The 144,179-nt window shown below is 36.8% G+C and overlaps 8 protein-coding genes across 9 annotated transcripts; 4 read left to right on the top strand and 4 right to left on the bottom strand.

Moving 5' to 3' along the window:
* Positions 1-57,501: 57,501 nt before the first annotated feature.
* On the top strand, positions 57,502-60,844 carry LOC128734508 (bax inhibitor 1). Its single transcript, XM_053828746.1, has 3 exons — positions 57,502-57,770; positions 57,962-58,415; positions 60,160-60,844. Exons 1-3 carry the CDS (start codon positions 57,709-57,711, stop codon positions 60,367-60,369), a joined length of 726 nt encoding a protein of 241 aa, XP_053684721.1. The 5' UTR covers positions 57,502-57,708; the 3' UTR covers positions 60,370-60,844.
* A 443-nt stretch (positions 60,845-61,287) lies between these two features.
* On the bottom strand, positions 61,288-65,567 carry LOC128737953 (protein PDF). The gene is made up of 2 exons (XM_053832737.1): positions 65,463-65,567; positions 61,288-61,685 (listed from the first exon to the last, which is right to left on the bottom strand). The coding sequence occupies exons 1-2, from the start codon at positions 65,565-65,567 to the stop codon at positions 61,473-61,475; spliced, it is 318 nt and encodes a 105-aa protein (XP_053688712.1). The 3' UTR covers positions 61,288-61,472.
* A 17,062-nt stretch (positions 65,568-82,629) lies between these two features.
* Positions 82,630-88,292, top strand: LOC128733440 (H(+)/Cl(-) exchange transporter 5). The gene is made up of 12 exons (XM_053827019.1): positions 82,630-83,255; positions 84,436-84,733; positions 84,949-85,112; positions 85,180-86,016; positions 86,074-86,288; positions 86,347-86,555; positions 86,614-86,754; positions 86,833-86,942; positions 87,000-87,100; positions 87,166-87,329; positions 87,391-87,604; positions 87,670-88,292. The coding sequence occupies exons 1-12, from the start codon at positions 83,148-83,150 to the stop codon at positions 87,758-87,760; spliced, it is 2,652 nt and encodes an 883-aa protein (XP_053682994.1). The 5' UTR covers positions 82,630-83,147; the 3' UTR covers positions 87,761-88,292.
* Positions 88,293-88,901: 609 nt separating this feature from the next.
* Positions 88,902-90,038, bottom strand: LOC128737545 (E3 ubiquitin-protein ligase RNF113A). The gene is made up of 3 exons (XM_053832213.1): positions 89,914-90,038; positions 89,131-89,839; positions 88,902-89,067 (listed from the first exon to the last, which is right to left on the bottom strand). The coding sequence occupies exons 1-3, from the start codon at positions 89,981-89,983 to the stop codon at positions 88,902-88,904; spliced, it is 945 nt and encodes a 314-aa protein (XP_053688188.1). The 5' UTR covers positions 89,984-90,038.
* Positions 90,039-95,991: 5,953 nt separating this feature from the next.
* LOC128736252 (iduronate 2-sulfatase) lies at positions 95,992-97,704 on the top strand. Its single transcript, XM_053830732.1, has 3 exons — positions 95,992-96,204; positions 96,258-97,455; positions 97,510-97,704. Exons 1-3 carry the CDS (start codon positions 95,992-95,994, stop codon positions 97,644-97,646), a joined length of 1,548 nt encoding a protein of 515 aa, XP_053686707.1. The 3' UTR covers positions 97,647-97,704.
* Positions 97,705-108,427: 10,723 nt separating this feature from the next.
* Positions 108,428-109,648, bottom strand: LOC128737708 (WW domain-containing oxidoreductase-like). The gene has a single exon (XM_053832404.1). The coding sequence runs from the start codon at positions 109,646-109,648 to the stop codon at positions 108,428-108,430; it is 1,221 nt and encodes a 406-aa protein (XP_053688379.1).
* Positions 109,649-112,381: 2,733 nt separating this feature from the next.
* LOC128737683 (WW domain-containing oxidoreductase-like) lies at positions 112,382-121,529 on the bottom strand. Of its 2 annotated transcripts, XM_053832377.1 has the most exons (4): positions 121,423-121,529; positions 121,159-121,360; positions 113,805-113,972; positions 112,382-113,746 (listed from the first exon to the last, which is right to left on the bottom strand). In XM_053832377.1, the coding sequence occupies exon 4, from the start codon at positions 113,663-113,665 to the stop codon at positions 112,445-112,447; it is 1,221 nt and encodes a 406-aa protein (XP_053688352.1). In that variant the 5' UTR covers positions 113,666-113,746; positions 113,805-113,972; positions 121,159-121,360; positions 121,423-121,529; the 3' UTR covers positions 112,382-112,444. The 2 variants fall into 2 exon arrangements, with proteins under 2 accessions (XP_053688352.1, XP_053688353.1); XM_053832378.1 differs by having other exon boundaries at positions 121,159-121,438.
* Positions 114,295-123,560, top strand: LOC128737684 (probable inactive tRNA-specific adenosine deaminase-like protein 3). Its single transcript, XM_053832379.1, has 3 exons — positions 114,295-114,428; positions 114,488-114,553; positions 122,328-123,560. Exon 3 carries the CDS (start codon positions 122,397-122,399, stop codon positions 123,531-123,533), a length of 1,137 nt encoding a protein of 378 aa, XP_053688354.1. The 5' UTR covers positions 114,295-114,428; positions 114,488-114,553; positions 122,328-122,396; the 3' UTR covers positions 123,534-123,560.
* The last annotated feature ends 20,619 nt before the right edge of the window (positions 123,561-144,179 follow it).

Below are 144,179 nucleotides of genomic sequence, written 5' to 3'. Positions count from 1 at the left end.
AGCTGACCCGACAAACTTCGTATTGCCACAAATTAACCTGTGTTGTACATAAATCATGAATCTCGGATGATCTTTGTCAGAATCTCGAGTTTTGCAAGCCCCCCAGTGGGCGGCGCTTCCGACGGCGGGTCACCGGCAACACTCGCGACCGTCTCGTCCTGAATAATCTAGTGTTACTATAGATAGTTTTTGTGGTCTTGTATTGACTAATGTTTTATGGAAGAGTCTCGAATTTCTCGAGTTCGATTAGTTTTTAAGTTTCACAAAAATTTCTGTTTTATTTGTATGAGAGTCTCACCACAGAGGTGAGAGGTCTCTAACTATCGTAAAATGAATTCAAGACTCCAAAATCTCCCACATACCAAATTTGGCTCCATTTGCTTGATTAGTTCTCAAGTTATAAGGAAATTTGAATTTCATTTGTATGGGAGCTCCCCTCTTAAAAGGGGAAGGGGTCGTAATTTACCATAGAAAAAATTTCTGCCATCTAAAACTCCCACATGCCAAATTTGGTTCTATTTGCTTGATTAGTTCTCGAGTTATGAGGAAATTTGTTTTTCATTTGTATAGGAGCCCCCCCCCCCCCTTCTTAAAGTGGGGAAATCCATAGAAAATATACCATAGAAAATATTCTTGCCTACAAAAACACCCACATGATAAATTTGGTTCTATTTGCTTGATTAGTTCTCGAGTTATGAGGAAATTTGAATTTCATTTGTATAGGAGCCCCCCCTCGTAAAGTGGGTAGGGGTCCCAATTCATCATTGAAAAAATTTTTGTCTCCAAAAACACCCACGTGTCAAATTTGGTTCCATTTGCTTGATTAGTTCTCGAGTTATGAGGAAATTTGTATTTCGTTTGTATAGGAGCCCCCCCCTCTTAAAGTGGGGAGGGGTTCTAATTCACCATAGAAAATATTCTTGCCCTCGAAAACTTTCACATGCCAAATTTGGTTTCATTTGCTTGATTAGCTCTCGAGTTATGAGGAAATTTGTATGGAAGCCCCCCCTTTTAAAGAGGAGAGGAGTTATAATTCCCCTTATAAAGAGGGGAGGGGTCTCAATTTACCATAGAATAAATTCTTGTCACCGAAAACACCCACATGCCAAATTTTGTTCTATTTGCTTGATTAGTTGTCGAGTTATGCAGAAATTTGTGTTTCAATTGTATGGGAGCCCCCCCTCTTAGTGGGCGGAGGGGTTTCTAACCATCACTAAAACCTTTCCTGGCCCCAAAAAACCTCTACATGCATATTTTCATGCCGATTGGTTCTGTAGTTTTCGATTCTATAAGGAACATACGGACAGACAGACAGACAGAAATCCTTCTTTATAGGTATAGATGAGTCCATTTAGCGTTACCCAGGTTGCACCACGAGGAGGCGGACTCTTTTGCAACCCGTTGTGTTGGTGTTGTATGTTTGGGCGTATTATGTTTTTGTATGAATTAATGTGTATCTGTTTGTATGTGTACATTTTGTTATGCAAATGTTGTAACTGAATGTGGGTCTGTAGACATGTGAAAATTTGGTTACATTTTCAATTGTCATTTAAAATTTGGATATTTAGAAAACTCAGAATTTAAATTATAAACATCAAAATTTAGAAAATAATTGAACAATTGGCAAAATATTTCGAAACAGTTGAGTAGAGAAGCAAAGAACATAAGTAAACGAAGAAATATCATAACATACGAAGAACAAAGATCAAAACAAACAATACAATTAATAAGAAAACGAGAAGCCAAAATTTTAAATTTTTATTTAAAAATTTAATTTAAATCTGTAACTCAAAATTGATACTGAAATATAGAAACAGTTATTTCGAAACTGAAAATTTTAAACTTACTATTTTAACACTGAAATTTAGAAACATGAATTTTGAAACTGTAAATTTAAAACTTACTATTTTAACACTGAAATTTAGAAATATAAATTTTGAAACTGGAAATTTAAAACTTACTATTTTGGCACTGAAATTTAGAAACAGGAATTTTGAAACTGAAAATTTAAAACTTACTATTTAAATACTTAAATTTAGAAACATGAATTTTGGAACTAAAAATTTAAAACTTACTATATTAACACTGAAATTTAGAAAAATGAATTTTGAAACGGAGAATTGAAAACTTACTATTTTAACACTGAAATTTAGAAACATAAATTTTGAACCTGTAAATTTAAAACTTACTATTTTAACACTTAAATTTAGAAACATAAATTTTGAAACTGAAAATTTAAAACTTACTATTTAAATACTTAAATTTAGAAACATGAATTTTGGAACTAAAAATTTAAAACTTACTATATTAACACTGAAATTTACAAACATGAATTTTGAAACGGAGAATTGAAAACTTACTATTTTAACACTGAAATTTAGAAACATAAATTTTGAAACTGTAAATTTAAAACTTACTATTTTAACACTTAAATTTATAAACATGAATTTTGAAACGGAGAATTGAAAACTTACTATTTTAACACTGAAAGTTAGAAACATAAATTTTGAAACTGTAAATTTAAAACTTACTATTTTAACACTTAAATTTAGAAACATGAATTTTGGAACGAAAAATTTAAAATTACGATTTTAGCACTGAAATTTAGAAACATGAATTTTGAAACTGTAAATTTAAAACCTACTATTTTAACACTAAAATTTAGAAACATGAATTTTGATACTGAAAATTTAAAACTTACTATTTTTTAACACTGAAATTTAGAAACATGAATTTTGAAACGGAGAATTGAAAACTTACTATTTTAACACTGAAATTTAGAAACATAAATTTTGAAACTGTAAATTTAAAACTTACTATTTTAACACTTAAATTTAGAAACATGAATTTTGGAACTGAAAATTTAAGATTACTATTTTAGCATTGAAATTTAGAAACATAAATTTTGAAACTGAAAATTTAAAACTTACTATTTTAACACTTAAATTTAGAAACATAAATTTTGAAACTGTAAATTTAAAACTTACTATTTTAACACTTAAATTTAGAAACATGAATTTTGGAACTGAAAATTTAAGATTACTATTTTAGCACTGAAATTTAGAAACATAAATTTTGAAACTGAAAATTTAAAACTTACTATTTTAACACTGAAATTTTGAAACATGAATTTTGAAACATGAATTTTGAAACGGAGAATTGTAAACTTACTATTTTAACACTGAAATTTAGAAACATAAATTTTGAAAGGGAAAATTTAAAACTTACTATTTTAACACTTAAATTTAGAAACATGAATTTTGGAACGAAAAATTTAAAATTACTATTTTAGCACTGAAATTTAGAAACATAAATTTTGAAACTGTAAATTTAAAACTTACTATTTTAACAATTAAATTTAGAAACATGAATTTTGGAACTAAAAATTTAAAACTATTATTTTAGCACTGAAATTTAGAAACATAAGTTTTGAAACTGTAAATTTAAATCTTACTATTTTAACACTGAAATTTAGAAACATGAATTTTGAAACTGAAAATTTAAAACTTACTATTTTAACACTGAAATTTGGAACATGAATTTTGAAACGGAGAATTGAAAACTTACTATTTTAACACTTAAATTTAGAAACATAAATTTTGAAACTGTAAATTTAAAACTTACTATTTTAACACTTAAATTTAGAAACATGAATTTTGGAACGAAAAATTTAAAATTACTATTTTAGCACTGAAATTTAGAAACATGAATTTTGAAACTGTAAATTTAAAACTTACTATTTTAACACTAAAATTTAGAAACATGAATTTTGAAACTGAAAATTTAAAACTTACTATTTTAACACTGAAATTTGGAACATGAATTTTGAAACGGAGAATTGAAAACTTACTATTTTAACACTTAAATTTAGAAGCATAAATTTTGAAACTGTAAATTTAAAACTTACTATTTTAACACTTAAATTTAGAAACATGAATTATGGAACGGAAAATTTAAAATTACTTTTTTAGCACTGAAATTTAGAAACATGAATTTTGAAACTGTAAATTTAAAACTTACTATTTTAACACTGAAATTTAGAAACATGAATTTTGAAACTGAAAATTTAAAACTAACTGAAATTTAGAAACATAATTTTGAAACTGAAAATTTAAAACTTTTGCTATTTCAACACTGAAATTTGTTATTTTTATGCTCCTTTTCATTTGATTTTGTAAATAATTTTTTCGATTGGTAAATTTATATTTTTGTAAAATTCTTTTACTCTATATACAATTTAATTTTATTTTTTTGCCTTCGGGTTTATTAATTTTTTTTCACTTTTGTAATTTGTATGACATAATTTTTTTATAGTTTTTTTTGTTTTCTTATTAATTTTAATTTTTACACTTGTAATTTTTTTTACTTGAAATTTTCATTAAGTCGTGTGAATAAAAATTTTGCTTTAATTCTCTCGTGAAAATTACACACGAGAAAACAAAGCAAACTGGCTTATTCATACGACTCGATTGTCACTTTTGTTTACTTTTTCCTTCACACAAATCAAATTTTTTAACCCTTTATAAGACAGTGGCTACTATATTGCCACCAACGCAAAATATTAGTTTTGCTTCTGTAAAAAGGTTGATATTATTATAGAGGCAAAACAAATATATTTCATTGGTGGCAATATAGTTGCCACTGCCTTATAAAGGTTTAAAAAAGTATGAAGGCAACAAGAAGCGAACCGTCAGCCACGATGATCAAAAGCAGGTAGTAGAGGTGCTGTACTCTAATTCGTGCTATTAATTGTTGATAGCTCCTACACTGGCCGCGCACCCACCGATAATGTCTGCTTCCCGTTATGAAGCGAAGCCTTCGTGTCCAGGTCCGATCTCTGTACCAAAACCGTGTAGCTGGAACAGTAATCTGGACCCGGCCCCGGCGAGGCAACGCCCCAGAACGGCCAGAAGCAGTCCTTGATGGACTGGGAACGGAGGAAAAACAGCAGCCAGAAGGACCAGGATCGTCGGACAACGACTCTGTGCCTGTCGGCAGCTTTTTTTCCTCAGCCGATTTCGAACACTCTGGTAGGTCGACTCTGCTGGCTACTGCTTGCTCGGAGATTTCGTCTTCATTGTCTCCGGAAGTCCTGACACAGGCCAGAACCGACCTAATTTCATATAATCCTATTAGTTTATACTGTATTCTATTAATATTGCACATAATTACCTCTTAATTTTGTTTATGCAACGTAAAATCCAAGACATTTTTGTATGGAGTTTTCAAAAAGCCCTCTCTGCTACACCATCAAAACCCGAAGGCTTGAAAATCATTGTTCGCACCTATATTTATAGACTTTGCAGAACAAACAAACTGAAAACTGTTTGCTGTGATTGCAGATGAAAAAAATATGCAACTGACACGCTGACACTCTGACAGTATGACAGAATGACAGAAATTGTGTCAAATCTGAAATATAACAAATGCGGTATCGAGTGATAGAAGTTTTCAAGACGAATTCTTGGGTGGACATTCGGATGTATTTTGAGCCAAATGTGGACACAACGGAATGCCGGTTTTCAGTTCCAACGGAACTCGGAACTGGCCGTTTTAGATTTTCTTTGAAAATATGTCAAATGGGGTATCAAATGACAGGATTTCTCAAGACGAATTCTTGGGTGGATATTTGGATGCATTTTGAGCCAATGTGGACACTCCGGGACGTCCGTTTTCGGTTCCATCGGAACTCAAAACTGGCCATTTTGATTTTTCATTGAAAATATGGCAAATGTGATATCAAATGACAGAATTTTCCAAGACGAATTCATGGGTGGACATTTGGATGTATTTTAAGCCAATGTGGACACTCCGGAACGTCCGTTTTCGGTTCTACCGGAACTCGGAACTGGCCGTTTTAGATTTTCTTTGAAAATATGTCAAATGGGGTATCAAATGACAGGATTTCTCAAGACGAATTTTTGGGTGGACATTTGGATGCGTTTTGAGTCAATGTGGACACTCCGGAACGTCTGTTTTCAGTTCCAATGGAACTCAAAACTGGCCATTTTGAATTTTCTTTAGAGATATGGCAAATGTGGTATCAAATGACAGGATTTTCCAAGACGAATGCATGGATAGACATTTGAATGTATTTTAGGCCAATGTGGACACTCCGGAACGTCCGTTTTCGGTTCTACCGGAACTCGGAACTGGCCGTTTTAGATTTTCTTTGAAAATATGGTAAATGGGGTATCAAATGACAGGATTTCTCAAAACGAATTCTTGGGTGGATATTTGGATGCATTTTGAGCCAATGTGGACACTCCGGAACGTCCGTTTTCGGTTCCATCGGAACTCAAAACTGGCCATTTTGATTTTTCATTGAAAATATGGCAAATGTGATATCAAATGACAGAATTTTCCAAGACGAATTCATGGGTGGACATTTGGATGTATTTTAAGCCAATGTGGACACTCCGGAACGTCCGTTTTCGGTTCTACCGGAACTCGGAACTGGCCGTTTTAGATTTTCTTTGAAAATATGCCAAATGGGGTATCAAATGACAGGATTTCTCAAGACGAATTCTTGGGTGGACATTTGGATGCATTTTGAGCCAATGTGGACACTCCGGAACGTCCGTTTTTGGTTCTACCGGAACTCGGAACTGGACGTTTTAGATTTTCTTTGAAAATATGTCAAATGGGGTATCAAATGACAGGATTTCTCAAGACGAATTCTTGGGTGGACATTTGGATGCATTTTGAGTCAATGTGGACACTCCGGAACGTCCGTTTTCGGTTCCATCGGAACTCAAAACTGGCCATTTTGATTTTTCATTGAAAATATGGCAAATGTGATATCAAATGACAGAATTTTCCAAGACGAATTCATGGGTGGACATTTGGATGTATTTTAAGCCAATGTGGACACTCCGAAACGTCCGTTTTCGGTTCTACCGGAACTCGGAACTGGCCGTTTTAGATTTTCTTTGAAAATATGTCAAATGGTGTATCAAATGACAGGATTTCTTAAGACGAATTCTTGGGTGGACATTTGGATGCATTTTGAGCCAATGTGGACACTCCGGGACGTCCGTTTTCGGTTCCATCGGAACTCAAAACTGCCCATTTTGATTTTTCATTGAAATATGGCAAATGTGATATCAAATGACAGAATTTTCCAAGACGAATTCATGGGTGGATATTTGGATGTATTTTAAGCCAATGTGGACACTCCGAAACGTCCGTTTTCGGTTCTACCGGAACTCGGAACTGGCCGTTTTAGATTTTCTTTGAAAATATGTCAAATGGGGTATCAAATGACAGGATTTCTCAAGACGAATTCTTGGGTGGACATTTGGATGCATTTTGAGTCAATGTGGACACTCCGGAACGTCCGTTTTCGGTTCCATCGGAACTCAAAACTGGCCATTTTGATTTTTCATTGAAAATATGGCAAATGTGATATCAAATGACAGAATTTTCCAAGACGAATTCATGGGTGGACATTTGGATGTATTTTAAGCTAATGTGGACACTCCGGAACGTCCGTTTTCGGTTCTACCGGAACTCGGAACTGGCCGTTTTAGATTTTCTTTGAAAATATGTCAAATGGGGTATCAAATGACAGGATTTCTCAAGACGAATTCTTGGGTGGACATTTGGATGCATTTTGAGCCAATGTGGACACTCCGGGACGTCCGTTTTCAGTTCCAATGGAACTCAAAACTGGCCATTTTGAATTTTCTTTAGAGATATGGCAAATGTGGTATCAAATGACAGGATTTTCCAAGACGAATGCATGGATAGACATTTGAATGTATTTTAAGCCAATGTGGACACTCCGGAACGTCCGTTTTCGGTTCTATCGGAACTCGGAACTGGCCGTTTTAGATTTTCTTTGAAAATATGTCAAATGGGGTATCAAATGACAGGATTTCTCAAGACGAATTCGTGGGTGGACATTTGGATGCATTTTGAGCCAATGTGGACACTCCGGGACGTCCGTTTTTAGTTCCAATGGAACTCAAAACTGGCCATTTTGAATTTTCTTTAGAGATATGGCAAATGTGGTATCAAATGACAGGATTTTCCAAGACGAATGCATGGATAGACATTTGAATGTATTTTAAGCCAATGTGGACACTCCGGAACGTCCGTTTTTGGTTCTACCGGAACTCGGAACTGGCCGTTTTAGATTTTCTTTGAAAATATGTCAAATGTGGTATCAAATGACAGGATTTCTCAAAACGAATTCTTGGGTGGACATTTGGATGCATTTTGAGCCAATGTGGACACTCCGGGACGTCCGTTTTCGGTTCTACCGGAACTGGGAACTGGCCGTTTTAGATTTTCTTTGAAAATATGTCAAATGGTGTATCAAATGACAGGATTTCTTAAGACGAATTCTTGGGTGGACATTTGGATGCATTTTGAGCCAATGTGGACACTCCGGGACGTCCGTTTTCGGTTCCATCGGAACTCAAAACTGCCCATTTTGATTTTTCATTGAAAATATGGCAAATGTGATATCAAATGACAGAATTTTCCAAGACGAATTCATGGGTGGACATTTGGATGTATTTTAAGCCAATGTGGACACTCCGAAACGTCCGTTTTCGGTTCTACCGGAACTCGGAACTGGCCGTTTTAGATTTTCTTTGAAAATATGTCAAATGGGGTATCAAATGACAGGATTTCTCAAGACGAATTCTTGGGTGGACATTTGGATGTATTTTGAGTCAATGTGGACACTCCGGAACGTCCGTTTTCGGTTCCATCGGAACTCAAAACTGGCCATTTTGATTTTTCATTGAAAATATGGCAAATGTGATATCAAATGACAGAATTTTCCAAGACGAATTCATGGGTGGACATTTGGATGTATTTTAAGCCAATGTGGACACTTCGGAACGTCCGTTTTCGGTTCTACCGGAACTCGGAACTGGCCGTTTTAGATTTTCTTTGAAAATATGTCAAATGGTGTATCAAATGACAGGATTTCTTAAGACGAATTCTTGGGTGGACATTTGGATGCATTTTGAGCCAATGTGGACACTCCGGGACGTCCGTTTTCGGTTCCATCGGAACTCAAAACTGCCCATTTTGATTTTTCATTGAAAATATGGCAAATGTGATATCAAATGACAGAATTTTCTAAGACGAATTCATGGGTGGACATTTGGATGTATTTTAAGCCAATGTGGACACTCCGAAATGTCCGTTTTCGGTTCTACCGGAACTCGGAACTGGCCGTTTTAGATTTTCTTTGAAAATATGTCAAATGGTGTATCAAATGACAGGATTTCTCAAGACGAATTCTTGGGTGGACATTTGGATGCATTTTGAGTCAATGTGGACACTCCGGAACGTCCGTTTTCGGTTCCATCGGAACTCAAAACTGGCCATTTTGATTTTTCATTGAAAATATGGCAAATGTGATATCAAATGACAGAATTTTCCAAGACGAATTCATGGGTGGACATTTGGATGTATTTTAAGGCAATGTGGACACTTCGGAACGTCCGTTTTCGGTTCTACCGGAACTCGGAACTGGCCGTTTTAGATTTTCTTTGAAAATATGTCAAATGAGGTATCAAATGACAGGATTTCTCAAGACGAATTCTTGGGTGGACATTTGGATGCATTTTGAGCCAATGTGGACACTCCGGGACGTCCGTTTTCAGTTCCAACGGAACTCAAAGCTGGCCATTTTGAATTTTCTTTGGAAATATGGCAAATGGGGTATCAAATGACAGGATTTCCAAGACGAATTCTTGGGTGGACATTTGGATGTATTTTGAGCCAGTGTGGACACTCCGGAACGTCCGTTTTCAGTTCCAATGGAACTCAAAGCTGGCCATTTTGAATTTTTTTTTAGAAATATGGTAAATGGGGTATCAAATGACAGGATTTTCGAAGATGAATTCTTCAACTTATCAGAATGTAGACATCTCGGCATTAATGTGGCTCATTCCTTTCGGTGGTTTGGCGGTTGATGCTTTTTGAAATCCCGTCAAAAGTCTATTCCAGGATCGGATTTTTTCAGTACAGTCGTTTGAAAAGACTTACTTGCTAGAAAGAAAACCCATGGAAAACTTTACTTTTTATCGTTGAAGTTTTAAGGAACTTCAACATGCTTATGGGTATTGCACAAATATCATTTTACAAGTTTCGCTAGTACATTCATACAGTTCATTTGATATTAATATTGTTTGTGAGGACTTAATTTTGCCTTCATAAATGCACTGATGTGTGTAGAGAGTGACTCTAGTACTCTAGGCTTATCCGTGAAAGCAACCAACACTCGTGGACTAAAAATGCTTCGCGCTAATGGCATAGTTCCCCTGCCGAAGAGTATTACCACAGCCGTGATTGGCCAATGCTGGGATAAAAAGGCCACGAGGGTTTGATATTTGTACAATTACTATCAGCAATTATTGATTGAAAATTAATCAGAACAGAAAAACCAGTTTATGATCGGGTATTTTGTAAATGTAATGATATCGAGGTGAATTTCTAACATTATTTTTGTAGGACAACTAACGTGGAATACGAGAGGGCTGTTATCGAGAACCGAGGGATAATGGTGTTTAACCGTTATCGTTACCCAGATTGCACCACGAGGAGGCGGACTCTTTTGCAACCCGTTGTGTCGTGTGTGAGTGTATGCATGGGTGTGTTATGTGTTTGTATGAATGAATGTGTATCTGTACGTATTTGCAAATTTTGTTATGTAAATATTGTTGTCTGTATGTAAATTTTGTTACTTTTTTAATTTAACTGTTAATTTTGTTACGGTTCTAATTGTTATTGGTTTATTTATAAATTTTGTTACGGTTTTAGTTGTTATTCATTTAACTGTAAATTTTGTTACGTTTTTAATTGTTATTCAAAAATTGAAAATTTAGAGAACTTAGAATTTATAACAATTGACAAAATATTCCCAGCAATTGAGAAAAGGAACATAAAACGAAAGTGAATGAAAAATATCTAAACAAAGAACAATAAAACATCAAAACTAAAAGTAAAACTCGAAAATTACTAAAAAGCATCAAAAATAAGAAAATATAAAGCTAAAATTCTAAATTCGACATTCGAAATTTATTTTGCTAAATTCTAAAACAAGAATCTAAATACTAAAATATTAAAGGTTAAAAATCTAAAACCTAGAATTTATAAAACATAAGACTGAAATTTTGAACCTGAAAATTTAACACTGAAATTTAGTCACATGAATTTTGAAATTTTAAATGTTTAACTAAAATTTAAAATCTGAAATTCAAATTCAGACTTAACATTTAATATGTAAAACGAAGGTCTCTAACAAAAGGTCATATATTATTATAAACATTATATTATTATATTTTAATATGAGTCCATTTAGCGTTACCCAGGTTGCACCACGAGGAGGCGGACTCTTTTGCAACCCGTTGTGTTGGTGTTGTATGTTTGGGCGTATTATGTTTTTGTATGAATTAATGTGTATCTGTTTGTATGTGTACATTTTGTTATGCAAATGTTGTAACTGAATGTGGGTCTGTAGACATGTGAAAATTTGGTTACATTTTCAATTGTCATTTAAAATTTGGATATTTAGAAAACTCAGAATTTAAATTATAAACATCAAAATTTAGAAAATAATTGAACAATTGGCAAAATATTTCGAAACAGTTGAGTAGAGAAGCAAAGAACATAAGTAAACGAAGAAATATCATAACATACGAAGAACAAAGATCAAAACAAACAATACAATTAATAAGAAAACGAGAAGCCAAAATTTTAAATTTTTATTTAAAAATTTAATTTAAATCTGTAACTCAAAATTGATACTGAAATATAGAAACAGTTATTTCGAAACTGAAAATTTTAAACTTACTATTTTAACACTGAAATTTAGAAACATGAATTTTGAAACTGTAAATTTAAAACTTACTATTTTAACACTGAAATTTAGAAATATTAATTTTGAAACTGGAAATTTAAAACTTACTATTTTGGCACTGAAATTTAGAAACATGAATTTTGAAACTGAAAATTTAAAACTTACTATTTAAATACTTAAATTTAGAAACATGAATTTTGGAACTAAAAATTTAAAACTTACTATATTAACACTGAAATTTAGAAACATGGATTTTGAAACGGAGAATTGAAAACTTACTATTTTAACACTGAAATTTAGAAACATAAATTTTGAAACTGTAAATTTAAAACTTATTATTTTAACACTTAAATTTATAAACATGAATTTTGAAACGGAGAATTGAAAACTTACTATTTTAACACTGAAAGTTAGAAACATAAATTTTGAAACTGTAAATTTAAAACTTACTATTTTAACACTTAAATTTAGAAACATGAATTTTGGAACGAAAAATTTAAAATTACGATTTTAGCACTGAAATTTAGAAACATGAATTTTGAAACTGTAAATTTAAAACTTACTATTTTAACACTTAAATTTAGAAACATGAATTTTGGAACTGAAAATTTAAGATTACTATTTTAGCACTAAAATTTAGAAACATAAATTTTGAAACTGTAAATTTAAAACTTACTATTTTAACACTTAAATTTAGAAACATAAATTTTGAAACTGTAAATTTAAAACTTACTATTTTAACACTTAAATTTAAAAACATGAATTTTTGAACTGAAAATTTAAGATTACTATTTTAGCACTGAAATTTAGAAACATAAATTTTGAAACTGAAAATTTAAAACTTACTATTTTAACACTGAAATTTTGAAACATGAATTTTGAAACATGAATTTTGAAACGGAGAATTGTAAACTTACTATTTTAACACTGAAATTTAGAAACATGAATTTTGAAAGGGAAAATTTAAAACTTACTATTTTAACACTTAAATTTAGAAACATGAATTTTGGAACGAAAAATTTAAAATTACTATTTTAGCACTGAAATTTAGAAACATAAATTTTGGAACTGTAAATTTAAAACTTACTATTTTAACACTTAAATTTAGAAACATAAATTTTGAAACTGAAAATTTAAAACTTACTATTTTAACACTGAAATTTTGAAACATGAATTTTGAAACGGAGAATTGTAAACTTACTATTTTAACACTGAAATTTAGAAACATAAATTTTGAAAGGGAAAATTTAAAACTTACTATTTTAACAATTAAATTTAGAAACATGAATTTTGGAACTAAAAATTTAAAACTATTATTTTAGCACTGAAATTTAGAAACATAAGTTTTGAAACTGTAAATTTAAAACTTACTATTTTAACACTGAAATTTAGAAACATGAATTTTGAAACTGAAAATTTAAAACTTACTATTTTAACACTGAAATTTGGAACATGAATTTTGAAACGGAGAATTGAAAACTTACTATTTTAACACTTAAATTTAGAAACATAAATTTTGAAACTGTAAATTTAAAACTTACTATTTTAACACTTAAATTTAGAAACATGAATTTTGGAACGAAAAATTTAAAATTACTATTTTAGCACTGAAATTTAGAAACATGAATTTTGAAACTGTAAATTTAAAACTTACTATTTTAACACTAAAATTTAGAAACATGAATTTTGAAACTGAAAATTTAAAACTTACTATTTTAACACTGAAATTTGAAACATGAATTTTGAAACGGAGAATTGAAAACTTACTATTTTAACACTGAAATTTAGAAACATAAATTTTGAAACTGTAAATTTAAAACTTACTATTTTAACACTTAAATTTAGAAACATGAATTATGGAACGGAAAATTTAAAATTACTTTTTTAGCACTGAAATTTAGAAACATGAATTTTGAAACTGTAAATTTAAAACTTACTATTTTAACACTGAAATTTAGAAACATGAATTTTGAAACTGTAAATTTAAAACTTACTATTTTAACACTAAAATTTAGAAACATGAATTTTGAAACTGAAAATTTAAAACTTACTATTTTAACACTGAAATTTGAAACATGAATTTTGAAACGGAGAATTGAAAACTTACTATTTTAACACTGAAATTTAGAAACATAAATTTTGAAACTGTAAATTTAAAACTTACTATTTTAACACTCAAATTTAGAAACATGAATTTTGGAACTGAAAATTTAAGATTACTATTTTAGCACTGAAATTTAGAAACATAAATTTTGAAACTGTAAATTTAAAACTTACTATTTTAAATTGAAATTTAGAAACATAAATTTTGAAAGGGAAAATTTAAAACTTACTATTTTAACACCTAAATTTAGAAACATGAATTTTGGAACTAAAAATGTAAAATTACTATTTTAGCACTGAAATTTAGAAACATAAATTTTGAAACTGTAAATTGAAAACTTACTATTTTAACACTTAAATTTAGAAACATGAATTATGGAACTGAAAATTTAAGATTACTATTTTAGCACTAAAATTTAGAAACATAAATTTTGAAACTGTAAATTTAAAACTTACTATTTTAACATTGAAATTTAGAAACATAAATTTTGAAAGGGAAAATTTAAAACTTACTATTTTAACACTGAAATTTTGAAACATGAATTTTGAAACGGAGAATTGTAAACTTACTATTTTAACACTGAAATTTAGAAACATGAATTTTGAAACTGAAAATTTAAAACTTACTATTTTAACACTTAAATTTAGAAACATGAATTTTGAAACGGAGAATTTAAAACTTACTATTTTAACACTAAAATTTAGAAACAAATTTTGAAACTGTAAATTTAAAACTTACTGAAATTTAAAAACATAATTTTGAAACTGAAAATTTAAAACTTTTACTAGTTAAACACTCGAATTTAGAAACATAAATTTTGAAAGGGAAAATTTAAAACTTACTATTTTAACACCTAAATTTAGAAACATGAATTTTGGAACTAAAAATGTAAAATTACTATTTTAACACTGAAATTTAGAAACATGAATTTTGAAACTGAAAATTTAAAACTAACTGAAATTTAGAAACATAATTTTGAAACTGAAAATTTAAAACTTTTGCTATTTCAACACTGAAATTTGTTATTTTTATGCTCCTTTTCATTTGATTTTGTAAATAATTTTTTCGATTGGTAAATTTATATTTTTGTAAAATTCTTTTACTCTATATACAATTTAATTTTATTTTTTTGCCTTCGGGTTTATTAATTTTTTTTCACTTTTGTAATTTGTATGACATAATTTTTTTATAGTTTTTTTTGTTTTCTTATTAATTTTAATTTTTACACTTGTAATTTTTTTTACTTGAAATTTTCATTAAGTCGTGTGAATAAAAATTTTGCTTTAATTCTCTCGTGAAAATTACACACGAGAAAACAAAGCAAACTGGCTTATTCATACGACTCGATTGTCACTTTTGTTTACTTTTTCCTTCACACAAATCAAATTTTTTAACCCTTTATAAGACAGTGGCTACTATATTGCCACCAACGCAAAATATTAGTTTTGCTTCTGTAAAAAGGTTGATATTATTATAGAGGCAAAACAAATATATTTCATTGGTGGCAATATAGTTGCCACTGCCTTATAAAGGTTTAAAAAAGTATGAAGGCAACAAGAAGCGAACCGTCAGCCACGATGATCAAAAGCAGGTAGTAGAGGTGCTGTACTCTAATTCGTGCTATTAATTGTTGATAGCTCCTACACTGGCCGCGCACCCACCGATAATGTCTGCTTCCCGTTATGAAGCGAAGCCTTCGTGTCCAGGTCCGATCTCTGTACCAAAACCGTGTAGCTGGAACAGTAATCTGGACCCGGCCCCGGCGAGGCAACGCCCCAGAACGGCCAGAAGCAGTCCTTGATGGACTGGGAACGGAGGAAAAACAGCAGCCAGAAGGACCAGGATCGTCGGACAACGACTCTGTGCCTGTCGGCAGCTTTTTTTCCTCAGCCGAATTCGAACACTCTGGTAGGTCGACTCTGCTGGCTACTGCTTGCTCGGAGATTTCGTCTTCATTGTCTCCGGAAGTCCTGACACAGGCCAGAACCGACCTAATTTCATATAATCCTATTAGTTTATACTGTATTCTATTAATATTGCACATAATTACCTCTTAATTTTGTTTATGCAACGTAAAATCCAAGACATTTTTGTATGGAGTTTTCAAAAAGCCCTCTCTGCTACACCATCAAAACCCGAAGGCTTGAAAATCATTGTTCGCACCTATATTTATAGACTTTGCAGAACAAACAAACTGAAAACTGTTTGCTGTGATTGCAGATGAAAAAAATATGCAACTGACACGCTGACACTCTGACAGTATGACAGAATGACAGAAATTGTGTCAAATCTGAAATATAACAAATGCGGTATCGAGTGATAGAAGTTTTCAAGACGAATTCTTGGGTGGACATTCGGATGTATTTTGAGCCAAATATGGACACAACGGAATGCCGGTTTTCAGTTCCAACGGAACTCGGAACTGGCAGTTTTAGATTTTCTTTGAAAATATGTCAAATGGGGTATCAAATGACAGGATTTCTCAAGACGAATTCTTGGGTGGACATTTGGATGCATTTTGAGCCAATGTGAACACTCCGGGACGTCCGTTTTCAGTTCCAATGGAACTCAAAACTGGCCATTTTGAATTTTCTTTAGAGATATGTCAAACGTGGTATCAAATGACAGGATTTTCCAAGACGAATGCATGGATAGACATTTGAATGTATTTTAAGCCAATGTGGACACTCCGGAACGTCCGTTTTTGGTTCTACCGGAACTCGGAACTGGCCGTTTTAGATTTTCTTTGAAAATATGTCAAATGGGGTATCAAATGACAGGATTTTTCAAGACGAATTCTTGGATGGACATTTGGATGCATTTTGAGCCAATGTGGACACTCCGGGACGTCCGTTTTCGGTTCTACCGGAACTCGGAACTGGCCGTTTTAGATTTTCTTTGAAAATATGTCAAATGGTGTATCAAATGACAGGATTTCTTAAGACGAATTCTTGGGTGGACATTTGGATGCATTTTGAGCCAATGTGGACACTCCGGGACGTCCGTTTTCGGTTCCATCGGAACTCGGAACTGGCCATTTTGATTTTTCATTGAAAATATGGCAAATGTGATATCAAATGACAGAATTTTCCAAGACGAATTCATGGGTGGACATTTGGATGTATTTTAAGCCAATGTGGACACTCCGGAACGTCCGTTTTCGGTTCTACCGGAACTCGGAACTGGCCGTTTTAGATTTTCTTTGAAAATATGTCAAATGGTGTATCAAATGACAGGATTTCTTAAGACGAATTCTTGGGTGGACATTTGGATGCATTTTGAGCCAATGTGGACACTCCAGGACGTCCGTTTTCGGTTCCATCGGAACTCAAAACTGGCCATTTTGATTTTTCTTTGAAAACAGGCAAATGTGATATCAAATGACAGAGTTTTCCAAGACGAATTCATGGGTAGACATTTGAATGTATTTTAAGCCAATGTGGATGCTTCGGAACGTCCGTTTTCGGTTCTACCGGAACTCGGAACTGGCCGTTTTAGATTTTCTTTGAAAATATGTCAAATGGGGTATCAAATGATAGGATTTCTCAAGACGAATTCTTGGGTGGACATTTGGATGCATTTTGAGCCAATGTGGACACTCCAGGACGTCCGTTTTCGGTTCCATCGGAACTCAAAACTGGCCATTTTGATTTTTCTTTGAAAATATGGCAAATGTGATATCAAATGACAGAGTTTTCCAAGACGAATTCATGGGTAGACATTTGAATGTATTTTAAGCCAATGTGGATACTTCGGAACGTCCGTTTTCGGTTCTACCGGAACTCGGAACTGGCCGTTTTAGATTTTCTTTGAAAATATGTCAAATGGGGTATCAAATGACAGGATTTCTCAAGACGAATTCTTGGGTGCACATTTGGATGTATTTTGAGCCAATGTGGACACTCCGGAACGTCCGTTTTCAGTTCCAATGGAACTCAAAACTGGCCACTTTGATTTTTCTTTAGAGATGTGGCAAATGGGGTATCAAATGACAGGACTTTCCAAGATAAATTTTTGGGTAAACATTCGGATGTATATTGAGCCCATATGGACACTGCGGGACGTCAGTTTTCAGTTCCATCGGAACTCGAAGCAGGCCGTTTTGAATTTTCTTTGAAAATATGGCAAATGGGGTATCAAATGACAGGATTTTCGAAACCGAACTCTTGGGTGGCCATCTGGACATATTTTGAGCCAATGTGGGCACTCCGGAACGTTTGTTTTCAGTTCCATTGGAATATAAAGCTGGCCATTTCGAATTTTCTTTGAAAATATGTCAAATGGGGTATCAAATGACAGGATTTCTCTAGACGAATTCTTGGGTGGACATTTGGATGCATTTTGAGCCAATGTGGACACTCCGGGACGTCCGTTTTCAGTTCCAATGGAACTCAAAACTGGCCATTTTGAATTTTCTTTAGAAATATGGTAAATGTGGTATCAAATGACAGAATTTTCCAAGACGAATGCATGGATAGACATTTGAATGTATTTTGAGCCAATGTGGACACTCCGGAACGTCCGTTTTCGGTTCTACCTAGAGATGGTCGGGTATGAATATTGGAATACCTGAACCCGACCCGTACCCGATCAAGAAAAAAATTAAAAACCCGTACCCGACCCGAACCCGCAAGTTTATTATTTTTGATACCCGAACCCGACCGCAACCCGACGGGTCCGGGACGGGCCCGGGTACCCGACCATCTTTAGTGTTAAATGTGGTCAATAGAGATACCCGACCCGACCCATACCCGGTTTCAAAAACAAAAATTAAGAACCCGTACCCGACCCGAACCCGCAAATTATTTTTTTTTCAATACCCGAACCCGACCCGAACCCGGCGGGTACGGGTACGGGTACGGGTTTCGGGCAAATTTTCCGCTACCCGACCATCTCTAGTTCTACCGGAACTCGGAACTGGCCGTTTTAGATTTTCTTTGAAAATATGTCAAATGGGGTATCAAATGACAGGATTTCTCAAGACGAATTCTTGGGTGCACATTTGGATGTATTTTGAGCCAATGTGGACACTCCGGAACGTCCGTTTTCAGTTCCAATGGAACTCAAAACTGGCCACTTTGAATTTTCTTTAGAGATATGGCAAATGGGGTATCAAATGACAGGACTTTCCAAGATAAATTTTTGGGTAAACATTCGGATGTATTTTGAGCCCATATGGACACTGCGGGACGTCCGTTTTCAGTTCCATCGGAACTCGAAGCAGGCCGTTTTGAATTTTCTTTGAAAATATGGCAAATGGGGTATCAAATGACAGGATTTTCGAAACCGAACTCTTGGGTGGCCATCTGGACATATTTTGAGCCAATGTGGGCACTACGGAACGTTTGTTTTCAGTTCCATTGGAATATAAAGCTGGCCATTTCGAATTTTCTTTGAAAATATGTCAAATGGGGTATCAAATGACAGGATTTCTCAAGACGAATTCTTGGGTGGACATTTGGATGCATTTTGAGCCAATGTGGACACCGGGACGTCCGTTTTCGGTTCCATCGGAACTCAAAACTGGCCATTTTGATTTTTCTTTGAAAATATAGCAAATGTGATATCAAATGACAGGACTTTCGAAGACGAATTCTTGGGTGGACATTTGGATGTATTTTGAGCCAATGTGGACACTCCGGAATGCCCGTTTTCAGTTCCAACGGAACTCATAGCTGGCCATTTCGAATTTTCTTTGGAAATATGGCAAATGAGGTATCAAATGACAGGATTTTCGAAGACGAATTCATGGGTGGACATTTGGATGTATTTTGAGCCAATGTGGACACTCCGGAATGCCCGTTTTCAGTTCCAACGGAACTCATAGCTGGCCATTTTGAATTTTCTTTGAAACACTGTCAAATGAGGTATCAAGTGACAGGATTTTCGAAGACGAATTCTTGGGTGGACATTTGGATGTATTTTGAGCCAATGTGGACACTCCGGAATGCCCGTTTTCAGTTCCAACGGAACTCATAGCTGGCCATTTCTAATTTTCTTTGCAAATATGGCAAATGAGGTATCAAATGACAGGATTTTCGAAGACGAATTCATGGGTGGACATTTGGATGTATTTTGAGCCAATGTGGACACTCCAGAATGCCCGTTTTCAGTTCCAACGGAACTCATAGCTGGCCATTTCTAATTTTCTTTGGAAATATGACAAATGAGGTATCAAATGACAGGATTTTCGAAGACGAATTCATGGGTGGACATTTGGATGTATTTTGAGCCAATGTGGACACTCCGGAATGCCCGTTTTCAGTTCCAACGGAACTCATAGCTGGCCATTTCTAATTTTCTTTGGAAATATGGCAAATGAGGTATCAAATGACAGGATTTTTGAAGACGAATTCTTGGGTGGACATTTGGATGTATTTTGAGCCAGTGTGGACACTCCGGAACGTCCGTTTTCAGTTCCAACGGAACTCAAAGCTGGCCATTTTGAATTTTCTTTGAAACACTGTCAAATGAGGTATCAAATGACAGGATTTTCGAAGACGAATTCTTGGGTGGACATTTGGATGTATTTTGAGCCAATGTGGAAACTCCGGAATGCCCGTTTTCAGTTCCAACGGAACTCATAGCTGGCCATTTCTAATTTTCTTTGGAAATATGGCAAATGAGGTATCAAATGACAGGATTTTCGAAGACGAATTCATGGGTGGACATTTGGATGTATTTTGAGCCAATGTGGACACTCCAGAATGCCCGTTTTCAGTTCCAACGGAACTTAAAGCTGGCCATTTTGAATTTTCTTTGAAAATATGCCGAATGGGGTATCAAATGACAGGATTTTCCAAGACGAATTCTTGGGTGGACATTTGGATGTATTTTAAGCCAATGTGGACACTCCGGAATGCCCGTTTTCAGTTCCAACGGAACTCAAAGCTGGCCATTTTGAATTTTCTTTGGAAATATGGCAAATGGGGTATCAAATGACAGGATTTCCAAGACGAATTCTTGGGTGGACATTTGGATGTATTTTGAGCCAGTGTGGACACTCCGGAACGTCCGTTTTCAGTTCCAACAGAACTCAAAGCTGGCCATTTTGAATTTTTTTTTAGAAATATGGTAAATGGGGTATCAAATGACAGGATTTTCGAAGATGAATTCTTCAACTTATCAGAATGTAGACATCTCGGCATTAATGTGGCTCATTCCTTTCGGTGGTTTGGCGGTTGATGCTTTTTGAAATCCCGTCAAAAGTTCCAGGATCGGATTTTTTCAGTACAGTCGTTTGAAAAGACTTACTTACTAGAAAGAAAACCCATGGAAAACTTTACTTTTTATCGTTGAAGTTTTAAGGAACTTCAACATGCTTATGGGTATTGCACAAATATCATTTTACAAGTTTCGCTAGTACATTCATACAGTTCATTTGATATTAATATTGTTTGTGAGGACTTAATTTTGCCTTCATAAATGTACTGATGTGTGTAGAGAGTGACTCTAGTACTCTAGGCTTATCCGTGAAAGCAACCAACACTCGTGGACTAAAAATGCTTCGCGCTAATGGCATAGTTCCCCTGCCGAAGAGTATTACCACAGCCGTGATTGGCCAATGCTGGGATAAAAAGGCCACGAGGGTTTGATATTTGTACAATTACTATCAGCAATTACCGTGGACCCCCGTTCGTTTGACCGTTTTTAATCTGAACACTTTTGACGTAGGACTACGTCTTACGGCAAGTTTTGAGATAGGGTGTCATTCCAAAAAATCGCAAAATGCGAGCGTCACGAAAAATGAAAGGTTTTGAGCGCTAATAGCTCAGCGGTTTTCCGATCGATTTTCAATATTCTTACACCAATCGATTGGAAAATCTTCTAAGAATTAACCTAAATGAAGAAAAGTATGGATTCTTGATGTTGAACTATCGAAAAATTGAAAATAATGAACCTATGTTTTACTAGAATTCTCGCTTCGTGATTGGCTGGAAGATTTTTTACGATGATCTAAACCTATACCAATTTGATATCTGTGCTTGGGAAGTAAGCCAAAACAAGTGACAAAGTTTCCTCATTTCAACAAGATTTCTTAACACCGCGATTAAACCTAGACCATTTTGATGTCTGTGTTAGGGAAGTGTGCCAGAAAAAACGACACAATTTAGTTGTTACAACAGATCGCAAATTCTTTACTGCGAGACGATTAAACCTAGGAGAATTGGATATCTGTGTTGGAAAAACGTGCTAAAAGCTGTAGTGTTCGGTTATAATATGACCCTGTATGAATACGCATGCTTGCCGTTTCATTAGAAGTGTAGTGAAAAGATGTGCTGTTGATAAAATAGGATTGAATTGATAAAATCCCTTCAACGTGAGTAACCATGGGTAATAAAAACAATCTTCAATTTCTGTAAGGTAGCAGGAAAGCAATAGTTTGTGTTCTTGATTTTGTTAAATTGTTTCCACATGCACATTGAAATAACTCTGAAATCTTTTGTGGATTAAAGGTATGCAATGTTACTACTTTGATAAATGTTACATACAGTGCATGTAGCATGTATATATGTTGCATACAGCATGTATACATGAAGAAACGAGTGATTACAAGCATGGATACATGCTACTGTCACTACCAAGAGGCTTACGTAGTCCTGCGTCACCTATATATGCGGTCGTGTCTTGTGCACAACCCCTCTGATTTTTTTAATTTGAACCCCGTTGGTTTGCACGACGTGCAAATTAAAAATAGTTCAAATGTCATTCTCAACATGACATCATTTATGTATGCAGACACTGCACATAAACACGATTTGTTTGTACTGGCCTAGCGTGTTTAATCGGTTTCACATTTCGTTTTGCTAACGATTAAGATAGAAATCCGATCGGAAAATGCAATATTCGCACTTCCAACTGCCAACTAAAACAAACCACCAAAACAATAACAAAGAGCAGGGCGGCCAGTTCACACAGGATTCAGCATATTTCGGGTTACCAGTTGTTCAAATTAAAAAGTAACCCCGTTAGTTTGCGTGAGGAATCGTTCAAACGAACGGGGGTCCACTGTATTGATTGAAAATTAATCAGAACAGAAAAACCAGTTTATGATCGGGTATTTTGTAAATGTAATGATATTGAGGTGAATTTCTAACATTATTTTTGTAGGACAACTAACGTGGAATACGAGAGGGCTGTTATCGAGAACCGAGGGATAATGGTGTTTAACCCTCTGATGTATTAGTATAAAAATTATATTATTATATTCTAAAATATGAGTCCATTTAGCGTTACCCAGATTGCACCACGAGGAGGCGGACTCTTTTGCAACCCGTTGTGTCGTGTGTGAGTGTATGCATGGGTGTGTTATGTGTTTGTATGAATGAATGTGTATCTGTACGTATTTGCAAATTTTGTTATGTAAATATTGTTGTCTGTATGTAAATTTTGTTTGTAATTTTTAATTTAACTGTTAATTTTGTTACGGTTCTAATTGTTATTGGTTTATTTATAAATTTTGTTACGGTTTTAGTTGTTATTCATTTAACTGTAAATTTTGTTACGTTTTTAATTGTTATTCAAAAATTGAAAATTTAGAGAACTTAGAATTTATAACAATTGACAAAATATTCCCAGCAATTGAGAAAAGGAACATAAAACGAAAGTGAATGAAAAATATCTAAACAAAGAACAATAAAACATCAAAACTAAAAGTAAAACTCGAAAATTACTAAAAAGCATCAAAAATCTATACCTATAAAGAAGGATTTCTGTCTGTCTGTCTGTCTGTCTGTCTGTCTGTCCGTATGTTCCTTATAGAATCGAAAACTACTTAACCAATCGGCATGAAAGTATGCATGTAGAGGTTTTTTGGGGCCAGGAAAGGTTTTAGTGATGGTTAGAAACCCCTCCCCCCACTAAGAGGGGGGGGCTCCCATACAAATGAAACACAAATTTCTGCATAACTCGACAACTAATCAAGCAAATAGAACAAAATTTGGCATGTGGGTGTTTTCGGTGACAAGAATTTATTCTATGGTAAATTGAGACCCCTCCCCTCTTTATACGGGGAATTATAATTCCTCTCCTCTTTAAAAGGGGGGGCTTCCATACAAATTTCCTCATAACTCGAGAACTAATCAAGAAAATGGAACCAAATTTGGCATGTGAAGGTTTTCGAGGGCAAGAATATTTTCTATAGTAAATTAGGACCCCTCCCCACTTTAAGAGGGGGGGCTCCTGTACCAAAGAAACACAATTTTCCTCATAACTCGAGAAGTAATTAAGCAAATGGAACCAAATTGGGCATGTGGGTGTTTTTGGAGACAAAATTTTTTTCTATGATGAATTGGGACCCCTCCCCGTTTTAGGAGGGGGGATCCTATACACATGAAATACAAATTTCCTCATAACTCGAGAACTAATCAAGCAAATGGAACAAAATTCGGCATGTGTAAGTTTTCGAGGGCAAGAATATTTTCTATGGTGAATAAGGACCCCTCCCCACTTTGAAAGGGGGGGCTCCTATACAAACGAAATACAAATTTCCTCATAACTCGAGAGCTAATCAAGCAAATGAAACCAAATTTGGCATGCGAAAGTTTTCGAGAGCAAAAATATTTTCTATGGTGAATTAGGACCCCTCCCAACTTTGAGAGGGGGGGCTCCTATACAAACGAAATACAAATTTCCTCATAACTCGAGAACTAATCAAGCAAATGGAACCAAATTTGGCACGTGGGTGTTTTTGGAGACAAAATTTTTTTCCATGATGAATTGGGACCCCTCCCCACTTTAGGTAGGGGGGCTCCTATACAAATGAAATGCAAATTTCCTCATAACTCGAGAATTAATCAAGCAAATGGAACCAAATTTGACACGTGGGTGTTTTTGGAGACAAAAATTTTTTATATGATGAACTGGGACCCCTCCTCACTTTAGAAGGGGGTGCTCCTTTACAAATGAAATGCAAATTTTCTCATAACTCGAGAGCTAATCAAGCAAATGAAACCAAATTTGGCATGCGAAAGCTTTCGAGGGCAAGAATATTTTCTATGGTGAATTAGGACCCCTCCCAACTTTAAGAGGGGGGGCTCCTATACAAACGAAATACAAATTTCCTCATAACTCGAGAACTAATCAAGCAAATGGAACCAAATTTGGCACGTGGGTGTTTTTGGAGACAAATTTTTTTTCTATGATGAATTGGGACCCCTCCCCACTTTAGGAAGGGGGGCTCCTATACAAATGAAATGCAAATTTCCTCATAACTCGAGAATTAATCAAGCAAATGGAACCAAATTTGACACGTGGGTGTTTTTGGAGACAAAATTTTTTATATGATGAACTGGGACCCCTCCTCACTTTAGAAGGGGGGGCTCCTTTACACTTTCCTCATAACTCGAGAGCTAATCAAGCAAATGAAACCAAATTTGACATGCGAAAGTTTTCGAGGGCAAGAATATTTTCTATGGTGAATTAGGACCCCTCCCAACTTTAAGAGGGGGGGCTCCTATACAAACGAAATACAAATTTCCTCATAACTCGAGAACTAATCAAGCAAATGGAACCAAATTTGGCACGTGGGTGTTTTTGGAGACAAAATTTTTTTCTATGATGAATTGGGACCCCTACCCACTTTAGGAGGGGGGGGGCTCCTATACAAATGAAATTCAAATTTCCTCATAACTCGAGAACTAATCAAGCAAATAGAACCAAATTTGGCATGTGGAGGTTTCTGGAGGCAAAAATATTTTCTATGGTGAATTAGACCCCTCCCAACTTTAAGAGGGGGTGCTTCTACACAAATGAAATACAAATTTCTTCATAATTCGAGAACTAATCAAGCAAATGGAACCATATTTGGCATGTGGGTGTTTTTGGAGGCAACCATTTTTTCTATGATGAATTAGGACCCCTTACCTGTTTAAGAGGGGGGGCTCTCATACAAACGAAATACAAATTTCCTCATAACTCTAGAACTAATCAAGCAAATGGAACCAAATTTATCACCCACATGATAAATTTGGTTCCATTTGCTTGATTAGTTCTAGAGTTTTTGTAGGCAAGAATATTTTCTATGGTATATTTTCTATGGGTTTCCCAACTTTAAGAGGGGGGGGGGGGGCTCCTATACAAATGAAAAACAAATTTCCTCATAACTCGAGAACTAATCAAGCAAATGGAACCAGATTTGACATGTAAGTGGTTTTTGACGCAAGATTTTTTTCTATGGTGAATTGAGACCCCTCTCTTCTTTAGAAAGCGAGTTATGGCCCATCTCCCCTTTAAGAGGGTAGGCTTCCATACAAATGAAATGCAAATTTCCTCTTATCTCGAGAACTAATCAATCAAATGGAACCAAATTTGGCATGTGGGAGTTTTAGATGGCAGAAATTTTTTCTATGGTGAATTACGACCCCTTCCCCTTTTACGAGGGGAGCTCCCATACAAATGAAATTCAAATTTCCTTATAACTTGAGAACTAATCAAGCAAATGGAACCAAATTTGGCATGTGGGAGATTATATATATATATATATATACTAGCTGACCCGACAAACTTCGTATTGCCACAAATTAACCTGTGTTGTACATAATCATGAATCTCGGATGACCTTTGTCACAATCTCGAGTTTTGCAAGCCCCCCAGTGGACGGCGCTTCCGACGGCGGATCACCGGCAACACTCGCGACCGTCTCGTCCTGAATGATCTAGTGTTACTATAGATAGTTTTTGTGGTCTTGTATTGACTAATGTTTTATGGAAGACTCTCGAATTTCTCGAGTTCGATTAGTTTTTGAGTTTCGCAAAAATTTCTGTTTTATTTGTATGAGAGTCCATCCCCCTACCACAGGGGTGAGAGGTCTCTAACTATCGTAAAATAAATTCAAGACTCCAAAATCTCCCACATGCTAAATTTGGTTCCATTTGTTTGATTAGTTCTCAAGTTATAAGGAAATTTGAATTTCATATGTATGGGAGCTCCCCTCTTAAAAGGGGAAGGGGTCGTAATTCACCATAGAAAAAATTTCTGCCATCTAAAACTCCCACATGCCAAATTTGGTTCCATTTGATTGATTAGTTCTCGAGTTATGAGGAAATTTGTATTTCGTTTGTATAGGAGCCCCCCCTCTTAAGGTTGGGAGGGGTCCTAATTCACCATAGAAAATATTCTTGCCCTCGAAAACTTTCACATGCCAAATTTGGTTTTATTTGCTTGATTAGCTCTCGAGTTATGAGGAAATTTGTATTTCATTTGTATAGGAGCCCCCCTTCCTAAAGTGGGGAGGGGTCCCAATTCATCATAGAAAAAAATTTTATCTCCAAAAACACCCACGTGCCAAATTTTGTTCCATTTGCTTGATTAGTTCTCGAGTTATGAGAAAATTTGTATTTCGTTTGTATAGGAGCCCCCCCTCTTAAAGTGGGGAGGGGTCCTTATTTACCATAGAAAATATTCTTGCCCTCGAAAACTTTCACATGCCAAATTTGGTTCCATTTGCTTGATTAGTTCTTCAGTTATGAGGAAATTTGTATTTCATGTGTATAGGATCCCCCCCTCCTAAAACGGGGAGGGGTCCCAATTCATCATAGAAAAAATTTTTGTCTCCAAAAACACCCACATGCCAAATTTGGTTCCATTTGCTTGATTAGTTCTCGAGTTATGAGGAAATTTGTATGGAAGCCCCCCCCTTTTAAAGAGGAGAGGAGTTATAATTCCCCATATAAAGAGGGGAGGGGTCTCAATTTACCATAGAATAAATTCTTGTCAGCGAAAACACCCACATGCCAAATTTTGTTCTATTTGCTTGATTAGCTCTCGAGTTATGCAGAAATTTGTGTTTCATTTGTATGGGAGCCCCCCCTCTTAGTGAGTGGAGGGGTTTCTAACCATCACTAAAACCTTTCCTGGCCCCAAAAAACCTCTACATGCATATTTTCATGCCGATTGGTATATATATATATATATATATATATATATATATATATATATATATCTATACCTATAAAGAAGGATTTCTGTCTGTCTGTCTGTCTGTCTGTCTGTCTGTCTGTCTGTCTGTCTGTCTGTCCGTATGTTCCTTATAGAATCGAAAACTACTGAACCAATCGGCATGAAAATATGCATGTAGAGGTTTTTTGGGGCCAGGAAAGGTTTTAGTGATGGTTAGAAACCCCTCCTTCCACTAAGAGGGGGGGCTCCCATACAAATGAAACACAAATTTCTGCATAACTCGACAACTAATCAAGCAAATAGAACAAAATTTGGCATGTGGGTGTTTTCGGTGACAAGAATTTATTCTATGGTAACTTGAGACCCCTCCCCTCTTTATAAGGGGAATTATAACTCCTCTCCTCTTTAAAAGGGGGGCTTCCATACAAATTTCCTCATAACTCGAGAACTAATCAAGCAAATGGAACCAAATTTGGCATGTGAAGGTTTTCGAGGGCAAGAATATTTTCTATAGTAAATTAGGACCCCTCCCCACTTTAAGAGGGGGGGGGGGCTCCTGTACCAAAGAAACACAATTTTCCTCATAACTCGAGAAGTAATTAAGCAAATGGAACAAAATTTGGCACGTGGGTGTTTTTGGAGACAAATTTTTTTTCTATGATGAATTGGGACCCCTCCCTACTTTAGGAAGGGGGGCTCCTATACAAATGAAATGCAAATTTCCTCATAACTCGAGAATTAATCAAGCAAATAGGACCAAATTTGGCATGTGAAAGTTTTCTAGGGCATGAATATTTTCCATGGTGAATTAGAACCCCTCCCCACTTTAAGAGGGGGGGCTCCTATACAAACGAAATACAAATTTCCTCATAACTCGAAAACTAATCAAGCAAATGGAACCAAATTTGACACGTGGGTGTTTTTGGAGACAAAATTTTTTTCTATGATGAACTGGGACCCCTCCTCACTTTAGGAGGGGGGCTCCTATACAAATGAAATACAAATTTCCTCATAACTCGAGAACTAATCAAGCAAATGAAACCAAATTTGGCATGTGGGAGATTTTGGAGTCTTGAATTTATTTTACGATAGTTAGAGACTTCTCACCCCTGTGGTAGGGGGATATGGACTCTCATACAAATAAAACAGAAATTTTTGCGAAAACAAATCAAACTCGACAAATTCGAGACTCTTCCATAAAACATTAGTCAATACAAGACCACAAAAACTATCTATAGTAACACTAGATCATTCAGGACGAGACGGTCGCGAGTGTTGCCGGTGACCCGCCGTCGGAAGCGCAGCCCACTGGGGGGCTTGCAAAACTCGAGATTGTGACAAAGATCATCCGAGATTCATGATTTATGTACAACACAGGTTAATTTGTGGCAATACGAAGTTTGTCGGGTCAGCTAGTATATATATATATATATATATATATATATATTTGGAGTCTTGAATTTATTTTACGATAGTTAGAGACCTCTCACCCCTGTGGTAGGGGGATATGGACTCTCATACAAATAAAACAGAAATTTTTGCGAAACTCAAAAACTAATCGAACTCGAGAAATTCGAGACTCTTCCATAAAACAGTAGTCAATACAAGACCACAAAAACTATCTATAGTAACACTAGATCATTCAGGACGAGACGGTCGCGAGTGTTGCCGGTGACCCACCGTCGGAAGCGCCGCCCACTGGGGGGCTTGCAAAACTCGAGATTATGACAAAGATCATCCGAGATTCATGATTTATGTACGACACAGGTTAATTTGTGGCAATACGAAGTTTGTCGGGTCAGCTAGTAAGAAAATATAAAGCTAAAATTCTAAATTCGACATTCGAAATTTAATTTGCTAAATTCTAAAACAAGAATCTAAATACTAAAATATTAAAGGTTAAAAATCTAAAACCTAGAATTTATAAAACATAAGACTGAAATTTTGAAACTGAAAATTTAGCACTGAAATTTAGTCACATGAATTTTGAAATTTTAAATGTTTAACTAAAATTTAAAATCTGAAATTCAAATTCAGACTTAACATTTAATATGTAAAACGAAGGTCTCTAACAAAAGGTCATATATTATTATAAACATTATATTATTATATTTTAATACTAGCTGACCCGACAAACTTCGTATTGCCACAAATTAACCTGTGTTGTACATAAATCATGAATCTCGGATGATCTTTGTCAGAATCTCGAGTTTTGCAAGCCCCCCAGTGGGCGGCGCTTCCGACGGCGGGTCACCGGCAACACTCGCGACCGTCTCGTCCTGAATAATCTAGTGTTACTATAGATAGTTTTTGTGGTCTTGTATTGACTAATGTTTTATGGAAGAGTCTCGAATTTCTCGAGTTCGATTAGTTTTTAAGTTTCACAAAAATTTCTGTTTTATTTGTATGAGAGTCTCACCACAGAGGTGAGAGGTCTCTAACTATCGTAAAATGAATTCAAGACTCCAAAATCTCCCACATACCAAATTTGGCTCCATTTGCTTGATTAGTTCTCAAGTTATAAGGAAATTTGAATTTCATTTGTATGGGAGCTCCCCTCTTAAAAGGGGAAGGGGTCGTAATTTACCATAGAAAAAATTTCTGCCATCTAAAACTCCCACATGCCAAATTTGGTTCTATTTGCTTGATTAGTTCTCGAGTTATGAGGAAATTTGTTTTTCATTTGTATAGGAGCCCCCCCCCCCCCTTCTTAAAGTGGGGAAATCCATAGAAAATATACCATAGAAAATATTCTTGCCTACAAAAACACCCACATGATAAATTTGGTTCCATTTGCTTGATTAGTTCTAGAGGTATGAGGAAATTTGTATTTCGTTTGTATGAGAGCCCCCCTCTTAAAAAGGTAAGGGGTCCTAATTCATCATAGAAAAAATGGTTGCCTCCAAAAACACCCACATGCCAAATATGGTTCCATTTGCTTGATTAGTTCTCGAATTATGAGGAAATTTGCATTTTATTTGTGTAGAAGCACCCCCTCTTAAAGTTGGGAGGGGTCCTAATCCACCATAGAAAATATTTTTGCCTCCAGAAACCTCCACATGCCAAATTTGGTTCTATTTGCTTGATTAGTTCTCGAGTTATGAGGAAATTTGAATTTCATTTGTATAGGAGCCCCCCCTCGTAAAGTGGGTAGGGGTCCCAATTCATCATTGAAAAAATTTTTGTCTCCAAAAACACCCACGTGTCAAATTTGGTTCCATTTGCTTGATTAGTTCTCGAGTTATGAGGAAATTTGTATTTCGTTTGTATAGGAGCCCCCCCCTCTTAAAGTGGGGAGGGGTTCTAATTCACCATAGAAAATATTCTTGCCCTCGAAAACTTTCACATGCCAAATTTGGTTTCATTTGCTTGATTAGCTCTCGAGTTATGAGGAAATTTGTATGGAAGCCCCCCCTTTTAAAGAGGAGAGGAGTTATAATTCCCCTTATAAAGAGGGGAGGGGTCTCAATTTACCATAGAATAAATTCTTGTCACCGAAAACACCCACATGCCAAATTTTGTTCTATTTGCTTGATTAGTTGTCGAGTTATGCAGAAATTTGTGTTTCAATTGTATGGGAGCCCCCCCTCTTAGTGGGCGGAGGGGTTTCTAACCATCACTAAAACCTTTCCTGGCCCCAAAAAACCTCTACATGCATATTTTCATGCCGATTGGTTCTGTAGTTTTCGATTCTATAAGGAACATACGGACAGACAGACAGACAGAAATCCTTCTTTATAGGTATAGATGAGTCCATTTAGCGTTACCCAGGTTGCACCACGAGGAGGCGGACTCTTTTGCAACCCGTTGTGTTGGTGTTGTATGTTTGGGCGTATTATGTTTTTGTATGAATTAATGTGTATCTGTTTGTATGTGTACATTTTGTTATGCAAATGTTGTAACTGAATGTGGGTCTGTAGACATGTGAAAATTTGGTTACATTTTCAATTGTCATTTAAAATTTGGATATTTAGAAAACTCAGAATTTAAATTATAAACATCAAAATTTAGAAAATAATTGAACAATTGGCAAAATATTTCGAAACAGTTGAGTAGAGAAGCAAAGAACATAAGTAAACGAAGAAATATCATAACATACGAAGAACAAAGATCAAAACAAACAATACAATTAATAAGAAAACGAGAAGCCAAAATTTTAAATTTTTATTTAAAAATTTAATTTAAATCTGTAACTCAAAATTGATACTGAAATATAGAAACAGTTATTTCGAAACTGAAAATTTTAAACTTACTATTTTAACACTGAAATTTAGAAACATGAATTTTGAAACTGTAAATTTAAAACTTACTATTTTAACACTGAAATTTAGAAATATAAATTTTGAAACTGGAAATTTAAAACTTACTATTTTGGCACTGAAATTTAGAAACAGGAATTTTGAAACTGAAAATTTAAAACTTACTATTTAAATACTTAAATTTAGAAACATGAATTTTGGAACTAAAAATTTAAAACTTACTATATTAACACTGAAATTTAGAAAAATGAATTTTGAAACGGAGAATTGAAAACTTACTATTTTAACACTGAAATTTAGAAACATAAATTTTGAAACTGTAAATTTAAAACTTACTATTTTAACACTTAAATTTAGAAACATAAATTTTGAAACTGAAAATTTAAAACTTACTATTTAAATACTTAAATTTAGAAACATGAATTTTGGAACTAAAAATTTAAAACTTACTATATTAACACTGAAATTTAGAAACATGAATTTTGAAACGGAGAATTGAAAACTTACTATTTTAACACTGAAATTTAGAAACATAAATTTTGAAACTGTAAATTTAAAACTTACTATTTTAACACTTAAATTTATAAACATGAATTTTGAAACGGAGAATTGAAAACTTACTATTTTAACACTGAAAGTTAGAAACATAAATTTTGAAACTGTAAATTTAAAACTTACTATTTTAACACTTAAATTTAGAAACATGAATTTTGGAACGAAAAATTTAAAATTACGATTTTAGCACTGAAATTTAGAAACATGAATTTTGAAACTGTAAATTTAAAACCTACTATTTTAACACTAAAATTTAGAAACATGAATTTTGATACTGAAAATTTAAAACTTACTATTTTTTAACACTGAAATTTAGAAACATGAATTTTGAAACGGAGAATTGAAAACTTACTATTTTAACACTGAAATTTAGAAACATAAATTTTGAAACTGTAAATTTAAAACTTACTATTTTAACACTTAAATTTAGAAACATGAATTTTGGAACTGAAAATTTAAGATTACTATTTTAGCATTGAAATTTAGAAACATAAATTTTGAAACTGAAAATTTAAAACTTACTATTTTAACACTTAAATTTAGAAACATAAATTTTGAAACTGTAAATTTAAAACTTACTATTTTAACACTTAAATTTAGAAACATGAATTTTGGAACTGAAAATTTAAGATTACTATTTTAGCACTGAAATTTAGAAACATAAATTTTGAAACTGAAAATTTAAAACTTACTATTTTAACACTGAAATTTTGAAACATGAATTTTGAAACATGAATTTTGAAACGGAGAATTGTAAACTTACTATTTTAACACTGAAATTTAGAAACATAAATTTTGAAAGGGAAAATTTAAAACTTACTATTTTAACACTTAAATTTAGAAACATGAATTTTGGAACGAAAAATTTAAAATTACTATTTTAGCACTGAAATTTAGAAACATAAATTTTGAAACTGTAAATTTAAAACTTACTATTTTAACAATTAAATTTAGAAACATGAATTTTGGAACTAAAAATTTAAAACTATTATTTTAGCACTGAAATTTAGAAACATAAGTTTTGAAACTGTAAATTTAAAACTTACTATTTTAACACTGAAATTTAGAAACATGAATTTTGAAACTGAAAATTTAAAACTTACTATTTTAACACTGAAATTTGGAACATGAATTTTGAAACGGAGAATTGAAAACTTACTATTTTAACACTTAAATTTAGAAACATAAATTTTGAAACTGTAAATTTAAAACTTACTATTTTAACACTTAAATTTAGAAACATGAATTTTGGAACGAAAAATTTAAAATTACTATTTTAGCACTGAAATTTAGAAACATGAATTTTGAAACTGTAAATTTAAAACTTACTATTTTAACACTAAAATTTAGAAACATGAATTTTGAAACTGAAAATTTAAAACTTACTATTTTAACACTGAAATTTGGAACATGAATTTTGAAACGGAGAATTGAAAACTTACTATTTTAACACTTAAATTTAGAAGCATAAATTTTGAAACTGTAAATTTAAAACTTACTATTTTAACACTTAAATTTAGAAACATGAATTATGGAACGGAAAATTTAAAATTACTTTTTTAGCACTGAAATTTAGAAACATGAATTTTGAAACTGTAAATTTAAAACTTACTATTTTAACACTGAAATTTAGAAACATGAATTTTGAAACTGAAAATTTAAAACTAACTGAAATTTAGAAACATAATTTTGAAACTGAAAATTTAAAACTTTTGCTATTTCAACACTGAAATTTGTTATTTTTATGCTCCTTTTCATTTGATTTTGTAAATAATTTTTTCGATTGGTAAATTTATATTTTTGTAAAATTCTTTTACTCTATATACAATTTAATTTTATTTTTTTGCCTTCGGGTTTATTAATTTTTTTTCACTTTTGTAATTTGTATGACATAATTTTTTTATAGTTTTTTTTGTTTTCTTATTAATTTTAATTTTTACACTTGTAATTTTTTTTACTTGAAATTTTCATTAAGTCGTGTGAATAAAAATTTTGCTTTAATTCTCTCGTGAAAATTACACACGAGAAAACAAAGCAAACTGGCTTATTCATACGACTCGATTGTCACTTTTGTTTACTTTTTCCTTCACACAAATCAAATTTTTTAACCCTTTATAAGACAGTGGCTACTATATTGCCACCAACGCAAAATATTAGTTTTGCTTCTGTAAAAAGGTTGATATTATTATAGAGGCAAAACAAATATATTTCATTGGTGGCAATATAGTTGCCACTGCCTTATAAAGGTTTAAAAAAGTATGAAGGCAACAAGAAGCGAACCGTCAGCCACGATGATCAAAAGCAGGTAGTAGAGGTGCTGTACTCTAATTCGTGCTATTAATTGTTGATAGCTCCTACACTGGCCGCGCACCCACCGATAATGTCTGCTTCCCGTTATGAAGCGAAGCCTTCGTGTCCAGGTCCGATCTCTGTACCAAAACCGTGTAGCTGGAACAGTAATCTGGACCCGGCCCCGGCGAGGCAACGCCCCAGAACGGCCAGAAGCAGTCCTTGATGGACTGGGAACGGAGGAAAAACAGCAGCCAGAAGGACCAGGATCGTCGGACAACGACTCTGTGCCTGTCGGCAGCTTTTTTTCCTCAGCCGATTTCGAACACTCTGGTAGGTCGACTCTGCTGGCTACTGCTTGCTCGGAGATTTCGTCTTCATTGTCTCCGGAAGTCCTGACACAGGCCAGAACCGACCTAATTTCATATAATCCTATTAGTTTATACTGTATTCTATTAATATTGCACATAATTACCTCTTAATTTTGTTTATGCAACGTAAAATCCAAGACATTTTTGTATGGAGTTTTCAAAAAGCCCTCTCTGCTACACCATCAAAACCCGAAGGCTTGAAAATCATTGTTCGCACCTATATTTATAGACTTTGCAGAACAAACAAACTGAAAACTGTTTGCTGTGATTGCAGATGAAAAAAATATGCAACTGACACGCTGACACTCTGACACTCTGACAGTATGACAGAATGACAGAAATTGTGTCAAATCTGAAAAATAACAAATGCGGTATCGAGTGATAGAAGTTTTCAAGACGAATTCTTGGGTGGACATTCGGATGTATTTTCAGCCAAATGTGGACACAACGGAATGCCGGTTTTCAGTTCCAACGGAACTCGGAACTGACCGTTTTAGATTTTCTTTGAAAATATGTCCAATGGGGTATCAAATGACAGGATTTCTCAAGACGAATTCTTGGGTGGACATTTGGATGCATTTTGAGTCAATGTGGACACTCCGGAACGTCCGTTTTCGGTTCTACTTGAACTCGGAACTGGCCGTTTTAGATTTTCTTTGAAAATATGTCAAATGGGGTATCAAATGACAGGATTTCTCAAGACGAATTCTTGGGTGGATATTTGGATGCATTTTGAGCCAATGTGGACACTCCGGGACGTCCGTTTTAGATTTTCTTTGAAAATATGTCAAATGGGGTATCAAATGACAGGATTTCTCAAGACGAATTCTTGGGTGGACATTTGGATGCATTTTGAGTCAATGTGGACACTCCGGAACGTCCGTTTTCGGTTCTACTTGAACTCGGAACTGGCCGTTTTAGATTTTCTTTGAAAATATGTCAAATGGGGTATCAAATGACAGGATTTCTCAAGACGAATTCTTGGGTGGACATTTGGATGCATTTTGAGCCAATGTGGACACTCCGGAACGTCCGTTTTCAGTTCCAATGGAACTCAAACCTGGCCATTTTGAATTTTCTTTAGAGATATGGCAAATGTGGTATCAAATGACAGGATTTTCCTAGACGAATGCATGGATAGACATTTGAATGTATTTTAGGCCAATGTGGATACTCCGGAACGTCCGTTTTCGGTTCTACCGGAACTCGGATCTGGCCGTTTTAGATTTTCTTTGAAAATATGTCAAATGTGGTATCAAATGACAGGATTTCGCAAGACGAATTCTTGGGTGGACATTTGGATGCATTTTGAGTCAATGTGGACACTCCGGAACGTCCGTTTTCGGTTCTACTTGAACTCGGAACTGGCCGTTTTAGATTTTCTTTGAAAATATGTCAAATGGGGTATCAAATGACAGGATTTCTCAAGACGAATTCTTGGGTGGACATTTGGATGCATTTTGAGCCAATGTGGACACTCCGGAACGTCCGTTTTCAGTTCCAATGGAACTCAAACCTGGCCATTTTGAATTTTCTTTAGAGATATGGCAAATGTGGTATCAAATGACAGGATTTTCCTAGACGAATGCATGGATAGACATTTGAATGTATTTTAGGCCAATGTGGATACTCCGGAACGTCCGTTTTCGGTTCTACCGGAACTCGGATCTGGCCGTTTTAGATTTTCTTTGAAAATATGTCAAATGTGGTATCAAATGACAGGATTTCGCAAGACGAATTCTTGGGTGGACATTTGGATGCATTTTGAGTCAATGTGGACACTCCGGAACGTCCGTTTTCGGTTCTACCGGAACTCGGAACTGGCCGTTTTAGATTTTCTTTGAAAATATGTCAAATGGGGTATCAAATGACAGGATTTCGCAAGACGAATTCTTGGGTGGACATTTGGATGCATTTTGAGTCAATGTGGACACTCCGGAACGTCCGGTTTCAGTTCCAATGGAACTCAAAACTGGCCATTTTGAATTTTCTTTAGAGATATGGCAAATGTGGTATCAAATGACAGGATTTTCCAAGACGAAGGCATGGATAGACATTTAAATATATTTTAAGCCAATGTGGACACTCCGGAACGTCCGTTTTCGGTTCCATCGGAACTCAAAACTGGCCATTTTGATTTTTCATTGAAAATATGGCAAATGTGATATCAAATGACAGAATTTTCCAAGACGAATTCATGGGTGGACATTTGGATGTATTTTAAGCCAATGTGGACACTCCGGAACGTCCGTTTTCGGTTCTACCGGAACTCGGAACTGGCCGTTTTAGATTTTCTTTGAAAATATGTCAAATGGGGTATCAAATGACAGGATTTCTCAAGACGAATTCTTGGGTGGACATTTGGATGCATTTTGAGCCAATGTGGACACTCCGGGACGTCCGTTTTCAGTTCCAATGGAACTCAAAACTGGCCATTTTGAATTTTCTTTAGAGATATGGCAAATGTGGTATCAAATGACAGGATTTTCCAAGACGAATGCATGGATAGACATTTGAATGTATTTTAAGCCAATGTGGACACTCCGGAACGTCCGTTTTTGGTTCTACCGGAACTCGGAACTGGCCGTTTTAGATTTTCTTTGAAAATATGTCAAATGGGGTATCAAATGACAGGATTTCTCAAGACGAATTCTTGAGTGGACATTTGGATGCATTTTGAGCCAATGTGGACACTCCGGGACGTCCGTTTTCGGTTCTACCGGAACTCGGAACTGGCCGTTTTAGATTTTCTTTGAAAATATGTCAAATGGTGTATCAAATGACAGGATTTCTTAAGACGAATTCTTGGGTGGACATTTGGATGCATTTTGAGCCAATGTGGACACTCCGGGACGTCCGTTTTCGGTTCCATCGGAACTCAAAACTGCCCATTTTGATTTTTCATTGAAAATATGGCAAATGTGATATCAAATGACAGAATTTTCCAAGACGAATTCATGGGTGGACATTTGGATGTATTTTAAGCCAATGTGGACACTCCGAAACGTCCGTTTTCGGTTCTACCGGAACTCGGAACTGGCCGTTTTAGATTTTCTTTGAAAATATGTCAAATGGGGTATCAAATGACAGGATTTCTCAAGACGAATTCTTGGGTGGACATTTGGATGCATTTTGAGCCAATGTGGACACTCCGGGACGTCCGTTTTCAGTTCCAATGGAACTCAAAACTGGCCATTTTGAATTTTCTTTAGAGATATGGCAAATGTGGTATCAAATGACAGGATTTTCCAAGACGAATGCATGGATAGACATTTGAATGTATTTTAAGCCAATGTGGACACTCCGGAACGTCCGTTTTCGGTTCTACCGGAACTCGGAACTGGCCGTTTTAGATTTTCTTTGAAAATATGTCAAATGGGGTATCAAATGACAGGATTTCTCAAGACGAATTCTTGGGTGGACATTTGGATGCATTTTGAGCCAATGTGGACACTCCGGGACGTCCGTTTTCAGTTCCAATGGAACTCAAAACTGGCCATTTTGAATTTTCTTTAGAGATATGGCAAATGTGGTATCAATTGACAGGATTTTCCAAGACGAATGCATGGATAGACATTTGAATGTATTTTAAGCCAATGTGGACACTCCGGAACGTCCGTTTTTGGTTCTACCGGAACTCGGAACTGGCCGTTTTAGATTTTCTTTGAAAATATGTCAAATGTGATATCAAATGACAGAATTTTCCAAGACGAATTCATGGGTGGACATTTGGATGTATTTTAAGCCAATGTGGACACTCCGGAACGTCCGTTTTCGGTTCTACCGGAACTCGGAACTGGCCGTTTTAGATTTTCTTTGAAAATATGTCAAATGGTGTATCAAATGACAGGATTTCTTAAGACGAATTCTTGGGTGGACATTTGGATGCATTTTGAGCCAATGTGGACACTCCGGGACGTCCGTTTTCGGTTCCATCGGAACTCAAAACTGCCCATTTTGATTTTTCATTGAAAATATGGCAAATGTGATATCAAATGACAGAATTTTCCAAGACGAATTCATGGGTGGACATTTGGATGTATTTTAAGCCAATGTGGACACTCCGGAACGTCCGTTTTCGGTTCTACCGGAACTCGGAACTGGCCGTTTTAGATTTTCTTTGAAAATATGTCAAATGGGGTATCAAATGACAGGATTTTTCAAGACGAATTCTTGGGTGGACATTTGGATGCATTTTGAGCCAATGTGGACACTCCGGGACGTCCGTTTTCAGTTCCAATCGAACTCAAAACTGGCCATTTTGAATTTTCTTTAGAGATATGGCAAATTTGGTATCAAATGACAGAATTTTCCAAGACGAATTCATGGGTGGACATTTGGATGTATTTTAAGCCAATGTGGACACTCCGGAACGTCTGTTTTCGGTTCTACCGGAACTCGGAACTGGCCGTTTTAGATTTTCTTTGAAAATATGTCAAATGGGGTATCAAATGACAGGATTTCTCAAGACGAATTCTTGGGTGGACATTTGGATGCATTTTGAGCCAATGTGGACACTCCGGGACGTCCGTTTTCGGTTCCATCGGAACTCAAAACTGGCCATTTTGATTTTTCATTGAAAATATGGCAAATGTGATATCAAATGACAGAATTTTCCAAGACGAATTCATGGGTAGACATTTGAATGTATTTTAAGCCCATATGGACACTGCGGGTCGTCCGTTTTCGGTTCTACCGGAACTCGGAACTGGCCGTTTTAGATTTTCTTTGAAAATATGTCAAATGGGGTATCAAATGACAGGATTTCTCAAGACGAATTCTTGGGTGCACATTTGGATGTATTTTGAGCCAATGTGGACACTCCGGACCGTCCGTTTTCAGTTCCAATGGAACTCAAAACTGGCCACTTTGAATTTTCTTTAGAGATATGGCAAATGGGGTATCAAATGACAGGACTTTCCAAGATAAATTTTTGGGTGAACATTCGGATGTATTTTGAGCCCATATGGACACTGCGAGACGTCCGTTTTCAGTTCCATCGGAACTCGAAGCAGGCCGTTTTGAATTTTCTTTGAAAATATGGCAAATGGGGTATCAAATGACAGGATTTTCGAAACCGAACTCTTGGGTGGCCATCTGGACGTATTTTGAGCCAATGTGGGCACTCCGGAACGTTTGTTTTCAGTTCCATTGGAATATAAAGCTGGCCATTTCGAATTTTCTTTGAAAATATGTCAAATGGGGTATCAAATGACAGGATTTCTTAAGACGAATTCTTGGGTGGACATTTGGATGCATTTTGAGCCAATGTGGACACTCCGGGACGTCCGTTTTCGGTTCCATCGGAACTCAAAACAGGCCATTTTGATTTTTCTTTGAAAATATGGCAAATGTGATATCAAATGACAGGATTTTCGAAGGCGAATTCTTGGGTGGACATTTGGATGTATTTTGAGCCAATGTGGACACTCCGGAATGCCCGTTTTCAGTTCCAACGGAACTCATAGCTGGCCATTTCGAATTTTCTTTGGAAATATGGCAAATGAGGTATCAAATGACAGGATTTTCGAAAACGAATTCATGGGTGGACATTTGGATGTATTTTGAGCCAATGTGGACACTCCGGAATGCCCGTTTTCAGTTCCAACGGAACTCATAGCTGGCCATTTTGAATTTTCTTTGGAAATATGCCAAATGGGGTATCAAATGACAGGATTTTCGTAGACGAATTCTTGGGTGGACATTTGGATGTATTTTGAGCCAGTGTGGACACTCCGCAACGTCCGTTTTCAGTTCCAACGGAACTCAAAGCTGGCCGTTTTGAATTTTCTTTGGAAATATGGCAAATGGGGTATCAAATGACAGGATTTCCAAGACGAATTCTTGGGTGGACATTTGGATGTATTTTGAGCCAGTGTGGACACTCCGGAACGTCCGTTTTCAGTTCCAACAGAACTCAAAGCTGGCCATTTTGAATTTTTTTTAGAAATATGGTAAATGGGGTATCAAATGACAGGATTTTCGAAGATGAATTCTTCAACTTATCAGAATGTAGACATCTCGGCATTGATGTGGCTCATTCCTTTCGGTGGTTTGGCGGTTGATGCTTTTTGAAATCCCGTCAAAAGTTCCAGGATCGGATTTTTTCAGTACAGTCGTTTGAAAAGACTTACTTACTAGAAAGAAAACCCATGGAAAACTTTACTTTTTATCGTTGAAGTTTTAAGGAACTTCAACATGCTTATGGGTATTGCACAAATATCATTTTACAAGTTTCGCTAGTACATTCATGCAGTTCATTTGATATTAATATTGTTTGTGAGGACTTAATTTTGCCTTCATAAATGCACTGATGTGTGTAGAGAGTGACTCTAGTACTCTAGGCTTATCCGTGAAAGCAACCAACACTCGTGGACTAAAAATGCTTCGCGCTAATGGCATAGTTCCCCTGCCGAAGAGTATTACCACAGCCGTGATTGGCCAATGCTGGGATAAAAAGGCCACGAGGGTTTGATATTTGTACAATTACTATCAGCAATTATTGATTGAAAATTAATCAGAACAGAAAAACCAGTTTATGATCGGGTATTTTGTAAATGTAATGATATTGAGGTGAATTTCTAACATTATTTTTGTAGGACAACTAACGTGGAATACGAGTGGGCTGTTATCGAGAACCGAGGGATAATGGTGTTTAACCCTCTGATGTATTAGTATAAAAATTATATTATTATATTCTAAAATATGAGTCCATTTAGCGTTACCCAGATTGCACCACGAGGAGGCGGACTCTTTTGCAACCCGTTGTGTCGTGTGTGAGTGTATGCATGGGTGTGTTATGTGTTTGTATGAATGAATGTGTATCTGTACGTATTTGCAAATTTTGTTATGTAAATATTGTTGTCTGTATGTAAATTTTGTTTGTAATTTTTAATTTAACTGTTAATTTTGTTACGGTTCTAATTGTTATTGGTTTATTTATAAATTTTGTTACGGTTTTAGTTGTTATTCATTTAACTGTAAATTTTGTTACGTTTTTAATTGTTATTCAAAAATTGAGAATTTAGAGAACTTAGAATTTATAACAATTGACAAAATATTCCCAGCAATTGAGAAAAGGAACATAAAACGAAAGTGAATGAAAAATATCTAAACAAAGAACAATAAAACATCAAAACTAAAAGTAAAACTCGAAAATTACTAAAAAGCATCAAAAATAAGAAAATATAAAGCTAAAATTCTAGATTCGACATTCGAAATTTAATTTGCTAAATTCTAAAACAAGAATCTAAATACTAAAATATTAAAGGTTAAAAATCTAAAACCTAGAATTTATAAAACATAAGACCGAAATTTTGAAACTGAAAATTTAACACTGAAATTTAGTCACATGAATTTTGAAATTTTAAATGTTTAACTAAAATTTAAAATCTGAAATTCAAATTCAGACTTAACATTTAATATGTAAAACGAAGGTCTCTAACAAAAGGTCATATATTATTATAAACATTATATTATTATATTTTAATATGAGTCCATTTAGCGTTACCCAGGTTGCACCACGAGGAGGCGGACTCTTTTGCAACCCGTTGTGTTGGTGTTGTATGTTTGGGCGTATTATGTTTTTGTATGAATTAATGTGTATCTGTTTGTATGTGTACATTTTGTTATGCAAATGTTGTAACTGAATGTGGGTCTGTAGACATGTGAAAATTTGGTTACATTTTCAATTGTCATTTAAAATTTGGATATTTAGAAAACTCAGAATTTAAATTATAAACATCAAAATTTAGAAAATAATTGAACAATTGGCAAAATATTTCGAAACAGTTGAGTAGAGAAGCAAAGAACGTAAGTAAACGAAGAAATATCATAACATACGAAGAACAAAGATCAAAACAAACAATACAATTAATAAGAAAACGAAAAGCCAAAATTTTAAATTTTTATTTAAAAATTTAATTTAAATCTGTAACTCAAAATTGATACTGAAATATAGAAACAGTTATTTCGAAACTGAAAATTTTAAACTTACTATTTTAACACTGAAATTTAGAAACATGAATTTTGAAACTGTAAATTTAAAACTTACTATTTTAACACTGAAATTTAGAAATATTAATTTTGAAACTGGAAATTTAAAACTTACTATTTTGGCACTGAAATTTAGAAACATGAATTTTGAAACTGAAAATTTAAAACTTACTATTTAAATACTTAAATTTAGAAACATGAATTTTGGAACTAAAAATTTAAAACTTACTATATTAACACTTAAATTTATAAACATGAATTTTGAAACGGAGAATTGAAAACTTACTATTTTAACACTGAAAGTTAGAAACATAAATTTTGAAACTGTAAATTTAAAACTTACTATTTTAACACTTAAATTTAGAAACATGAATTTTGGAACGAAAAATTTAAAATTACGATTTTAGCACTGAAATTTAGAAACATGAATTTTGAAACTGTAAATTTAAAACTTACTATTTTAACACTAAAATTTAGAAACATGAATTTTGAAACTGAAAATTTAAAACTTACTATTTTTTAACACTGAAATTTAGAAACATGAATTTTGAAACGGAGAATTGAAAACTTACTATTTTAACACTGAAATTTAGAAACATAAATTTTGAAACTATAAATTTAAAACTTACTATTTTAACACTTAAATTTAGAAACATGAATTTTGGAACTGAAAATTTAAGATTACTATTTTAGCACTAAAATTTAGAAACATAAATTTTGAAACTGAAAATTTAAAACTTACTATTTTAACACTTAAATTTAGAAACATAAATTTTGAAACTGTAAATTTAAAACTTACTATTTTAACACTTAAATTTAGAAACATGAATTTTTGAACTGAAAATTTAAGATTACTATTTTAGCACTGAAATTTAGAAACATAAATTTTGAAACTGAAAATTTAAAACTTACTATTTTAACACTGAAATTTTGAAACATGAATTTTGAAACGGAGAATTGTAAACTTACTATTTTAACACTGAAATTTAGAAACATAAATTTTGAAAGGGAAAATTTAAAACTTACTATTTTAACAATTAAATTTAGAAACATGAATTTTGGAACTAAAAATTTAAAACTATTATTTGAGCACTGAAATTTAGAAACATAAGTTTTGAAACTGTAAATTTAAAACTTACTATTTTAACACTTAAATTTAGAAACATGAATTTTGAAACTGAAAATTTAAAACTTACTATTTTAACACTGAAATTTGAAACATGAATTTTGAAACGGAGAATTGAAAACTTACTATTTTAACACTGAAATTTAGAAACATAAATTTTGAAACTGTAAATTTAAAACTTACTATTTTAACAATTAAATTTAGAAACATGAATTTTGGAACTGAAAATTTAAGATTACTATTTTAGCACTAAAATTTAGAAACATAAATTTTGAAACTGAAAATTTAAAACTTACTATTTTAACACTGAAAGTTAGAAACATAAATTTTGAAACTGTAAATTTAAAACTTACTATTTTAACAGTTAAATTTAGAAACATGAATTTTGGAACGAAAAATTTAAAATTACTATTTTAGCACTGAAATTTAGAAACATAAGTTTTGAAACTGTAAATTTAAAACTTACTATTTTAACACTAAAATTTAGAAACATGAATTTTGAAACTGAAAATTTAAAACTTACTATTTTAACACTGAAATTTGAAACATGAATTTTAAAACGGAGAATTGAAAACTTACTATTTTAACACTGAAATTTAGAAACATAAATTTTGAAACTGTAAATTTAAAACTTACTATTTTAACACTTAAATTTAGAAACATGAATTTTGGAACTGAAAATTTAAGATTACTATTTTAGCACTAAAATTTAGAAACATAAATTTTGAAACTGAAAATTTAAAACTTACTATTTTAACACTTAAATTTAGAAACATAAATTTTGAAACTGTAAATTTAAAACTTACTATTTTAACACTTAAATTTAGAAACATGAATTTTGGAACTGAAAATTTAAGATTACTATTTTAGCACTGAAATTTAGAAACATAAATTTTGAAACTGAAAATTTAAAACTTACTATTTTAACACTGAAATTTTGAAACATGAATTTTGAAACGGAGAATTGTAAACTTACTATTTTAACACTGAAATTTAGAAACATAAATTTTGAAAGGGAAAATTTAAAACTTACTATTTTAACACTTAAATTTTGAAACATGAATTTTGGAACGAAAAATTTAAAATTACTATTTTAGCACTGAAATTTAGAAACATAAATTTTGAAACTGTAAATTTAAAACTTACTATTTTAACACTTAAATTTAGAAACATAAATTTTGAAACTGAAAATTTAAAGCTTACTATTTTAACACTGAAATTTTGAAACGGAGAATTGTAAACTTACTATTTTAACACTGAAATTTAGAAACATAAATTTTGAAAGGGAAAATTTAAAACTTACTATTTGAACAATTAAATTTAGAAACATGAATTTTGGAACTGTAAATTTAAAACTATTATTTTAGCACTGAAATTTAGAAACATAAGTTTTGAAACTGTAAATTTAAAACTTACTATTTTAACAATGAAATTTAGAAACATGAATTTTGAAACTGAAAATTTAAAACTTACTATTTTAACACTGAAATTTGGAACATGAATTTTGAAACGGAGAATTGAAAACTTACTATTTTAACACTTAAATTTAGAAACATAAATTTTGAAACTGTAAATTTAAAACTTACTATTTTAACACTTAAATTTAGAAACATGAATTTTGGAACGAAAAATTTAAAATTACTATTTTAGCACTGAAATTCAGAAACATGAATTTTGAAACTGTAAATTTAAAACTTACTATTTTAACACTAAAATTTAGAAACATGAATTTTGAAACTGAAAATTTAAAACTTACTATTTTAACACTGAAATTTGAAACATGAATTTTGAAACGGAGAATTGAAAACTTACTATTTTAACACTGAAATTTAGAAACATAAATGTTGAAACTGTAAATTTAAAACTTACTATTTTAACACTTAAATTTAGAAACATGAATTATGGAACGGAAAATTTAAAATTACTTTTTTAGCACTGAAATTTAGAAACATGAATTTTGAAACTGTAAATTTAAAACTTACTATTTTAACACTGAAATTTAGAAACATGAATTTTGAAACTGAAAATTTTAAACTTACTGAAATTTAGAAACATAATTTTGAAACTGAAAATTTAAAACTTACTATTTCAACACTGAAATTTAGAAACATAAATTTTGAAACTGTAAATTTAAAACTTACTGAAACTTAGAAACATAATTTTGAAACTGAAAATTTAAAACTTTTACCAGTTAAACACTCGAATTTAGAAACATAAATTTTGAAAGGGAAAATTTAAAACTTACTATTTTAACACTAAAATTTAGAAACTTGAATTTTTAAACTGGAAATTTAAAACTAGCTGAAATTTAGAAACATAATTTTGAAACTGAAAATTTAAAACTTTTGCTATTTCAACACTGAAATTTGTTATTTTTATGCTCCTTTTCATTTGATTTTGTAAATAATTTTTTCGATTGCTAAATTTATATTTTTGTAAAATTCTTTTACTCTATATACAATTTAATTTTATTTTTTTGCCTTCGGGTTTATAAATTTTTTTTCACTTTTGTAATTTGTATGACATAATTTTTTTTATAGTTTTTTTTGTTTTCTTATTAATTTTACTTTTTACACTTGTAATTTTTTTTACTTGAAATTTTCATTAAGTCGTATGAATAAAAATTTTGCTTTAATTCTCTCGTGAAAATTACACACGAGAAAACAAAGCAAACTGGCTTATTCATACGACTCGATTGTCACTTTTGTTTACTTTTTCCTTCACACAAATCAAATTTTTTAACCCTTTATAAGACAGTGGCTACTATATTGCCACCAACGAAAAATATTAGTTTTGCTTCTGTAATAAGGTTGATATTATTATAGAGGCAAAACAAATATATTTCATTGGTGGCAATATAGTTGCCACTGCCTTATAAAGGTTTAAAAAAGTATGAAGGCAACAAGAAGCGAACCGTCAGCCACGATGATCAAAAGCAGGTAGTAGAGGTGCTGTACTCTAATTCGTGCTATTAATTGTTGATAGCTCCTACACTGGCCGCGCACCCACCGATAATGTCTGCTTCCCGTTATGAAGCGAAGCCTTCGTGTCCAGGTCCGATCTCTGTACCAAAACCGTGTAGCTGGAACAGTAATCTGGACCCGGCCCCGGCGAGGCAACGTCCCAGAACGGCCAGAAGCAGTCCTTGATGGACTGGGAACGGAGGAAAAACAGCAGCCAGAAGGACCAGGATCGTCGGACAACGACTCTGTGCCTGTCGGCAGCTTTTTTTCCTCAGCCGATTTCGAACACTCTGGTAGGTCGACTCTGCTGGCTACTGCTTGCTCGGAGATTTCGTCTTCATTGTCTCCGGAAGTCCTGACACAGGCCAGAACCGACCTAATTTCATATAATCCTATTAGTTTATACTGTATTCTATTAATATTGCACATAATTACCTCTTAATTTTGTTTATGCAACGTAAAATCCAAGACATTTTTGTATGGAGTTTTCAAAAAGCCCTCTCTGCTACACCATCAAAACCCGAAGGCTTGAAAATCATTGTTCGCACCTATATTTATAGACTTTGCAGAACAAACAAACTGAAAACTGTTTGCTGTGATTGCAGATGAAAAAAATATGCAACTGACACGCTGACACTCTGACACTCTGACAGTATGACAGAATGACAGAAATTGTGTCAAATCTGAAATATAACAAATGCGGTATCGAGTGATAGAAGTTTTCAAGACGAATTCTTGGGTGGACATTCGGATGTATTTTGAGCCAAATGTGGACACAACGGAATGCCGGTTTTCAGTTCCAACGGAACTCGGAACTGGCCGTTTTAGATTTTCTTTGAAAATATGTCCAATGGGGTATCAAATGACAGGATTTCTCAAGACGAATTCTTGGGTGGACATTTGGATGCATTTTGAGTCAATGTGGACACTCCGGTACGTCCGTTTTCGGTTCTACCGGAACTCGGAACTGGCCGTTTTAGATTTTCTTTGAAAATATGTCAAATGGGGTATCAAATGACAGGATTTCTCAAGACGAATTCTTGGGTGGATATTTGGATGCATTTTGAGCCAATGTGGACACTCCGGGACGTCCGTTTTCGGTTCCATCGGAACTCAAAACTGGCCATTTTGATTTTTCATTGAAAATATGGCAAATGTGATATCAAAGGACAGAATTTTCCAAGACGAATTCATGGGTGGACATTTGGATGTATTTTAAGCCAATGTGGACACTCCGGAACGTCCGTTTTCGGTTCTACCGGAACTCGGAACTGGCCGTTTTAGATTTTCTCTAGAGATATGTCAAATGGGGTATCAAATGACAGGATTTTCCAAGACGAATGCATGGATAGACATTTGAATGTATTTTAAGCCAATGTGGACACTCCGGAATGTCCGTTTTCGGTTCTACCGGAACTCGGAACTGGTCGTTTTAGATTTTCTTTGAAAATATGTCAAATGGGGTATCAAATGACAGGATTTCTCAAGACGAATTCTTGGGTGGACATTTGGATGCATTTTGAGTCAATGTGGACACTCCGGAACGTCCGTTTTCGGTTCTACCGGAACTCGGAACTGGCCGTTTTAGATTTTCTTTGAAAATATGTCAAATGGGGTATCAAATGACAGGATTTCTCAAGACGAATTCTTGGGTGGACATTTGGATGCATTTTGAGCCAATGTGGACACTCCGGGACGTCCGTTTTCAGTTCCAATGGAACTCAAACCTGGCCATTTTGAATTTTCTTTAGAGATATGGCAAATGTGGTATCAAATGACAGGATTTTCCAAGACGAATGCATGGATAGACATTTGAATGTATTTTAGGCCAATGTGGATACTCCGGAACGTCCGTTTTCGGTTCTACCGGAACTCGGAACTGGCCGTTTTAGATTTTCTTTGAAAATATGTCAAATGTGGTATCAAATGACAGGATTTCTCAAGACGAATTCTTGGGTGGACATTTGGATGCATTTTGAGTCAATGTGGACACTCCGGAACGTCCGTTTTCGGTTCTACCGGAACTCGAAACTGGCCGTTTTAGATTTTCTTTAAAAATATGTCAAATGGGGTATCAAATGACAGGATTTCTCAAGACGAATTCTTGGGTGGACATTTGGATGCATTTTGAGCCAATGTGGACACTCCGGGACGTCCGTTTTTGGTTCCATCGGAACTCAAAACTGGCCGTTTTGATTTTTCATTGAAAATATGACAAATGTGATATCAAATGACAGAATTTTCCAAGACGAATTCATGGGTGGACATTTGGATGTATTTTAAGCCAATGTGGACACTCCGAAACGTCCGTTTTCGGTTCTACCGGAACTCGGAACTGGCCGTTTTAGATTTTCTTTGAAAATATGTCAAATGGGGTATCAAATGACAGGATTTTTCAAGACGAATTCTTGGGTGGACATTTGGATGCATTTTGAGCCAATGTGGACACTCCGGAACGTCCGTTTTCGGTTCCATCGGAACTCAAAACTGGCCATTTTGATTTTTCATTGAAAATATGGCAAATGTAATATCAAATGACAGAATTTTCCTAGACGAATTCATGGGTGGACATTTGGATGTATTTTAAGCCAATGTGGACACTCCGGAACGTCCGTTTTCGGTTCTACCGGAACTCGGAACTGGCCGTTTTAGATTTTCTTTGAAAATATGTCAAATGGGGTATCAAATGACAGGATTTCTCAAGACGAATTCTTGGGTGGACATTTGGATGCATTTTGAGCCAATGTGGACACTCCGGAACGTCCGTTTTCAGTTCCAATGGAACTCAAACCTGGCCATTTTGAATTTTCTTTAGAGATATGGCAAATGTGGTATCAAATGACAGGATTTTCCTAGACGAATGCATGGATAGACATTTGAATGTATTTTAGGCCAATGTGGATACTCCGGAACGTCCGTTTTCGGTTCTACCGGAACTCGGATCTGGCCGTTTTAGATTTTCTTTGAAAATATGTCAAATGAGGTATCAAATGACAGGATTTCGCAAGACGAATTCTTGGGTGGACATTTGGATGCATTTTGAGTCAATGTGGACACTCCGGAACGTCCGTTTTCGGTTCTACCGGAACTCGGAACTGGCCGTTTTAGATTTTCTTTGAAAATATGTCAAATGGGGTATCAAATGACAGGATTTCGCAAGACGAATTCTTAGGTGGACATTTGGATGCATTTTGAGTCAATGTGGACACTCCGGAACGTCCGTTTTCAGTTCCAATGGAACTCAAAACTGGCCATTTTGAATTTTCTTTAGAGATATGGCAAATGTGGTATCAAATGACAGGATTTTCCAAGACGAAGGCATGGATAGACATTTAAATATATTTTAAGCCAATGTGGACACTCCGGAACGTCCGTTTTCGGTTCTACCGGAACTTGGAACTGGCCGTTTTAGATTTTCTTTGAAAATATGTCAAATGGGGTATCAAATGACAGGATTTCTCAAGACGAATTCTTGGGTGGACATTTGGATGCACTTTGAACCAATGTGGACACTCCGGAACGTCCGTTTTCGGTTCCATCGGAACTCAAAACTGGCCACTTTGATTTTTCATTGAAAATATGGCAAATGTGATATCAAATGACAGAATTTTCCAAGACGAATTCATGGGTGGACATTTGGATGTATTTTAAGCCAATGTGGACACTCCGAAACGTCCGTTTTCGGTTCTACCGGAACTCGGATCTGGCCGTTTTAGATTTTCTTTGAAAATATGTCAAATGTGATATAAAATGACAGGATTTCTCAAGACGAATTCTTGGGTGGACATTTGGATGCATTTTGAGTCAATGTGGACACTCCGGAACGTCCGTTTTCGGTTCTACCGGAACTCGGAACTGGTCGTTTTAGATTTTCTTTGAAAATATGTCAAATGGGGTATCAAATGACAGGATTTCTCAAGACGAATTCTTGGGTGGACATTTGGATGCATTTTGAGCCAATGTGGATACTCCGGAACGTCCGTTTTCGGTTCCATCGGAACTCAAAACTGGCCATTTTGATTTTTCTTTGAAAATATGGCAAATGTGATATCAAATGTCAGAATTTTCCAAGACGAATTCATGGGTGGACATTTGGATGTATTTTAAGCCAATGTGGACACTCCGGAACGTCCGTTTTCGGTTCTACCGGAACTCGGAACTGGCCGTTTTAGATTTTCTTTGAAAATATGTCAAATGGGGTATCAAATGACAGGATTTCTCAAGACGAATTCTTGGGTGGACATTTGGATGCATTTTGAGTCAATGTGGACACTCCGGAACGTCCGTTTTCGGTTCCATCGGAACTCAAAACTGGCCATTTTGATTTTTCATTGAAAATATGGCAAATGTGATATCAAATGACAGAATTTTCCAAGATGAATTCATGGGTGGACATTTGGATGTATTTTAAGCCAATGTGGACACTCCGGAACGTCCGTTTTCGGTTCTACCGGAACTCGGAACTGGCCGTTTTAGATTTTCTTTGAAAATATGTCAAATGGGGTATCAAATGACAGGATTTCTCAAGACGAATTCATGGGTGGACATTTGGATGCATTTTGAGCCAATGTGGACACTCCGGGACGTCCGTTTTCAGTTCCAATGGAACTCAAAACTGGCCATTTTGAATTTTCTTTAGAGATATGGCAAATGTGGTATCAAATGACAGGATTTTCCAAGACGAATGCATGGATTGACATTTGAATGTATTTTAGGCCAATGTGGACACTCCGGAACGTCCGTTTTCGGTTCTACCGGAACTCGGAACTGGCCGTTTTAGATTTTCATTGAAAATAAGGCAAATGTGATATCAAATGACAGAATTTTCCAAGACGAATTCTTGGGTGGACATTTGGATGCATTTTGAGCCAGCTGTTTAAACGGCAAGTTTGTTGTTTAAACCGAGTTTAAACAGCATTAGCACTAAATTTAAAAGCCATTATGCCTGTAAAATGTTTAAAAACACGCTACATTCGCTATAAACGGAAAGGAAAGTTTTTCAAAATGTAAACAAGGGCGCCAGTATCTGTCAATTGACGGTATGATGTTTTGGTCTATAGACCAAATCAAGGTGACGTCATCTGGCAGATACTGGCGCCCTTGTTTACGAACAGACCGCAGAATACAAAAAAGTTTCAACTGTTTAAACAGCAAGTTTGTTGTTTAAACCGAGTTTAAACAGCATTAGGACTAAATCTAAAAGCCATTATGCCTGTAAAATGTTAAAAAACACGCTACATTCGCTATAAACGGAAAGGAAAGTTTTCTAAAATGTAAACAAGGGCGCCAGTATCTGTCAATTGACGGTATGATGATTTGGTCTATAACGATCGGTTCGGAAATTGAGAGCCTATTTGATGGCCCATTCTTCTCAGTCGACTGAAAGTATCTCCAACCTTGGAGTTAGACTGAGAAAGCATAACGTTGTTTCGCGCAGAGCGAACGTCGGAAAAGAGAATGAATAGCGTACGTATTAAGCAGAGTGACGACAAGTTATTCGAATATATGCAATGTTTAATATCTTTCTAGTGTCGCCACTCTGTATATAGGCACTTTTAGAAAGATAGGTCGTTGGGAGGAGAAAGATAGGTCGATGGGAAGAGAAAGAGAGGGAATTTCCAATCGTTGGGATCAGGGATACCAGACTTGTAGATTTGTCTGCAAATTCCAGATTTTTGGAACGGTCTTGCAGATCATTATAAATTTGCAGATATTTGCAGTTTTTCGGACTTTTATTGTTTTGGTGTAGATTTTTGTTCGAAACTCTTTAAACTTTCACAGACTAAAAAGTGTGCAGATTTTCGCAGATTATTTTTAAACCAGAAAATTCGAGTAGCCGGAAAACTGCTCGATTTTTTCGGTTTTCGAGCAGTTGCAGACATTTTTTTAGAAAATATGGCATCTCTGGTTGGGATTCGAACAGTCATTTGTCAGTGAGACTTATTCTGTTGGATATTTTCGTGGACGAAAGACGCTTCAGCAATTTGCTGCGTGCTGCGTCATGGGTGGCAACAAGAGGAAGGACTTTGGGTGCGACACTCATCACTGATATTCTCTAATTGCATGGTCTAAGCGTTGGTTTTTGTTCCTATTCACGAAATGTAAACACAAATTTCAAGATGCCGAGCGTTTAGCGTTAAATCTTTGCCAAAATCTCGCAAAATAATAATTAATTTAAAATTCTGCTTAGTTTTTGTTATCACAACTAGTAGTCATTGGCGTTGCGCGCAGTAAAAATCGAGCAGTTGTAGCTTCGTACAACGGTGAAAGAGGTAGGTACAGAAACCACCGTTGTATACCACTTTGCTTGCGTGATTCTATCGTTGTACACGGTGACAGACATACAATTGTATAGGTACAACGCTGGTACAATTGTATGTCTGTCTCTGGTAGGATACCCGCATTTTGCACCTTATAGCGGAGACCGCAGTCTAAAAGTGCGACAATGCGAATGCTGTGAGTGAGAAAGAGAAAGAGTGACAACTGCTGTTTTCGTTTGTCATTTACATTGGCATTAGAGAAAATAATCTGGATTAATCTAGGTACAGCTGCAAAGCACAATATTACGTACGCGAAGAGGTGGATAGGTGAACAAAAACTTCATTCGACAAGTAGTTGGCGCCGCGGTAAAAATGATGATATTTTTATTTCGAGCTATCAAAACACATAGAAAACTAAAATCATCAGAAGCAAATTTGAATTTTTTTTAAAATACACGCTTTGGAATCAATCAAATGTTATGGTTGGGTTAGAAAATCTATACCTATAAAGAAGGATTTCTGTCTGTCTGTCCTGTGTTCCTTATAGAATCAAAAACTACTGAACCAATCGGCGTGAAAATTTGCATGTAGAGGTTTTTGGGGCCAGGAAAGGTTTTAGTGATGGTTAGAGACCCCTCCCCCCACTAAGAGGGGGGGCTCCCATACAAATGAAACACAAATTTCTGCATAACTCGAGAACTAATCAAGCAAATAGAACCAAATTTGGCATGTGGGTGTTTTCGGTGACAAGAATTTATTCTAGGGTAATTTGAGACCCCTCCCCTCTTTATAAGGGGAATTATAACTCCTCTCCCCTTTAAGAGGGGGGGTTTCCATACAAATTTCCTCATAACTCGAGAACTAATCAAGCAAATGGAACCAAATTTGGCATGTGAAAGTTTTCGAGGGCAAGAAAATTTTCTATGTTGAATTAGGACCCCTCCTCACTTTAAGAGGGGGGGCTCCTGTACAAATGAAATACCAATTTCCTCATAACTCGAGAACTAATCAAGCAAATGGAACCAAATTTGGCATGTGTGTGTTTTTGGAGACAAAATTTTTTTCTATGATGAATTGGGACCCCTCCCCACTTTAAGTGGGGGGGGGCTCCTATACAAACGAAATATAAATTTCCTTATAACTCGAGAGCTAATCCAGCAAATGGAACCAAATTTGGCATGTAGGTGTTTTTGGAGGCAAGAATTTTTTCTATGATGAATAAAAACCTCTCCCCACTTTAGGAGGGGGGGCTCCTATACAAATGAAATACAACTTTCCTCATAACTCGAGAACTAATCAAGCAAATAGAACCAAATTTGGCATGTGGGTGTTTTCGGTGACAAGAATTTATTCTATGGTAAATTGAGACCCCTCCCTCTTTATAAGGGGAATTATAACTCCTCTCCCCTTTAAGAGGGGGGGATTCCATACAAATTTCCTCATAACTCGAGAACTAATCAAGCAAATGGAACCAAATTTGGCATGTGAAGGTTTTCGAGGGCAGGAAAATTTTCTACGGTGAATTAGGACCCCTCCCCACTCTAAGAGGGGGGGCTCCTGTACAAATGAAATACAAGTTTCCTCCTAACTCGAGAACTAATCAAGCAAATAGAACAACATTTGGCATGTGGGTGTTTGTTTTGGTGACAAGAATTTATTCTATGGTAAATTGAGACCCCTCCCCTCTTTATAAGAGGAATTATTACTCCTCTCCCCTTTAAGAGGGGGGGCTTCCATACAAATTTCCTCATAACTCGAGAACTAATCAAGCAAATGCAACCAAATTTGGCATGTGAAGGTTTTCGAGAGCAAGAAAATTTTCTATTGTGAATTAGGACCCCTCCCCACTTTAAGAGGAGGGGCTCCTGTACAAATAAAATACAAATTTCCTCATAACTCGAGAACTAATCAAGCGAATTGAACCAAATTTGGCATATGTGTGTTTTTGGAGACAATTTTTTTTTCAATGATGAATTGGGACCCCTCCCCACTTTAGGAGGGGGGGTCCTATACAAACGAAATACAAATTTCCTCATAACTCGAGAACTAATCCAGCAAATGGAACCAAATTTGGCGTGTAGGTGTTTTTGAAGGCAAGAATTTTTTCTGTGATGAATTAGGACCTCTTCCCACATTAGGAGGGGGGGCTCCAATACAAATGAAATACAAATTTCCCCATAACTCGAGAACTAATCAAGCAAATAGAACCAAATTCGGCATGTGGAGGTTTTTGGAGGCAAAAATATTTTCTACGGTGAATTAGGGTCCTTCCACACTTCAAGAGGGGGGGCTTCTACACAAATGAAATACAAATTTCCTTATAATTCGAGAACTAATCAAGCAAATGGAACCATATTTGGCATGTGGGTGTTTTTGGAGGCAACCATTTTTCCCATTATGAATTAGGACTTCTTACCTTTTTAGGAGAGGGGGGGGGGCTCCCATTCAAACGAAATACAAATTTGCTCATAACTTTAGAACTAATCAAGCAAATGGAACCAAATTTGGCATGTGAGAGTTTTAGATGGCAGAATTTTTTTTCTGTGGTGTATTACGACCCCTTTCCCTTTTAAGAGGGTGGGCTCCCATACAAATGAAATACAAATTTCCTTATAATTTGAGTACTAATCAAGCAAATGGAACCAAATTTAGCATGTAGGAGATTTTTGAGTCTTGAATTTATTTTATGATAGTTAGAGACCTCTCACCCCTGTGGTAGGGGGATATGGACTCTCATACAAATAAAACAGAAATTTTTGCGAAACTCAAAAACTAATCTAACTCGAGAAATTCGAGACTCTTCCATAAAACATTAATCAATAACAAGACCACAAAAACTATCTATAGTAACACTAGATCATTCAGGACGAGCCGGTCGCGAGTGTTGCCGGTGACCCGCCGTCGGAAGCGCCGCCCACTGGGGGGCTTGCAAAACTCGAGATAGTGACAAAGATCATCCGAGATTTATGATTTATGTACAACACAGGTTAATTTGTGGCAATACGAAGTTTGTCGGGTCAGCTAGTAACATATATACTTACTATAATTTTTATTTGCCTGTATTTTATTTAAAACCATTTATAATTTTATTACATAATAAATACTAAACAATAAGGACATTGATTCAACATGCCTTGGATGAAATATTGTTATAATTTTGCTTAAAATCATTGAAATTACCTTAAACAATATATATAGAACACTTTCATGAATAGGGTAACCAACCTATTTTGGACCCCATCAGCAGCTGTACATAATTTGGACACTTGCATTTGATTTTGCTGTAAGTGTCCAAATTATATACAGCTGCTGAGGGGGTCCAAAATACGTTGGTTACCCTATATCTGGATCTAAATTTTTCGGTCCCGAACCTATAAACATAACCACACACACCTAAACTAAATCCGGATCTCAATTTACTTGTCCTAAGTACACATTTGCAATCACCAGTGCGCTGGTAAATAAGATTTCTAACCCGCTGCAGAAAATTTAATGTTCGAAATATTCATTTTACTGAGATTTAAATGAAAAATGTTTTGATTTGTATATCCGTCCAGCGAAAATTTGTAACTGATCATCATTTTCCTAGTTCGGACAGCCAAATGTAGGAGTCGCATGGGCTTCATTAGTTTTGCGTTTATTCGCCTATAGGGTGCTTTAGTCAGTTTCTTTAGGTTTATCGGGTTTATCATTGGTTAGCGTGTAGTTGGCAAATGGATGCAGGAAGATGGGTCACAATTACTCGATCAAAGCGCGAATTCACTTTAGCGTGTTTTGTTCTCGATGTTTTCCATCGTTTTCTTTTTCCACTTTGCTCGATTCTCGTCGATTCGACTAATCTTGTAGACTAATCACCCACCAGCCTAGCACTAATCATTCGCGAATTGAATAAGACCAGAAGAGTACGCTGAGAGAAGATCCTAGACGAAAAAATAAAAATAAGTCGTAATACTAAGCAATTTAATCAGTGAAAAAATAATATTTGTTAGTGCTGTTCGATTCGTTAATTGTGCAGATTATTGGTTTCAATATTTCAAGACAAATTTCGTCATAAATTAAAATGGCCACGTCATTCTCAAATTTTTCTTACGAACGCTTTGTTAGAAACATGGGTCAAAAATTGTAAGTATTTCCAATAGTACTTAGCAGAATTTTAAATGCCATGTTGGGATTTAACAAATTCCAAATAAGTTTGTAGTTTAATGAATTGTAGGCGCTGGTCGCTGATTGTTTCAAGGTTTTCTATGCCTCACAATACTAATGTAAACATATTGTTTGATCCTGAAGTGATAATACAATAACATACTTTACAGGGAACCTAGCGTCCGACATCATCTGTCGAAGGTCTATGGCTGCTTGACGGCTACTTGTGCGGCAGCAACGGTTGGATCTATGATTCACCTTCGTGGTATCTATGAAGCAGGATTCCTAAGTGCACTAATCTCGCTCGGATTGATTCTTGGATTGATTTTCACACCGGACAATGGAAAAAATTTCAATTTGCGTTTCGGTTTGCTGATGGGATTCGGTGCTTTCACCGGCCATTCGTTGGGATTGCTTTTGGAACAGGTCATCTACATTGATCCGGCTATTGTGGTTACGGCTCTCGTAGGAACAACCACTATTTTCACCTGCCTGAGCGCTGCAGCATTGCTTGCAAAACGTGGAAAGTATCTGTTCCTGGGTGGCATTTTAATGAGCACTCTAAGCGCAATGGCTCTGATTAGTTTGGGAAATTTGATGTTCCGGTCCTACTTCATTCAGGGGGTGAGTTAAATTTTGTTTTATGTAGGTTTAGTACTGTTAATTATTTTAGTTGTGTTGAGAGTGCAGAGCTATGATATTTTTAATCAAGCACATTGCGAATTTGCTTTTAACAAAAAACTATTTTCATCACATATTTGTATAAAAGTTTCATAAAATTTCCTAGAATTTCTGCAGATATGCCTTCAGTTCGTGGTATTTCAAATGTTGGAAAAAAGAGTTGCTTACTTAATCAGATAAGAGGTGAACAGGCCGCAGACAGAAGGCTTTGAAATGAAATAGTCGAATCTAATCTCCTTAGTCAAATTCTTACACCTACATTTTTTTAGATTCTGGAAAAGTATTATTGTTGATTAGGTAGGGTAGATGCTCCAGTAGTTGTGGTAGCACCAGTAGTGGTGGAAACTCGAAATATAACATCATTTTGGCGAATTTCGAGATAATTTCCGTTTTCTATTGTTAAATATATATTTGTGAATAGTTTTGTCTAAGACACACAGTTAAAATTCAAGATGTTGGTGCAAAAATTACAAATTCCTTTTCAGCAGTCCAATAGAGTGCAATTGCTTAAGAAATTCGTAACAATCGATAGCATTTTAACAAGCCTACGTTGTTATCGACCTGCTGCCATGCTCATTGCAAGCGTTGCTAAGGCGGTAAACAACATTCCACTATTATAGGCAAATTTTCCACTATTATAGGAACATTACCACTACTTTAGGAGCACATACTAATGTCAGGAAAAACAATATTTTAGATATATTAACCAGCAGAATAGTATAATTTTGGTATGTATTTAAAGCCAACACTATAGTGCACCATATTATCATGTAGTTCAATTGGAAACTGATAAATTGATCGTTCAAATTGTCTTTACACACTATCCCCCGACATAATCCCTCCATTACTGGAGCATCTACCCTACTAGATTATCGAGTAGGCCTCCTCAAGTACATTTGTGTAAATGTTTTCTATATATAAACGTTTTCCTTATCATTGTACGATTTTGATATTGACTTAATGGTTTCGTCAGCTGTATTCAACAGACAACACTGTTTATAAGTGGTAGCACGTCAAGATTGAAGGAATTTAAACAAAATTGGAAATTAGAAAGTTGTCAGAAAAATTTTTCTTTGATACTATTTTTGTACGTTTCACCACTTAGTTACTGTCAAAAATGTATCAGCAAAGCTTCTGGGTCAACCGCGCGTTATGACTGAGAATTATTTGTTTAGTTCTTTAAAGCGGCTTCTGTAGAAATTTAAATTTATCGTGATAAACCGGTTCGAGTGTCAATATAAGGTGATTATCGTATTCGAACTGTTATAAATTGCACCCCGACTGTTTGTTTTTAACGTGCCTTAAAAAAATTCGTTTATTATTTTCTTTTTCATTTAGGTATATTTATAGGCCTAGACCAGGGGAAATTATTACGATTATACAAAAAGAATTTGCAATGATATTTTGAATTTAAATGTTTATTGTATATATGACACATTTCAGCGTTACGGGACACATTTAGCATCCATTTTTACTGTGTGAACTGCTTCCTGTTTTACCATCTTTTTTGGCAAATACTTTGTAGAATAATTGTTTAAAGAGAACTTTATCTTTCACTTGAATGCCAGGGGTTTGATGAAATAGGAACTTGTTTGCGTAGCAGAGATGGCGTCCCGTTACATTGGAATGTGTCATATCACGAAGAAAAACTGACTGATTCATTGAGCTTCGGTATATTTATTTTCAGCTTAATTTGTACATCGGATTGGCAGTGATGGCCGGCTTTGTATTGTACGATACACAGATGATCTTGGAGAAACATCGCATGGGCAGCAATGATTGCATTGCTCACTCGTTGGATTTGTTCTATGATGTGCTGAGCATTTTCCGCCGTTTGCTAATCATACTCACCCAGAAGGAACAAAACAACGAGCGCAAAAAGAAAAATAACAATTAAAGTTGGGTTGTGGTAAACTTTTTATACTATTCGTAGCGTCAGCTGCTGCCACCATTTATTGCATTACGTAGAGGATCGTTGTGGCACAAGTTTTGTATCGACAACCTTGCGCAAAATAATCACCAAAAAATTGGAAGTAACTTACATATGTACGAGTTGATGTTGAGGAGATAATCATACTATAATTTACCTCTGACTATAGTTTATGAAACTTGAAATAAAATGAGCCCTTCTACGAAATTCACTCGTGTAAAATAAAAAAACAAAATATTACGAAGTCAATCCAAGATTCTATCATTTCAAAATTGAATGAACATATGGCTATCAAAATGTTACACTCCGTATTTTAACTGGAGGATTTGTGCATCACCTTTAGAAATGTAAGACCTAAACTGGCTCATGTGTAGAAAGATACATTATATATTTATCGTTCATTGAATAAATGGAGTATTTTCGGAAATCCCACAACAGAAAACCAGACAGTATATATTTTCCGAAAACAACCTGCATGTAATGTTCTAGGCATTTGCGAATAAAACCCGGCAAATACGACGATAAAATTAAAAACAGATTAAGCAGTAGAATTAAGACAATTTCAAATTTATTTCCTATGTAAATAACAAAACGTAATCACATCAACCACAGAATACTAACGAAAGATTAGCCCGTCGCAAACATTCAAATTATAAATTCACAAAATAAGTTGTTTGCTTGATTTGGAAAATCATCGAACGTTTAGATAGGCAATCAATCTGTATACTTGTATAATTTCATTACTTTTTATTTTGCTTGTATGTCAACATAACGAATCATGCTAATCAAACGATTTTTTTTTAAATTTATGGTTCCAATGCAAAGTTTTACATATACATACATACATTTATACTAAGTAAGCTACCGTACATCCTAGTGGTAACATCAATATGGATTTGTTTTACATCATTCTGTTCGTGACATCGCAGCAGAACTGGTGAACCAAAAATTGACAGTGACTTTCAATTTTTTGTTGTTGGCGACTGGAGTGTTCCGTTATGCATATAAAACATAATCCGATGGTGTTGATAATAGACCGGAGAACCACGTTACATAGATCACACGGCAATTTACTTTCCAACATCGTTCATGTTTTTCGGTAGACTCAGTAAAGAATTTATCAATTCCGAGTTCCGTTTCACGTAGGGATTGTGGGCAACGTTGAAACTCTCCATGGGGTGAGTGGAATACAAACAGGGTCTGCATAGTGGCATTGTCATGATGTCGTTCAGAGATGCCTCCGGTTGGTTGGCCAGCCAAGCCGCAAACTGCCTGATGTATTGCTAAAAATAGAATAATCATACGATTACTAAACGGGTTGAACTTAAATACCGAACATTTTTCGCACAAATGAAATAAGCTATTCTCTTAGGGTATGAAATGGGGAAGGCATCTAGGAAAAAGCACCCCCTACCTTGGCCAATTGCAGCCTGGCTTCTGGTCTAAATGCCATTAGGTCGCCCCGAAGGTCCGGAGTATCACTTAATCTTTTATAGCAAAGATATTCCCAACAACTGTAAATAAATCATTATCTATATGGGAAGCGTTTGTTACGGGAGGTCTACGCTTTCTTCCTTCCCCTTGATTTTAAGTAGCTTAATGGAATTAAGTATTATTTCTGATTCCACTTGATTTCTTTGAATTCTGCGATACATGCTGCACAATTGGCCTGGCCGTTGACAAGAAAAATGATTGATTCAAGCAATCGTCATTTTCCAGGATGCTTTCAAGAGTTGGCCGCGTTAGTGTGAGATTAGATTAGATTAGGTAGATTAGATTAGATTAGGTAGATTAGATTAGAAATAATATAAGCTATTCTTTTCGGTTTGTTATTTTCATCGGAACCGTTCTGAGCTGATTAATTAAGGAAAATATTTTTAACTTTGATCAGCGAAAACCCCTAAAGCAGTTACGGGTTGAAATAACCGAGGCCACAAGTTCGACGTCCTGCAGGAGGTGTACTGGAAGGGCGTATGTGCAACAATACGTACGCCCAAAAATGGCTAAACCGTCTACCAGAGCTGCGACAATACACTTGGGCCGGGTACAGTTTTCATAGTAGTGGGCAACGGAAACGGGTGATAGGGAGGTGCGCAATCAGTCCTCAAATGTGCAGATTAAAAATCAAGGACCAATTCTTCAACATAAGCATCATCAACGTATAAACGAGATTTTTTTGAGAAATTGCTTTTAATTCTAGTACTGAGACGCTCACCAATTAATTATAATTATTGCTGTACGGGATTTATGCCGATGACATGAAATTATACATGGAAATTAAAACTCGATTAGACCTTCAAGTATTCCAACAAGAGATCGACATTTTTTACAACTGGTGCATCAAGAGTCTTCTTGATTTGAATATTAAAAAATGCAACATCATTTCATATACAAGAAAACATACACTAAATGACTTCAACTGTAGTCTTGGAGAACAATCTGTAGAAAGATGTAGTAAAGTAAGAGATTTAGGAGTGATTCTTGACTCAAAACTGACATTCGTAGACCATTTTAACACGATTGTTAACAAGGCTAATAACATGCTTAGTTTTATTAAAAGATTTAGCTACCACTTCAAGGATCCTTATACTATAAAAACTTTATACGTTACATATGTCAGATCCATTTTAGAATACTGTAATCTAGTTTGGTCTCCTTCTCAAGATGTGTATTCCTGTGCTGTACGGGCGGCAAATACGCGCAGCGCCACTCATCATGGAAGAACATGGAAAGACCCAGAATGAAAAAGATATAGCGAATACAAAGCTTCCGGGAGAAAAAGCTCTGCCTTGATTAGAAGGAGTATGCAGAGTTGAAGCAGCTACGTCGTTCTCAAGGAACGTGAAAGTTCTACTACAAATTTAACGTATCCCCGAAAAGAAATTGGCACCGAGATACAATTTCATGTTCAGCTCTTTCATGTTCAGCTCAGTATTGGCGCGAGTCGGAAAATACGGCTGCGTGTTAGTTATGATCGGTGCAGAATGTTGGAGCATCGCTAACGTGAATCCCTAAGCACCATCTGTTCATTGACTTTAAAGCTTCTTACGCTACTATCAACCAAAAAGAGGTTCGATTTTTTTTAAGAATACCCTACAAGAAGGAAAATATTTAAAATTTTCATCAAGATCACAGTGTGTCTAAGCGTATTCGAGTATTTCATTATTTTTCTAGTAGGTACTTGGAAATTTTTCCGTTTTTTTAAATTCAAGGTCTTATGTCGTAGAAAATCTTCCTCGACATTAATAAATTCGCAAAAAACCAGAAGGATTTTTTTATATCTGATCTTGTTGAAAAATTACGTCAAAAACTGTGGGCTCGCCTTAAGGGAAGTGCATCGCTGTACGAAACTTCAAACGCGTTTTTCTTGAAAACGTATTTTTTCAGCTGGCGGTATGTCTATCTCAGAATCCAGTGGTCTGATTTAGCTGAATTTTTTAAAATTAAAATGAATTATCTAAATTGTTACGCAGCCGTTTTTTGATATCTCAATTTTTCAATTTTTTACGAGCGATTTTTGATGAAAAAACATCTTTTTTTGAAAAATGGCCGCCATTTTGGTGATTTTTCGAATTTTCTTAACGTAAAACGTAACAATTTAGGGATTGACCTAAAGCTTCAAAATTATCCTTGAAAACCGTTCTCCGATACTTCGTTAGTTCCCCGCACGTACCGCCAGCAAGGAACTGTTTTCTAGAGGGCATCCACACGCTCATCTGCCACTAGCATAATAATCACTATTCTGGTATCCAAAAAAATCAAAATAAAACCGAAGTTTGCAAAATGTAGCTATAAGAGTGGTTACTTAGTCCAATCCTGCTAGGATCAAGAAATTGCGATATGGCTGAAGGATGTGACTCGGTCTCTTACCCCCTAGGAGAACGCTGAGCTGATTGCAGTGGATGAAAAAAACATACCTCGTCCAGATATGTTCCACGCGTTCTTCCCGCTGAGCGCAGATTACAGCGACGAGCGGCTTAAAAGACTCATAGAGAGTCAAAATGACGGTTTAAGCACAACGGATTGGAGAATTATAAATCGTACTAACCCGAACCATCATGCAGAATGAAAGTTACACTTGGATAAAGAATCGCTAAAAAATTTTATTGGAGCGTAACTTCATCCTCAACTTCCGTTTTGGTGAAACGCAGCTGAGAAAGATAAGTCAGGACCAGCGGCGAACCGAAAAGACACGAAAAGACAAGCCCAAGCAAAAAATACCAAACGACTCGAGTGCGGGACTAAGCCGGGCCAAATCGGGGGCGTCAGCTAGTAGTTCCAGCCCAGTAAACCATTTGGTTTGTATTACTCGATTGCAACTGAGATATACGAAATCATATCTGAACGAAAAAGTTATATTTCACGCCATATAAGAACATATATGTACCAAAGTGGAGGCGATATACGTGCGAAAATTTTGACAATTATTTGTAATTCTATTTTGCGTAGCAACTAATACTCCTGAATATATGATTAAGATATAATCAAATATTGCAATCGTCTATACTGCTTTATAATTCACAGTCATGAATTGTATATGAAGACACGCACGACTGCAAAACAACTTCTTGCTCACTTCGATTTGACATACTCTAATCATTATACAATTCCAATGTGAAATTGACATGAAAACGATTTAAAGTGAACTTTCTATTACGATTTTGTGTTATCTGGGACTACAAAAGTTCAAATTAATGGAACAAAGTAGTCAAATCCCCCCAAAAAAAGGTACTCAAAATATCCCAACACTTAACTATAATTTTAGTATTCGAAATTTTTTTTTTTTTGCGAAAATCTATCATTTTTCGACCTTTCAGAGTAGGTTTCTCCCATAAGTGATAAGCGTTCAAACCTTGATCACTTTTCGGGGTGGTCATATTTGTTGTTGTTATTGGTTTATTAGGATTAGCATTTGGTCATATTTGAAACTGAAATTTTACCCCCGAAATGCGAAAAAAAAACTGCCACTTATTACAAACAGATTTACAAATTTAGTTTCTAATCATTTTAACGGCGTCCTTAATACCTTTAATTATTATTAACATTTTTTTAACACTCACTTCTCTATCTTGGCTGAATCTATCATCATCGTAAGACGGCATGGCAAAACTTATTTCGAGGCACAAACAGAATACCAATAGGGAAATCAAACTAGCGTTAACCATTGTGATTGTGTGAGAAAATATCCTTTCTGTTTATTACGGCTGGCAGTCTACCGGTAAGTTTAGGCGTTTAATCGCGAGAAACTTTAGTCTGTTGCGATATCCGCGTGGCACAATAGTAAATTTCAAACTGCTCGTCGTCCTCTTTTGTTCAGCAATTTATACTAAACACCTCGCAATACATTTCGTTTATACACGTGGTCTGCTTCTATGATCCTGACAGGAAAATCGAGATCGAGGACGGTATGATGATGCCATGGCCCCCTACGTGGATGCCAGGCTTTACGACCGCTGATGTGCGTATTTCGAACGCGTCTTTCAATAAAACATTTGAGAGAATGCGATACCATGTCAATTACAGGTACCATGTGCGCGGATAGGATAGGGACACTACGTATGTTTATTGCTCTGTTAGACCGAAGAGGCACGCTGTAGTATACTTCGTGCCCTTTTATTTACAAATCTCTTAACAAATACAAATACATAAAGGCAACGGATGTGGCTAATGATTGTAAATAATACCAATCCAATAGCTTTTCAACTGTGACGAGGGAAAATGTTCCAGTTTTATTTTATCCGCCAAAGGCTGGAAATGACATACAGCCGAATTGATCTGTTCAACGCGAATAAAAACGTGTTCTTAAGAAACCGCGTTAGTTGTGACGTTTGTTCCGCAGCAGGACGCACTGTTGCAATTTATGTGGTAAGCTAAAAATAAATTAGCGTGACGCAATTATTTCATTCATATCGATTCATTCGAATTAATATTTTTTATTTATTCATGTTTCTGCTACGTGTCTCAATAACTGACATGATTTAAATGAATGTTTTCAACATTTTTTTGGTAACATACTGTTAAATTATTTGATTACCAAAATTACAAGCAATTACTAACATGCTGCTTTGTAATTTACCTTGCGGTTAAGGTTGAAATTCTAAGCATAGCATTGTTACATTACACTGTAACATTGTGGTATGGTTTATGTAACACTGCAATTACGTTTAAACAATATAACGTTACGTAACAGAATTCAGTTTCTGGATAGCTTAACCATAATGTGAGCGACGTGATACCCGTATACACATGCTTATTACATAGATTCAACGACACAATAGAATCAAACAATGTTCAGCAAAGTCGTAGATTTGGACAAGAACTAAAAAATAGTATACATGCACCTCCGGATACAGTCTCCGTTGGGCCGGAAACAAGAACATGGACGCAAGAAGTACAAGTACACCTGGAGGTCACCAAATCAGACAGAATCACAGATCGACCACGTTTTTATTGACTATCGACATAAATTATCGATGTTGACTCGGACCATTACCTAGTGATGGTTAAGATGCGCCCAAAACTCTCCGTTGTGAACAACATTCGCGACTGAAGCAGCCAGACCTCGCCCCAAACTACGCGCATTCACTCGAAGCTGCGCTGCCGGAAGAGGACAAGCTGGACCAAGCCCCTCTCGAGGACCGTTGGAACACCATCAAAACAGCCATCAGTGGTATAGCGGAGAGCTCCATCGAGCATGTGGCACGGAATCAGCGGAATGATTGGTTTGTCGATGAATGTAGGAGGGTGATGGATGAGGAGAACGCTGCGCGGTCGGCCAAGATGCGCAGTGGCATTCGTTAGAACGTGGAAAGACACAACAGAAGAAGACGCAGCGAAACCAAATTTTCCGGAAGAAAAAGCGCAGAGCAGGAATATACAGAGTTGGAACGCTTGTTCTCAGGAAATGCGAAAGGCTTTGGCCGCGAGCCGAAATGTGTCGGGATAAGAATGGCAGTATTCTGACAGACGATGAACCACCTGCATGGCGCCCAGGCGGAGAACCATGACAACAGGGAAAGCGACTTTGACGGTGCAACAAACGAGGAAGAAGTGCCAGCCCTAACGATAGGCGAAGTTAAAGAGGCCGCTATGTAGCTAAAGAATAATAAATCAGCTGGGAAAAATGGCATCGGAGCGGAGCTTATTAAAATGGGACCAGAAAAGCTGGCCGTTTGTATGCACCGGCTAATTGTTAGAATTAAGGATACGGAATAGTTACCGGAGGAGTGAAAAGATTGGGTTATCTGCCCGATCTATAAACACGGCCAATGTGTGACTGTGAGAACTATCGAACGATCACCGTTCTCAATGCCGCCTACAAAGAGCTTTCCCAAATCATTTTCCGCCGACTATCATAAATTGCGAACAGATTTGTGGGAATTTATCAAGCCGGTTTCGTTGAAGTCAGTTTACAATGATCAAATATTTACACTGCGGCAGATCCTTCAAAAGAGCCAGATACAGAGTTCTCGCGCACCATTTGTTCGTTGACTTCAAAACCGTAAATCGGCCGGAAACAGTTATGAAAAATCATGGACTAGAACAGCTTCTCTAAGGAGCTCATAAAACTGATTCAATCTACGATGGATGGTACACAGTGCTGTGTTCGGATTTCGGGTGGATTGTCAAATTCATTCGAAACAGGGTATGAAATGGAGAAGGCAAACGAGAAAGCGACCAACATAGCTTTTTCCAGTCCAAGCACCTACCTAGCGCCTCCGCGCGGCCATACCCGGTAATACTCTATTGAGTAACTAAGCTAGGAGGTGCCATGCTGCGTGGTTTCCAGATACCTGATCTCAAAACTGAGATTTTGGGCAGACGGCTGAACCACAAGGACTTGGTAGCAGGTAAGCCTAATATGTTATTTTAATTGTTTGTTTCGTTTTAGCTCATGAAGTACCGCCTACTGTACAATGAAAACTTTGGTCGTAACAAGTTTAAATAATGCACATGGATATCAGAACGACAAATAAATTATTGGATATTAGATGCACTGATGCTCAAATGACGCAATTATATTTCACTCGTTGGATTGCTGGTGAGATTGTTCTATTTTTGCCCATATTTACTCCATATATACTATACATACATACTTTATTATTGAGTCCTCACGATCCTTATTGTTAACCTTGCCCTACTAACCCGATATCCTCTATTTACATGTAACATCTATGAAAGTAGTATGGCCTCCCTGCACTTTCAAAAGTAGATGCTATCACTAACATTCCTACCTACTTACCCTGCGGTTGTTCGGACGTACCCAGATATATAATGCGATTATATAGCCATCTACGATGTGTGCAACCTCATATGCTAATGCTAATGCTAATTGTTAAGTTCATTCGAATCACACAGAGGGCTTCGTCAAGGTTATGGGCTCTCATGCCTGCTGTTCAACATAGCGCTACAAGGTGTTATGAACCGAGCGGATATTAACACGCGGGGCACGATCCTAAACAAATCTAGTCAATTCGTCTGTTTTGCCGATGACATGGATATTATCGGCACAACATCTGTCGCTGAACAGTACACCAGACTAAAGCGCGAAGCAGAAAAGATTGGGTTAAAAGTAAATACGTCTGAAACAAAGTACATGCTGGCCAGCGGAACCGAGGCCGACCGCTGTCGTCTGGGCAGTAGTATAACGATCGACGGCGGTAAGCTTGAGGTAGTGGACGAATTTGTCTACCTTGGCTCACTGGTAACGACAATGATACCAGCCGTGAGGTTCTGAGGCGTATTATCAGCGAAAGTCGTGCTTATTATGGGCTTCACAAGCAATTGCGGTCAAGCAGACTAAGCCCCCGTACAAAGTGTACCCTGTACAAGACGATTATTAGACCAGTTGTTCTCTACGGGCATGAAACATGGACAATGCTCGAGGAGGACCAGTGAGTGCTCGGAGTTTTCGAAAGGCGAGTGCTAAGAACGATCTTCGGCGGCGAACATGAACACGGAGTATGGAGGCGAAGGATGACCCATGAACTCGTACAGCTTTATGGCGAACCCAGTATCCAAAAGGTGGCTAAAGCTGGACGGATACGATGGGCAGGCCATGTTGCAAGAATACCAGACAACTATCCTGCAAAGATGGTGTTCGCCTCAAATCCGGTAGGAACAAGACGACCAGGAGCTCAGCGCGCAAGATGGTTAGCCCAGGTGGAGCGAGTGCTAGCGGAGATTACTTGGTGTCCGAGGAATTGGAGAGCGGAAGCCTACAACCGAGTTAATTGTAGTAACCTTGTTCAACAGGCTTTGTCTTAAAACGGCAAGCCCCTTAAGTAACTTAAGTAAGTGAGCCGGAAACAAATTCTGAATGTCCCAGAAAAGTGGCAAATATCCGATTCCAGCAAAAATAACAAATTCTGAATGTCCCAGAAAAGTGGCCAATATCCGATTCCAGCAAAAGGTAATTATGTTACATATCAAAGTTATTAGAATTTTTTGAGCATGTTAATGAACTACAAATAAATTCGAGGAAGTGATAATGTCCGTTCGATGGCCATAAAATAGGTTCCGGAAGCGCATATAGGAAATAGTTAACTTCTGAATGACAAAATATTGCTTTAACTCCACACCCCGGAGTCCCGGAGTCTACTAGGAGAGAGAATTAGAAAGAGTGAAAGGCAGAGAGAGAGAGAGAGAGAGAGAGAGAGAGAGAGAGAGAGAGAGAGAGAGAGAGAGAGAGAGAGAGAATGAATGAGAGTGAAAACCAGACTGAAAGAGAAATAGAGTGCAAGAGAGTTTGAGAGAGAGTGTGGGTGTGTGGGTGTGTGGAACAGAGAGAGAGTGGGAGTGTCGCTACAGAACCGCAGATATTAGCAACCGCGACTGGAGCTGAGAGCTGCAGGGCTACTTAAGAGCATCGTTGCTATTGGCAGTGATTATAAGTCACACAATTCCGATCCATCAGCGATCTGAATTTTTGTATAAACCTTAAAATGAATGGCCAAAGCCAAAGCAATCGATACAGTATACGGAAGAGGAATTGCGACCCTGTTTCCTCCACTATGAGATTACTTCAGTATGAGGGGGGGTATAGATTTCTATCGGTTCTCAAAATGGAGCAGGTTACTCAGAACGATGGCCTTTGGGGTAAACGATGGCAGAACGATGGGGTAAATTTTGAATTAAAACGGAGAGTACCATCACAAAAAAGGTAACTCTACGTTATGATTCAAAATTTAGCGGTTTTTGAATACCTTGTCGCCTCTGTAATTCTTGTCCATTTACCTATTTGCCATTAGACTCAATGAAACCAGAAGCTCTCACCCCAAACTATTTTCTTCTAGGGAGCTCAAGCGGAATAAAACAACCTGCGGTACCTACAAATACCACAAGAAGCGTGCTGAACATATGGGACTTAAGGACCTAACTCAAAGGAATCTAGATCACTTCTGGAAAAGATGGATTCGTGAGTATTTGTCGACGCTCACTAAAAGAACGAAGTGGTTCCAAGAGCCAGTGGTTCGACGTCCAGTTTCAAACATAGCGGTATTGGATGTAAGAGCTGATCACGAGGATGAAGCTGACCAGCCTTACGGGAGGAGGATTGTTACTACAGAACCGCAGATATTGGCAACCCGGCCAGGTGAAGTGGAACATACTCTGATATTGTTGTTGCAGTTGAAAACCGTAATAATCGACGTGCGACATTCGGGTTTATTCTTCCCAAGTAACAATTTCAGGTTGATCAAGCGCTTTTATAGCTGATTCAACTTGTGGCTGATTTCAGCTTTTAAACATCTAAATCTGGTGATTTTATCAAGCTTCAGGGTAAATAATAGCTGCTTTCGAAGCTGCAATGAAGCTTAATAGAAACCTTTTTGCGCTTTTAAATAGCCAATTTGCGCAATGCTGTCAATACTATTTTTAGAACGAGAAATAGTTTTGTAATCTGCTTTTCCATTCGCTTAATAAACGCTTCATCAACCTTCATTCAGCCAAAAAAATCTATTTTTAAATTTAAAAAAATGGAACGCGTCATTTTTATTTTGCCGTGAACGCAGCATTTTCAATTTTGAATAACTTTAATTCGTCTAAGTAAGCTAGCTAAATTAAAATGCATGTCTTTTTTTCGGGAATTGAACCCGCCATCTTTTGATCCATAAGCACTCACCCAAGGAACAAAACAGCAGCACCTAAACAAGCAGGTGTGGAATAAGAGTTGTGTGGAAGCATTCGGTGCTGAATTAGCGAATATGCTGAATTGTCTGTTGTTTAAACGTCATATTCTAATTTTTCCTAGCTTCTAATCAACATCTATACGTTGTTATATAAGTGCGGAATAAGAGTCGAATAAAGGTTATGCAAACGTATCAGCAGTACGGCTAAGAGCAGGTGTGGAATACTGGTCGCTTAAAGGCTACCATGAAAATGCATGTCGAACAGACGTTGTGCAAACGTGTCAATCAAGAGCAATTGTGGAGTAAAAGTGGAATAAGAGTGGAATGAGCATTGCGCAAACGTATCAGCAGCATTACGGAGATCAAGTGCAGAATAATAGTGGAATACGCGTGGAATGAGCGTTGCGCAAACGTATCAGCAGCATTGCTGAGAGCAAGTGCAGAATAAAAGTGGAATAAATGTTGTACAAACGAATTTGCAGCATTGCCGAGAGCAAGTGTGGAATAACAGTGGAATAAATGTTGCGCAGCATTTCTGCGAGAAGGTGGGGAATAAAAGTGGAATAAGTGTGGAATGAGTGTTGCGCAAACGTATCAGCAGCATTGCTGAGAGTGAGTGTGGAATAAGAGTGGAATGAAAGTTGCCCAAACGCATCAGCTGCATTGCTAAGAGGAATTGTAGAATATGTGTCGAATAATCGTCGTACAAACGTATCAGTAGCACAACCAAGAGCAGGTGTGGAATAAAAGGTGCTTGATGGCAGCCAATAACACTTGAATGACACTTTATACTTTATACACTTTATAATTTATACTTTAAATTTATATTAGGTACACTTTATTTTTATTCTATTTTTTTTTTTGATATATTAAGAATAGAAAACATTTGCATAACCACTTTTAGCCGCCGCAAATCTTTGCTGGTCGTGGCAATCCTTTTATTTGTTGTTGTCTGTACGGTGTCTATCTTTTTTCTCGGCGTGTCGTTATCCCTCGTCGTACCGATAAATTTAACAAACTTATCCAAAGACAACCAGCTCTGCTTGCCGCTTTGCGAGTTACTCACAATGGATTTGCTCAGCGAGATGAATTTCATCGGGCTGAAACCGTCAGAATTGTTATGCTCGGGTGGCATAGTGGCGATACCATCACTGCTGGTAGCGCCGTAATCGTGTGTCCAGCTCCCGCTGCCGGTGCGCGAAAACACCATTGCTTCTCGTGCCATCCGCTGCTCTTTTTTGTTTTTGGATGAAAAAAAACTACAAGGTATACAGCCCTAAGGGTTGTACGAAAGGGTAACGTAGGACTGTGTCATATAATACTCATTATATTGATAACATGTTTTAATCGATGAAGTATAACTTTATGTCTGATCATTAAATCAAAGACTAATGTAAACTGCATTTCTGGCATATGCATATTTGAGTATTTGTGAGTATCATTGTTTGAGTTCTGATTTAATTCTTCATTGAATCAATGGTGGTTTTGAAAAAAACCCGATTTAATCCACCTAGTGGTGAAAGGAACCTTTGTTATACCGCGGTCTTACTTGCTATTTGAGATAGAAATCGAAATCGTCTTCGGAACATAATTTATCTATTGGTTATTGTTGCGTAGTGCGTTGGTTTACATAAAAATTTTGAAAATTGAATAAGTTTACAAAATTTGAACAAAATAGGAACACTATTAAGTTTTGATAGATCCTTTTTTCATGAAATTGTTGAGTAAGGATAAGTAAGTTGTTATTAACCTGAGTAAGTGCAAATAAAAGTAAGTTGTAAAAGGAAATCTTATTCTTTAACATATACATTGTCTAGTAAAGGTCTAGTTTATAGGTTTTTGAGCTATGCATAGTTTCCTGTAATGCCATTCTACTTGAATCACATCAATAGAGTTTGTTGAATAATTTTCATCAATTTGTAATAACCTTCGTTTACCCACGCACTATTTTGTACAACACGTGTAGGGTTTTCAACGCCATATTGTTATAAAGATACAAAACGTTGTTTAACTAACGTATATTCTTCAACAAACTTATTGTGCGCAAAATGTCATAAATGTCAATTTATTGACAAACAAACTTATTGTGCGTCAAAATGTCAATTATTCAATGCATTAATAATTTAAATTGTTGGGAAAATGTATGCAGCAAAACTATCAGCAAACTTAAAATGTTTAAAACGTATCCGTCTGCTGGTAGTCGAGTAATTCGGAGTCAAAATTAGGGTATTCTTTATAATCAAAGTTCTACAGTTCCTAAACAAGCAAACATACAGGTATACTATATTGAGCAAAGTTTTTTACTAGTACTAGTATTTTTACTATTTGTACAATTTTGTAATACATGAAACAGTCATACAACAATTACAAAAAGAGCAAAAATAGAAAAACTGATTTTACAAATTCATATACAATAAATAAGTTTTTTCTATCTTCGCTGCAGAGATAGAAAGTTACTGTCTTTAGCAAAATATCTTGTAATAATATGCTCTATAACTTTGCAGAACACATCAATGTGTTATATTGACACTGAAGAAAAATATTTTATTTCACTTTTAGGGGGATTAATCAAAATTTGAATTCCACCAAACGATAGAGCTTTCAATTTCAAGAAACTCTTCCAAAGGTTCGATAAACCTAAAACCAAGTTTTGCCAGTCAAAACTCTAGTGGACACGCTTTCTTTGGTTTTGGGCTATTGTACGCGCGAGTAACTGCGTTACAAAAGTAGGCGTGAGTGTTCGAGGGTTAATACCTTTTGACCCGTAAAACCAATTCTTATGAAATTTTGCAAGTATATTCGTAGTGTCAAAACCTCTCGTTTGATATTAAAATAATGGCAATTAGGTTAATTATCTTGATTAAAATCTGGATTAATTTTTTGTTAATTTTGGTGTGGTGCATACGGTTGCTCGTAACTTTCAAATTAAACATCCAATCAAAAATTCATTCAATAGTGATCTATTAGGATATATTATCTTTCAAATGAGACTAATAGCGCACAAATCGGTCTGGTCATCTCTAAGAAACAGGCGATAATTATTACCTTGTCAAAACAGGTTTTTTAAGCATAACTTTTAAACAGCTTGTTTGTTTTCAATTACAAATTCTTGAACAATTTAATTTTAATAAGGGCTTTCATTTGATACTAAGATCGTTGAAATCGGTCATGTAGTTCCGGAGAAACCCGTGTCACGTATTTTTCACATTTTTGCTTATAACTTTTAAACGAAACGTCGTATCACGAAACAACTCAGTAGTGATCTACTAGGCAATAATACCTTTCAAACAAAAGTAATAACGAACGATTCGGTTCAGCCATCTCTGAGAAAAAGGCGATAGAAAAAATCATTACATACATACACACACACACACAGATTGCTTTGCTCTAATCGTCGAACCCTATCGATTGGTATATGTGACTAGGCCCTTCGGGCCTCGGATCAATTTCGTGTTTTTCGACCAATTTTTAAACCTTTGTTATAGTATTACAAAGGTAAAACCGTTTGAAATTGTTTGGTGGCCCTGAAAAGAACTATGTTTGAGCTGATAGCACTTCTTAAAAATCAGTACTATAATTACTGTTGCCAATATATAGATGGATGTTGCTATTCGGTCCTTTAGACCCTAGGATGATGGTTGCCCGCTAATACAGGAGTGATAGGAAATACCAAATCACTGTAAAGTAGAAATGGATTAGTTTTATCAAAATACTGACCGTCCGTCAGTACGATCGTGCGATAAATGAGCAGACGGCGAACCTAGTGTGCTATTTTATAGTCACTGGCACTGCCGTTGCTACTTGTAAGCAAGTGGTGTGGGAGAAACCAGATCGGCTGCTGCTGCTGCTCAAATAATTATCCGAATGGAACGTTAATCATTTAGAAAGTGTAGAAAAATCTTTCCATTCTTCAATTACTATAGTTCTTATAAGAACTGTTTAAGACCACAACGGCCTACTGCTGAATTTGCTGCCCGTCAGTCGATCCGTTTCCATTTGCCTTCAGTGTTGGTTTGCGAAAATTACCGCCAAAATGCCATTGGGTTTGCCTCGAATTGTCATCGAAGATGACATTAATTGCCGCAAAAGTCCTTGGATTTGCCTCCAATTGCCGCCAAAATGCTATCGTTTTTACCTCCCAATTGCTATCGGTGTTGCCTCCGATCGCTGGTGTTGCCGCCAAATGTCGTTGCTTTCGCCACCAATAGCCGTCGATGGTAAATACTGACCGTCCGTCAGTGCGATTGTGCGATGAATGAGCAGACGGCAAACCAAGAGTACCATTTTATAGTCACTGGCACTGCCGCTGCTGCTTGTAAGCTAGTGTAGGTGGTGGAGGAAACCATATCGGCTGCTGCTGCTTAATGATTGTCCGACACTGATTGAGCAAGCTATCGAACAATTTCGCATGTCTGCGATGGGGATAATGTAAAATGTAACGTAAAGTGCATCGTGTGGGATTCACGTTGGCCATTGTCCGTTGATTTCGCTTGTCTTCGTGGTCGGTGTTGCCGTCAATAGCCATCGATGTTGCCAATTGGATTGGAAAAGGGGTGTGGCTTACAAAGTGGTCTCAAAGGTTATCATTTGGATCCAAATCCTTTGGTGTATCTAATTATCGTCCGTGCCTGTGAAGCTAGGCGATCACAAGGGAAATGTATGGGAAAATTCGACCTTAAAATTTTACACACATTTCACTATTTAGCGTATAAAAAATTATTATTAATATGTTACTATAAAATTGCTAGACATTTTATCTATCCAACGACATATTAACTGTTATGTTTCGTTCAGTAGTATAGTAGCTATTAGCGTTTGAAATATTTCATTCAAACGTTACACTTCTATTTCTCGTTTTTACAAAGTGCTACCCAGTCCCAGTATAGTAAACAAAGACGTAGTCCTACGTCAAAAAACTAAATCCCAGCCGATGACAAATAGATGTGCACAGACAGCGAGCAACTTAAAGCAGCAATACGCTCAGGACTATCTGCGTAAACTAATGACGGGGTGACAAAAGTACTCCTCCTCTGCCGTACTAGCACGAATCACTTCTGCTGTTAACTAATAACTGCTGCTACTAACTAATCACATCACTAAATGAACAATCGCTAGCCGAACATTCTGGATTTCTCACCGTCGTCAATATTCAAGAGAAAAAAGTCCTCTGCGTTGTGACTGTGTTATGTTGCTGGTAATGCTGGTGGTACAAGCGAAATGCTTTATTTTAGTAGAAATAGTTTATTAAATGTTTAACATGTGCGGAATAAATACTTCTAAAGTAAGCTTGTACAGCAGATGCCAAACATGATTTAAGAAACTATTCTTCAGCGCTTAAATGCATTTTAACCAATTTTTGTTCCACGCTTGACAAACTTAAGCTGGTAAATCTACATCGGCTAAAAACTCGGCGCCTATCATATGTCAGATTATCTCAGATGTGTTCGTTGACGACTTCCGACCGACAGGATGTAAGTTCGAATCCGGGTGAATGAAAAAGTATATGGCAGGCCTAATGAATTTTGAGTCAACCAGTGATTTCCTACTAAAGTCTCTTATTAAATTAGAATATATGAATACAAAAATGGCCATGAAAATAACGAAACCCACAAAATAAAATAAAAATACTTCCTGCATATTTTTACCTTTGTTATACTATATAACAAAGGTTTAGAAATTGGTCGAAAAACACGAAATTGATCCGAGGCCCGTAGGGCCGAATCACATATACCAATCGATAGAGCTCGACGAACTGAGCAATGTCTGTGTGTGTGTGTGTATGTGTGTATGTGTGTGTGTGCAGCTCATTTTCTATCGCCTGTTTCTCGAAGATGGCTGAACCGATTTGATCGCTTTTACTTTTGTTTGAAAGGTATTATTGTCTAGTATATCACTATTGAATTGCTTTGCGGTCCGACGTTTCGTTTAAAAGTTATAAGCAAAAATGTGAAAACTACGTGACACGCGTTTCTCCTGAACTACGCAACCAATTTTAACGATCTTAGTACCAAACGAAAGCTCTTGCTGTTACTAAACTTTTTACCAAGTTTTATTGAAAACGGACAAGCAGTTTAAAAGTTAGCCTTAAAAAACCATTTTTGATAAGGTTCAAATGATCGCCTGTTTCTTAGAGATGGCCAAACCGATTTATGCGCTATAAGTTTTATTTGGCAGGTAATATAGCCGGATAGATCACTATTGAATGGTTTTTGGATTGGACGTTTAATTTGAAAGTTATGAGCAATCGTATACACCACACCAAAATTAACAATAATTTATAATGATTTTAACCAAGATAATTTACATAATTTCAATTATTTTAATATCAAACGAGAGGTTTTGACACTACGAATATATATGCAAAATTTCATAAGAATTGGTTTTACCGGTCAAAAGATATCAATCCTCGAACGCTCGCGCCAACTTTTGCAACACAGTTACTCGCGCGCACAATAGCCCAAAACCAAAGAAAACGTACGCACTAGAGTTTTGACTAGGAAAACTTGTTTTTAAGTTTATCGAACCTTCGGAAGAGTTTCTTGAAATTGAATGTTCTATCATCTGGTGCAATTTAAATTTGGAGTAATCCCCCTAAAAGTGAAAAAAATTTTTTTTTCAGTTTCAATATAACACATTGATATGTTCTGCAAAGTTTTAGAGCCTATTATTACAAGAAATTTTGCTGAAGACTGTTACCTGAGATAGAAGCGAAGACAGAGAAATCTTATTTATTGTTTCTGTATTTGTAAAATCAGTTTTTCTATTTTAGCTCTTTTTGTAATTGTTGTATGACTTTTTCATGTGTTACAAAGTTATACAAATAGTAAAAATACACAACTTTGCTGAAAATAGTATACCTCTATGTTTGCTTGTTTAGAAACTGTAGAACTTTGATTATAAAAATACCCTGATTTTAACCCCGAATTACTCGACTACCAACTGACGGATACATTTTAAACATTTTACATTTGCTGATAGTTTTGCTACATACAGACATCATTTTTCCATATGAAGTAACGTGAAAAAAATTCCAGTTTGGGGCCAATAGCGGTACACCCACGGTTGCCAGTATGCCAGATTTTTGCTTGCGCGCCAGACCAACAGACAAAGCTTAAAACCTTCCAGATATTTGGCAATGTGCCAGATTTTCGATCCTCCGTCTTGTAAAAAGGTCATCACTTCTAATTTTGGACAAAATTTTGCATCTACGGTGAGCAAAACGAGCAAGATTTTTTCAGGAAAACGCCTCCCCATCGGACTAATTTACCACCAGATTTTTGCCAGACACTTTTATTCGTGTTCGCCAGATTTTCGGGAAAACCTGGTGGCAACCTTGGGTACACCTCACATGCTGCTTGCTTCGTTTCTGTGCTCTCTGTTTATGCTGACCTATTTTCCTAACAATTTAAAGTATTATTGCATTGAATAATTCAGACATTTTGCTGAACATTTTTTTGAAGAATATACGTTAGTTAAACACCGATTGGTAAATATGGCATTCAAAAACCTACACATGTTATTCAGAATACAACAGCGTGAGTAACCGAAGGTTAATAAAAATTGATGAAATTTTTTCAAGAAAACCTTATTGATGCATAGTTATGCATAGTTCAAAAACCTATAAACTAGACCTTTACTACGCAATGTATATGTTAAAGAATAATATTTCTTCTTACAACTTACTTTTACTTGCTTACTTTTACTAATGTGGGTAAGTACATTAGTAACAACTTACTCAGCAATTTCATGAGAAAAAGAACTATCAAAATTTGTAAGTGCTACTATTTTGTTCAAATTTTGTAAGCTTATTCAATTTCCAAAATTTTTATGTAAACCAACGCTATTCTATCTCAAATAGCAAGTAAGATCGTATAACAAAGGTTCCTTTCACCAATAGGTGAATTAAATCAGGTTTTTTTCTTTTTGCTTGTCTAAATGTTGAACTGCTGTGGAATAAACGTAGCTTCAGTGTCATCAGCAGAAGTTTAATAAACATATCTACACTGTAGTGAATAGCATTGGTGTGGTAGAATGAAATCAAATTAATAGCACTCAGCATATATGAATTGACGAACTTGCTTAGCTATGAACTTGGATAGCAAATGAAAACAACACTTATATGGTAGCACTGCAGTTGAAATATTGTGATATTTAAAGAAAAAAAAATTCGTGAATTTAGTTGTGCTAGCAGTTGAGCCCAGCGACGCATATCTTTTGTAAACACATGAAATCTCGTAAGAAACTGTCAACGTAAGAGTGACAAAGTAAAAATATGTCTTATAACAATCATGTTTATCATATGAATGTTAGGGTAGTTTGTCGGTTTAAGAATGGGCAAATTGTTCAGGAGCGCAACAAACATTTAAGTTATCTGATAACTTAATGCAGTTTTTGGACAAATCTGTAAGTAATAGAGCAGAATTAATGCAGCTTTTAGCAGCGGTCAAAGAAAGAGTAAATTAAACCAACACAGTCAAGAATGTATGATTAACCACGGCATAATGAGAAACTAAATAATTTCTCGGAATGTACAATATATTATCATGAAGGCGCGATAAAAACCAGTACGTTTTTTTTTAAGATTTTGAAAGAATAATTAAACTTTACCATTCCTAATGATTTTAACAATTATTCGTAGAGGCTAAGAGATGAAATAGTGAGTCATTACGAAATTCAAGTATGGGAAAAGTTTAGATGTTTTTGTTTTCTTTTCTACAATATAATATTTATGATAATACATGATACATAATCACATTTCCTTCTGATACTCTTGATTTAAAATTTTGATAAATAAGTTATCAAGGAGTATAGCCGAAGGCGGATGTAGTGAATAGCATTGGTGTGGTAGAATGAAATCAAATTAATAGCACTCAGCATATATGAATTGACAAACTTGCTTAGCTATGAACTTGGATAGCAGATGAAAACAACACTTATATGGTAGCACTGCCCAAATACTAACTCCAAGTAAGACGTGACGTTTGGCAACCTCGTACAGAATTCCTTTGCGTGTATGCAACGTTTCCCGTAAGGTCGGGTAACATGAGAAAAATGAGATATGTCATTCTGTGTGCTACTTTCGAGAACAACAGATGTGAGGTTCGAGATTTGGATACGACATACACGTACTGAATAAACGTTTTACTATACGTTACATAACAGTCATACAAACGCATCTTTCACGCTCATATTCAGCACTGTGCTGTTTAAATTCTCCAAAACCAACTGTATAAGCATTGAACAGAGGTGTTTAGACATACTTGAAAAGCAGCTATACAGCATGTGCTGAATAAAAGCTGTCGGTTAAACGTTTAATAAGCAAAAATTGTTCCTTGGGCACCGTATGATCCGCCCCATTTGCATCTGCAGAACAGACAGTGAGAATATCTTTACACCTGAAGCCTAGCCCGTCCTAGCGTGATGCAGTCGATAACTGACAAACTTTTGCTGTCAGCCGTAAGCTGTCAGTTTGTAAAGCCACTTTAACACCCTTAAGCAGCCTTAAAGTAGTTTGAAAGCTGTGAGCCTAATGAAAGCTTCCACTCTACACTTTTAAGCAGCCGTAAAACGGTTTGATGTTTACCCAGCAAACATTTTTATTTAAGAGTAGCTTATTTGATTATTGTATAGCTAATACCCGCGGAACAAGTGCTTCACAAGCTATTATACAACAAAAATGTTCCTTGGGTATGGCTGTTTAGAAGCAGATTATTTAGCAGAAAAATCCGCTATTTAGCTTGTTTGTAAGTTTTTGGGAGAGAACTGGTTTGAAAAACTTAAAGTAGCTTAAACATCGCTTATTCAAACACCATTTAAGTGCTTACGTTATGCATCTTTGATCGCCTTAAACCAACCCGTAAACAGTAATTGCTCTTGCAATTCAGCTACCGTTGTTACTTGGGCATTATAACACAGAGAACAGACAATTTTGTTCATATAAAATATTTCGCAAATGGTGTGTAAGCTTTTAAGCAAGACACTAGCGACATCTCTCTTAGTGTGCGCCAGTTGCCCAATATCCACGTTGCCAAATTCATTATATATTCTTGTCATAATCTACATATTCGAAATACTGGCAACTCTAATGTTAGTTACTGTAGCAACCTAGCAACGGTTGTAGCAACGGATCGATTTTGTTTATGTTATTTGTTGAGTACGGCTAAACATTGAAAACAGCGAATTGAAAAGCGCAATTCAATATTTTCTGTTATTTTGGCGGTTTGTGAGTTTTTCAACATTGCATCGCTCCATTTCGTCGTTACATGCAGCATGACCCCACCGCGGTGGTACTAACAGTGAATTTTTGAACACCGGAAGACCTGCATCACATCAACGATATCCCCGGGTGCAACGGTTTGGCTGGGATTCATTGCTCTCGAAGGTGGCGGCTGATAAATCGCGGCTTATTCTCGGCCTGTATGCCAAAATTGCCAATAACTCGTGACCGATACAGAAACACAGTTTCTCCGAAGAATTAAACAGGAATTCTACAATAGTTACTATTATTGATAAATGTTTACCTTTATTTCAAGTTCGATAGCATGGGTAAACAATACGTTAGTTGCTGTAGCAACTGTTAAAAACAAGTTAAATGCTTTGGTAAAAATATGATGAAAGCTTTGATGTGTATTGACAGATATTAACAACCAAAGCTCTTTCTATTGGTGATGTGAGCGCCACGTAGCGTAGGCATTACCACATACATTCAAAATGGTGGCTGAGCTTTTACACACGTTGCGAGGCCAAAATGAATGTCTGTTCTCTGTGATTATAAGAAGCATTGATACACGGGTTCCTCATTGCCTTTCTATATTGCCCACATTGTGCACGCATTCGCCTGGGTTGATTACACATGTTCAGTTTAAAGAAGGTCATAACAGTGGGGGTACACGGTACTTTAACAGGCATTATTGTGATGGTTGGAATTTGTCATTTTTGCGTTAATCTCACTCATTGGCGAGTTAAATCTTTGTGAGCGTGTAGGTAAAAGCTTTTCTTTCAAGAGATTGGCGTTTCATTATTAATTATGTCCGAATAAGATACCTTCGTTAGATGTTCTTTGACGCTTTAAAGCAAAATAAAATGTCATACCGTAATTTCTTTCTCAGTCAGCAAAAATTAAAGTAAAAGTAGTGCAAAATTCTCAAAAATATTTTGTGGATTTTACTGACAATTAGAAAAAATTAATTCGTCAGTTCAACCCGCGGTTACTGGCTAAAGTGTGGTGAGAGTGCATTGGGTCACGCAGAACCTTCTGTTTAAAAATCAGTGTCATTATTCCCGCATTATTAGAATTAACGTTGATATTCTTTTCTAAAAAATTGATGACAAGAATAAAACAAAACATATATGTATGTCCTAAAAGTATCGTGAAATTGTTTGGTGTTTAAAAGTTGAGGCAATACGTTTACAAAGTCATCATTGTACCATCTTTCGGACATTAGAGTTGATAACATTTCTGCAAGTGTATACACTAAACATCCCTATCCGCCCATTGGAAAAAGTGATTTTGTAAAAAAAATATTGGAAAGTTTTCGTAATGCACTATTTCAGCTGATTATTGGTGACTTATAAAGATCAATCGACTATCCGTAAAACAGGATAGTCCGAGACGGAATGGAAAAATTTCCTCTGAAGGGAACGAATCTTTCCACATCATCAACGCTGGTTGGCACTCATCCTTTAAGTGCGGATCACCCTTCTTATCAGGCAGTAGGCAGAAAGGTAAGTAAATATGCACCAATCTACCTATCTAGTTTGCATATTTCTTACATACCTAGTAGTCTTCTGAGTGCAGCGGGAAAAGCTCGGGTTTTAATAGATGTGTGATATGTAGGTACGTCGTACGTGTAGTGTCTGTTCATGTTCTAGGTCACAAATGATAGCAGCTATGATTGCATTATCTGCTATTGTTATTTAATATTTAGTTCTGGTGATATTGCTGTAAATACGTAATTTGATTTCCTGGGAAAGGTGGTCCGTTTGAAAATCACGTATGGATGAGAGAGGTTCTTAATATTGATGTGAATAAAAACGATCAACCGCTCGTATACGTAAGCAACGGAAGTCACACAATTGTGGGGAACTTAAGAAGATGCGCTGTTCGTCAGTCAGCTTGAACTAAGATTTCAATTGTCGTTTTCCAGATTAAACAATATTTATAATTTTGCTTCACAAATTATTACAGAGATGAATGTTATACATGTTAAAGGCTTTCAGTTTTAGAATAGAAGTGTCGTTGAGTCCTGTCCTGTTTATCTTAGTAGTTATTTTTCATGCAATTGTAAGTCATATTAGCGTCTACTATCCCCTATACGAAAACTGTCAGAACTTTCCTCGACTGGGTTGAATCATGCGCATTTGGTGAACATATCGATTTTTATGCATTCAATATGTTTCTTTTGAACTGATAAACAACATATGATACTTCTCTTGAACTGTAATAATTGCTCAAATACCTGATTTAGAACCTTTAAGGTCTCATTGTTAATGTAAGTTTACAACAAACCAACCAGTTAGTTCACATAGTGGAAAATCAGGTGAAATATTGTGATAAACTTTAAATCAATAATTTTTCGTGTCGTTTAAATCGAGTGAAGCATAAGATAATGTAAAATATTCACCAATATAAAACGTTTGCTTTTAAAAAGTTTCAGAAATTCTACGATGTTCTAAATTTGCTACAGTATATATTAGATAGTATCGATTGTTGGCATCGATTTTGTAAACTGATAGTCGAAATGGATTCTCTGGACAAACCGTAAATTTGCCCTTCTTTCGGATCGCTCAGCGAGCGAAACCGATTTGTCGCTATAAATAATTTATTGGCTGGATATTATGCACGTTATGACTGTATTCCCCGCAATTAGTAATTTGTGCAATTTCTTTTCCTCGCCTTTTTTAGGCTGCATCTTCCCCGGCTAATGAGAAGAGTTTCATAAGTACGACATCGCTTTCGGTAGCATCGGACGACGGTATGATTGACATTACGCCAAGCAGCGTAAGCAACCCCAACTATCAGTACCATTCGGCGGCGTCGAATGGTGGGGGCAATCGAGAGGACGGTTTGGGTGGCAGCGGTGGTGAGGGTACCATCGGTAGCAGTGGGCTGGCTGGGGGACTGCACGCGAGCAGCGACAACAGCGTGCGGACTTCACCCACGCATTCTCGATTTGGGCGAGATTTTCATTCGGATCATGAGGGTAAGTTTGTCCTATAGAAAGCATATTTCGTAGGATTGAAATGTCTTCAATTGCAAGAATTGTGATAACGATAATTAATCTGGAAGTAAAGTATGATGTGTGAATAATCACCAGAAACAGTGTTATGAATCTTCTAGATCTATATTCTAGTGCATATGAAATAATTATAAAGAGAAGCAGCGCATTGATAACTGGATATTTTTATATTCACTTAGGCATCTCCTTTTCCGGGATGACTGATACTAGCGATGACATACCAGGGATTGGTCAGTATGACGATTTTCATACGATTGATTGGCAAAGGGATATAGCTCGTGACCGCATGCGACACCGGTATATAGTGAAAAAGCGGCAAGATTCGCTGTGGGATCTAATAAAGGTAAGATTGCCATTCGGAAGTACTGGACTGTGGATTCAACTAAACCATGAGTTGCATTATCTTTCAGGGAGCACACGACGCTTCATCCGGATGGGTCTGTGTATTACTAGTTGGTCTTTTCACTGGTTGCGTTGCTGGTATCATCGACATTGGAGCAAGTTGGATGACTGATCTGAAGTTTGGAATATGTCCGCAGGCTTTTTGGCTTAATCGGGAACAGTGTTGCTGGTCGTCAAACGAAACCAGCTTTGTAAGCGGTAACTGTTCGCAGTGGTACACGTGGTCGCAGATCATTACTTCCTCTCGCGAGGGAGTGGGCGCGTATATCATATCATACTTTTTCTACATTGCGTGGGCAATGCTATTCGCATTACTTGCAGCCTCTCTGGTTAGAATGTTTGCACCATACGCGTGCGGTTCCGGTATACCGGAAATCAAAACGATCCTTTCGGGGTTCATCATTCGCAGCTACTTGGGCAAGTGGACATTAATCATCAAGTCGGTGGGGTTGATATTGGCAGTGTCAACTGGACTAAGTCTTGGCAAAGAAGGTCCGATGGTACATATAGCAAGTTGTATAGGAAACATTCTGTCGTACCTCTTTCCGAAGTATGGACGAAACGAAGCCAAAAAGCGTGAGATTATATCAGCAGCTGCTGCTGCAGGCGTATCTGTTGCCTTCGGTGCACCGATTGGAGGAGTACTGTTCAGTTTAGAAGAAGTGTCCTACTATTTTCCCCTGAAAACGCTGTGGCGGTCGTTCTTCTGTGCTCTGATAGCGGCTTTCATTCTGCGTTCCATTGATCCTTTCGGAAATGAACATTCAGTGTTGTTCTATGTGGAATACAACAAACCGTGGATCTTTTTCGAGCTGGTGCCTTTCATTGGCTTGGGAGTAATTGGGGTGTGCTAAAGTAATCGTCAAGGTTGTTATCTTTTCTAATTTTAATTTTTATTTCAGGGCGTAATAGCAACACTTTTCATCAAGGCCAACTTGTGGTGGTGCCGGTTCCGAAAGTACAGCAAATTAGGTCAGTATCCGGTAACGGAAGTACTAGTTGTCACCCTGATTACCGCGATCATTGCATATCCGAATCATTACACTCGTATGAATACGAGCGAGCTAATTTATTTACTATTCAGTCAATGTGGAATATCCAACAGCGATTACCTTTGGTATGGTTTGTGCCGTACTAATAAGCATGGCCAAATACTAATCTTTATTTAATTTTAGTGACTACAATCGTAACTTCACCAATGTAAAATCGGCTATTGAAAGCGCTGCAGCTGGTCCTGGCGTATACAAAGCTATATGGTTGTTATCGCTGGCACTCGTAATGAAACTTGTAATGACGATTTTCACGTTTGGCATGAAAGTACCATGCGGATTGTTCATTCCTTCACTGGCTTTAGGTGCTATTATGGGTCGAATTGTTGGCATCGGTAAATTTCGCACTTTACCAGCTGGTGGCCAGTTCCACTAACCGACATTTCGTTGCAGGAATGGAACAACTAGCTTACCATTATCCAAAGATCTGGATATTTTCCGGCGAATGTTCAACGGGTGACGACTGTATCACACCGGGACTATATGCCATAGTCGGAGCAGCAGCTGTTCTGGGCGGGGTGACAAGAATGACAGGTACGTGACATGACTTAAATTTTTGTTTGACAATCAATCTTCTAACAGTTAATTTGCCGGTTTTGTTATGTTATTCAGTCTCGCTGGTTGTAATTATGTTTGAGTTAACGGGCGGCGTACGATATATCGTACCGCTAATGGCTGCTGCTATGGCTTCTAAGTGGGTCGGCGATGCGCTAGGAAGACAGGTGACTTGCGAATCCGTCAAAATGATGAGCATCCCATTAAACCCTTTTTGATTGCAGGGCATCTACGATGCACATATAGCACTCAATGGTTATCCATTTTTGGACAGCAAGGATGAGTTCCAGCACACAACCCTTGCTGCCGATGTGATGCAACCAAAGTAAGTTATATGTAATAGCTGTTTGCAACCTGTCACTAAAGGAAAACGCCTAATTTCATTTTCAGACGCAATGAATCACTTTCAGTGATTACCCAGGACTCAATGACGGTCGACGACATTGAAACCCTTCTCAAAGAGACTGAACACAACGGTTTTCCGGTTGTTGTGTCGAAGGAAAACCAATATCTCGTAGGCTTCGTTCTACGAAGGGATCTTAATCTCGCAATAGGTTCGTTTTGGTTGTTGATCGATTATTTCTCAACTTTAAATTCTTTATAAATCAATTACAGCCAACGCACGACGTATGATTGACGGTATCACGGGTCAGTCGCTGGTCATATTCACGTCGGCGCAACCAGTTCAAGGTCTGGGGCCATCCCCATTGAAGTTGAAAAAGATTCTCGATATGGCGCCCATTACGGTCACTGATCAGACTCCAATGGAAACGGTAGTCGATATGTTCAGAAAACTAGGTCTGCGGCAAACGCTAGTGACACATAATGGGTGCGTGTGCTTGAAGTTTTTGTTCTCGTGATGAAATATTTGCAATAACATGTTTTCAATTGCAGGCGTTTGCTTGGTGTTATTACCAAAAAAGATGTGTTGCGGCACGTCAAACAGATGGATAACGAAGATCCAAATACGGTTCTGTTCAATTAGATCAATTGGCTTCCATATACTTCTTTTATCTTATACTTAAAACTGTGCAACATCATTCGTTCTAAGTTAAACCCGTAATTATGTTTTCTGTGGCTTTGAACAGTTGAACTATCCTTGCGTAGACTGGGGTTTGAATAAATATTCTCGCGCTATACAGGGTAACGAACAGTTTTAATTTTGATATTGATACCCTCAGTAAACTCTTAAGAAATAGTAACCTTAAACATCCTAATAGAATTTTTGAAAAATAGTGAACAAAAGATATCATATTACATATATATATTTCTGTTATCGGATTTATAATAGTTTAGAAATTAATTCGAATTATAATTTATATGCAATTAAAACAAATTATGTTGATACATTGATGCAGGCTGTTTATTAAGTATTAGAAGCAGATAGGCTGTAGAACGACTCTGTTAAAGAAATTTTATACAATGTTAGTCCATTTTTGGTATTTTGTATAATAAAACAAGAACACATCAAATTAACCCAACGCTGTTGGGTGAAGTTTGTACTCCTATTCACAGCATCATGCGAGATAATACTGGTAAAGCCGAAATTCCAATTACTTGGAGTGTATGAGATCTGCAGCAGTAGCATTACTAAAATGTTAAGATATTCGGCAAACAAGGTTGAGAATTGTAAAAGAAGACATAATAAACTGTGTATTTATGTAACATCGTTTGTTTCTTTTTACACCCAAAGATACAATCCAAGTATGAAAATAAAAACTGACATTTGATAATATTTGAAAATTCGCTATTTTGATTTGCGTCAAAATTGAGCATTATTTTGCCAACAGTAAATTGATGCTGCGTCACTTTATTGTGTAAAAGTGAAATGAAAGACGAATTAACCCTTTATAAGACAGTGGCAATTATATTGCCACCAACGAAAAAGATTTGTTTTACGTCTATAATGACATCAATATAATTTATAGAAGCAAAATAAAAATTTTTTGTTGGTGGCAGCTTGTCACTGCCTAATAAAGGGTTTTGAAAGACTCATGCGTTAGTCATTTCAACAGGATTAATTTCTTGACGTGAAAAACAAGGCGCTTATGATTCAATAACACGAAATCGGCGTAAATAAAAAAGCTTACGAATTTATATTCCATAGCAGTTTAGGTAATATTTAACTAATCAGTATCAGAATCATCCGCTTGTATCTCTTTCGCTTTTAATCGGGCTATCAACTCTTTCGCCGGATTGAACATTCCGTTGGTCTGCGTTCCACAGATTGCGCAACGTGTCGACTTTTTATAGTTTGCCAGAGCACATTTTTCGCAAAAGTAATGCTTACACCTGCAAATAAATTACAGAGCAGTTATTTTCTATCCCTAAATATAGCTGCAGCTAATGTCTCACTTTGTCACAATTGGATCTACGAAACTTTCCCGGCAAATGTAGCATTTAAATGGCAGTTCTTCCTCGTCCGAGTGAATCTCGTATTTCGTGTCGTCACCGTCATCGGAATCATTCGCGTATGTTCCGCCGGTGGTGGAAGCTTCCTGCTCCAGCTGCCAGCCGTGCTTATAGTCACTTCGGTCGTGCAAAAACTTACAACTGTCGCCGAAGCCACAGTATCCAGTTTCCTTGTAATCCTTACAAATATCCGGTTGATAGTCCCACCGCACGGTGGATCTTATGTTAGACGGTGCTCGAATCGGGCCCTTCCGTACCATTCCCGAGGCAGCGTTTCCTAAAGCACTATCCTTTTTCTTATAGAACTGCGTGTAGTTGTTCAAACCTCTATAAATTTTATCGTCTTCTTTTCCTTCTAGTTCTTTGTTAATTTCAATGCTTTTCTCATAAATAGCTTGAGCATCGTGAGTTTTGGAAGTTTCAATCTCCAGTTCGGCTGTTGCGCCCTGATCCTGGGGACCAGCTGGCGCGGCAGACCGTTTTGACTTGTAACTCACACCGACTTCGTCACTGTCGTCTGAACTATTTCCGGAATTATCACTGTTTACCGGTTTGCGACGAGTTTTCAGAGCGGTGGAGCTCTGAACATTTGGATTAGCCTTTCGTTTCCTTTCCTGGGATACAACTATACTGCTTTCTGGCTCGGAATTATCTAAATATCAATAATTATGATTTACCTTATTAGATTATTAGATAGACCGTTTATTAAAAAAATTGGAGTATTACCTGAACCAGATGATTGTTGGCGTTTACGAGCGAATTTGTTTTTCACGTTTCGTTTTATAAATCCAGACATAACGCGGTTTTCAAAAACTGTTAAAGCTTATATTAAAATTAAAATGTCCAGCTTAAATTTCGCTTATTTGTTTTGTTTTGTTATTAAACCTATTAAACATCACGCAAAACGACAGTGAGGCCAACTAACAGGTTTCATTCAAGTTTTATTAATTTTTAAAGTTTTTAAATCAATATTTTTTGGCTATTCGGGTAACGGAAGTAACGATGTTACAGTATGCCCTCACTAATCCGACACCCAATAATCCAACGACTCAATATTCCGGATGTTACTAATCATAAAAATTTAGAAGCATACTCTATAGCATACTAAGTAGCTTTCTTAAATCGAACACGTTTATTGATTTCTCCGTTTGAGTCTATATCAAGGGGTCGGTCACTCGTCACAACCGGTTTTATGTTAGGCGACTTGAAATGAGCCGAACTGTGCCGATGCTGAACCGAAAGTGCTGAACTGCAAGATTCCTTAAATTCGTTATAATCTGATAGATCTGGCAATCGTGCGAGATGATTTTGACAACTGGCAGTGCCCATTTCATATGTAAAATTGAACCGGAGTTGTGCCGCGGCACAATGTGCCGAGTGTCCCACCCCTTGATTTTAACCCAATTTTTGTTAATGATTAGCTAGCCAATAACGCTAGCAAAGGATTCAGTCGAAATAGACGCATTCAAGTGCATTTATGCCGCCGTGATAAGCGTAAGAGAGGAGACGCAAAGAGCATCTCTTATTTGCACATTAGACGTTTTGAAATGTTGCTCGCCAACTGTAGTTTAGGCAAGTGAAATCACACGAGCCTTTATGGTATTAGATAATATATACTAATGATTTTTCATTCTTTTTTATGAGGTTCATTCAAGACGTTTTGGTGTTTGAAGATACTCTGGAACCATTCTTTTGATATACCGTGAACGCAGGTTATTTCGATCAGCTCCTAATTCCGATCACTCAACGAAAATAGCCGATATTCAAAAGATTGAATTGAAATTTATAATTCAAGGGCAAGTTTTGATCATGAGGGTTCGCATTAACTATGGTTCTTGATTCTATCTTTTAAAAATCAACTATTTTAGTTGAGTGATTGGAATTAGGAGCTGAATTACCTGCGTTCACGGTACAGTTATTGCTAATTGGAAGAAAAAATTTACCATCCAAAGTACGCAATCGCTCGTAAAAATGATATTTTAGATTGAATCGTTTAGGTGTCTACGGCGCACTTATTGCTTGGAATATGACGAAAAAGTGCGCTGAAAACACCGAAACGATTCAATCCAAAATAACACTTATATGAGCGATTGCGTACTTTTGATGGATTTTTTTTATGCAATCAGCAATATAAGAACTATGGAAAATCAAGATGGGTACTCTGCTTTCATTTGTGTAGTATTACCAGAGAGAAAAATAAGCTGCTATTATAAATATTGTGTTCTATATATTGTATTGTAGGGCAATTTCCCCGGTTATGAAACATGTTTTGTTTTTTGGTCATAGCCAAATATTATTTTTTGCTTGAAACAAAAAAGTTAAAGTGAGATTGGGAGTGTAGAATTTTTTGACCAAAAAACGTGTCCCCGGTTGTGAAACACTTCGAAAAATTCACAAAAGAAAATAAAAATAAAGGAGAAAATAAAGAAATTTAAAGTGAAAATAAAATATTACATTCAGTTACTAACGGGAAACACCTTAAATGCAAAGTAATTTATCAGTTTCTTAATTTACACTTAAGTACTTTTTTACAAGGTTTGCTTTTTCGATTATTAAGAACGGGGCAACTCGGGAACCACTCATTTATTTCTCAATACATTTAGGACCGGCCCGACATTCGTCACGTAGTTTGTAAATGGTCTCTAAGTTACTCCGTTGTTCAGTAATCGATACAAACAAACCGTGTAAAAAAGACTGCTGTAAAAAACGGTGAGTAGCACTCCCTCTAAAACCTTAGAAGCTCTACTCAATCTTCTTCCTCTACATCAATTCATTCAATTGGATGCTGTGAAAAGTGCTCTAAGGCTCAAGCGATCCATGAGGTTTCTCGATGGCGATCTTATTGGACACTTGAGTATTCTTAAAGAGTTTTCCATAAATCCCTTAATATTAATGAACGAAGACCATATGCCTAAGCGTAACTACTTCGATCGTGTTCTTGACCTAATTTTTGCTAAGGATCACTGGTATTCTACACAGACGGATAAAGACAACATAACATTGCAGGTGCTGGTATAACAGGCCCAGGGATTAACGTTTCAGTTTCAATGGGAAAACATCCCACTGCATTTCAAGCAGAAATAACTGAAATATTACCTCGAATGTCCGACAATCAAAACGTTTTATAGAGCCAAATGCTCTTCAATCACAAAATTAATAAAACTTTTCAAATCCGACTTGAGCACATACACCGGTTTGATAACAGGACATTGTCCTTGTAAGTATCACCTGAAACTTATCGGTAAACTTAATGAAGCTAACTGTCGCTTTTGTCATCATGAGATTGAAAGCTCCGAACATTTGTTGTGCGACTGTGTTGCACTATATCAGAAACGACGTAGATACTTTGATAAGGGGCTGACTCAGCCCTGCGATATTTGGAATGCTGGTCCTAATCAGGTGATAAATTTCATACGAAATGCATCACCTGATTGTGAAAAATGCCGACAGTACTTGAGGTGGTTCATAAAACTTTGATAGCTCACTGATACGACATGGCATAAATTAAAAGAGGACATCCCACAATAGATCAGAATAATGGTCGCGGTGGTAAGTCCCCAACACGAAAAAAAAGACTTTACTTCACTGTTTCACAACCGGGGCGAACGCGAGTTTGTAAAAATTTATTCAATACTAGCTGACCCGACAAACTTCGTACAAATTAAACTGTGTTGTACATAAATCGCGAATCTCGGATGACCTTTGTCACAATCTTGAGTTTTGCAAGTTTCTGGGGAGTTCATGGGTGTTTTAATATACAGTGGACCCCCGTTCGTTTGAACGATTCCTCATGCAAACTAACGGGGTTACTTTTTAATTTGAACAACTGGTAACCCGAAATATGCTGAAACCTGTGTGAACTGGCTGCCCTGCTCTTTGTTATTATTTTGGTGGTTTGTTTTAGTTGGCAGTTGCAAGTACGAATATTGCATTTTCCGATCGAATCTCTATCGTAATCGTTAGCAAAACGAAATGTGAAACCGATTAAACACGCTAGGTCAGTACCAACAAATCGTGTTTATGTGCATTGTCTGCATAAAGAAATGATGTCATGTTGAGAATGACATTTGAACCATTTTTAATTTGCATGTCGTGCAAACCAGCGGGGTTCAAATTAAAAAGTGTTCAGATTAAAAATGGTCAAACGAACGGGTGTCCACGGTACAAATTTTCCGCACAGTAAAGTAGAAAACAACTCCCCCATTGCTTAGCCTAATAAAATAAACCGGATAGCATTTAAATATTCGCCATCACTACAAACCATTTCGCCGAATACCATTTTGCGGAACACCAATTCTCGGTTGACCATAACGCGGAATATAGAATTTCGCAGAATACCATTTCGCGAAAAACCTTACGCGGGATGAACCATTTCACGGAAAATCTTTTCGTAGAAAGTATCATTTCGCAGGGGTGACCCAACTGAAGGAAAGTAATAGAGGTCAGTAGATCTAGGAAAATAAATAAATCTAGATAGAGGTGATCTCTACGGGGAGCTGCCCCCCGCAGTGGCCAGTGCTTCCGACGGCAGGTCGCCGGCAACACTCGCGGCCTGTGGCCGTCTCGCGCTGAATTATCTAATGTCACTATTGATGGTTTTTGGAGGTCTTGTTATTGATTAATGTTCTATGAAAGAGTCAAACATTTCTCGAGTTCGATTAGTTTTTGAGTTACGCAAAAATTTCTGTTTTATTTGTATGATAGTCCTTAACCCCCTACCACAGGGGTGAGGGGTCTTAAACCATCATTAAAAAAATTCCTGCCTCCGAAACCCCCCACATGCCAAATTTGGTTCCATTTGCTTGATTACTTCTTGAGTTATGAGGAAATTTGCATTTCATTTGTATGGGAGACCCCCCCCCCCTCCCTCCTAAAAAGGGAGAGGGGTCCTAATTCATAATAGAAAAAATTTATGCCTCCTGAAGCGGGGAGAGGTTCCAATTCACTATAGAAAAATTCTTGTCTCCAAAAACACCCACATGTCAAATTTGGTTCCATTTGCTTGATTAGTTCTCGAGATATGAGGAAATTTGTATTTCGTTTGTATAGAAGCACCCCTTCTTAAAAGGGAGAGGGGTCATTATTCCCCTCCTAAAGAGGGGAGGGGTCTCAATTCACCATAGAAAAAAAATGCCTACAAAAACACCCACATGCTAAATTTGGTTCCATTTGCTTGATTAGTTCTCGAGTTATGAGGAAATTTGTATTTCATTTGTATGGAAGCACCCCCGTCTTAAAAGGGAGAGGGGTCATTATTCCCCTCCTAAAGTGGGGAGGGGTCTCAATTCACCATATAAAAAAAAATTGCTTACAAAAACACCCACATGGTAAATTTGGTTCCATTTGCTTGATTAGTTCTCGAGTTATAAGGAAATTTGTATTTCAATTGTATGGGAGCCCCCCTCCTAAAGTGGGGAGGGGCTCAATTCACCATAGAAAAAATTCTTATCTTGAAAAACACCCACATGTAAAATTTTGTTCCATTTGCTTGATTAATTCTCGAGTTATGCAGAAATTTGTGTTTCATTTGTATGGGAGCCTCCCCTCTTAGTGGGAGGAGGGGTCTCTAATCATCATAAGAACATTCCCTGGCCATAAAAAACCCTATATGCAAATTTATACGCCGATCGGTTCAGTAGTTTTCGATTCTAAAAGCAACATAGGGACAGACAGACAGACCGACAGACAGAAATCCATTCTTATAGGTATAGATTTTTTGAGTAAATTATTTCCCTTAAAATTTGCCTGTGTGATGGAATAGAGGTCCAAAATTAAGATTATATACATTTTACTGCTTTTTTCTATTATATTTGGTATACAAAACAATCAATCCCAAAACATTCTAAAAAACTTTTTCCGGCATGTTCTTTGAACACGTTTCTTACAAAACATTCTAAATGCTGTATACGAGCGGGCTCTTGTTGGGGCCATTCTACATTAAGAGGGCTAATTCAACGATTAACTCATTGGATCTAGCCCCTGGAAGGCGATTCTCAACATCCACAGTACGTGTAAGTGATGTTGCTTTCCGACCAATTTCCTTTAGGTCCTTCATACAGGAATGAATATGACCAATCGTTGAATATGCACAATTGGTCGGTGTTAAGTCAGACCCAACCAAATGACAAAACTCTGATTTCGAGAAAAACGCGTTTAAAGTTTGCTGCTCTGTATGGTTTATAGCTATCAATCGTTCGAAATTATCTTGTAATTTTGACTGTTTTCAACATTTATGTAGTCTAATTAGAGCAAAATGTAGCTTAAAAATACTTGATCGTTTGCTGTCATTAACTCATTTTTTTTTTTGAATTTTGCGACTTGGTCCGGTCTGATTTAACACCGACTAATTCTTCTTGTCATGATAGGCCCATTGCTATGAACGGATGGTTAGCTAAAGCAGGTGGTAGTACCATTCATTCATTCATTGATTTATTCATTCATTTATCATTACTCATAAAATAAACAAAGTTAAGATTGGTTGAGCCAATCAATTTCACTCGAATTTGCGGTCCTTACATATCATATTGAACATGCATCACAAAAGTCAGATTGCACAACTAGATGAATAGAAGCAACTTTCTTTTTTGAGTCTCTCCTTTGAACTTGAACTACAATATATCCTGTGCATGTAGTCTGTAGAAAGACAGACAACAAATGAAGAACCATGTACATAATCAGTTCATTTATTCTTGCTATGCCGTGACATCATTCCATTTGAGGCCTCTAGCAAAGACAGAGCTGAACGAAAGCGCAATAAGTTTTCCTTTGAAGTGCAACTGCAGGCGAAAGTATCGCGTGGTGATGATGAAAGGTGCTAGCATTTACTCGCTTTTTATATTGGTGTTAGCATACGGTGTTAAACCATCGTCTCAGATTACTAAACGCAATAATGTGTTATTGTTTGTGCTGGACGATTTTCGGCCGGCGATTGGTGCATTTGGCGATAGCAAGGCCATAACGCCCAACATTGACTCACTGGCAAAAAATGGATTCATGTTCACAAATGTTTTCGCACAGGTAGGCACGTAATTTAATTATGGCGAATGCACACGAAAATTCGATTTTTTCAGCAATCGTTATGTGCTCCAAGTAGAAATTCCTTTCTAACGGGCCGGAGACCGGACACTACCAAACTGTATGACTTTTACAGTTACTGGAGACAATCCGCTGGGAACTTCACTACCATTCCTCAATACTTCAAACAGCATGGTTATCTAACTCAATCTATAGGAAAAATTTTTCACCCCGGGATTTCATCGAATTATTCGGATGATTATCCGCTCAGTTGGAGTTCTGTACCATTTCATCCATCAACAGAGGAGTTTATGAACAAACCGACGTGCATTGATATGGCATCGGGAGATGTTAGCAAAAATTTACTCTGTCCGGTGGTTCTGAAGCTACAACCTGATGAAACATTACCCGATATTCAGAGTACATGGGAAGCAAAAATGTTTTTATCAGAACACCAGAACTCCACAACACCATTCTTTTTAGCAGTTGGATTCCATAAACCGCACATTCCATTTAAGTTCCCCGCCAAATTTCTAGATCTGCATGATCTTCAAAAATTTGAAGCACATGATCTTGACTATCCTCCACACGGTTTACCGCTCGTAGCTTGGAGTTCGTATTTGGATATTAGAAGCAGAGACGATATGAAAGCTTTGAATATTAGCTATCCTTTCGGACCAATCCGCGACGTGGTTAGACTAAAGATTCGACAACATTATTACGCTTCTGTTACTTATGTGGATGATTTGATCGGACAACTGCTGAAGGATGTTAATTTTGACAACACAATTGTTTTATTAACTTCGGATCATGGATGGTCACTAGGCGAACATGCCGAGTGGTCTAAATACAGTAATTACGACGTCGCTTTGAATGTACCATTGATAGTCTACAGTCCAGACATGCTACCTAAGGTCAATAAAAAGATAGATAAAGTGGTCGAGCTATTGGATTTGTTTCCCACAATTGTGGATTTGGCGGGACTGCCACCGATAGAAAAGTGTATTACCGATACGAACGCTGACACATGCGTGGAAGGAAAGTCTTTACTGCCGTATATTTTGGATAATCCCACGGACGGCTTAGTGGAAGAAGCGTTCAGCCAATATCCGCGACCAGAGGCATATCCAACCTTTTATCCCAACAGTGACAAACCAAAGCTGTACCAAATTAAAATAATGGGTTACAGCATTCGTAATCGTCGTTTTCGATACACGGCTTGGGCAGGATTTGACCCTGTGACATTTGGTCGAGGTAAGGATAAATTTGAGTAAAATATTTTATTGTTTTGCTGTATCGTTGTTACAGATTGGACAAAAATCTATGGTGAGGAACTGTACGACCACAGCATTGATCCACAGGAGAACATAAACCTAGCGGATCGTCCACAGATGCAGGAGACAAAGAATTGGCTTCTATCGAGATTGAAGAAAAAATTTGTTTAACGTCATGAATTTTGCATTTACATACAATGGAGTGAAAAGAAAGGTAAGTAATACCAAATGAAGGTTATCTTTGAATGAAAAGCATAAGCTGCCATGCCCCTCAGTAACGTATCGATCATATTCCGTTAGTTTGTTTTGTTGAGAATAATATAGCAAGTTAGACACATACATAATACGAATTTTAAATCAGACTTCAGGAGTGAACGAAACATTCATTTGACGGTATCGTAGGAAGCAGTGTTGTAAATCAACCTTAGAAGTATGTTGAACACAACAAATATAATTAAATTGAATTTAAACCTTGCTACGGCTTAATTCAAAGGAGGAGTTTATTTTTTTGTTTTAGTTCGTTTCTAAGCAGTTAGATATTTTTCGTTCACTTAATCAAAAGTTACTTTTGAGTGTCTCGGTAGGATACTTCGTACCATCGGCATCGGTGCCCTTTGCGGGTCTTGCAAGCCAGTACCACTAAAGAAACAAAGCAATGAACGACATAAATAGTAATTCAGGTCGGAACACTCGGCAAAGGCCTACGTGACGGAAACGGACTAACGATTGAAAATTGGGAACAAGGAACTATCGATCTCTAAATTTCCTCAGAAGCACCCATATCCTCCCTGGGACCTTAGGCTAACCTACTGTACTCGTAAACTAACCACATTACAGAAAATGGAAACTAAAATCGATCTGGATTATTGACAACGCTTTTTATTATTTTTTTGAAACGATGATTCTACTATTGATGAAGGGACGGTAAGGGAAAGTAATGAAGAAGGATTTTTTGGGAATGTCGCTACGGTTAATAAGGGGGGTTGTGCAGACTTCTTATAAATTGACTTTTTTGCTTAACGTAAGAACAACTTAACACGAAATTGATTGGGAGAACGCAAAGCTGCTAAAAAATGTGAGAAAATCCTCTCATTTGAATGCGTGGGAATCGATGTACATCAGCAAGCACCGCAGATCGGCTTTTAATGAATCAAGATGAGGCGCTCATCTCATCGCCTCTCTTCCAACTGACGAAACTGAATCTGTAGCAGACAACAAATCACAATACGTATGCAGTCGACCACCGCTCCGTAGATGGGTTGGATCAAACCCGAAACCGGTTAGCGAAAAAGGTACTTTTAATGTTTTGTAAGAACCATAAGTGATGTGTCTTGTTTGTTCGTGTTGTGCAGACTTCTTTGTCCAGCGCCTCTATGGTTCAAAGGTACACGGGTACCAGCGAGCCACACGCCCTGGCAGGTGTTGTGGGTTCAAATCCGGTTATAATCTCTGATTATTGCTTGGTTCGACCCATGCACCTTCCAGCATTGTACAAAAGATAGGAGTCACAACGACAACTTGTTAAGCGTAGTTACCTATTAACCCCCCCCCCCTTCCTTTCCACTCTTTCCCCTCCATTCCCAAGAAATCCTTCTTCATTACTTTCCCTTACCGTCCCTTCATCAATTGTAGAATCATCGTTTCAAAAAAATATTAATACCGTGAACGTACCATATTCTGCGCAGTTAAGACATTTTTATGATTCCTCCGCTATTATAAGTATTCTAGAGTTAAATTGATAACGTTGATAGCAGCAACATGTAGTGCTACGGTCTATAATATATGGTAAAAACATGGGAATTAAAAGTCGACCAACAATTGAGTATATCTTTCGTTTTGTAAACTTATCCACGGTGCCTAATTCTGCGCACTCTCTTGCCCATGTTCCTAATTCTGCGCATGTTTGTTCCTAATTCTGCGCACCTAAAAAGTAACAATAAACATTCATACTATGTAGTTTATGTCTTTATACGCTGAAAGCACATCAAAAATCCGACATTAGCCATTACCATGATTAAATCCATGATCTGGCCTTCTTGTGCTGTCCAGGTGGCACAGGAACATTATTATCATTTGAATTGGCTTATTTTAAATATTTTATTGTCGATAACGTGAAGGGCGAGTTCATTCGGATTTTCTCTATACTGAACATTATACTTTAGACTAATATTAACAATTGTGTTTTCATATAGAAACCACTTCCCCACTCCCTGACAGCTCAATGAAGTTCGAATGTCGAAAAAATCAGAAGACATGGTTCCATGAATGGGCGTTCGTAGGTTCGGACCCCGAGCTGTAACACAGGATTCCAATCAATGAAAGTTAAAGGTTCTACTTGAATTTCTATGCCTCTATACCTCAGCCATTTGGGAGAAGTTGCGTATTTTTTCGCGATTTCTTCATAGGATACATTACTGCGCAGAATTTGGAACATGAATAAAAAATCTGTGCCCAAATCTGCGCACTACTGCATCGCATTTTTCCAACGAAAACAAGGCATGCAATCACTCTTTTTGCCTAAAACATGACTAAAACTAATTATTTTTTCTAATTATGCTGGGTAATTTGATCATTGCAAAGAATTTCGATCATTATTTTGTTAATTTTCTAGAAGGACAGTTTTAGCGTTGGCGCTAACGACATTGTTTTCTGACATATAAAATACTTTCAGTTTCACTTTAATTTATTTCGCTGTCAAATATTATGGCCCTTTTGAGAATAATGGCGTAATATTCAACAGAGATTTATAAAAAAATAACACAATGGCCATAGTTATGCACAATGTTGAAAAATACATATATAAAGAAAAATGCGCAGAATTAGGAGCTGCGCAGAATATGGTACGTTCACGGTATATGCCTGACCGCATTTCAAGGTCATGACTAAAATCACGAGTTTGGTCAACGCTTTTTAGCATGAAAACATGGACACGAATCGGAACATGGAGTATATTGACCCTTGCCTTGCAAGAAAAACTGGTTCCAAGGGAAGATAGCCGCCTGAAGCTTGAAATCCTGGGACTGGCGAACACGCCATTCGGAAGATACTTGGAGGGCGAAACCAGCATTGAGCGAGCGCGAACCAGAGCGGCTAAAACAACTGCCCATCAATGATCTACTAAACTAGTATAATCAATATATATAGAATGCCAGTGTCGCTGCAGTGCGCGTGGTAAACATCACACATGTTCAGATAATGTATTTACATTATACACTCAACCCCCGCTAATATGAAAAACAGCTCGTTCAGATTGGACGAGTTTATTTTTAATCTGAATATTTGGTAACTCTATTCATATTCACAAACGCGCAAGACGCACACCCTATGAGCTTGTTGTTTTGATTTGACGAAAACAAACGTTTTGAAAACATTTCAAACATGCGCGAATTCTAAACGTTCGGTTTGTAGAAGACGAAATTGGTTCGGCAGTTTCGACTAAAATGGTCTATTTTGAGTGCTGGAGAGAGGTGAGTTGCATATGAGCTTTATTGCCAAAGCTCTTGAGCAAGGGGAAACGCATTAAGATTTTTTGCTTTCTTTTAATTTACCGATCAACTTTAACGTCAATTGTGTGTGACGCTTGATCGGTTTTTAATGTGAACGCATTCATACCACCGGGGTACAGATTAAAAATGTTCAGATTAAAGAAGCTTATACCAACGGGGGTACACGGTATATGCAAATGTGTGTGTGCCTGAGATTCATCAAAAGAGGAATCTCATTGTCAAACTTTGACAGCCAGTTTAAAATTTCAATTATGGCTGCCAAGTAATGTGATTGGAAACTTCGCTTGCTTCAAATTTCTGAAAAAGTCGGTGCGAAAGGGCGCAGTTGGGGGATTCTATTCATCCGGACGAAAAGAAAAAGAACGTTTAAAACCATTTCACTGGCATAAAAACACAGCGGAGAACGCACTGACAGCACCAACCAGCGCACAGATAAAGAACAGATATATAACAATGAGCAACTTTGACAACGAAGTTCCCGATTCACAGACTTGATACAGATTGTTAGCATCATGTTTACCACAATGAGTCCTATAGAAAAACAGCGACACTGGCATTCTATATATATTGATTCTACTACTAAACTAGAGCGGGAAAAACCGCCGCCGCCAATGGTGATATGCGTGTGTTGTACGATAATTCTTGCCGCCTTAGTGGTATCAGGATAAATACCAAGATACCGCTAAAGGACAGAGCTATTCAGTTACAGACTGGCCGTACAGAACGCCTTAAGCGATGAACAGAACATTTTGAAAATTTTTCCGAGTGTCCAATATCAGAGACCAACAAAACCAGCAGCGCATGACGCCAATAGTTCGTCGCAATAATCGCGTGAACTGAGACCCACCATCACCGGATGAAATTTAGGTAGCAATCGAAAGTATGAAATCCAACAGAGCGCCAGGGATAGACTGTATTTCAGCCTAGATGCTCAAAGCTCACCCATCTTTGTCAGCTCAGATGATGCATCAGGTCTTCAGTAACATTTGGGAAACCGCTTTTTCAGTGGATTGGGGCATATTGCTCCTAATTTTTGAAAAATTCAGACGTTTTAGCTGGCGTGGCATGACATTGCACTGTATTATTCTTCAAGTACGTTGTAAGGTCATCCTCAACCAGATCCAGGAGAAGGTCGTCGTAACTCTCCGGTAGCAGCATGCTGGATTCCGTGCTGGTCAATCATGTGATAGGCCATAACACAACGCTTTGCATTATATTAGAGCAGATCAAAGAGTTCCAGGACTCTCTTCTGCTGGTGTTCATTGACTTCGAAAAAGCATTTGACTCAATCACGAAAACATCTAGGGTGAACTTAGGCATAGAGGAGCTCCAGATAAGCTAGTTCATCTCATCGAGGTTCAGTATCAATGAGATACTAGTTGGAGCTGTTGACAGTACGCCAAATCGAGGCTTGCCTTGGAATTCTCTAACGATGGAGCAGCTAAATGATCTTGACCTAGCCGATGATATTGTTCTGCTCGCACAAGTCCGAATCGATATGTGGAGCAAACTGGATGACCTGTCCGAGAGCTCCCAGGTAGCAGGACTCACACTGATCTCACAGTGAACAGTGACAATACCACCAACTTCACAGTAGCGGGACAATAAGTTGAGCAGGTACTAACTTCTAATAGCATAGAGTCGGGGTGGCTCTTACCGTATCAAAAATTCTTTTTCATTGTACTCACCCCTGGGCTACTCATCGCCAATTCGGTTGAGGAGGTAGAGGTCTTTCAATATCACGGTAGCCATACAACGCCCGATGGTGGTACCAAGATTGATATAGCCACACGGATCAGGAAGGCTAGGGATGTCTTTGCAGCTTTGTGGAATATCTGGTGCCAAAAAAGATCACCTTACATACCAACACTTGAATTTTCAACTCAAACTTCGAATCCGTATTACTTAGGGTGACTATATCAGTCCAATTAAAAATCAGGACATTTTTCGCCCAAATATGCGGATGAAGATTTAGATTTGACAAATTACCAACCTAGCGTCTCTCTCTCTCCCTATGTTTAGATTACTGAAGAAGGTATTAAGAACTTGTCTCCAATGTACTCGACCTAGGCTACTCGTCGCTAATTCGTTGAGCGTCTCGACACTCGCAAGTCAGCTTCAACCCAGTTGAGCTATCCAGTACATAGGGTTTCTCTATTCCTGATATCAGTGCTATATCCTTGCACCATGGCTGGACCAACGAAGCCTCCCGACTTTCCCCAGGGGTACGATGCTCCGTTTTTAGATCGGCGTAGATTGCCTCCGCCGTCTCAGGCAATCCTTTTTCCACACTCGAAGTCTCCAAAGCTGACTCCGGCTGCGAACGTAAGGGTCCGGTTCGGCGACTCCATCATATAGTGGTCCGATGAGGTCGTTTATCTCGGACTCGCGCCAGACAGGCTGCTGATCTTCAGGTCTCATATTAACAAAATTATTAACAAATGTAGCATACTCGTCCGGTCCTTGTACCCGATGATATGCAGAACATCCAAATCGACCCTGGTGAATCGGCTGGCTGCCTACAAACAAATTTTCTACCCGGCGATAGAGTAGGCGGTCCCGGTCTGGTCCGGCTGTGTTAGGACACACAGGCTGCAGCTTCAGCGCGTACAAAATAAATGCCTAAAGATGATCCTGAACCTACACCCCTGGACGAGCACAAGCGAAATGCATGAGTTCGCTGCCCTGGACACCCTGGAAAAGTTTGATGCATACAAATTAGAATACGAAGAGAGGTGTTCCCGCTCAAGTTTTGAATTCATTAGGTTAAGGCGTCAATTAGTTTTAAGTTGGATAAGTAGGTAGGATATATTTTAATAATTCTAACAAACAAAAATGTTTCGACGTTGAAAATTTTTAGGTTAATTAAACAGGCAAAGTCAACGGGAAAAGCAAGATGTATAACAAAGATGAGAAGCAATATTTTAATGCTAAGCACTTAAAAATGTTTATATTGAAAGAAACAAAAACAAACAAGAAATACACATGAATTTAGTCAAAAAAAAGCCTCCGTCGTCCCAAGGTTTTTAGTAATGATGTCATGATCATGGTCATGGTCTGCTTGTTTGGTTGGAGTTGGTTACTTTTGTTGAAGATCGCTCCTCTTGTTTTGACGCCCGCTCACACTTTCAATAGCGATGGTAAAATAGAATACGGGACCGTCCATTGACTCTTTCGATAGAACTCGGGAGTGCTACCGAAACACGCGTGTAGAACATCAGTAGCTTCAGGGAAGCTATGATTAGCCGTGTTATTTAGTTTGTCCGGATAACTGTTCTTGTGCACTAACTGTCATAACTCTTTGCGCTCAACTGTAACGTATGCTGCCTTGAAATCCACACTAATATGATACGGGGGCATATTGTACTCCCGACATATCGGAAGGAATTGTCTGAGTGTAGAATAGTTATAGTTATTCACGATCCCTGTCCTGCTCCTGACGCTTTTTTTTCTAAGGATCATGGTCAATTCACTCCGCTCGTCGACACTTAGCCAAATTATTCCTAGTTTTTCTAAGCTTTTTCCTCTTCATCGCTTGTACAATCACATCACTTATCAAGGTGAATTCTGATCCTAGCTAAGCTAAGCTAAGATCTCCGTCGACGGAGGACCGTCGGTAGTCTTGAGCGCACTAGGTAATGATACATTCTAATATCCGCACCCCGTAAGAAACGTATGTTGGTATTTCAGAAACACCGTTGATGAGTATTCGATAGATTTGGTTCAATGCTGGTGGCCTTGTGGATAACTTTGCAAGAAAAAATGTAAAAGTAATTCCGATCACCAGGCCTCTGGGAAGCTCTAAAGTTATCGATCGTCTGGTGTGCAGGCTATGAACCCGATAACCGGTCTTTGCTACCATTGGCGTAGCTAGGAACTTTCCCTGGGAGGGGCCTAGGGGGTGCCTTCCAAAAAAAATCACTTTGTATGAAAACTTATATAAGCGCCATCGTCGTCATTGTTGTCAGCAGCATAGAGCCGGAGTGATTCGTGCTGTTTCAAGCAATCGTCTCCATTCAATTCGATCTTGCCACTCGTCTCAGAAGTCGCAAATCACTTTCGACCTGGCCGAGCAATCCTGCACGTGGAACCCGGCATCCTTACGACGCGTCTGGACCAGAGTAGCCTACCGACTTTCACTAGAAGCCTCCACCACTCTTCGCTTTCAGTTTGTACAAATATCCGCTTTACACTTTCACTTTACACTTTACACTAAATTTACACTTTCCGCAGCATCCCGGCTTCAACTTCGTAAAGAACTATCGATCTCATAATGGTTTTGTACATTGTCACATTCGTACGGCGACGATCGTAGCTTCTTGATCGTAGCGTTTTGCGACGCAAAGTTTGGATCACTCCCTCAAGAGCGATGTTGAATAGCATGCAGGATCAGCCGTCACCTTGTCTCAACCCTTCCTGCGCCTCGAAGGAATTCATATGTGTCTCCAAGATGCGCACGAAACATACACTCGATCCAGTGTAACGCTGATCAGTTCAGTCAGTTTATCCGGAAAACCGTGTTCTTGCATTATCTGCCATGGTCTCGATCGACTGTATCGTATGCTGCTTTCAAAACAATAAAGAAGCGATTCATGGGCACGTTGTACTCCCGATATGCCGACAAGATCTGTCGGATGGTAAAAATATTGTCAGTAGTTGCACGAGCCCCGTTTAAGTCTGCCTGGTAATTCTCGACGAAACTAAGTGCTATCGGTGACAGCCGGTGTAACAAGATCTGCGAGAATACCTTGTAGGCAGCTTTACCAACGCTGTGCCTATCCTTCTATTCATTTCCATCGGTTGCTTGTCCTCCTCACAAATCTTAAAAAACACCCAGTTAGAGCCGTTGCCAGCGTTTCTCGGACTCTGCCGGTAGACGGTCCTTACCAGCGGCTTTATTGGACTTCAGAAACTTGATTTCTCGTTTGATTTTTTAGAGATCAGGTGCTGAAATATTGCTATCTTCCATGGACACTCCCAGGTTGACTTCCGTTCCGCCTCCTTTTGCAAATTTGCCATTGAGGTGTTCACCGAAGAACTGTTCCCACTTGAAGACCATCTCGCGCTCGTTTGTGATTAAATTCCCTCCCTCGTCTCTATCATATGCCAGGTTTCGTAATTACTAAGCTATTGATAGTCGTTTGGGTTGTGTGCGAGAAAAATTAGGATCAACTATTTTTGGGAACATGCACGCTGAATTTTTTCCGGTTTTCAAATTCCAGCGGTGAAAATTTCTGAAGGGAGCCAGGTCCCCTAGGCACCCCCTCTAGCTACGGTTCCGGAACCTGAACAGAGCCAAATCGGACCGGAATAAAATCTGAATAACAAAGTTCGGGCCGATTTTTAACCGGAACCCGAACTTTAATTTTCGTTCCGATGTCGAACACTACTTTTGTGCTTGGTGGCCTGACAACTGGATATCAAGCGGGAAACTCCGTCATCCATGTCAGCAACGGATGATAGCAACAGAAATTTGAGAACTTAGGTGGTAGTGGATCAGACATGCCTTGTGTAGAGGAACGAAGGAGATCTGCAGAGAAACACACGACTGGAATCCGCAAGGATAACAAAGAAGAGGCAGATCCAGAGACTCATGGCGACGTATAGGCTATTGACGTGAACCTGTCATGGCGATAGGTCAAAGCCATGGCGGGCAACCGTCGGCAATGGGGATCTCTGATATTTTCCTTTTGTTCTACCGGACATGGACCAATTAACAAACAAACCCATGTGCTTTCTGGAAAAGTGTTGAGCCGCAAGCCGAAGTGAAGAGCCGACATTGTAGAATTGTAGCGCTGCAGGAGGTTCGCTGGTAAGAAACGATAGTACGTACGAGGCGAATCAGGTGCAGGCTGAAAACCGCTTTAATGAAAAATAATAATGATAATACGTCCTAAATATGCCTCAAATATGACTTAAAGGGCTTTTACTTTTTTTTTTTAATAATGATTATAGTAGAATTAAATGGAAAACAATCTTTTACTCATAAGATCACTGTTGGAGAAATATAATTTTATATTATTTGTCCTGAAGTTACGGCCTCTGAAGGGAAACAATTGTCAGGTTGTTGAATCAATTTTTGTAACACTTTCAAACATGGAAGAGTCTAGAAGCAACAAGCTTCATGAACTGAAGATCCTGCGAATAAATTTCAAGAAGATTGCACTAGAAACCACAACCACAACCGCAAAAAAAACCTCTGAAACCCATGAAGAATAAAAATGCACGGGCGAACGTAGTAGCGGTTCCAGTTGATCGAGAAATAGCATTGATCAATTTAAAGGGTGCTCCGTGGTAACAAGTTGGAGTGTATTTTGAATTCTGAAGCTAGAAGGCAAAGGAAGAAAAAATATGTTGTCTATTAACAGGCTTTCTACATCGGTATTCGGTAAGTATTTAAAGCACAAACCATTGCAAGTGCAATCGGTGCGGGGTCGAACCGTTACTAGAAAAGTGACTATAGGACAAATTCAATATTTTCTTGGTATTAAAGCAGGACGAAATCGAATAAAGAATGTTATGAAACTGTCTCAGTTAGCTTTTATTTATTAAGTTTTCAGAGAAATATAGGATTGAAACAAAGTTTTTAATGTTTACAAAAATATTGAAAATATTCGTTTTCATGTTTTTATGGATTGCACACCAAAGAGACTATCTTTTCTTCTGAAAAGCTGAGCATAACGTAACGTATCAACAATTGATAAATTCAGAAAATAAGTTAGTTTTTAAGATAAGATTTTTTTAAAGAAACAAAGTTACGAGAACGCAATGGAGACGCATGGTGCAATGAATACCGGATAGAATTCATGAATTCAGACGAATGCATGCATGGAATGCATTAGAGTTCTATGCGAGCTCAATTTTGATAGGAAAATTGAAATTTGCACAAAAACTAGGAATAAATGAAGTAATAAACTCATTAGAGTTTAACCATCAATATAAAAAAAAGAAAATATCAAGAAACTCAGATTATAAAAAAATCACGTCTTGTCTTACCCTGAAGATCTATAATTTTACAACTTTCATCTCTTCGTCTATTGTAAAGACCAGCGTTATAACAAGTTTTTGATTTTTTATCACCTTTCACCAATTTTTTATCACTTGAAGTGATAAAAATGCAATTATTTTCTGCACGAATTAATTGATGGAAAAATGAGTTGAACGATAATGACGCAAACACAAACATGATTTATGCGTTTACAATTTGACCACGATTTCACTACAAGCTTTCCATAGTACAGTATCTTCGCATAATTCGAAATTCTATATCAAAAACGAAACAAACCATGAAGTAAACCTAGATGTTGAATTGACTCACAGGGGTTCTTTCAAAAATCGAAAACAAGTTTGTTTTCTTCCTTTGCTAAGTGTAAGATATTATTTAAATCAATTAATCAATTTGTGGTTTCAAAATAGAAAAACAAAGTTATATTCACGCAATCGAAATTATTGCATAGCTCGTTCAATGCATTGCTCGCTGAGATCCCAAAGAATTTTCTGCTTTTTACTGTTTCTTGTACTATTGGCTGGGCCATAAAGGAAGCAATTATTAAAGTAAAGTCCAGTTAGTCCGTTCAGCTCGGGAGCGGCGGCGCAGTAAACGGTAGTGCTGGCAGCTTGCTGTACGGATTTGGTGAAAGGTCTGATGAGCTGGAAAAACAATCTATAGAACCACCAGTTGCGATTGATCTCCGTAGCAACTAAGCTACCAGGATGAAGAACGAATACAGAAATACCCCGATGTTTCCAACGCCTGGCTAGCTCGAACGCAAACATAATATTGCATAATTTAGCATCGTTGTATGCATTCATGCTAAAGTATGCTTTTGGTGGGGCAGCCAGATTTTCCATGTTTATGTCGCTAGTACGAAGCATGCTGGCGCGATGCAATTCAGATGAAACTACAATTACTCTGGACATGTGATCCAACGTATCTGACAGCAACATGGTTAGATAAAAGTGCGACAAATGGCACACTTGGAATGTTGTCTCGTAGCCATCTACAGTGAGGTGTTCTGGGGCACCGACCACTCCAGCATTAAGAATAAGCATGTCAATATGTTTATACTGTGCTTTGACGTTATCAGCAAATTCTTTCGTTGCACGAAGACTGGCTAAATCGAGTTTAATAAATTTACATGCTTTTCCAGCTGATAATTTAATCCTTTTAATTTTAGCAATAGCTTTGCCTGTTGTTGATTCATTGCGACAAGCAAAAATAACTTCACATCCATGTAAAGCCAGCGATAGCGCTGTTTCATATCCAATGCCTGTGTTTGCTCCTGTAACTATTGCTACTTTTCCAGTGAGATCTTGGCCATCGAGCACTTCAAGAGCACTAGTAGTACTATTGAAACGTTGTCGGAGTTGCCCGATTGTTTGAGGATCATCTTCAATGGCAGAAGCTAGTCTTGGGTCCACGTAAGATTTTTCCTGGGTAGCTTCATTAACAAAAAGGGGCTTTCCGGTTTCTTCTTCCACCTGTTTATTCCAACCTTCTGGAAGTTCGCTGGAAACACGTTTTATCTTCCCAGTGCAAGGATGAGCCAATTGAGTGGCGTTGTCTTGATGGTTCACGTAGTACACAAACCCATCCTTGGTAGCCAGCTCTTCCCATGCTGGTGGCAATTCATTGTCAGGATTAGCTTCGGGAGCTGAAACAGACATCGCACTGGACTTTCTCTTCAAACTGGCAAAACTTGACTGCCATGCTTCTGCAAATTTATTTTCAACAATCAGTTCAAAAAGCTTCGACTGCTCGCATCCCACCTGTTGGTAAAATTTCTTTCGCTGGTAGCAGCATAATTGCGTGTTCAGTATGTAAGTACGCTGCTGGTAAGCGAGCCTTAATATTAAAGTTCATCTAAACGATCGCGATTGTACATATGCATGCCACAATCGGATAAATTACAACAAATGTGATCGTTACATAATGTAGCGTTGCTAGACTAAATTGACCCACACTCTACACTTTCGAATATCGTTGCAATAATTTAAAATAATGGAACCTTTTGCTAAGTATTTATTCTAGTAATTACTATGTACTTGCTCTATATAGAAAATTATTGTTTTACAGTCCATAGCTGCTTTGAAGTACAACTCGCAATGTACCACCGGTACCAGTTACGTTCGAATACATTACGTTTCATTTGGTAAGCTGTTGCAGTTAATGCTTATTGCTTTTGGAGTTCTGGGTTTCCTTTTCCTATACCGTTTCAGACATGCCAATAAACTTACCTTTTGTAATCATTTAACAGAAAGAACATAAGAAACAAAGTTTCGTTTGTATTTTACTTCGATGATTCTATCTGCTAAATTCTAACCAGATACTAATTTTGCCTCGATTCGATCGCCTATTTTGTCCTCACTGACTAAACCTTGTTGCAAAATTTGTTAGTATTTCGATTTAGATTTCTCAACTGTTTCGGGTACTGTAATTTTTATTTTTTTTAAACTTAATTTACTTTCATATGTTATATAGCAACCTTCATTTAACTTTGAATGAAACTTTCAACGTGAGCATGTGTTCAGTGAAGGAAATCATTCTTTTTAGTAAGACAATTATAGTAATATAGTATATATAGTATAGACAATATAGTAATTTTTTGTTTTACTTTGTTGGAAATATTCAAAGTATGAAATAAAATAAGAAGAATTTTCCAATGAGGAATATAAATCATATTTAAATTGAGGTTTAGAGGTAAAACGTTAACATTTTAACGTATTTTTCAAATTTCGTTTATTTGCATAATTTAACACATCTAAATAAATATTATACCTAAAATTGTTCAGTTTAATTTGAATCAAAATACTATTTAAGACAAACGTTTGCAATATTTTAATTTAAAATAATTATAAAATGAAGGACACTGGTAAGAAGTAAAAACAGATGAAGAAAACTGTTACACACTTAACTTTCCATCACAAAAGAAGTCGAAAAACAAAGGATTTGGCACATGAAGCTATAGTTGCTCAACTGAAAACTATATTTTATGCGCCACATTGCTCATGAAGAGATGAAATCCGTCTATTAACTGTTTAATCACACTCATGGTCCGCTCAGAAGGTAATGGACGGATACAACATTGACAAATGTGTTGTACCGTAGACAAAGAAATAAGCAGTAAAAACAGAACTACTCGCAACTCTTAACATTAAATCAGTCAACCGTATGGTTGCACAAATAAGGAATCAATTGCTGCAGTTTTTTTTATGACAACGACCTTAATAGAGTCATACCAGGACAAAGGATTTATGTGTTTAGGAACAACAGTGGAAAGCGTTAGTGAACATGAAATTGGATTCAGCACGTTTGCATCATTAATACCGAACCATAGTAAGTGTTGTGTCTTGTTTTCCCCATGCTAAGCACAAGAAATCAATATATACATTGTAATTACAATGTTTAACACTTTAGGTTCTCAAGATGATTGTGTTCGTACAAGGTACGAGAACATTCAATGCTTCATGGCCAAATATAGATTTTTGTTTAAGAGTAGCTTATTCAACTATTGTGTATCTATTGCCTTTGGAACAAGCGTTTGATAAGACTTTGTATAACAAACATATTCCTTGGGAGCCTCAAAAATACTCATTCAACTGAGACTGATTACAAACAGCAATTCGAAAGGTTGATGTGTAAATCATCATTAACATCAAAATATTATTATCTCCGTGAAATTGAAAACTGTCCCATAGTCCCCGTTTATCGCAAACTTTTTAGAAAAACTTAAGCAGCACAAGGTCATATGACCTTTGCGAAACCAAAAAAAAATACATCATTGATTCCGAATGGCTTTGCAACTTCGCGTGGAAAAGGATCATGTCATGGAATTGCCGATACATTGAAGCCAATGGCCACAAGACTAAATTTATCTAGAGAATACGAACATCTGGTAATAACTTAATACGATTGGACCAATATCTTATTTAAGAGATGTTTAGATTATCGCCTCTATTCTACATACCGATCGGAGCCGGATCCGATCAGAAATTGTACTTCGATCGGCTTCTTTTTTTCTGCCATGAACAGATTATTTTTATTTCAACTGTTTTATGGTTTTCACTTTTCATTGATTTTAATTTTTTCTACAAAATGCCAGAGTCAGAACTGCCTATTTATAGTCAGAACTTGTGGTTTCAACAGGATGGCAAAATTGATTATTGGTCTTGGATGTTGAAATTCTTTTTCTGGAAAATCAATGATCAATGATTCGCAGATAACCAAATCCTGATAAGATTCATTAGTTGATTTCAATATGTATGAGTCATTTGAAATGATTAAATTGTAGTTCAATAATCGTAATGATGTGTAAAAAGTTTAGTATACCTAACGAAGGTAATAAACTTTAGGTGGAATTCTTCAAAACTTACATAATTACAACAGGCTGTAGTGTTCGAGTAAAATATATTATTGATCAAAATAAAAAGTTATTAACAATTGGTTAAGCAAAAAGTACAAAACTATTTGGAAATCCGTTCGATCATGCTTTCGCTAAGTTCCCACAGAGCTTCTTGCTTGCGTTCGTTCTTCGCACTTCTGGCAGGCTCGCAAACGTAGCAATTGTTGAAGTACAGTCCAGTCAGTCCATTCAGCTCGTGTGCAGTGGCGCAATAAATAGTCGTACTGGCAGCTTGCTGCAACGACTTGGTAAATGGTCTTACAAGGCCAAAAATCAGCCTATAAAACCACCAGTTGCGAGAAATATCCGACGAAATTAAGTTGCCGGGATGCAGTACAAACACAGAAATGCCACGAGTTTTCCACCGTTTGGCAAGTTCAAACGCAAACAAAACATTGAATAGCTTTACGTTGTTATATGCAATCATGCTCCAATACTTATTGGCGGGCAGTGAAAGATTGCTTTCGGTTATATCACTAGTGCGAAGCATGCTGAAGCGATGTGATTCGGATGAAACTATAACAACTCTTGAAGTATGGTCGACAATATCTGATAGCAAGTTGGTCAAATAGAAGTGTGACAAATGGCACACTTGGAATGTAGTTTCGTAGCCATCCTCTGTTAAAGAGTGAGGTAAAGCAAAAACCCCAGCGTTGAGGATAAGCATATCAATATGCTTATATTTAGCCTTAATTTGTTCCGCGAATTCTTTCGTAGAACGCAGGCTGGCTAAATCTAATTTGAAAAATTTACATAGTTTGCCAGCTGATTCTTTCTCGCTTCGAATCCTGGCAATGGCTTGGTTCGTTGATTTTTCATTACGGCAAGCAAGAATTACTTCACATCCATGTAGAGCTAACGAGCGCGCGGTCTCGAAGCCAATACCAGTATTGGCGCCAGTAATAATTGCTATTTTCCCACTAAGATCACGTCCATGCAGTACTTGAAGAGCATTCGTACTACTATCGAATCGCTGACGCAGTTGTCCAACAACTTGGGGAGCTTCTTCAACGGCAAAAGCTAGTCTAGGATCACTGTAAGATTTTCTCTGGGTGGCTTCTTCGGTAAACACAATCTTTCCGGTTGCTTCCTCCACTTGTTTAGTCCAGCCGATCGGTAGATCACCGGACACTCGTTTCATCTTTCCGGTACGGGGATGGGTCCACTGAGTTGCTTTACTTTGATGGTTTACGTAGTAAACAAAGCCATCGGTGGTCGCTCGCTCTTCCCACGCAGGAGGCAACTCGTCCTCGGAATCCGAATCGGGAAGTGGAACTGGCATAACACTAAACTTTCTCTTTGGACTAGCAAAACCTGACTAGTTGACTGGCTAGTTGTATTATAACTAGTAAAAGTAGCTGTACTGAAATGCGATTGAATATTTACATCAATGAAATGAGCAATGCATATTGCATATATACCTTACTATGTACAGCTTCGACGTAGTTGATGGAGATGGATGGATGAATGGAACAAAACATTGAATGGAACCGGTGGAACCCGTGAAACCAATGGAACAGACGGAATCGCATGGAAACGGAACAGCAAACGAAACTAGAAATGCTCGCAGAAACAGAGATACGCAAAAGCTAGAGCAAAGCAGACGGAAAGAATAAAATGAGAACAGTTTCATGAACATAATTATTATTTTTTGAGCATAAAAACCATAAAAACTGCTCATAAAATCTTAGAAAACAACCGCGCGTGTTTGAACCTTGAAGAGTTAAAAACAAATACGCAAAAATCGCAGTTTTTTTAATTTCGCAGTCGCGATTTTCTATTCGTTTCTTTAATTTGTTCAATCTGCACCTCTGGTATCACTGGTATCTTGACAACAAAGCAGCTGACAACAAAATAACATTTTTTGCTTTGCTTATCGTGCGTTTAGCTTTGACAGTTCCTACAGTTCATGTTACAGGATTTCGTGTAAGCCTCTGATATGGTATTAGCCAACAAAACCACAAAAAAAACCTCTGATAAGCCGATAGTTAGCGCAAACACATTTCGAAATATTTTCTACCCTGACGGTTCCGGTTGGACTAATGGTACTGTTTTAAGCGTTATTACAACAGTGATACACTATATATTTTTACTTAAATTTTAGTCGATTAGACGAATGCTCTCGAATCGCTGGACTTCTGGTAGAAGCAGTTCATAGATAAACCATATTGTAAGTATTGCAGTAACAGTACAGCGCCTATCAAACTAGATTTTAAATGAAAGAAGCTTTGAATAAATTAAAACCAATTGCATGTGCAAAGCAATTAGTTGTGAAAATGTAGGTACAGTAAAGTTTACATAAATAGCAGATTTAGTAATCCAATTATATAGGATCTATTGTTAGGAAAACAGTGATAATTAACTCTGACACTCTGTCGATCGTAACGGTAATAAACTATCGGTTCATAACTTTTTTGTGCCATTGGTATTTTCGGTTACTTAGGAATAGAGCCGGCCGAATTAGTAAAGATCTACAATATCTAGCTTTACAAGTTAACTTCAATTTTCGTAATATTTATTCAATAATTTGCAAATGTTGATATTGGCATTTTTGCATTATTACTAGTTCTTTTTAACGTTTACATATAAATTTATTAGGCATAGATTTAAATGGCTTGCTTATCAAGCGGTTTGTACTAGATTAACTTTTTACAGTTTAGTGTAAATAGAACCCAACGTCTAGTGAAATTAATCAATTGTGTGAAAGTATTCGCTAGTAAAAGTGTCTCGATCTAACAAGTTACGTGACGTTTTCTTTTTTTTTTATCTTATCTAATTTAATGCCTTGATAGTAAAAGAATTATTTATATGTTAGTGTATTAAACTTTTAAGAGTGAGCAAAAGTAGGATGACTATTCCTCTATTCTATTCAGCTCCTAAACATTCAAACTAGTAATTTTTTCAAGCTTTGGGGTCGTGAATATGGCTGCTTTAGAAACTCAATAATTTCATAATTTCATTTGAATTTTGAAAAAATGGAACCATGTCATTTCTATTAATTTTGCTATGACATCGAATGCGATATTTTCAAATTCGAATAACGTTAATTAAAAACGCATGCCTTCTTTCGGAAATTGAACCGCCATCTTCCGATCCATCAGCACTCACTGTATGATTTGCGAAGCCAGTGTCGTACCCTTAAACAACTTCAAAATAAAACTGTCTAAAAACTGTGAACCTAATGAAAATTTCTAGTGGTTCTAGTGGTTTGATGAGGAAGACCGTTATTAAGCTTGAAGTAGCTCAAACTTTACTTTATGTAGCTTTGATTGCTTCAAACCAGCCAATGTTGTTCATATTGCTATCGGTTTGCTAAAGCCGCTAAGGCATATACCGTGGACGCACCAAATTTGACGCAGGCCCAAAATTGACGCACTTTTCAGAAATTTGCTATAATCACTTACCTTTATTAATATTTCGCAAAAGTGTACCTTTGATACCTTGTTTACACTTATGAAACGCATTCGTGCCATAAAAAGCTTTTGATTGGTCATTTATATTGTAAATAAAAAATAAACAGAAAGGGCGTTTGTTAGATGATCCATTTTTTTCCTACCATAGCACAAACGCTAAAGAAACACTCAACTATGTTTTATATTTTTTACGCTTAAAAGTGCTTTTTTGTTATAATGTCTTCGAAAAATGTTAAAACTTAAGTATTATTAATATATTGTACACGTTATTCGAACTCTAAAAACTTTTTAGCTTATTTCTGGACAAAAATGCTTTGCGTCAAATTAGGCTCTTAGTATTGCTTATTATTTACAGAGTAAGATATAAAAAGTATGTCATCTATTCCGACACTAAAAATCTCGTAAGTCACCAAGAAAGGTATTCGTTCATCAGTTTACCGTCTCATTAGGTGTTACACAGGCCACGGTTTGTCAGAAGAAGCTGCAGAAAACACTTTCTCAGGGCAAACATATGGTTTTAGCGTTGGAGAGGAGGTCCTATAAACAGTAAATGACTTGTTTTGCTTATGAGAAAAATCAAGTTCCCCAAACAGGTAAGCAATCAAAAATATTGGTTTAGGTCAAATTAGGATACTTTTTTCGCTTGTCTGGCCGATCTAATTCTGCAGTACCTGCAGTTTCCGGTAAGCGGCTAATTTAGTTTTTCCTGCGACACCGTGAATCTTGACACTTTCCTAGCTGTCGTTCAGAACAATGTACAGCTGTTTTAGAAAAGTCATTTCATTGTTAAACACAAATTATGGCAGATTTTTGAATAGCCTGGCTGTGGTTGCAATATAAACATATCGGCTGTCCCAATTCTCCCGACGTTCTCGCAAAAACTGGGGTGAAATATATCCACACAAATAACGAAAACCTTGTGTAACTATTTAAAATAGTGCGCAGTTATCTAAAATACAAAATACATCGTCGTTTTTGTTAAATTATACTAATTTTTCCAGAGCGTCAAATAAGGCACGTTGCAAAATTCACGCGTCAATTTAGGAACCCCGAGCGTCTCACAAAAACTTGACAAAATATAAAGAATTCAATGCATATTTACTGTTTGTTTATTTTTTACATATTCTTTGCTAGTCTAACTATTACCCTATTACTGTGCAAAACCTTGACTTTAATGGCCAAACCGTCATTTTGTAATTAATGTTTAAAATTGAAAATTTGCTAACCGCGTCAAACTTGGTGCTTCCACGGTACCTACATATCTTTTTAAAGTATTAACACAGAGAACAGACTACCAGGTAATTAACAAAAAGTGTGTAAAAGGTTTTTCTGTAATCTACGAGTAATCCTTCAATAGAGCACCCCTCGAGCCCTAAGTGGCAAACTAAATTTTGATGTCGCTGCCATCGCTGCTATGTAACTCCAGCACAAAGAAATATTGATAAAGGTACATGGATATTTTTGATGTGTTTGGTAAACTATTTCTGGAGGGCGCTACCGACAGATTTTACACACAAAAAATCGATTACTTCCTTCGAGCCTGTTAATCTGTTCTCTGTGGTATTAATTCACAACAGAATAATCGAAATATCTCCTGATGGATTTCGCCTAAGGCATTACGGAAACATGTTTTTTATGTAAACTATGAAATTCTTCATAATTTTTTCAAATTGCTTATAGTTTACTACTATTACCTCAGACAAACAGACATGACTCTTTGAAGAAAATCCCGCAAAAATATTGTTACGTATGTTTTACCCACACACTAGCTCCATCTATGATCAACGTTCCCAAATATTAGCTTACAATAGAAGTATCCTTTGGACGAGCAAATCCTTTTTAGGTGACGTTCTCCTCCTTTCGTTAATAGCGCCACTTTAACGAATACGCAGACATTCTCAACCAACATTAAATTTGAAATGACTGTTACAGCTTGTGAAGATTGGGACCATTTGCGGAACCAGGGGGGGTTGAGCCCCCCCTAGGAGACATTTAGCCCCCCCTAGAAAAATTAAGCTGGATTTTTAAATTTAAGAAAAAACTATCGTTAGATAACTTTACATAATAAAAACTTGAGAGTAATTTTTATATGCATCACTAATTAAAGTTCCCATGCATCAATGTACATTTAATTTTAATATGCCAAGGAAATAAAATGGTCGAAAAAAGCCGGGGGCTATAGCCCCCCCTAGAAATGAGCGCTAGTTCCGCCAATGATTGGGACAGTGAGTTTTTGTATGTTAGTCGGTGCTATTACCATAACTGGTACAGTAAAATGAATTGTTCCTTAGAGTACCGCCAGAGCACAAGCGACCTGCGACGCGATGCGACTTTTTTGCTGTAGTTAAATATATGCTCAGCTATTTTTCGCCCGAAGACTGTACATTTAGCGACAAGTGACCGAAGTCGCGTCGCGTCGCTGTCGCTTTTACTCTCTGTGGGCCCTTAGCGCACTGAGTGTATGCGACTGGGACGCTACGTGACTTCGCTTACATGTTGCTAAATGCACCCATGCACCCAATAGTCTGCAACACCTGTCGTTCAAATACGGAAAGTGCACGTATGTCTTCCGTAAGCAGAGTTACTGTCTTAAGTCCGTAGGGGACTACATCGCACGCTATGTCCGAAGGCACTTGTTAATGAATGTGAGGTCGGAATGAGCAATTATACCAAGTTTGGTTGAAATCGAAGGTGGTCGATTATAACGGGTAAGCTCACTTGAGAAAGAATAACCCCTATATAAACTTAAAAAATGAATTTTTCAAAAAACCCAAGATAGAATATTTTAAGACCTTTTTTAAATTATTCATTTTGAGCAATGCTAACATCATGCGAAGATAAATCTGAGGTGCAAGAAAGTTAAATAATAACCACCTTCGGACTTAGCGTGCACCGGTCTGATTAGTGTTTTGTACATCGTCATCTTTGTGCGGCGGCGCGTGCTCCTTCATCGAAGCGTCTTATTTTGAATTTTTCTTTTATTTTTTTACCTTTGTTTTCGATTATAGTCACCCGGGTCCACGGCGTGAGAGGGGTGAATGCCAATCACTACGCCGGGACTGACCCCACTTGAAGCGTCTTATGGAGGTAAAATTAGGCTCGACTTCCAGCTTGAATGCGTCTCTTTACTCGTATTGTTGTCGGTGGTGACCAGAGATCCCAAATATACAAACTCATGTACCATTTCTAGTTCATCACCGGTCAATAGTCACTAGTCCGCAGGAGGTAATCGTTGTTTTCTCTGGAGCCTCTTCCTATTATATATTTGGATTTCGACACATTGGTTTGTAACCCAATTCTCCTAGCCTCCATTTTTAGTCTGACTTAGATTACCTTCATCGTTCTAAGGTTTCTAGTAATGAGGTCAAGATCGTCTGCAAAGGATAGGAGTTGGATACTCTTGCTGAGGATCGTTCCTCTCGTTTAGATGCCGGCTCGTCGGATCATACCTTCAATGGCGATATTGAATAACATACATGATGCGTGGGCACGTTGTACTTCAGACATTTCTGGGGGATTTGCTGGAGAGTAAAAATTTGATCTATAGTAGCACGGGCCCCCATAAAGCCCGCTTGATATTTTCCTACGAATTCTCTTGCTATGGGGGACCAGGCTTCATTCTCTGTCTTTTGCTCAGTAGATGCTCATTTGACTAAAGCGCCTCAACTAAACCGGGTGAGCTGGGTATTTTTTTCTGACGAGCTCGAGAATTAAGTATATGATGGTTTGATCACTTTGACTCAATTTTGATTCAGTGAACGTTCACTAGCTCTTAATGAGCTAGTTGCATTGTAGCACCGTGAATATCAAAAGAATCAGGAAAATTTTATTCAGCAAAATTGTAGATAGTAACTAGTTCTACAAGTGTCCCATATATAACTTTGTCAAATTTTGCTCGGCTGAGACGGTACTAATATTTTTTGAAACGATGGTTCTACAATTGATGGAGGGACGGTAGGGGAAGGTAATGAAAATTATTTGGGAGAGGAGTGGAAAGGAAGAGGGGGGGGGGGTAATAGGTAGCTACGCTTAACAAGTTGTCGTTGTGACTCCTACCTTTTGTCCAATGCTGGAACCAAGCTTGGGAAGCTTGCTTGGGTCGAACCAAGCTATAATCAGATTCATCAAAAATCGCCAATTAAAATCTCATAAAAAATTGAAAAATTGATATATCAAAAAACGGCTACGTAACAATTTAAATAATTCATTTTTACATGCTGAAAAAAAATTTCAGCCAAATCGGTCCACTAGATTCTGAGATACACGTACCGGCAGCTGAATAAACAAGGTTTCGAGAAAAACGCGTTTAAAGTTTCGTACAGCGATGCACTTCCCACAATATTTGCCGTAAGTTTTCAACGAGATCAGATATTAAAAAATCCTGTTGGCATGACATTTCTGAAGGGTTAAGCGTCTCGAAAATGCAAAAAAATAAAATTCGATTTTTCCGACTTTCCAGAGTAAGGTCCCCCTTAAGCAATTTTTGCAACATGCATGCACCCAAAACACACATACTTGTGTTCAAAATCACTTACAGTCTGTTTTTTGGAATTTTGGAAAATTATGTATAAAGCTGACCGATAAACCGTTGGAAAACTCAATGAAATAAGGTGAACAAGCAAATTGCTTTGGCAAGACTTACATCAAGTCTGTCGTTATTAAAATTCATACCGACTTCGGCAATAGGGCAACCAAGCTATTTTGGGCCCTTTGTTTGCTTGTACATAATTTGATCACTTTCATTTGATTTTCCATTTGAAGTATCCTAGATAAATACGAACAAACACAAGGTCTAAATATAGGTTGGATAACCTAAAGGCCGAACGATGAAGAAATGGTGAAAAAATGTAACCATCATTATACATTAGAAAATCATTAGATTAGTTGGTTGACGGATACAATTTTAACGCGGGAAATGTGTAATAGCCTGAAAGGGAACGATGCTTCTGTGTGTGCAATTTAAAATTATTTATGTTCAACTTACAAAAACACTAAGAATCGAAATAAATCGATTTATTCTGTATTACGCATTTGTTGGTGGGTTCTGAACACGTGGCAAAAATCATTTTGCGTCTCAAATTATTCTGATATTGACTTGGCTGTGGGTTTGCGTAATATTCACCGCAACTAGTGCAGTTGAATAAGTGCAGGTTAAATTGCGCCGTTTAGATTGATATGTTTATCTGCTCATATTGCAAAAAATCAGGTTTATGGTTGCTTCCAGCAAATTCTCGATTTGCTCGTTTTTCGATTTTTGCATTCTAGTGTTGGATTAAGATGAAGCTTTTGTAGTCTCAAGGTATTCTAAATTTTTGACCCAGTGCCTGTCGCTCAAGATCGCCCAGGGCACTAATTTCCTTACTTTCATTTCCAGTTCCTTAAGTGTAGTTGTAGAAATAGCTGATACGGTGGTGCCGTTGTGATTGAGGAATGCGCACTGCAGGGAAGGGATGTCACCTTAACCGGTGTCTTTTAGTTATAATCAAATTGATCCACCACAAACTAGTTATTTCCATAGTGTTTCTTCGCGCGCTCTCTCTCTTCTCCCGATGACCATGTTATATCTGGAATAAGCCGAGAACTAGTATTTTCACCGCGATCAGTGTACCTGCAGGTTGGTGCCTACATGTAGTTATAGGTATTTGTACTATTAGTGCAGTGCTGTATGTATGAAGTAATCAATGAAACCTGCATAGGTTTCTGATTGAACCTGTACTGACTGTTCAATGCTGGTAAGTGAGTACTGAACTGAACTTTGTTGAGTAGCGATAAGATATGCGGTTTTGCAGTTAATTAATGTTCAATAGAGCTCATGGAACCCATACCACTGAAAAAGACTGGTATATCCCGTATGAAAATGAAAATAGATGTATGGAAATGGTTTCATTATCAACTTAGTATGCAGCTTACTGCAGAATGCATATCTAATTACATTTCCAGTGAAGTGTAAATCAAATTTATAACTATAATTAAAATCCTGGGTAATTAAAAGGGTTATAGGTGTTTACTATTCTTAAGTCACGATTCATTGATTATTTTATTAATAAAAATTAGCAATTAAACGGGACAATAAGAACAACTACCTATATTTTCATGGGATGTCTTACATAATAGCATGTTTTTAAGTATCACTTTATTATGCAGTTTTAACATGTTGACGGCCAAAACGACGTATAGAGTATAGACTATTACGTGTGCAAATTTAGGATTGATTGATCTTTTTTAGTTCATTGCAATATTTTTTTTGAAAGCGCTTCTAAATCGATCCGCAGAGTTTCTTTTAACAAAGAGGAAAAGAAATATAATACGAGGTTTTTAGCGTTTATTCGTAGTCATCCAGACAAGTTTTTGCATTTGTACAATTAATACATTTTGGATATACTATCAAATATAACTTGCTTTTATATAATCTCTATTCACGTTTGGAATATTTAAGCTTAAATTATTGTATACAGAATCAACACTGTTTAGCACTAGCGCAAACCAGCGTGTTTTTCCACGAATAATTACTTGTGTAACTTCTATTTGCAGGTACCGTCGGCAATTTGAGTTTCTACTGACTGTTTTCTTAATAACAGTATCGAGTAACTCTCGCTCGGAATGAATGATCTGGGACAGCCCGCATCAAAAAAGGCACGAGTAGCAACTGATGGCAGTGACGGTCTAAGTATGATACAATCCATCCTATCGGACGAGTTTTGTGAGCCACCCCGTATGGTAGAGGTTTATGTTGGCCGCATTCTCAACGCAAGCCACACATGCAAATTGATAGCAGAATTGAATCGCTGTTTGCCAATTCCTCGGCTGCAACATTTGAAACGCGTCGGTCGCGATGGAATGATCATTCTCGCAGAAACTATCCACTTACAAGAGGTGTTGAATGCAAATAAACCTGATGATGTTGACGGTACGAACAGTGTAAAAGGGACCGATGCGAATATAAGTGGTAGTTTAGCTGCTTATTTTAAGCTAAAAAATGTTGAAGCTGAGCTGATCGATAATCTTTGTCATAGCATTTCTAAACGTGAAGTTGCTCTAAACCAACCTAAACTGAGGTGGCAGTTTGAGATTGCAAATTTACGTTGGTCTTGTAAGTTTCATCCAGACAAATATTTGGAGTCTTTATATACGAATACAAATTTCAGCAGCACCGAAAGGACTTATCATATAATGATGATGTCTGCGTGTTTATATCTAATGAAACAGTTCGATGGTAACCCATTTGGTATATGTGTAAATCCAAAGATAAATCGTGTAGCTGCTATCGGCATGGGTCAAAGTGACCAGCACCCGATGATGCATTGCCCCATGGTGCTGATTGATAATGTGGCCGTCTCGCAAAATGGTGGTGCATGGCGTGCTGTTTGCCAGCAGGCTTTACCAGAAGAAAGTAAATTCGTTTTTAGCGGAATCGAAGCAGAATACATGCGAATCCTAAACGATAAGTTTAACATAATCAAGTTTGGGGCACAACCAGTCCAAACAGAAGCTGTAAGCGAAATAGATGTTACACCACACGAGGACAATCTTGCCAAGTACGGACCTTATCTCTGCACTGGTTACGATATATATTTAACGCACGAACCGTGTGTTATGTGTGCGATGGCATTAGTACACAGTCGAGTGAGGCGTGTATTTTTCCACTTTAAAACTAAGAAAGGAGCCTTGGGATCTATCACCAAGGTTCACTGTGTGAAAGAGCTAAACCATCATTATGAGGTTTTTCAAGTAGGCTGACTAGTGGAATCACCGTGTAACGTAATCACCAATACATGCTTTTACTGCCGAAGAGACCTATCTTTTCATTTGTTTTCACCCAATAAGTCTTTTAAATATTATCTTCTAGTTAATAATTTTTCTGTTTTTTTCAATTTTTTATTTGCACGTCATACATAGGTTCAAAGTTTGAACTACTCTAGTAGAATAATGGCAAAGTACAGGCATATACTAGGTAGCAACCATTAATAGTTGTTTCATCTTCGTTCTGAAGCAACTATAAAGTCAAGCAACCGTAGTGTGATATCACCAATTGAGGTTAATTGAAGTGTACAATCCGTATTTGAACAACTCGTCCATCACCATTTATTTCAACGTAGTCTCAATTAATAGCTTTCATTCTAAAACTGTTTAGTTCTGATGCGTTCGTCACTAGTGTGAGAATTAGAATTTTATACACAATTAAAAAAACGTGCTTTAGTGCGCTTGGCAGTACGAAACAGCTTACCTTCGTGATATCGTTGAATAATAAATTAGTTAAATGCAAAGAGATATTGCATTCATTTTACTTCAGATGTGTGTTACATAACCACTATTTTGTTGTTTTATCGGTGCCACATACAGTTCGATTTAATTTCTTTACCGCTTCGTTCTTCTCACAGAATGACATTCATGTAATTACTCTTGATTGGTTAGGCCTTGTTTTATGAGATGAAGCGAGAAAGATTCAGCCCACATAAAATGTTAGTGAAGGGCGCATTTTTCTGTTCAAAATTTTTGATCTCAGTCTCAGCACAACAGACTAGAGTTAGGTATTCGTTTTGTCTTCTGTACAAAATATACAAAATGAATAGGAGAACCGATAAAAGAAACTAGTCACTTATTGTGATTGATAGTCACTGTACAATTTAATTTAGACAACGAGGCGTCAGAGAATTTTATTTGCGGTTTCTGTTTGAAATTGGTTCGGCACAGATCGATTCAGCCGTATCGTAGTAACAGATGTTTTTGTTTGATTCTTTATTTCAGAGGCTTTCAGCCTACGGTTGATTTGCCTCTTCTGTTTTCGTTCAAACGTAGCGAAGTAAAGAGTTTCCCTAACACCTGGTGGACACAAGAATGTTGGTTTGTCCACGTGGTTTATGTATAGCTACTTGATACTTCCTTCTTTTTAGTGCATATCAACTCATTCTCTAAGGGCCGATCTTGTTTACTAGATCTGGCTTCACTTGACCGATTTGCCTTTGCTGGCTAGTTATTCGGTATTCTTGTAGCACGTCCAGCCTTTTTTTCTTTGTTTATATTATGTTTGTTCCGCAGTTGGCTTCGCCGGATGAAGATGGTTTAACAAACCAATCATGGTACTTTCGAGTCTTGGCTGAAAGAGACTGTTAGAATCGATAGGATCGTAATCGTAGCACTAGCCCCGCAATTGTACTGTACTCTAACATGTGGCTGCGAAGTCTGTCGAATATATCTACTGTGTTTGCTGTAAATCTGCACAATTTTATGGTTTATTCTTCGCCTTCATTTGCCATCTTTCTAGATACAAACAAAGATGGTTCTCAGCATTCGTAGCCCGAAACCTTCAAGCGCACACGGGTTCTCTTCGAACTCAGTTCATGTTTCACGTCCGTGCTTAATAAACTCATGTTTTATTTATTTATTTATGAAGTCGACATCAACAGACTATAGTCCAATGATGGTTGAACAAGTTAAGTGAGGTAGGTTGGGTTGTGGCTGAGAGTCTCCTTTTTATCCAGTCCGCTGTGGTTCAAAGGTTTACCAATATTTACGATCCACAGGGCCTGAGAGGAGAAATGAGTTCGAATCCGGTTATAATTGGCCTAAATTGGGCACACAACTTCTTAAGCGTTGCTTCAACGACTCTTCGATCGCCCAACGAATTTTCCGCTATTTCCGCTTTACGCCTTGCCCTGTTCTGTTTGGCATTTGGTGCATTGAAAGGTATTTTCAGCATCGAATTATTCTGCAGTTCCTTGGGACGTACGTTTAGATGAATCACCTTCAGAATAGCAGGACAATTAATTTTTCCCTGTATCGTATCGACAGCAAACATACCTCATGCAATGTTGTTTGTTTTTCCTGTGTGGATCACTGCGACCAGTAAAGTTGATCTATTGTGATATCGCCAGGGCGTTTGCTGTATGGCCTGCACTGTATTTCTTTTTGCTATAACCGCTATTGAATGAGCGATATGCTTATTAAATTTTATGCGTGCTTGTGTGTATTGTGGGGTTTACTTTTCTTTCAAAGCTTGATCTACTTTACCCACGTATTCCTCACTGCCAGTACTATCCCATATTATAGCCGCTCGAGGACTCATTCGTTCCTCTGACCAGTACACTTAACTATAGGAGGGACTTTCGCACTGTCAAGAGTGGATAAATTTAGAATTCAGCATGAAGGAAAAGTAAATGAGGTGGGGGTGGCCTGAGAATAAACCCATGCTAAAGTCATTGGACATCGAATGGCTTGATTCTACTAAGATTTGAACCCACGACCACTCGCTTGTCAAAGCAGACTTGCGGCTACGGAGCCCCCCTGCAATGTTGATTTGTATCTGCGGTGTCTCCAAGTGGATTAATGAGCATCGACTTTTATAGCTCGGTAATTGGAACCGGTTTCGCCATGGTAGCCGACGGAGAAAAAAGCGTAAGAAGCGGCGTTCAATCGACTCAATCCATCCCGTTTTGGTAATATGAATGCTAGACAACGGAACCGTATTCGAGAGTTGAACGAATGAGTGTACAATATAATGTCTTGAGGCAATGTACGTCAGTGAAGCCCGTAGCGATGCGGAAGACGAATCCGAAAGTTCTGGATGCCTTGTCTACAATGTAGGAAATATGCCGTTTAAACGATAGCTATAACTGTCCAAAATAACGCTGAGATTCTTCACCTGGTCGACACGTTGGATTTCTGCATCACGAAACTTGTGTGTAGAAACGACAAGTTTTCGAATACGACAAAAATTGTCAGCCACCCTGACAATTTTTATTATTTCCTAAGCGATATATATAAGAGAAATAATCAAATATACACCGTACCTTCAGTTGTGTCCTATAAATAGTAAACTTCTTTGGATACATTTTATTAACACATACTCCTCGGGTTGTTCCAAAGGAATGAATTGATTAGGCAAACTCCACCAAATGTCCACTCAAATAATTACCAAATTATAACACATAGGTATCATTTTTCTCTAATATACATATTTTTTCCTGTCGAATCTGTCTAAAGTTAAAACGTGCTGACGGAGTGTTGAAGGTGTGAATATTTGTGTTCGCGATTAAAATTGCTTCGAAATGTACAAATTGGTGGACGTTTTTCATGCATAAACTGTTCATTCTGTCTGGACCTGTTAATAGACATTCGTTTAGTAGCTAGATGCGAATTGCTACCGGCATTGAAATCGTGCTTCTGCGGATGGTTTGTTTTATGTTTCTCTAATATCACTGTAGCAATCAATTATGAATATTTCTATATTCACTATTATGCTGTGAATATTCACGTTTCAAAGCTCTTACTAACGAGGAAAAAAATACTGAAAGATCTCATATTTTCGGAAGTTATTTTTGGGATGAAACCGGTCAGGTTTTGTAAAACGTTTGATCTACATCAAACTCAGCTTATAATACTCAACTGGAAAGGTAATTTGATTGTGATTTCCGGGTTTTCCGAAAAAAATGCCAATGTTATATAATTTTCTTATAGACTGGAAGCATTACAAATAGTTGAAGAGAGTTTCTCCAAGGCAACATTCGGTAGATCCTAAGAATAAATTTTGTTTAAATCCGCTTTATACGAATTTTTATACTTTAACGTTTAAATCCGCTTTTGGATACGAATCCAAAAGTCATATAGTGCGAATTCCAAACAACACAGCTTGTCATGAGAATGAAGCAAACTATGGAACAGTAAAGCATGCGTAATGTACATGGATCACAGAATTCTTTTCCGATTCTTAAGATTGTTCCCAGCTGACGATAAGCTTTATTAACAATGTAGTTATAGTGCTGTCTAAACGACAGTTGGCTGTCCAATTCTATGTATCACTGCGCTGAAGTAATGTACCGCACGCTATGTCTGGAGGGTGCGATTATGCAACTTTGATGTACATAAAATTTTCTTTCACAACGTGTTAGTATAGGTCTTCACGATTCAGAATATGCTAATTTTAAAAAAATCCATCGGGAAAAAATTGAAAAAAGTCAATTTGAATATTTTAGCTATAATCAACCGGGTACAGGTGTACGCACTTTTATTTCATGATAAAAAGGGCTCCGATTTTGTTAAAACTTTGTGGATTTGAAAATTTTAGACCCGTACTTTCAATTTGGCGCTTAGGGTGCGTCTCTTGATTTGAGGTGGTCCCAAAAATCATGACACCTTCTTTTGAATACTTAACTTTTCCATGCCAATTTTGAATACTGCCACGAAATCATTAAATATTTAAATTTTTATGCTTGATTGAATGAAAATTGTTAAATATGAAGAATTTCACTTGAAATAACTCGAAACAGTGGACCCCTCGTTCGCCAAGTGGCCAGACAGTATTAAAAAGAGTTGATTTTTGGCTAACTTCAACATTTTTATCATGTGATATTCCCTAAATTTGCTATATAAACAAATAACAAATGACACGGTTTTGTAAAAAGAAAGGATGAGGCTTTCAAATTAAGTAAAACATTTTTGGAGCGTCCAAATCCAAATGTCGCCATATTGCAGATTGCAAGAAAACCCTCACATCGCGGTTATCTTGACTGTTGAACCAAACCATCAAAAGGTCACCGCAGAGCAGATTTCTGCAATTTAATACATGAAAATTTACTAAATCAATTGTTTTTCATCAAAACCATGCTACAAGATTGTTATTTTGTAGAATTGCAAACCATAAAACCTAACTTAATATTGCGTTTATCTTGCGGTTATCTCCTAAGCGTGTTATCACCGCCGCTGCAGGCGGATTTTTCATAACCGCCGCAATATTAGGTTATGCCAAGAAATCGACTTTTTGTCACATCAATCGGTTTTATCTAAGATCTAAGATGACCGCTAACATTATTTCCGCTTAATTTGAAAGCTTCCTTTACAAAACTATGCTTTTTGTAATTTATTTCATAGTAAATTTAGGATATATTACATTACGAAGTTGTCAGGATTTGGTAAAAATCAACTTTTTTGAACACTGGTGAGCGAGGTATCCACTGTTTCAAGTTGTTGAAAGTGTAATTCTAAGCTTTTAGTCATTTTCAGTGACCCAAGCATAAAAACTTCAATATTTAAAGACCCCTTATCCGTAGTGGTCTCGTTTTAACCTCCAATTGATACTCATTCTATTTTTTATTGACTGATTTCAGTATGTTTCTATTCAATCGTTTGAATAGAAACATTAGGGACCTGATAAGGTTGCACAATGAGGAATACCATGCTGTCCCAAGTATGCTTTTTCCAGCCATCATTTTGCAATTTTCATCGGTCCTGGTCAATAACGGAGTAGCAGCACACGGGTGGTATCCTATGCTTATGCTTATGCTAATCGTTTGAATAGAAACATTGCAGTAGAAATTCGAGTTTTGGACAGTCAAAGTCTAATACCCCGATTTCGATCAATCGGGTAGAGGCGTACCCACTTACCAAACTATATCTCCAAAACAAACCAAAAAATAAACGTTCAATCTAGACACGATAAGTTTTGTACAAAATTTTAAGCTTTCAAAGTTGGGATCTTATTGTTGTCATTGCATGGAAACATGTTCAAGGTTTTTGTAATTATGCCATGGTTTGGATGGTTTGGGTTTCAAACCAATATTATTTGTAAAAGTTGATACAATGCAACGTTTTTATTAGATACTCATTAATGTACCTTTCGATTGCTATCAAAATTGTTGTTTTCCGTTTGAGCGATTCAACAGTTAAGTATTTAAGAGAAGGTGTCATGAAACAGATGATGATTTATAGCACCACCATAAGTGGTCCACACACCCTATCCAAAGAGCGTGTACCCTAAGCATCAAATATAAACTACAGTTCTAAACTTTTCATAGAAAGAACAAATCCACAAAGTTTTAACAAAATCGGAGGCACTTTTGATCATGGAATTACTAAGTGCGTACATCTGTACCCGCTAGATTATAGCTAAAATATTCAAATTGACTTTTTTCAATTTTTTCCCGATGGATTTTTTTAAAATTAGCATATTCTGAATCGTGAAGACCTATACTAACACGTTGTGAAAGAAAATTTTATGTACATCAAAGTTGCATAATCGCACCCTTCAGACATAGCGTGTACCGTTGATGCGATAGTTAAAAACCAGTGGCTGTTTTTTACGTCAAAAGTTATTAACAGTGCATTTATAAATGCTGATTGACATTCTGTTAGAGGTGCACCGTATCGCAAACAAATCAATCAGTTTTTGAAGTGTTGATCAATCATTGGCAGAATTAATCGACATTTTCACATCGTCCAAATAGCTCAATCTTCTTCCAGGAGACAGTAGCTTAGTGACATCTTTGACAAACAGCGAAAACACCAGTGGTCCCAAAATGTTTCCTTAAGGTACTTCGGAATCGTTCTGAAACAACCTTGAGCCGAGTTTAACAGCAAATTTGTGTTTACGATGAACTTAGCCAGGGAAGCATGCTGGATTGAAGTCCCAATTTGTCAAGTTTGGCTAAAAGAACTTGATGGTCAACTGGATCAAACGCTGCTTTCAAATCAGTATGAATAGCATCGATTAGGTTTTCCTGTTCAGTGGTGCACAGACACAGCGAGGTAAATTCCAATGACTTGGTTTAAACAGAACGGTCAGCATAAAAACCATGTTGCGACTTAGAAATATAGTTTCTGCATAAAACAACAGCTGATCGTAGACAATAGTCTCTAAACTTTTTGAGCAGCAATGTGTGTAAGTAGCGAGAGTACTCTGTGAGTAGCGTCACAACTTCAAATCTTATGCAGCTTTTTTGATACATACCTGTGTTATGGGACTGTTGTAACGATCTTACTGACTCTTAGCAGCACCGCCCAGTCGAAATTCAAACATACGATGACTGGCTTGTTAGGCCAGCATTTTACCTTAAAGCTAACTGGGTTTGCAAAATTTAGAGATTTTTAAACGCTCTACCAATTTCGATTTTGGTCTACGACCTAATGATTTAAATGACAACTTCGAATTTCGTTTGAAAAGAGTGTTCACTTTCGAATTGGGTTTTGGATCAGCTGAGCCTCCCACTTTCGGATTTCCTTGCGATAATTTGATCGGTGTTAAGTCAGACCGAACCAAGTGAAAAAACTCTTATTTCGAGAAAAACGCGTTCAAAGTTGGCTGTTCTGTATGGTTTATACGTATCAACCGTTCGAAATCATCTCATAACCCTGGCTGACTGCAACATTTATGCGGTCTGATTTGAGTAAAATGTACCCTAGAAAGTTCTTGATCGTTTGCTGTTATTAACTCATTTTTTTAAATTTTGCGACTATTTAATGTTGTCCAAATCATCACCCACCATCGATTTGGAGTCTTTGGAGTCGAACGGGTCAACTAGCTCATGAGCGGATAGCCCAAAATTTTCGTTGCGAGTGTGTAGGATCGTTTCGCGACGTGCTTGTGCCAGTGACTCCATATGTAAACAAATGAACCTATCATTACAAGAGATGCCATGCCAGCAGTGATTCTAGGCATTTAACGTAATCCAGTAAAAATCGTGACAGTTTTCACTCATAAAACAAATAAATGGCATGGTGCCTTGAGTGTCCGAATTTTTCATGTTCAAAAATCTCTTTTTTACATTTGAGATTCAATCAAGACGATCAAAAATAACTCTGTTATATTTACTAAGCAACTAGGTGCGAATTGTCGACAATTTTATTTGAATACTAATGCGGCTCCGTGCTGATCTGGTGGTTCGAAAATACATGCAAATGAGTTTGACGCTATTTAGTTAGCAAACATAACTTACCCAGAGATTATTAACGGTTAATTTGTAAATTAACTTGAGCTCATGCTAACTTTAATCCGAAAGCACGGAACAATATCCGAAGTAATGCAGAAATGGCTTGAAACTGCGTTTCAAAGTGAACATTTTTTTTTAACCGTGATGAATTATCGTTTAGTTCATAAACACAGAACAGATTTGACAGAAGTTCGATTACAACACATGCCAATCGACTTGAGCCAGGTTAATTTACGAAATCGTTACGTTGATGGAAGAGACCGTGGTGGAGAACGTACCATAGTTTTTGATTTACATAAATTGATTGCTTGTATCACACTCCAATAGCACACCTCTGAAGGCGACCAGTGTTGTACTAGAATTGGTTTTATTCTATCCTTTATATCTATTGGGTATTTATATCAAACCAATTGAGAGTTTATTTTCCTATGCAAGATCTGTCGTGAATTATTGTCACTTGGCGGAAAGGACTTATTCAAAAATTAGGCTAAACTTGTTTAGATTGTATATAGAAGAATACCGCTATGAAACAAGGATATTCTGCTGAAAAATGCATGTAATTTTGTATTAAGAGCTTTTAAATTAATTTTTCATGCCCTGCAAAACCGATTTTCTTTTTTATTGCCATCTAATATGTCTCGCATTCATTTATAAACAATCAAAACAATTGTTTGTTTATCAAACAAACAATAGTATTAGTATCATCAATAGAATGATATTATAACTTGAAACTACCATCGCGCACATGTTGTCGCATCCACCTTCCATGTCTTTACTTTGTATAAACGTAAATTCATAAGTTTTCCTTCTCATCGACTAAGGCGACAACCGCGACAATCACTACTGACGAGCTAAATTTGTTTGACCTAATTTCGGTTATCTTTTCGGTTATTACTCACACACAGAGATTATCTACTATCAACTGTAGTGTGATTAGACGCAAATGTACCACTGTGGAGCTACTCTTTTCCAATAGGAATGTATTGTTAGTAAAGGTAGCAATTGAGTGAAATCTGTTTTTAAAGCGCAGAATGTTTCGCTTGGGTAATTGCAATTCATGGTTTAGTACGAGTTATATTATGTGAAGATAAATATATTCTTATGGTTACATGTAACTCTTCTGCTTAACAGAAATTAATATCATATTATTGAATTTGTTCATTTAAATGTGTAACCGAATGTCTCCTGAAACAATTTTTTTCGTTATTTGATGTCACCTAAAACTTGCAATCGACTGTTCGAAAATCATCTTATATTTTTGCTCTCGATTACATATCTTAATTTAGAAAATACCACATATTTGTTCTATGTACATCATACAATGCACGATTATATGTTAGTTTAATTAAACTAGCAGACTAACGGGAGTAACTAACAGACACACCACACATAGTTTCATTCTGAGCATACTGTAACTGTCATTTGAAATTTGGTTTCGGTTTGCAATGTCATTTTATGTAGGGCAGCCGGGGGTAATATGCACCATTTAAGGAAATCTTGGGTTTTCCTTGATAAATGTTAAAGCCAATACCAATCTTATATACTGAGTATAATCTCATGAATATTAGGTAAAAGTTCCTAGAGTTATGATGCAAAAAACTTTTGTAAAAAAGGCGTGCAAAGCAAGGGGTCGGACACTCAGCACATTGTGCCGCGGCACTCCAGAGATACCAAGCGACACACCTTCGGTTCAATTTTACATATGAAATGGGAGCACTGCCAGTTGTCAAAATCATCTCGCACGGTTGCCAGATCTATCAGATTACAACAAGTTTAACAAATCTTGCGGTTAGGCACTTCCGGTACAGCATCGGCTCGTTTCAAGTCGCCTAACATAGAAACGGCTGTGCCGAGTGACCTACCCCTTGGTGCAAAGTGATTTTTGATATTGAGGCAAAAGTCTAAAAATGCAACTAGTCGGGGCGAAATGCACCCATGTATCAAATAATGGGAATTTATTCAATAATTTCATTAACTGTAATACAATTCCTACTTGCTATTGACAATGTCGTTTTAGGTTTTTAGCAAATGCTGTGATTACACTTCTTAAGCGAGGGAGGGAAGATGAAATATTGGTGTTACGTTTCCTTTGGAATTCCGTGTACCCAAGTAGCACACAATATTTAACACCCTCCAATGCTGACTGCAGTTGTTTAACAGTACCTGACAACATATTGGATATTCGGAAGTAATTGCGTATCATTTTTAAAAACAAACAAAATTGTGTAGCTCGAACCATAATTAATCGTATTATAACATTTACTGGCGATTAATATTGTCAGTGCAGTTAAAAAGTGTTAGCGAAACGAAACAAAAAGCTATAGGTTATTTAAAGAAAACATATTTTTGTTATTATTTACGTTTCCTTATTAGATAGAAAACCCGCCCAGTTAGCTTTGAGGTACGATGCTGGTCTAACAAGCCAGTCGTCGTATGTTCAACTCTCGGCTAGGCGGTGCTTGCTAGATAGAGTCAGTAGGATCGTTGCACTGGCCTCGTAATTTTCCTGTACTCTAACAGCCGGCTGCGAAGTCTGTCGATAAAGAAGGGTAATGTCTAAAGACGGTATAAACCCAAGGCTTTGCTCTTTTTTAGATAGAAAGGCCAAATTGACACAATAGCCAAAACAAACATCGATTTAACTGGCAAAATTACTTTTTTGTTTTTAAAATGTGTTTTAGCTTAGAAATGAAGGGGGTACATTTTGCTTCGACGGTGCTTATTACGCCAGGTACCTCTATTTGCCGTGATAACGATTTTTTAAAAGGCGTTTTCACAATATTTTTTCTTGTTTTGGGGATACTTCCAATGTAAGTTAGTATTTGGGAACGTTAATCATAGATGGTGCTAGGGACTATGCAGACGATATTTTGTGAGATTTTTGACGTGGGACTACGTCTTACTTTAATAGGGTGGCATGCTACGAAAACAAAAATAATCGTGACACGAAAAACTGATAGCTCAGTCAATTCTGAACGGATTTTGCTGGATTACATACTAATCGACTCGCAAAACGTGTGCCTTTTCTGTGGTTTCACTAAAAAGATGCGTCTTTACGGCAAACTACTGGAATTTTTACATGAAGTCGAACAATTTTAGTGAATTTACATAAGCTTCCAGCCAGTCACGTTTGAGCATTTTCGGGTTTGAACTTCCTACTTCTATTGTAATTTTTAGGTAGATATGGAAGTAAAATCCATCGTTTGTATAACCTTTAAGTCTAATTATTGTCATTTTATTGAATATTGGATATTTTAGTTCTCAATTCCACAGCTTTATTATAAATATTAATAATAGTTTTACGTGGTCTTACGTCATCTTGTCTTAGGTAGGGTCTCTGATGCAACCTTCCACTTTTTTCAAAGAGTTAAGTTCGTTTGTCGGTAATATTAAGTTATGCGATACTAAAAACTGTACTATACAATCTATATCTATAAAAATGGATTTCTGTCTGTATGTTCCTTGTAGAACTACTGAACCGATCGGCGTGAAAATTTGCATGTAGGGGTTTTTGGGGCCGGGGAAGGTTCTTATCTCCAGTAAGAGGGGGCTCCCATACAAATGAAACACAAATTTCTGCATAACTCGAGAACTAATCAAGCAAATGGAATTAAATTTGGCATGTGGGTGTTTTTGGAGACAAGAATTTTTTCTATGGTGAATTTAGACCCCTCCCCTCTTTAGGAGCGGAATTATGACTCCTCGCAGAGATCACTTCTATCTAGGTTTATTTATTTTCTTAGGACTACTGACCTCTATTACTTTCCTTCAGTTGGGTCCGAACGAGCGACAGCGAGTAAGGAGAGGAACACCCCTGCGAAATGGTACTTCCCACGTGGTACAAGATTTTCCGTGAAATGGTGCATCGCACGTAAGGTTTTTCGCGAAATAGTATTCTGCGAAATTCTATATTCCGCGTTATGGTCAACCGAGAAGTGATGTTTCGCAAAATGGTATTCGGCGAAATGTTATATAATGATGGCGAATATTTAAATGCTATCCGCTTTATTTTATCAGGCTAAGCAATGTGGAGAGTTATTTTCTATTTTACTGTGAGGAAAATTTGTATATTAAACCACCCATTAATTCCTCAGAAACTTGCAAAACTCGAGATTGTGACAAAGGTCATCCGAGATTCACGATTTATATACAACATAGTTTAATTTGTGGCAATACGAAGTTTGTCTGGTCAGCTAGTACTTGAATAAAAAGCAATATAGTTCTAAAATATAGCAGTCAAGCAAACAGCCTCGAAAAATTTCATAAAAACAAGAATGGAAAAAATATGCGCAGCGTTGCATTGCATGTAACAATAATGACTTTAGCTGTTAATATACAATAACATTTTCATTTGTTTATACCAACATGATTGCAATTAATTTCAAAGTCCAATCAGAAAATGAGACTTTGTATGCATGTAAAGGGTGTCCCACATCAAATTGCACCACGGAAGAAACGCTGTAGAAAATTACCCATTGGGTATTTTCTCTTGAAAATTTGGGTAGATGTAGTTTAGAGTATATGGCTTACACTGTATTTTTATCGCGGTCAGTTTTTCGAAAATTGGAAAAAATGGCGTCACCCGAAATGCAACGTTGCGAATTTATTTTGCGCAAGCACCTGGAAAATCCTCAACTCTCTCATCGGGACATCGGAAAACAACTCCGAATCGTGCAGTCGTGTGATTAAACGTTGCAACGAAACTCTGAGCATCGAACGGAAGGAGAAGTGCGATCAGAATGGATGTTCTATTAGTGATCAGGATCACAAGCATGTTGTGGAAGCTTTAAAGGAGAATCCCAATGCTTCGGTCAGCGATGTGGCCAAAAAGGTTAATCTATCCAAGTCTTTCGTTCAGAGAACCAAGGACCGGGACGGACTGCATACGTACAAAGTGCAGAAGGCTCCAAATCGTGACAAACGGCAAAATACGGTGGGCAAGTCACGGACCCGTAAACTGTAAACCGAGATGCTGACGAAGCCTCATTGTCTTATCATGGATGATGAGACTTACCTAAAGGCGAACTTCCGGCAGCTTCCGGGGCTACTGTACTTCACCGCCCTGCATAAGTTTGACGTTCCTTAGGTAGTAAGGATGCATAAACTTTCAAAGCTTGCCAAGGATTACATGATTTGGCAAGCGATCTGCTCATGTGGCCAACCGAGGGCGTCGTTCGTGACTACCGGGACTGTAAAAGGGTAGATCTACCTCAAGGGGTGTCTACAGGAGCGTCTGCTTCCTCTGTTGAAGCAACACGAGGGCCCTACGATCTTCTGGCCGGATCTAGCTTCGTGCCACTATTCATAGAATGTCCTGGAGTGGTACGAAGCCAACGGGGCTACTTCCATATCTAAGGACATGAACTCCCTCAACGCAGCGGAACTCAGGCCCATCGAAAAATACTGGAATATCATGAAGCAGGCACTACGGAAGCATCTCATGGAGGTCAAATCTGAGGAAGACATGAAGAAAACGTGGGTTTCCGTACAGAAGAAGCTGCAGCCAGGTGTTGTACAGAACTTTATGAGTGGAGTTAAGCGTAAGGTGCGAGCATACGGTTATGGTATTGAAGTTGAATGAAATTGATATGCCAAAAGCTTACTAATGGGTTATATTTTATTATCTAAAAGTTTGAAAACGATCGGTCATTTTGGTAATTTTCTACCGTGTTTCTTCCGTGGTGCAATTTGATGTAGGACACCCTTTAGAAAGCACCATATCAGTTGTGTTTGGACCTTGAGTGTCAAATGTAAACAAATCAAATGAGAGTTCATTTCCATGTACTAGTCCAGCAAAGAATCATTCTCACTTGTGTTGTTTACAGTGAGGTCTAGATATAGCCATTTAAATATGTTTGTTAAGATATCGAAAATGCAATTTAGCGTAATAGTCAACAAACTTTCCCGAAGGCGAAGAGGATTAAGGTAGTGGCTTGCATACCTATTTGCGTGGAATTGTTCGGCAAATAAATAAACAAATAAATATTTTTACATGACTCTACACCTGTTTATATTTTCTACTGACTTTGAACACTACTATTTCTGAAACTTTTGGTGGTCTGCGTTAATAAGCATAGCAGTTTACATACATAAATTATTCGTATTTAGTTTACTAGGAATAATAATTACTTATGCTACGAACAATTGATAGTCGTAACAATTGAATGACGCATGACGCAATGTGTTTCGAGTATGTTCTTCGTTCCAGTTGTACCGTGTAACGTAATGTAACTTATGATTTATTCACGTATTTTAGAGCGACTACAAACATTGCCTGATAGCGACATTAGACAAGAACATTGTTGACGAAACAAGGCCTCCGCAGTGTTGTTTGATGACGGTAAGGTTGTTACTGTCATCGAGCTTGCGCGATACGAACCGAACCGTAGAGGTAAAGCCGTTCTTGATATGTGTGGACACAGCGACAAGCTATCAACTATATTTAGATCATACCGAAAATCCATAGAGGCAGCAAATGAAAATTCGTTAAAACGTTCATTGCAGGCACCAAGCACGTAGAATTCAATCCATTTATTAGTGTTATATTGCCATTTGCGTAATTTTTAGGAGGTAAAGAACGATGGGGAGTTATAGAACTTTGACACCGAATTCTTTATTCGATTTATAAACGATGTAGTATTCAGGGATAAGAGTTGGGTAACAAAGCAATTGAATTTATCGACGCTAAATGTCCCAAATATATACACCAAAAAACTACTGCATCTGATGGAATCGATTTTTTAATGCTTCGACACAATTTAAGGGGTGCTTCGAAACTAGCTGTCAGACTATCTGTTCACGAAGTGTTGATTGAGCTTAATTAGCAACCAAAAGTTCTAAATTAGGCAGTTTTACAGCTGCCTCCCAGTTGGCTTCGAGGTATGATGCTGGCCTAATAAGCCAGTCGTCGTATATTCGAATCTCGACTGGGAGAGACCGTTAGAGTCAATAGGATCGTAGCAACTGGCCCCGCAATTGTCATGCACTCTAACAGCTGGCTGCGAAATCTGTCGTATAAAAACAGAAGGTCAAGTTTCGATAACGGAATGTAGCACCTAGGGTTTGCTTTTTTACAGCTGCTATAAGAACTACGACTATATTATATGGCTTGAATTTGGAAGTAGAAATGTTTCAGATGTAGACTGTCTTTAATTTTTTATAGCGTGTCCGTTTTTCCAGGTTTTTTTTCGGCAAGGTACAAATTATATGCAAAATGAATGTTATTTTCTGACGTTGGTTACACGTTTGGCAGTATTTCACCGGTCAATGTCAAGAAAGTTGATTCGTTTACTTTCTTTAGTCAACTCAACATGGATGTTGTACAGCTCATTAAGAAGCTACATTTGCAGAATTTAAGACTCTATCACATCGCCAATCATGTGAAACGGCCTTTTATTTTCCACATTTAAGGAAACCGGAAGTGTGAGAATAAGGTATAATGGAGGTGCTAAATAGACTGTGAGCAGCAAATTGATCATCCGTATAACGGAAGTCTCAAGAGATACTGTTGGACTATATCAAGACGTGTTGGGAGTGATAATTTGTGAAACTTCCAAGCTTCTTCTTTTTTTAAATAAGTCGAAGTTTTAAATCGATACTGACTACTGTAACGGATAAATTTTAAAAGAAATATATACTACCTCGTGCGTTACAGATGTATGGTGATCAAGCAATTTACTTTCAATAATATTCTGCTCCGGTTCAGGAAGCAAGGAAGACATAAGAAGACAATTTCCAAAATATATTTCTATGACTATTTTCTATAGCCGTACTTCACATTCATACGTATTACGATGTTGGTTATCTATATTGATTATCGTCATCATCGCCGTTATCTTTCAGAATCTTTTAGAGTCAGAGTGCTTCGTGTTATTTTAAGCAGTCGTCTACATTAAACTCGGTCTTGGGTCACTCTTTGCCAATTGCCCAAGAGTCTTACAAGTCGCAAGTCCCCTTCGAATTGATCGAACCATCTCACATGTTGGTACCCTTTGTCCCTAGTTCCGATGGGATTGTTGAAGAGAACGATATTTTTTCTATTGTCCGGCAATCTCTCTTAATTCCTACTTGGAATAACAGTGAGTTGCGCAGATTGCAATGGTTTTGGAACGCAAAACAGAGACTACAGTAGGCTAAATACTTTTCTTTACAAATTCTACGTACTGCGGGCGCAATTTGTGTTGCCAACTAACCCTTAAAGCTCCAAATAAACTCTAAGAGGAAAAGCACTCTTATTTCTTCTAGTGTGCTCTTGGACGAAACGGAAATGTCGACAGTTAACGAATCTTGGAAATTGTTTGCTGATCTTTTTTTTTCTGTGTTCGCCAGTGCTTGTACCAAACAGTCTGATGCTGAAATATGTGCGTCGGTTTTCCCCGATCATACTGTTGATCTGGAAAATTTTGATATTACTCTACATCTAGTCATTGCACATCTAGTCAACTAGGGTTCTAATGGTGTTCCGACTATTATTTTCTGTCGCTACGCCATTGCTGTTGCCGCTCAGTCTGATTTTAACAAAATCGTTTGAAGAACGGAAGTTTTCAATTCTGTGAAAACAATCCTTCATGTCCCGTGTATTCATGAAAAGAAGAAAAGCCAGACGGCAATAACTACAGAGGCATTACCAGTCTTTCTGACTGAAAGTTTTTTTTTGAAATCACCGTCAGCAGTGTAATTTTGATCAGCATCAAAAGCAATATTTCCGTAGACAAACATTGTTTATTCGGTGTTGTTCTGCGTCGACTAATTTGATTGAATTTAGTAGTACCTGCAGGACACGAATCGACGCTGCGTAAACAGATATCAAGGCAGCGTTTGACACAGTAGATTGTCGAATACTCTTGCACAGGCTCTCTAAACTCGGCGTATCTGATAGACGAATTTCATGGTTGAAATCATATCTTTCAGACCGCGCGCACGTTTTGTGTCCAACTGGATTCCACAGTTTCACGTGCATTTAGTAATACTTCAGGAGTCCCGCAAGGCAGTAACCTGGGGCCTTTGCTATTTGCCTTGTACTTAAAGACATTACTATTCTAATGAGTTACAGATCGATATTGATATATGCAGACGATCTAAAGATCGATCTTGTTATGTAATCTATCGAGACCTTTGCTAACTGGTGTGACAGAAATAATAAGCATCGCATTGTGGTTATAATATTTTACCGTTGTAATTTGCTTATGTCATTTGATGATAAAAAAACAGAATTGCATTCGAACGGGTCCATCAGATCAACGATTTTGCAGCTCTATTGGATCATGGGTTCGAATCTTTGTAGAATCAGACCATTCGATGGCAAGTGACTTTAGCATGGGTTTATTCTCAAGCCCGTCATTTATCCTTCCTGCAGCTGAATATACACGCTGAATCCTCTTGACAGTTCAAAAGTCCCACCTATAGTTGAGTGTACTGGTCAGAGGAACGAATGAGTCCTCGCCAGGAAAGGCTACAATATGGGATAGTATTAGCAGCGAGTAACGAGTGGGTAAAGTAGAGCAAGCTTTGAAGGAAAGGTACACACAAGCACGCATAAAAATTATTCAGCATATCGCTCACTCGATAGCGATTATAGCAAAAAGAAATGCAGTGCGGGTCATACAGCAAACACCCGGGCGATATCACAATAGATCAACGATAATGGTCGCAGTGACGAAGCCACACATGAAAAAAAATCGGGCAAAAAACCCACATTTAACCAATATTATACTGCCATATCAAAGTTTTGGACTATATATCCGTAAATTATGCCCGTAGGTATAAAAACTTGCATAAAATTCTGGAATCATTCGGTCCTATCTGCACGATAATTTCCAAAAATTCTCTACAGAAAAAGAAAACAAGTAAAAAAAACCATGCGCACACTTCAGTATTTTATTCGATGGAGTCACCTTGTTGAATATGTTTTTTTGTTATTTTGCTTTTCGAAATCGTGGGAATTACCATTTTAATGCCACCACGGTTACAGCAATACAGAAAGTAATTGTTTGAGCCTGCAAGCTACAAACTTGTTTGTTAGTTTGCTATTAAAAGCAACCACTAGGCGTTACATTCCGATTTCTGAATTTGTAAATGTAAATTTCTATGAATATGGAATTTTCATTCAATCTGGCAGTGAATGCATGTGAGCTGCTGCAATCTTATTAAAAAATTTTGTTTATGTTTCTGATTTCAAAATCTCGTCGTTAATGACTTTCAGAGCTATTGTGATTTAAAATTTAGTATCGACATCATACCTATATATTGATTCATAATTTATAACAATAATCTCAGGACCAAGTTCAATGATCTTAATAGGAAACAAAACGAGTTTAAAGTGCTTGTCATGACAACAAAACACAAAAACTCCATATTTTCAGTTTTGGCATTTAATTTTGTAATAAAGCATTCAATTAACCCATTCAAAAATGACCTTCTGGTTGATTATGCCATTACGCCCCTTGATTTTGAGTTGCGATATTGACCTACGAAGTAAGTCGTCGTAAGTTCGAATCTTAGCTGGGAGATGCTGTTAGAGTCGTTACGCGTGCTCCGTAATCATTCTGTACTCTGACAGCTGGTTGCAAAGTTTATCGTATAAAAAACAGAATGCCAAGCTTCTAAAAATTAACTGTAATTTTGCTTTGCTTTGCTATGCTGCAACGCGTGTGATGACGGTTCCATGTAAAGGTTTTGTCGAAAATTCTAACGGGACGGTATAGTATTAAAGCAGAGTGGGACAAGGCGTGTTCCCTCTTTACGAGTGGAAACTTAGGAAAGGGTCATTGAATCAACGATATGAAGTATGTGGTTCCTATTTACCCAAGTTGGGAGTCCCGCCGATCCAACCCGGTTATAATTGACTCTCATTAAAACTTGGCTCGGTCAGCGGATCCCCTAGCTTGGATAAAGAGAAACGGTACAAGTACTTAATCCAGCATTACTTCAATGAACCTCCCTTACCCAATTTTCCGCTCTTTCCCTTCCCAGTAAACCATTTGGTTTGTATATCTCCATTGCAACTGAGGTATACGAAATCATATCTGAACGAAAAAGTTATATTTCACGCCATATAAGAGCATATATGTACTAAAGTGGAGGCGATATACGTCCGAAAATTTTGACAACTATTTGTAATTCTATTTTGCGCAGTTTTTATAACACGCAACTAAATACTACTGAATATATGATATAGATATAATCAAATATTGCAATTGTCTATCCTGCTTTATAATTCACAGTCATGAATCGTATATGAAGACACGCACGACTGCAAAACAACTTATTGTTCACTTCGATTTGACATACTCTAATCATTATACAACTCCAATATAAAATTGACATGAAAACGATTTAATGTGAACTTTCTATTACGATTTTGTGTTATCTGGGTTCATGTCTTATCCCACTCTGTTTGGATATTATAAACATCTTTGTTTCATTACTTTCTTTTACTGTCTCCACTGTTTATTCAAAAGGAAGGGCCTTAAAAAATTACAGATTAGAGTAGGGGAATTGTGTATAATGTGTCCCCCTTAAGAATAAATGGATATATCTCTGTTATACTTCCCCAAATTAATATGACAACTACGAGTATATGTTGGTATTTAAGCTGACAACCAATTGCAATTGTTTATTTCATTTAGTATTGTGGAATAAATATGCTAGGAATTATTTAAGAAAAGCACCTAAATGTTGTGTTTCTCGTCTGCGCGGGGTAAAATGCCCCACCTGCGGTATAATATGCCCAATGCGGTAATTTGAGTATTTCTACCAGTGACAGACCAACTCTACTTTGCAGAAAGTAAAACTGTTTCCTTTGTTTTCAAAATATCGTATTTTTATATAAAATAAACCTAGTTTCGGCCTTCTGGTGCACTTTTCCTTTTATGCGTGGGGCACATTATACCGCAGCTGTGGCATTTCTCACCGCGTAGTTGAATTAACTGGAATTTGGACGTTGGTAATAAATTATTCCCACCACGGTTACTCTACAATACTAACTGAATTAAATAATGGCAATTGACTTCAACTTAGATCTGTTTACATATGTTTATAACCACATTTGCAAGTGGGGCATTTTGGCCCGCTTTTACTTATTTAAAAAAATATTAAATGCTAAAGCAAATAAAGCGTTTCAAACCGTCATTTTTAGCAGGGATGTCTTTTTGAAGTTCACTTCACACAATCGAATCGCAACAACTGGTTATTTACAGATTTTGACAAGAAAATAGCTTATGGAAATGACGCCAAACGTTACATCGAAAGCTGCTCAAAAACAAATTTATTTTTGTTTTGTTTTTACAGCATGTGACAACTGTCATACTTGCATAGTAGGCTAGTTCCATCAAATACTATGGTTTCTGGGTGGTTTTGCATTTTAATTTCGCTTGTTTAGGGAAAAACGAAGGGGGGGCACATTGGCCAGGGGGGCACGTTATACACAATTCCCCTACATATTTCAGGTGGACAAAAATGGGGCTATGACCTTGTTACTGGTGCTTTGGCAGTATGTATTACTGTGTACCATACGCCTCCATTGATCGAAATTTTCATATAAACTTTTAGTCAAGTTTTCGTCGGAAGTTAGTGTACAGCACACATGCGGGACAAGTGCTACGATCTCATTGACTCTAACAATTGCTTACAAACAAGATTAATAATTGAATTCAATTTGAATTCGGAGGGAACGAAAACTCAAGTT

Source organism: Sabethes cyaneus, chromosome 2 (assembly GCF_943734655.1).
Source record: "Sabethes cyaneus chromosome 2, idSabCyanKW18_F2, whole genome shotgun sequence".
NCBI classification, from domain to species: domain Eukaryota; kingdom Metazoa; phylum Arthropoda; class Insecta; order Diptera; family Culicidae; genus Sabethes; species Sabethes cyaneus.
The sequence above is the reverse complement of the archived record's forward strand: the minus strand, read 5'-3'. Positions and strand labels throughout refer to the sequence as shown.

Coding starts and splice junctions, on each gene's coding strand:
- LOC128734508 (XM_053828746.1), top strand. CDS start 57,709: ATGGCCACGTCATTCTCAAATTTTTCTTACGAACGCTTTGTTAGAAAC. Junction 57,771..57,961: donor AGAAACATGGGTCAAAAATT/GTAAGTATTTCC, acceptor CATACTTTACAG/GGAACCTAGCGTCCGACATC. Junction 58,416..60,159: donor GGTCCTACTTCATTCAGGGG/GTGAGTTAAATT, acceptor ATTTATTTTCAG/CTTAATTTGTACATCGGATT.
- LOC128737953 (XM_053832737.1), bottom strand. CDS start 65,567: ATGGTTAACGCTAGTTTGATTTCCCTATTGGTATTCTGTTTGTGCCTC. Junction 61,686..65,462: donor GATTCAGCCAAGATAGAGAA/GTGAGTGTTAAA, acceptor TTCTATTTTTAG/CAATACATCAGGCAGTTTGC.
- LOC128733440 (XM_053827019.1), top strand. CDS start 83,148: ATGGAAAAATTTCCTCTGAAGGGAACGAATCTTTCCACATCATCAACG. Junction 83,256..84,435: donor ATCAGGCAGTAGGCAGAAAG/GTAAGTAAATAT, acceptor CGCCTTTTTTAG/GCTGCATCTTCCCCGGCTAA. Junction 86,556..86,613: donor GGGTCGAATTGTTGGCATCG/GTAAATTTCGCA, acceptor ATTTCGTTGCAG/GAATGGAACAACTAGCTTAC.
- LOC128737545 (XM_053832213.1), bottom strand. CDS start 89,983: ATGTCTGGATTTATAAAACGAAACGTGAAAAACAAATTCGCTCGTAAA. Junction 89,840..89,913: donor CCAACAATCATCTGGTTCAG/GTAATACTCCAA, acceptor ATTGATATTTAG/ATAATTCCGAGCCAGAAAGC. Junction 89,068..89,130: donor GTAGATCCAATTGTGACAAA/GTGAGACATTAG, acceptor ATTTATTTGCAG/GTGTAAGCATTACTTTTGCG.
- LOC128736252 (XM_053830732.1), top strand. CDS start 95,992: ATGAAAGGTGCTAGCATTTACTCGCTTTTTATATTGGTGTTAGCATAC. Junction 96,205..96,257: donor TCACAAATGTTTTCGCACAG/GTAGGCACGTAA, acceptor CGATTTTTTCAG/CAATCGTTATGTGCTCCAAG. Junction 97,456..97,509: donor CCCTGTGACATTTGGTCGAG/GTAAGGATAAAT, acceptor TCGTTGTTACAG/ATTGGACAAAAATCTATGGT.
- LOC128737708 (XM_053832404.1), bottom strand. CDS start 109,648: ATGTCTGTTTCAGCTCCCGAAGCTAATCCTGACAATGAATTGCCACCA.
- LOC128737683 (XM_053832377.1), bottom strand. CDS start 113,665: ATGCCAGTTCCACTTCCCGATTCGGATTCCGAGGACGAGTTGCCTCCT.
- LOC128737684 (XM_053832379.1), top strand. CDS start 122,397: ATGAATGATCTGGGACAGCCCGCATCAAAAAAGGCACGAGTAGCAACT.